This window comes from Hippocampus bargibanti, linkage group LG01, assembly GCF_051943395.1.
Source record: "Hippocampus bargibanti isolate YZ-2025 linkage group LG01, ASM5194339v1, whole genome shotgun sequence".
Taxonomy (NCBI): Eukaryota; Metazoa; Chordata; class Actinopteri; order Syngnathiformes; family Syngnathidae; genus Hippocampus; species Hippocampus bargibanti.
Genome location: NC_142734.1, coordinates 32,271,524 through 32,415,702, shown reverse-complemented (window position 1 = coordinate 32,415,702; position 144,179 = coordinate 32,271,524). Strand labels below are relative to the sequence as shown.

Here is a 144,179-nt window from a genome sequence, read left to right as displayed (position 1 = left end):
AATTCCATTTTAAACAAAATGTGTGTTTTCAAAAGAGTGTTAGTCGAACATTTTATTTGTCTATCAACAGTACGATTTTGGCACAGAATTTTGTACTAGTGCCGACTTGGGCATTTAGACCTTTGGCCTAATGTCTCCGATATGTCACTAAAAAGTCACAATTATAGGAAAATCAATTCCCAAATTCTGCAACCAACGCGTTTGTTCGTACAAAACGCATATTGGCGTTTACCCCAGCATTTTTTGAACAATTTGCGTAAAATTCGACGCGGTAGTATAGGACGTGACGTCACTACATGCCGTCACACAGGAAGCACATGGCGGATTCCCAACGTCGGAGAGGGCTTCGGCACGCTTCTTCGTTTCCACTCGGAACCACTTGGACCGCTCACGCTGTGAACGGGTGGTCCAGAAGAATATTTTGGGTTTTTTTCTTGCGGGGTATATGTCACGGCCTCGCCATTTTTTTAAAAACAAATTACTTGTGCATTGAACCGTTAGGGTGTCGTTGGATGTCATGGCTGAATACGTTATTAGCGGACAGACGGGGGATAATGTCCCAGAGGACGGACTGACGGGACAACAGCTGGTGAACGGAGGAAATGGACTCACATACAAGTGAGTTGGAAGGCCTTGGCGCGTTCATCTGGCTCCATCATTTGCGAATACAACATCTTCATTTTCATCAGTTCTTCACAAAGTAGAAACAGGTTGATCAAGGTGCTTTACTGCCCCTGTGCGAATAGAAAGGTCCCTAATGATAGGATTGGATGAGATGGATGTACTGTACAACAAAAATATTGGTATGAACTCGGGAACTAAACACGAGTCAGATAAACGTTGTTTGAGACAAAATGCCTGTAGTGAGTTGGATTGATAACCACAATGCAATCCCGAGATAAGAAGTGTCCCGAGATAAGAAGTGTGCAGAATATTATTTACGAGGTGATATCATTTAACGGTTATCATTAAATGCCTGGTGATTGCTGTTATGATCTTCTGGCAGTCGCATGACATTATTATGGAGTTGGAAACACCTCGAAATATATGTATAAAATACCAAAATCCGCCCTAAAACAAAACAATCCATCCAACCCCCAAAATTCATTCCACAAATGGGAATATGCTAGCATGAAATATGCCACTTTACAACCTGGAAAACAGCACTGACTGCCTTTGCGTTTTCCATTTTTTCATTTGACACTGGTCCTTTTTTTTCAAAAACACAATTTAAGTGGAAGGTATCAATATGGAGATTGTGCGTCCTCTCTGTGCTTCCTACTACATTAAAAAAATATGCTTTCATTAAATTACAAATTCTCAATGGTGAGTCGTTCATCTTTTAACTGATGTGAAATTTCACAGGAATTGCTGAAGTCTCATGTGATCCATGCACCAGACTGTTATTCCCCACTCTCAAGTTCACAATTGCACAGCTGCTGATATATTCAACACTAAAGTTCCGGCAATATTTATGTTAAGCAATCCCACATACAGGATCAGGGTCTGGTTATTTTAGGCTTATACAGTATGTTCTTTTATAGCACTGTGGTTAAAAAAAATGGAATTGTTGCATGGTGACTTGATGTTTACATAGATACATAACATCTTAAAGGACAACCGACGTCTCCGGACAAGTTGTGTCCATAATTTGTAAAATTGCTTCAAATGACTTCTACTGAGCGTATTTTAATAAGATTCATATAGCTATATTTTACGTTTTAAGACTCGCTCTGAATATTCAGGAAGTCTTGTTTTTGAGTTGGTGACGAGTCCGTACGTGACGTCATTAAAGGACCTCCCCCTGACCGTAAAAAAGACGCATTGTGGCGTCCTTCCATCACGTCAATGTATTTTGCTGTACATGTTTGGTCTGAGAACTGTGTTGCACCCAAAAGCCACCAGAAGAGGGCGTCCAAGCTCTATATAAGGAATTTATCAGCCTGTAGAAGCGGAGGTGGCCACAGGAGGTAGCCATTTTGTGCCTCTTTTTTTCGTTGAGACATCTCCCCTCAATGTTGCCTCAAAATGGCATGGAATAAATCCTTTAATCGATTGCAAACATGTATGCTTTCCTCTTCAGAACTATTTGAATCATATTCATAACTGGATGTGTAACAAGAAAGCATATTCTCCGAATTTGAAGCCATTGTTTGGATTCTCCAGCAATGCAAGACGTATTGGCGTGACGTCACGAACTGGGGGCGGGTCTTTCTGAAAATGCCCAATTCGCAGCTCAATTTTTTGCAGATTTTGGACACTTTAAGTCATTTTTATTGGTGTTTTGCATTTGACTAAAAATATTATACTGCGTGTTTTGGGTATTTTAGATGCTATCAAACGTTTTTCTGATGTCAGTTAAAAAAAAAAAGTGACGTCGGTTGTCCTTTAAAGCTAATGAGTGATGTACAATTATATTGATAGTGTAAACGCTTCACTGGTTGAGGTGCAATTGGGAGATGTCTTCTTTTTTTGTAAATCTTCATAAATCAAGATTTATTGAATGCCCCCAGAGTCAACCAACCAGGTTTTACATTTTATTTCATACAAACATATTTGCAGACCTTTGTGTAGTTTATCTGATTTTTGAAAGCTGTAATCCAAAGCACTCTGCATTCATGTATTTTGAAGGCTCCTCTATACACGGCTCTGGTGAGCGAAACCCCTCTTGTGTTCTCGCTTTCAGTGACTTCCTCATTCTGCCGGGCTACATTGACTTCACTGCCGACCAAGTGGTGAGTCAGGATGGTCATCGCATGTTTATCAACGACAACTCAGCAAATCTGATTAACGCAAATGAGGGGGTATTAAAACGGCAGTAAGATGAGTCTAACAAACCATAGCAGAGTCTAACAATGCCCCACTTTCAATCTGTACATTTAAACCTTCTCTTTGAATCTGCAAGGGCATGGAAACTGGGTCAGCACATAAACGTGTTGTTGTTCAAATCCTCTTTTTGATTGAGTGACAGATTGCTGATGACAATTCTCCCTCCGTCAACAGGACCTGACCTCGGCGCTCACCAAACAAATCACAATGAAAACGCCCTTTGTATCTTCACCCATGGACACGGTCACAGAGGCCGGCATGGCCATCGCGATGGCAGTAAGTATGCCGCCAAAAACTCCCACGGTCATTAAACACACACTAATTCAACAATATGCTTATGCCTGTACAAGTGATTTCCATAGTATAGTAAGGTCCAATAGTCTTTCACTGGTCTGCCAACTGGACTCTTTCGCTCAGATGTGCGAATGTACCCAATTTTGTGGCCGGTGAGGTTGTGCTGTCTGACAATTTGTCTGCTCTTCTCCCAAGTTAACAGGCGGGATCGGCTTCATCCACCACAACTGCACTCCAGAGTTTCAGGCCAACGAAGTCCGGAAAGTCAAGGTATAGAACAGTGATTGATTTCCAAATACGATGGTGCATTGAAATCACAAGTGTCCTCAACTTTAAAAATTCAAACTGTTGATTGACCGAATTTCTGATTTGCCAGCAATACAGACATACCTTGGCCTACGAACTTAATTGGTTCCCAGACAGAGTGTACTATCACAATTCCAGTACAAATATAGTGTCTTGTCTTCCCCACTCCCGCGCAGAGGTACGAGCAGGGCTTCATCACAGACCCAGTGGTGATGAGCCCTCGCCACCTGGTGGAAGACGTCTTTCAGGCCAAGGCTCGCCACGGCTTCTGTGGTATCCCCATCACGGAAGACGGCAAAATGGGCAGTAAGCTGGTTGGCATCATATCTTCGCGAGACATCGACTTTCTCAAGGCGGAGGAACACAACCTGCCTCTCAGCGAGGTAGCTGATATCTCACTCGTACTGAAGATCGTGCCGGGCACTCAATCTCAAGACCGTCAAAGCACGCTCAAGTTAATGACAGTAGAATTGTTCAAGTTGGAGTGGGTTGTGACGAAGGACTGGAAAGAAATATCGATAGATTTGATCAGATCAGAAATGTTCAGATTTGTATGCGTGTAGTTGATTATGTGTGACTTTTTTGACAGGTAATGACAAAGCGAGAAGATCTCGTGATTGCTCCTGCTGGCGTGACGCTGAAAGAAGCCAACGAAATCCTACAACGGAGTAAAAAAGGTGAAGTTGATTTTTTTTGAAGGTATTCCGGGATTTCAACCTTTTTTTTGACATATACAAAATCCAATTCTAGGCCAGTTTTTGGTCATATCCCTTTATAAATATTAACTCATTCACTGCCATTCCCGAATTTATGGCTGATAAAGTGCTGTTCAGACCTCATTACCATGGTCATGTTTTTCCCTCCCATGAGGAGGCAGCATTTGCCTTTAGTATAGCCGCGCCCATTTCAAGCTCAGATAACTTCATACACATATAACTTAGGAATTAACGATTTTTTTCTGATGAAAGAAGAGAGTCTAAAGTTTTTACCACTGTATTGAATGTTTATGTATTCCTAAAACTCAACATTCTGTGGGTCCTGCAATTTGAGTAAAAATGACAAAAAACCCTGGCACTGGAGTGGTCACATTTTTGCACATCATCTGGCAGTGAATGAGTTAAGCATCTGCATACCAAACGATTGTCCTCTCAGGTCCTGTCCGTCAATAAAATGTCCACATGTAAATCTGTTTCAAAACGTTGACACTTTTATATATTTTGTTTTCCATTCAAACCAAAAGCATCCTCATCCAAGTTTTCCTTTTCTAGGCAAACTTCCAATTGTGAATGATGACGGCTGCCTGGTGTCCATCATTGCCCGAACCGACCTGAAGAAGAACAGAGACTTCCCTTTAGCCTCCAAAGACTCGCGCAAACAGCTCCTGTGTGGGGCCGCCATTGGCACGCACAATGATGACAAATACCGCCTGGACCTTCTGGTGCAGAGCGGAGTGGATGTCATCGTACTGGTGAGGATGGCAACGTGTAAAGTGTACATTTGTGCAGCTGTTGGTTACACTTTTTCAACCTCAGGGTACTTGCTCAGGTGTCATTTTTGGGTTCTTTTCCCACTGTGAAAGCTGACCCAAACCCAGAATTCAAAGTTCAACCGATAGTGTGCAGTAGGAAACTTGCCTCTGATTCCATGTACTTTGTTTTTGTCATTTTGATGAAAATAACCATGTTTGGTGTCCAAAATAATGTTACATTCTCCACTTTCAGGATTCTTCTCAGGGTAGCTCAATATTCCAGGTCAACATGATCAAATATATTAAAGGGAAGTACCCAAGCCTGCAGGTCATTGGTGGCAATGGTAAATAAACACAAGTGTTTCAGGATTTTTAAAAATTACCGTATTGGCCCGTATATAAGATGGCCCTGATAATAAGATGACTCAAGTTTGGGGGAAAAAAAACTTTTTTTTAACTCAAATTTAATTTTTTAAAAACTTTTTTCATTCATTGGGGGTGCACGTTATACTCCGGTGCGCCTTATACACCAGAAAATAATATAACAATATATTTTAGAGAAATATATTTCTATTTTGTTTTTTTTTCTTACCACAATTTACTTCTTGTTGATACCGCAATTTTTTTCTATTTGTGACTGGGCTTCGCTTTGGCCTGTGGAGTCTAGTTCAGCGTTCGCTTCAATGATGACTGGTGCCATCTAACGGCCTGAATAAGTATTATATGTCGACCCCGTATACGTATAAGACGAACCCCACTTTTTCAGTCTCATTTCAATGTGAAAAGCACCGTCTTATATTCTGGCCAATACGGTATTGTTTGATATTACTGTCGTTTTTGTTCAGGCATAATACTCAAATGAGCTGTTAGTAAAATTCCAAGATTCTTGACTATGTGAGCAACAGAATCATTAAAAGGGATAAAATAGGTTGTTGTAACTTGATTTTAAATATTCTGAATGAGATTTTCTTTAAATAACATTTTTTTCGAATGTACTTAGTGCACAGTATTTGGCCAACATTTGTGCTTTGGTCTTGCGGTTCAGTGGTGACGACCGCTCAAGCGAAAAACTTGATTGACGCAGGAGTGGACGGACTGAGAGTGGGAATGGGCAGCGGGTCCATTTGCATCACACAGGAAGGTGAGCGACTGGCAAATTCAACAGATCACCCCCCCCCCCCACCAAACTGACCAAAATGATCCTTTAGACCACGTGTGACCTAGAGACATTTTCTCCTTCTCTCGGTTTATTTGCATTTGCCTTTTTAGTTCATATTTTCCTTTTTGTGTACAAATAATCAGAATCAGATCAGAATCAGAATCATCTTTATTGCCAAGTATGTAGGACACACAAGGAATTTGTTTCCGGTAGAACACGCTGCACTAGTATACATTTTGATGGCAGTTCCAGTTTATTCCCCCGCCCCCCACGTCAACGTTTGTAAACTCATGTTTAGGCTCGACTTTTTTCCCATCTCCCTGGTTAAACATGACATCCTTTTTGTCTTCCTAACAGTGCTGGCCTGCGGCCGACCGCAAGCCACTGCGGTATATAAGGTCTCGGAGTACGCCAGGCACTTTGGTGTGCCCGTCATTGCCGATGGTGGCATTCAGAATGTCGGCCACATCGCCAAAGCCCTGGCACTTGGCGCATCCACAGGTAGAAAGAAGTTTTTTTTTTTCTGTTTTAACCACGCCTCCCCCGTATGAACTTGTAGAAATTGACCGAATCCAGGTGCATTCAGTCAAATTTGTAATTCGAGTGTGGGCTATCTGGAGTTTGCGCAGGTCACGACCAATCATGGCTCGCTTGCTTCTGAAGCTGAGAAAAAAAATGTAAATGAATCTCACCATTAGAAAACAAGAAAGATAATAAACCCTATTTTTTTCTCACAACAGAGAAATTCCTGGCCAATTTTACCCCCTAGCTTCCAAAATCTCTTGGCAATTTCATGTTTTCGACAAATATGGCAAATAAGGATCATTAAAGTGTGTTTAGCGTTGCTGAGGTAAATGGCAAAATTGACAGATTCATTTTCCTAACAAAACAAGTGTTTTTTTTTTTAATTTATCAACAATTCAATTTTTTGTAGTTCAAACTAACATATATATACAAAATTATTTTTTTTTTGCGCAATTTAGTCACCTAAATCCCCTCCCTTGCATTTTTGTGCAGTAATGATGGGCTCTCTGCTTGCCGCCACCAACGAAGCTCCTGGAGAATATTTTTTCTCTGACGGCATCCGGTTAAAAAAGTACCGCGGAATGGGCTCCCTGGATGCCATGGACAAAAACCTGGGCTCCCAGACAAGATACTTCAGGTGACAAAACCATACCTGCCAACTACTCCGGTTTTTACCGTAATAAGATTCATAATGAAAATTGTGGTTTCCAATGAAAACATTAAAAAAAAACCACGCGATCGCTAAGTATCGTATCTAAATTTAGAACAGGTGATCGGTTCAGTGCCAGCTGTTAGCTTCCTTTAGATGAATTGCACATGCGACGGGTTATTCCTGGAATCGAGTGTCAAGAGTTAGCATTGTTTTTATCATTGTGACCGACATCTTACTAGCCTTTTCTGGTTTCAAAAGTTGGCAGGTATGCAAAACGCTACTCATCAACATTGTATGGCAGTCTTTTGTGAAGCAAAAAGAGTACATCAAGTAATGGTAATGAGGCTGTGCACTCAATGCAACTCGTGAATGAGATCTGGAATAGAGAGGCATCGCACCAGAAGCTCACTTAGTATATTTCATTTGGATTATTAGGACAACTAATCCTTGTGCATGTTTGCATTTGTGTCCACAGTGAAAATGACAAGATCAAAGTGGCCCAGGGTGTTTCAGGAGCTGTGCAGGACAAAGGTTCCATCCACAAGTTTGTTCCTTACCTGCAAGCTGGCGTTCAACACTCCTGCCAGGATATCGGCACCAAAAGTCTCACTCAGCTCAGGTAGCCACCGATGGGGCCCACTGGCAGGGGTTGCATTTAACACGTGTCTTGAAATCGTTTTTCACATGGATCATTGTCAGAGCTCAACACACGCTTCCGCTTATTAAGGCACTCCATTTCGTCACAGATTTTTTTCCCCCTTGTAAATAAAACTTGCACTGTTTCCGACATATCATGCCCTGTTACAGAATTGATCATTTTTTTAAAATGCTGTTGATGCGTGTAACGTATTATGGCCCAAAATGTTTCTGGTCTACCGCTATGATTCAAAGCATGCGGACCACTTCAGTTAACACGACCAGCAAATGCACTTCTTAATCAACAGAAATCTGTCCGTCCGTTTTTTTTAGTTACAATACAATACATATTGATATATGTAGCACTTTAACAACAGCTGAAGCTATAACAAAGCGCTTAACATGAACAACTATCATATTTATTTTAATGATTTTATGTGTTTATTATTATTATTATTATTATTTTGTTTGTTCGTTTGTTTTCATGACCACTGGAGTGTGTACATCAAATGAACCCCCTGCAAAGAATGACTGGGTGTCTTTGAGGTGTTGCTGAGCACTGACAAAATGCCCCTTTTTGTTTTGTGTCAGAGCCATGATGTACAGTGGAAACCTGCGATTTGAAAAGAGAACCGCATCGGCTCAAATGGAGGGTGGTGTCCACGGTCTGCACAGGTACACACTTGCACCAAACCACACCTCGACATATTGCGCCATTTGGTCACAAGACAGGTTTTTCGTTTCAACGGTCGCACAGGGTTTCTGTTTCAATCAACACAGGAGCCATTTTTCTTGACAGGAAATGCCATGTGGACACTTCAGTGATTGCTATCTGTTCTTTTCATCACAGTTATGAGAAGCGCCTGTTTTGAAGACGATCCTTCGGCTGAGAGACGATGATGTCAAAACTCGGGGTCCTCCTATTAATGTTCACACCCACACATGAATGAATAACCTCACAGCATTTCTTTTCATCAAGTCTTCCAGATATTTAAACATTTTCTATGCATCCTCGAATAATGCGTAAAGGACAACTAAGCCTTATCAGTCAATGCACATGATACCGTTGTCCAAAGCCTTCAGTGTCATTGTTAAGTGCCCACTATACAGCTGTGATCATTTTCAAAGAATAAAAGCGCTGGTATTTTTCATGGGATTCTCACTGACTTTTGTTCAGTCGTGGAATAAAAACATTATTTCAAATTGAATTGGGATCCAAAGCCTAAAATGGCCGCAGGAACAAGTCTTTTAGTTTGATGATTGTCTCCTTGCTGCAAAAGGGGCAAAAGGCTCAAAGATGTGCAATTTGAAAGGGGGTGGGGGGTGAAAGGATAAAAAAAACATGATATTCTAAGCATAGTAAAAATGTCAGAAGACTGAGATGTATACTGTAAATGTGCAAAAATGTTTCATAAAAAACTACATAGTGTAAGTATCAAAGAAAAGGCATATTGATCTATGTAGATGTATTATTGCATCAACACATTTTTACAGTACAAGAGTCCTTTTTTTCACGTGATTATTAAGAAGCCTGACAGCAGTCGGTTGGAACGAGCCGCGGTATCTCTCCTTGCAGCGCGGGTGTAATAGTCTCTGGCTGACGGAGCTACCCAGTGCTGTAAGTTTGGGCAGGAGCGGGTGGGAGGGACTGTCCATCATAGCTTTTAGTTTAGCTGGAGTCCATCTGTTGCCCACTTCCTCCAGAGAGTCCAGCGAGCAGCCCAGGACAGAACAGGACCTGTTGACCAGGCGCTGCAGTCTTCCTGTCCCAGGTGATGATGCTGTCTGACCAGCAGATAATGCCATAGTCACTATGGCATAGTGAAGCGACCACAGAGTCATAGAAAGTCTTTAGGAGTGACCCCTGAACCCCAAAAGACCCCAGTTTCCCGAGTAGGAAGAGGCGACTCTGTCCTTTTTTGATTTGGGCATCCATGTTTGCAGTCCAGTCCAGTATATTGTTGAGAGTAACACCCACGTACTTGTCGGAGGTCACCCTCTCTATGTCCGTACCCCAGATGTTCAATGGTGCAGGTGAGGATTGTTTCCTGCAGAAATCCACAACCAGCTCCTTGGTTTTCCCGGTGTTGATCTGGAGGAGATTCTGCTGGCACCAGTCATGTGCAGCTTGCATACTTATTTCAAACAGATTTGTTGTCAAAAACAAATATGATCATATGCGGAATCACAGTGTTATCTGTAAAAAAAAAGAACATATTAGCTAACAAAATAATTTATGTAATACCTGTAATAAAAAAATAAGCATGTGTGTTTAAAAATGTTTAATTTAATCAAAATTCATCTGTGAAACATATCAAGTACAGTACAAACGTATAGACATTAACGGGGTACGACAACTAAGGAATTTTCAAAATGTAGTTATGTATAACTGAAATTTAATTACATTTTAAAATGGCTGGACAAAGTCAGATTTTTTGCTCATTTCCCTCCTGTGTGTCCTGAAAATGTTTTATACAGTATTTCAAATACAAAATAAAAATCAAAAAGGAGGGCAAAAATGAACAATATGTCTCTCCGGTTGAATCGGGAAGGAGGAGTTTTGTCTTGTGGTTAGAAGTGAAAGTGAAATGAATGTGCAGGCCTTATAAAGAGGAAGTTGTACAACGAGACGCCGCTACATGAGGGGGTGAGGAGGAGGACGAGAAAGCTGAGGGAGAAGCGCAGTGGTGAGATAGACAACACACACTTCCACACGTATTTTCACACTGCCACTGTTGCGTGTACGAGATCTGTTTTGTCATTTCTTTCTTTCTTTCTTCTCATCAGTACCTGATTCACAAAACCCGAATGTGTATGTATTCCTCAACGTGTTCAGGATTTCCTGCTTTGAGCTCAAAGTCTGCCCAAGCTCCTGTTGGTGCTTGTCTCCATTCCAGCTGATCTCCTGTGACACGCTGAGTTTTACTTTCTCTTCAGAGCCAACAGGTTTTTCAAGACGAGGCCGCTCCTTTTATGTCCCCAAAAGAGACACGAGGTGAGGGAACAACATTGTCTACGGGTACATCATTCATTCTTGAGTGTTGAGTAGATCCGGCAGGTGTATTTTTGGATGGTTGTGCGGTGAGAGTAAGTCACTGGGTGAAATATGAATGTCTTGAGGACTATAAGACAGAGGGGTCCAAACGTTTTCTTTTCGAGGGCCTCATACAGAAAAATGGAATGTTTCAGGGGCCACGTGATTCAACACTCATTTATTTTGTAAACTTAAACCAGTCCGTCAGTCTCATCATCAACATCATGCCGAGCGATTTACATTTCTAGATTTGTGGGATGATACATTAAAAAGGTCAAATATTTTTCAAGATGTTAGCCTCTCGCCTCAACGGGAATATAGGTCAGCCCCTTGCACAGAGCAACAGAAGTCACATCTCAACAACATTCAGAACCAAAACAGGAGCAATCTGTTCCCCGATGGCCTTGAACAAACAGCTGAAAGTGGAACAAACAATCGCAATTCGGGATAGTTTCTGCTGTGAGTCTTCACTTATCAGAGCTGCATGAATTTTACTGGTTGCTGTCGTAGTTCCAAACTTTGTGAATCCAATACTCAACATGATTTACAGATATATTTTTTTTCAGTGAGGGTGCTCTATAAATACTGTAAAAATGGATCTCTTCTCTTTTTCCTTTTCAGGAGTGGTGTCAGGACAAGATGCCAACCTGGACTGGGACTTTTTTTTGGCGAGTGGGATTGTAACGGAACCCATAATGCAGCTGTAATGGTGACTTCCAGCTGGTTAAGGGCTCCGTTTCCATCCCACCATGCATAAAACATCTCAACACCCGAGTTGCTCACAGCGCTATATTGAAAATTGTAATTGACTTGAATGGATTGGATTGGATATGCCTTTATTAGTCTCAATGGTTAGTTATCATGCAAATGTCAACCTTTTTTTAAGTTTGTTGCATTGAAACAATATTTTGATAAGAAGGCAAGTTGGTGATTTTCCTCAATGACACGTGTTCTCCCGGCTTGCGCAGTCTACAGAAGACAGCCGGGAATTCCGTGTCAGCCAAGAATGACACCAAATATAAATCCTCATGATCATGCCAAATATTTAGGTGACAATACTACTATCACAGCACATTCAACTACAGCACATTTTTACAGTATTTATAGAGCACCATCACTGACATTCCCACTCAAAGCATTGTTTATAATAAGTGTAATTGTGAATAGTTATGTCACCGTGAATTCTCATCAGACCAAGTTGCAATTTGTATACCCAGCTTTAACTGTAAACTGTATTTTTCCCATATTTTCCTCATTTGTTACAGCTGTTGTTAAAGCCCTATATAAATCAATATGTATTGTATTGTATTTGTAGTGTGAGTTGCATTAACCCTGTTACTGTTGTTTTGAATATGTTATATTTTACATGATTTATTATTATTATTATTATTATTATTATTATTATTATTATTATTATTATTATTATTATTATTATTATTATTATTATTCTGGCAAGCAAAACGTTCCAGAGAAAAACAAACAAAACGCAAAACAACAATCCGCCAAACTACGCCTCGGTCCATCTTGGAAATTTAACCGGTGGGGAACACAAACTGAAGCGAATTGTTCCGACGAGAGGAAAAAAATGGCCAATGCGCCCTTTCCACTTTAGCCGATACATCTAACATCGACCAGTGTTCGACTCTTCCTGTTTTGTGTCGACAGCGTCCAGTGGTCAAACCCGTATAGCCACTCAACACGGGAATGTTGTATTGGCATGGCGCGGATGTGCTTCTAGCTTCGTATGTGCTGTTATGATAACGATGGAGAACGTCGAGGCGTTGTCTTCGCCCCTCCGTATCACTGCCACGGTCCGAGCGCTGAGCTCCGCACTGCGAACCACGCTAGGAAATGGCCCACGACTCTGTCCCGAGGGACAGCGAGAGGATGTTCCCAGAGCCGGAGAAGGAGAAACTGTGGTTCAAGGAGAGCAGCGCCAAGAACCTCCGAACGCGAGACTTCTTGTCACCGAGTAGCATGCTCAACACGCTCTACGCGGACGGACAGGTTGGCTGCTGGCTTATTACACGACATTCTTATGTGCACAAGATCAACTAAAACAGGGTCCATATTCTTAACGAATGGACTCGGCGTTAATACGAACTCGTGCGAGTGCTACTGCAGCCTACAAAATACTCAGTTCTATTAAAACACGGTGCTGATTAAAAAAATATTGAAATGTATCCGTTTATTTTCTCTGCTTTTAATATGAATACTGTACTTCGCGAGTAAGAAAAATGTGTTTATAAACTCCTGACAACAACATAGCCAAATTCTAATAAGGTACACAAACGCACTGTAGACGATTTATTTGGAGAAAATAAAATAGTTAAATAGCAAACATTTTACACACACAAACACGCACACACACAAACGCACACACACAGGCACACGCAAGGTCATGCTTTAAAAAAGGAAGGGCCATCACGATCGACCAGATATTTTGCTGCAGGCAGTAATCATGGACCGATGAGCAGCAGACCACAATATGGGTCAGACTCTTGCACGCAACTGCATTTGTGTGTTCAAAAATCCAACTGTCCATGTATTTTCTCGTTAAACAGTCTCGTAGTAAGAAAGTGTTCAAGAAAAAGAAGCATTTGTTTTTCTTGCTAAAAATGTTATTTGTTATTTTTGTAAGACTGTATCAATGTAATGATATATAGACAAACAATAATTCACACTTAATTATGTAGGCTACGTTGACACTGCAGCTCAATTCTATTTTTTTAATCTCCATACATGTGACACATCAGATTTTTTTTTCATGCAATGTGAACTATACAATCAATTAATTTCAAATCTAACCTCATTCTACATCAGATATGTGTGCGATATGTTGCCAGTGTAATTGAATTGGATCGTTTATTAGTCTTGCAGAGGAGAAAATTACATTTCACAGCAGCAAAGTGATGAAATGAAAGGAAGAAGTAGAAAAAAATACACGACCTGCTGTAAAGGCAGCCACTCTTGCAGCGCCATCTTGAAGTCAAAACAAAACAAAAACGCTCATTCATCCACTTCCAACCAATACGTCAATAGCTCAATATGCCGTCCACATAAACTTGTACAGCTAAGGAAAGACACCCAAAATATTGTAGCTTGAAACCACATCCAGTATCTCCGACCAAAAATGTTCAATATGACATGATATTCTTGGTTTATTCTCAGGTCCCTCCGGCAGTGATGTCCAGGATTCTGTCTGTAAAAGGCCGTAGCGTTCTCCCCATGGCAGGTGGGGAGGTGGTGGAGGAAGGTCTTAGGGTAAAGGTGGACCGTGCCGCCACCTTCAAGGCCATCTTGGACGGAAAAGCTACCGAGTACCTGACACCCTCCGTTCAGAGGCAAGGCTGCGTTCTGCTCAACTGTCCGGCCCTGCACCCAAAACCTGAACCCCCGACTCCTGATAGTCTCACTCTTGGACAACTCAGGACAATTCTGTTGGCTGACCACTTGGGGTCGCTGTTGAGAGGGCAAGGGTGAGTTCCTTGTTATAATGTCTCCCATCAGCCCCATTATTTTTTTTCACTCGACCACTTGTTTAAAAGAAACACTTATCATCTCCATTTTTGTTTTATTTCTGTCCGAAACATTATTGAACACAGAATTAAATAGTAAACCTTTATAGATGGAAGTGTTTAATAGGATCCTATTAAGTAGGTCGACCTACCAACAACAACAACATTGCCAAATATAATAATCCATCCTCTATCTTGCCTCCTGTCTCAGCTTTACAGTGTCCTTGTGTCCCCTGCTGCCCGAAGACAGCACCATCGTCAGCTTCCTCTGCACTCTGGGCATCGACTGGCCAACATCCCACACTGCTGGACCAATGAGGAGCGGGAGGAGAAGATCCAGGAAGTGCTTGAGAAGTCTCCATACAGAGAGAAGGAAATTGAGAAAGACGGCAGGATGAGCGCAAGGGCAGGCAGGAAGCAGGCAGACAAGGGCGAAAATGAAGCAACAGTCAGAATAAACTTAAAACGAGTGTTCCAGGATGAGGGGTTGCAAGGCTATGATCCTAGCCTGGGAACCTGCACAGGTAAAATACGGTCAAGTTATCGCAATCTAAATAAGCCGTTTCCAAACTCGGTTCTCAAGAGCTGGGAGAGATGGAAAACAAGCAGGATATCTGCCCTTGAGGACTGAGTTTGGGCAACCCTGACACGCTCACACACACAGGTGCAGACGCTCCCCACCTTACGAACGAGATACTTACTTTCCGACTGTTAGAGCGTCTGTGTTTTATACTTCCCCGTTCAGTGTTTGACTTAAAGGACAACCGACGTCTCCGGACAAGTTGAGTCCATAATTTGTGAAGTTTCTTCAAATGACTTCTACTGAGCGTATTTTACAAAGATTCCACCGCATATAGCTATATTTTACGTTTTAAGACTCGCGCTGAATATTCAGGAAGTCTTGTTTTTGAGTTGGTGACGAGTCCGTACGTGACGTCACTAAAGGACCGCCCTTGACCGTAAAAAAGACGCATTGTAGGGGTCCCTCCATCACGTCAATGTATTTTGCTGTACTTGTTTGGTCTGGGGACCTCGGGTTGCACCCAAAAGCCGCCAGAAGGCCAGAAGAGGGCGTCCAAGCGCCATATAAGGAATGTATCTGCCTGTGGAAACGGGGGTGGCCACTGGAGGTCGCCATTTTGTGCCTCTGTTTTTGGGTGAGAGATTTTCCCCCAATGTTGCCTCAAAATGGCACAAATAAATTCTTTAATCGATTGCAAACATGTATGCTTTCCTCTTCAGAACTATTTGAATCATATTCATAACTGGATGTGTAACAAGAAAGCATATTCTCCGAATTTGAAGCCATTGTTTGGATTCTCCAGCAATGCAAGACGTCTTGGCCTGACGTCACGAACTGGGGGCGGGACTTTCTGAAAATGCCCAATTCGCAGCTCAATTTTTTTGCAGATTTTGGACACTTTAAGTCATTTTTATTGGTGTTTTGCATTTGACTAAAAATATACTGCGTGATTTAGGTATTTTGGATGCTATAAAACGTTTTTCTGGTGTCAGTTAAAAAACAAAAAAGTGACGTCGGTTGTCCTTTAAACATACATTCCATACAAAATGTAGCAGCGAAACAACTTATGAACAAATTCACCTTACGAACGACCGCTCGGAACGTATCTCGTTCGTATAGTGAGGAGCGTCTGTACATAAACATTCAATGCAAGGTAATGTGGTCTTGAACTGTACAAAAGGCTAATCCTGCCCCCTCGTGGGAGGAAAAAACAATGCCAGGCGCTTGATTGGCACCCCCGCAAGTAGAACCAAAACCCGAACAAATTCGGGAATGGCGCTCCACGTCATGCTTTTCAATTCCCGAGTAAATTCAAGAATGGCAGTGAATTAAATGATCACTTTTATTTTTATTTATATATAAGAAACAATTAGTGCTGTCTTGTTATTAGAAAACACTGCATGGTGCTCAATACCAAAGGTTCTAATTCAAACATAGTGTTGAAGTATGTACACATGGTGATGCAAATGTTTGTAGATCCAAAAGTACTTTCTTTCTTAAATGATACCATTTCCGATGCAACTTCAGATTGCCGAGTTAATTAAGCAATGTGTCCTTTTGTCCATATTTGCTACTAATAGATAATTGGTGCATTCAGTCCACAGAGACAGCGTTTCCCATCTGGCACAACTGGACCTCGCCGCAGCTGACTGCACCGTAAGACACGGCACACGTGTGATCACAGAGACACGCGCGGCGTATTAATAATTACAACAGAGCAATGAAATGAAAGATTTCGCCAGATTCGCTCATGTTTTTTTTTGCAGGTTGCCGTGGCAATTGCATTACACATAACTTCCTGCCAGGATGAGTTTCGCCAGCAGCAGATCGCGATGCTGTGGAGAGCCAGTGGGGCGACGCATACTCAGGTAATCACACACGCACGTATGTTCACCTCCGTTTGTTACTATTTTTACCTGCTCTTCTTGGGTGTTTGCAGAGACATCTGGTGTGCGGGCCTGTCAAGACTCCTTCTTCTCAACTCTCTTCTGCACAGTATCTGCAGTAAGATACACCTTCATCTTTAAAACTGTGTTCCTTCTCCCTCTCCTTCTCGCCATACATTGCGTTTATTTTTTTTTCTTTCTGCAGTAACATGCACATGCTTTGAGAGGATGCTCGCTGGTATTCTATTTCAACTACTTTTCATCCTTAAGTTTTTTTTATTATTCTTTTGGTCCATTACACAGGCTTAGAAGAGGTCAAATGAAAGAGGCTTCAGAGATGAAATATGGAGATCAAGTTGAAGGTGCCTGCATGCATGCATGCGTGTGTTCACATACATATGACGATTAAAATTGCTCATCCCCTACAGTAAATTACCGCTAATGGAATTTTTCTTTGACCTCTTTGTAGGTCAAACGTGGGATGACATCATCAGGGTCATGAGCTCGGCTACAATCAGATTTGAGCTTCTCTCAACAGTCCACACCAGTCCGGTCAGTTTACAACACGACAGAGCGTTTCATATTGCTTTTGAAAGATTGTATTTATTGCAAATCCGTAGGATTTTTTTATTGCATCGGATCCGATTAGCCTTTGTTAGTCTCGCAGTGGAGAAAGTTAAAAGGAAAGGAGACGAAGAAGTAGAAAAACAAGATACAGGACCTGAAGTCAAAACAACAACAAAAAAAAATAATAACAAACAATATGACACAACACAAAAGACACAGACAGTCATTCAATCATACATACTTTCTGCACCCTTTTTGTTGTATGAAAGTGTTTTGGATGAAAGTGGAAAGGATCAAAGCGACCTTTTCATCAGTGGATCAAGGAGGTCATGGTGATATGTGCACGTCTGCTACAAGCTAAATGTTGAAAGCAAACTCAAAGTTGTAGCATCCATTGATGAAAAGAGATTGTCTCACATCTCATGTCCCACGTTAATCCGCTTCAATTCCAAGCGGTGACACTCAATAATAATAATAGTCAATGCTAATTTAGATATAAAAAGCTGATTAGATAATAGCTTGAAGACATTAACAAACGAACAAAAAAACATGTATGTAGTATGAGACAATGCAGGTCTATCTGTTCAGGTCACTTTGGATGTCCAGAGAGAAGGGGGCGTGTCCACTAAAGGACAGAGAGGCGGCGTGTTTGTGATGTACAACTGCGCCAGACTGCACACATTGTTCGATAGCTACGACCGCGGCGTGGAAAAGGGTGAGAGTCCAGAATTTGAATCAACATTAACAATTCACAAAGGTCTGCGAGAAAGTCTAACCCAGAGAGAGATGTGACAATAAATGCTTGACGTAACAATATTTTGTCCAATGAGAATCCAAATGAACACCAATGATTAGAACCGGAGGTAGCTGGGCTGCATATTTTAAAAGCAGAAAAACACGAGCAAAACAAGAATATAGTTTCATGACAAGTAGTAAGTAGTATTATATTATTGTTATTATTATTATTTATTATTATTATTATTATTATTATTATTATTATTATTATTATTATTATTATTATTATTAGTGGTAGTAGTAGTTGTGTTATTAATATTATATTTCCACAATGGTGATATATATATATATATATATATATATATATATATATATATATATATATATATATATATATATATATATATATATACAGTAAAGTCTCGTTATATCGATATTCAAGGGAGTCCGAAAAAAATATCGATATAACCGGGACTATCGATATATCCGACCCTATTTGCATGTAATTTTCTCCGTGCGTGCATAGAAATAGTATCGATATAACCGGGACTATCGATATATCCGATATCGATATAACGAGACTTTACTATATATATACAGCAAATATATTTTATTTATTGCATTCTATTTGTGATTGTATTTTATTTATTATAGTACCTATGCTTGTCTCTGACTGTAGTGTCCTTGAGAGCTTTGAATATACCCCATTTTCTGTTGTATTTGATGTTCTTTTCTATTTCCAGGTTTGTACCCAGAAATCCCCGATGGCTCAGAACTCGACTTTTCCGCCCTCAAAGAAGAGGTAACCTTTTCATAAAATTCATATTTATTGAAGTTAGAAGACTTTTTTACACTGTTTCTTTCACCCAATTTTGCAGGGTGAATGGCTACTCCTCTTCAATTACCTCATTCCCTTCTCTGAATTGCTGGACCAATCGGGACAAGTGTTAGACTGCGAAGGGGGAGGGGCTCGAGTCAATCTCAAAACCGAGCAGGTCAGGTGACACCAGCGATGGATAGTTTTGCATTCAATGTCCAGTCATTTACTTCACTGTTTTTTTTTTTATTTCTCCTTGTTCAGATTTGTAAGTTTCTGGTGTCTCTCAGTAAAGACTTCAGCTCGTACTACAACAGGGTCCACGTCCTGGGGGTGAGGCCACACACAGAGTCTCTTACACTGATGTAAAAATCGGGATATGCCAGCATTTGTGGCCCCAATTAATGAATAACTAGTTTTCAAATCTAAAGTAAAAAATAATGACTGTTATTGTGATTTACATGGGACAATTTGAAAGTTTGTTTCTGACCTTAGAAAGCATCATGGAATTTGACATGCTTGATTTGCTTTCATGGGCCAAATAATATAATGTGACGGGCCAGATTTGGCCCCCGAGCCTTGACTTTGACACCTGTGACTTGAATGATATTGCACAGAAACATTGTAAAATTGTATTCTTAAAATGTAACGTTGGACTTCCTTTTCCTGCAGGAGCCGTTGCCTCATCTTTTTAACCAGATGTTCTGCCGCCTATATCTGCTGAGAGCCTTGCGGGAGCTCTACCACAGCGCACTGGAAACCCTCAACCTTCCTCCAATTCGGCAACTATAGCCTCCACGCCGTGCTCGTCACTCGGTCCCACTTACTTGCTGCTCACCTCTGTGTTCCACCATGAGACAATATTGCTTCCCTCTCCTTATTTTTATGTTTTTTAACGATGAAATGAAAGTTAGTTTTGACTGACTCCTGAAGCCACTGCGTTGTGTGTCTCCACAGTCCTCACAGATGTTTAAATGTCTTTTTCATGTGATGCCAAAATCTGCCCAAAAAAATGTATTGTTTTTCATATCCTTCCCGGTGCCAAACACATCATATGTCATATACCAACAAACAAAATCTGCTTTCAATGAGCCATTTTCCCAAATGCATATGATTTATCTACTTACTATTTATGAATGCCATTTAAATATTTTTTACAAATATTAAAACGTCGTGTACAGATAAATCTTACATAGCCATCATCATATGATTTCTTCTGACCGCTAGTGTAATGCACGAGCATATTGTATATAAAGATTTTACTTATAATAATTATATAACATAAATAATTATTTATAAATGTTCAAAAGTCAAACCGTGATTAATTATTGATACATCAGTGTTACCAAGTGATTGTGTTGCCATTTCAACTTGGCTCAAATGTGTCATTGACTTTTTTCGAAACCATGTTGAAACCAAACGTCACTTTTCACTGCATGAAATTAAATGTTGATTGTCCCTACTTATTCACTCTGACTTTTTTTAATGACATTTTTCTATTCACGTGATGGTGGGAGTGAGACATGACCAAAATATGCCGTTTCAGTCATCACAATGGTCGTTTGGCCTCCATGATGATGTTTTTGTCATTAAAACTGGAGACACGAAAAAGGAAGCTCATTTATTTTCACTGTTCAATGTTTCAAAAGAGATTCCTTATGTTTATGTGCTCCATATTTTTGGGTCACAGAATGGTTAACTTGCAACGTTCCATCTTTAACGTTAGGGGGCGACCTCTTTCAAGAAGATGGCTTCCAAAGCCTTAAATGCTACTTTGTCCAGCTATGAACGATTACTGGCAGTTTCGTGGTACCCTGACTGAAGGCAGGCTGCTTGATTTCATTTCTTCTCAGTGACTTTATAAATTATCAGTCTCTCTCTCTCTCTCTCTCTCTCTCTCTCTCTCTCTCTCTCTCTCTCTCTCTCTCTCTCTCTCTCTCTCTCTCTCTCTCTCTCTCTCTCTCTCTCTCTCTCTCTCTCTCTCTCTCTCTCTCTCTCTCTCTCTCTCTCTCTCTCTCTCTCTCTCTCTCTCTCTCTCTCTCTCTCTCTCTCTCTCTCCAACTAATTAGAAGTTGTATCATCAGTCACCACTAGATGGCAGATTTAGTTGCGCCAAAGTGCCAGAGATTGCAACTTGAGAAGCACGAGCATTTTTATTGCGAATTTGGAATTATATAACGGGAAAAAACACGGAATTTTTTGAGATTATAATTTTTAGTGATCTGATTTTTTGTGGGGAAAGACGTACAAAATGAGTACTTGCAGTTGTTGGGTTCTTTTTCAGCAATTTTGTAGCACCCTTGATTGTTTGATTGTTTTATGCAAGACAACCGTTTGTACTGGGGAAAAATGACGTAATTATCTGGTTCGGAAACATGTCGTTCAATCAGGTGTGAACGTTCAATCAACGAAGGACACCTTGTGGAGTCCCTATTAGGAGATGCCAGTTGTATACGGAGGTGACGTCAAGAATCATGTGATTTTTCTCGCTGGTAAGCAAAAGCAACAATGGCGAGTATGGACAAAGTCCGAGAGCGATACTTTGAGAAGCTGGGATATCGTGACGTACCAGTGACATGCAGTCAGGGGAGGCAGGTGAGTTTGTGCCTCACCTGTCATCATGGAAATATCAAATGACAAAATAAATTAAATGGTTATATTTATTTAGTGATTTGTACTTTAACATTCTTTTCCATGTAACTTTTTTTTCAAAATCGCTTAATTTTCACATGTACCGTTCAAATACTAAGTAGAGACGAGCGATGAGGCAGCAGCCGGCTGAGCCTCAACATGGATTGCACAATCACTATGCTAAATGTGCTGGCTTGCTCTGCAGTGAGACCGCATTGCTGTCCCTATGCATATCGCTATTAAAGTGTTCAAAAGCTTTTAGTATATGAACTAAATATCTACAGTTTAGCTGATGTATATAATGTACAGTTCCGGTTTCATTTTAAAGTAGTTTTTAGACACTTTAAGTCATTTTATTGGTGTTTTGCATTTGACTAAAAATATCAGCCTGCGTGTTTTGGTTATTTTAGATGCTATAAAATGTTTTTCTGATGGTAGTTAGGACACTAAAAATGGTGTCGGTTGTCCTAAAGGGCCGTGTTTTGGGAAACCCAATATATGCATGTTGTGGTGTGTGTATATATGAATATACAGTAAAGTCTCGTTATATCGATATCGGATATATCGATAGTCCCGGTTATATCGATACTATTTCTATGCACGCACGGAGAAAATTACATGCAAACAGGGTCGGATATATCGATAGTCCCGGTTATATCGATATTTTTTCGGACTCCCTTGAATATCGATATAACGAGACTTTACTGTAATATGTATAACAACTAAAAATCAATATACTATATGAAATCTCCCTTTTTTACAAGCCCCCTTTAGCTCGTCAATCACTCCCCTCTGGCGATAGGTTGAAGCGAGACAAAGGGCGGGGGGGGGGGGCAATTGAAAAGGAGTTCAAAACGCGGAGAGTGATGTGCTGATGGAGTGCGGGGGGCGATGAAAGTGGTAGGAATGAATAGAAAAAGACAAAGACAGGGGAGCAAGAGAGAGAGAGAGAAAGAAAGTAAAGAGAGGGAAGCATGTAGAGTAATAGCCGATCTAGTTTTGTGACGAATGATGAATGAATGAGGTCAGGGACACCCTTGAGAATAGAAGCAAGGTGGAGTCGTGGGATGGGAGTAGTCGGGTGGTAGAAAAAGAGAGAAAAAGATTTGTCAAGCAGTTAAGTTGGGGCGAAGAACAAGGGAGGATCCACAAGGTGCAGGGGGGTGTAAAAATATATTATTTTGGGGTGTTCATGCAACTCATGTTGAGAGTTAATTTATGTCAATATTTACCCTTAGCGACACACGCACCCTTAATAGCTTCCTTGTTCTTAAGAGCGGTAGGTCGACTTAGCGTAATGGTACTGGGACACTAAGCCACACAAACGCACACCTCGTTCCTGTTTTTCGATGATCTCCTTCTTCTGCTCGACCGGAATTTTCTTTTGTGTCCTCTTTGGCTTAACACTAGCCTGTAGTGGGGTCTTTTTCGGTCCCATAATAGCAAAAGTATTCCATTCGATAACAAACCATGTCGGTACTCAAAGAAAGGGGGTGACAAAAACTAGTCCACCAGTCACCGTGGGGTTGTGTGGTTTGGGTCGTCCACCGAAAACTATACCTACTATAACTACACCTATATGTGCATGGGAGTCTTGCTATTTGAATGTGTCACACGCCGAATAAATCGCAGTCAGCCCGAGAAGAAAATCAATGAATTGCGACATAATGCTGCAATTGTCTTTTTTTTAATGTATCGTTATGACCTTAACGTTAACTGTTGTCTATGCATATGTGGCCTGTGATTTACTGCCTCTTGTTCAAAGGGAGTTGGGATTGAGCTCACAGTAAGAAGGACAAATATTTAATATAAAATGGATGCATGGATAATTAAAAAAAAAAACACCAACAAGGTTTTGTAGCATGTCGCCAGCGTAACGTGCACAGTTTGCATGTCTCAATGTCTCGTGTCAACAGTGCTGGACACTGAACACCACAGTGCTCTGTGCTTAAGTGAAAGGTAAAGTTTAAAAGAGGACCGGCAAACGTCTTGCATCAAATAATGACAGACAAGCGGTTCTGACACGTAGAAATAATGACTAGCACAATTTTAGTCATGGAAAGATAGTAAATTGCTAGAAATTGAGGCTTCCTATTTGCCGAACTGCAATTGAAGGAAATAATCACCTTCCTTGAAAGGCTTTTTACGATAATATGATCATTTTTTTAGAGGGGGGGGACAAACGAGGGATACTCACCAATCCACCTGACTGCACTTATGATAAGTGGCGTCGGCTCCGGAATGTAAATGCGATAAAGCGCTTTGCTGTCTGCGGACGTCCGCGAGGAATACAAGTTCTGAACTTCAAGCACGTCTCAAAGCCGCGTTTTACTATTTTAGCGATTTACATTCAGAGGTTCCGTACGCTACAGATCGACTGCTGGGATTAACTCCAATTACACTGTCAAGCTCACACTCGCCTTGAATTATAGTGGTGCTTTAACCGACTGCTTGAAGTACTTTAATAGGCTAAAGTTTGCATTAATCGCATGCGTTTTATTCCCAAGGAAGAAGCTGAAGGTCATGGGGCCTGACTGCGACAATGATGTTCTAATCCAACGCAGTTGGGCTCCTTAAAAGACACACTGACACTTGCTCTGTACTTGCAGAATGTAATACATAACACCCATACATATTCATTTTGGGGTGGGGGGGCAGACAGTAACGCATTTGATGGATTTAAAATGAAATATTGAACTGGAATAATTAAGAGAATTTTCCTCCTGCTGGCCTCATTATTGATCCCATTTCTGGGAGTGTGAAGTCAGACTTGCGCGTTGCCAACCAGACAGACTGTGTGACAGCCGAGGTTCCCTTCGAACAAAGATGTGCTTTTTGAACATGAACGTGCTTTGTCGGCGGTCCAAATTGAAAGAGACAGCTCAACCGGATCCAGTCATAATTGTCATCTAATCTAATCTAATCTAATCTAATCTAAAATCGGATTGACGCAGCTCAAATTTATGACTGTAAATTTGCCCATTTGTTTATTTATGCCAAAATTGAGATTCCGATGCTGCTGTTGAATCATTTTCACTGTAATATTTCCAATCTAATAATAATAATAATAATCCAATCTAATATTTATTGCTGCTGGAAAAAATACCTGATTTGCAGATTGTTATGCTGGAAACTGTAAGACTAATAAAAGAAAAAGAAAAATAAGAAACAGTTGGTTTATTGTTTTGTGGGGACTTTCATAATTTATTTTCTCTTCTGTCTTGCCAGTGATATTTTTTGATTCTGTACATTATGGATATTTTGGCTTTCAATCACTTCACTGACACGGATTTAGATCACTCACATAGTGTGAAATACTCACTTCAATCACCACTGTGGAATAATCACCACTGTTAAATTCCCACACGTATACTTTGAAATAGGACACTCTGTTTCTGGAGTTTCAGTGAAAATGCAAAAGAGGCTAACAAGCTCGGATATCTATATTTTGATAAACTGCATAATTTCCTCTTCACGAGTATCTTTCATCACCATTTAAACCCATAGCCAGCCAGTGTTTGTGATGCTTTCTTCAGTCGTGTTTCTAAACTTGTCTCTCTCTCCGCCCTCCATCCCATGTTGCTCTTATTCTTACCCCGGAGTTGATCTGCCCACCCCATCATCCCTTTTTCACACTCAGGCTTTTTCAACCTCTCGCTCTTTTTATTCAGTGATTTAGGTCAGCATTGGAGTAAAAGACGACACACATCTGGCCTATAAAGCCCCCCCACCCCCCTCCTCGTTTTCCCTTCCCCTCATTTAAAGCAGTCAATTCTGGGTCTTTACTCTGGACAACAACGTGTGCTCATGTTCACTAACAACCGTCAATCTGCCATTTTTATTTACTTTTGGCAGTGTCTGAAACTCATGACAAAAAGTTAGCGGACACCAGGGCAGACCACTCTAAAAAGTTGCCTGCCTGGCCATAAAGTTGCCTGCCCCGTTTTTCACAAGTTGAAACACAATAAGACGACTAATCGAAAAAAAAAAAAAAACATTGTTGCAAAGTATAAAGGATTTTTTTTAATTAAGGAAGTACCGTACCACAAATGTTCCCTTGCTTAATTGACGGTAAATATCCCTTGCTGACGATTTTGCCCCAGTTGTCGTTTGTCGTCATGTTACACAATGCAATATTTGCATTGCGTTGTCTGCTAAAAGCCACGTGGACTCCTCTTTCTAAGCGCCTTTCAAAACTCTCAAGTACATTTTACAGTCACGGTATAGTCCGAAGCCGTGATACCGTGACTGTAAAGTGTACTCGAGAGTTTTGAAAGGCGCTTAGAAAGAGGAGTCCACGTGGCTTGTAGCTGTTGGCTTGTGGCTGTTTGCTTTATTGAATAAAACAAACGTTTGATTTGAAAATAATCTTTTTTTTTTCTTGAAGAAGTTGTCGGCCAATCGGGCCGAGACGTGTTGATAGTGTACGTCCGACGTAAGAGTTGTACGCCCCGGGCCTCCGGGCAGACGTTATTTCAAACATTGCTTTTGGGAATGTATCTTCATAACTGAAACTTATACTAATTGCATTCTTTGTAGAATTACAACAATGAATCATACAAAAAAAGTCAACCAAAAATCTGTTCCTGGTCTGCTGTGGACATTTGCAAAATTCCGTACAGCGGATATGTAAATTTGATTCAGGCAGTGTGGGCGTGGAAGTGGGCGGCCTGGTGCGGCATGTGGTTTGTACATCTGCCTTGCATAATACAAAAAAAAAACAGTTTTCAATTCATTTGATTTGTACATCTGCCTTATTATATTTAAAATACTGTATTTAAAAAACGTTTTCAATGTGCATTTCTGAGTGTTGCTTACATGTTGCACACTTGTCCCCGATTATTTTTCTCAAAATAATTATTAAAAAATAAAATGTGAAGTCATAATTCATCTTTCCCAAATTAGTTTGTGGTCTATCCAATTTGAGGCAGAAGAAATGCTGTCATTTTCATCAATCACCTCAATCACATACTCTTGTCGATTCATCCATATTTGTGAATTGTGTTATTATTGTATTTTCCAATGCAATCTCCCCTTTTTGACGTTTATCCTTTATTCAGCGAAATATTAAGACATTATAATACCGAATGATGCATACGCAAACAAGCAAAACTATCCGGAGTGGAAATATTTTTCATAAGGGCTAATCCAGATGTTAACAACCCAACAAACAAAACACATTCTCGTTTGCATTCAATTTTTTTTTTCAAGATACGTTTCTGTTTAATTCTGTTCACAGGCACACTCGCCGATCTAAAACTAATCAAGTGGCCGCGAGGAAAAGAACGCAACATAACATTTGACATGTTCTACAGGGCAAGTTTAATCACATAATCTCAAACCTCCCAAATAATTAAAGACATCATTTCGTCCAAAGCTGTTACAATGTGAGCCAATTGGGCGCCCGTAGTAATGAGCCAGAGGGAGGGAGGGTGTGGTAGTGGGGGGAGATGGTGAACAAAGACAGTGCCACTGTGTTAAAAAAAAAAAAAAGCACAAATGATGAAAAGATACAATTGAGAGGGATAGAAAAGGCGGGGTGTGAATTATTCCATAGAGCAAAACATGTTCATGCTCCATCATTTCAGACTCGGAGCTCTCTGGGCATTCATTTTTCGAAGCTTTTTCTGGAGCTCCAGGAAAAAAAGGAGCAAAACTAAGCAAGGAACTGGATTTTAGTCTTTATTTACTGATGAGAAGAACACGCAAGCTGAACATTGAATTGGGTTGCAGCTTTTTAAAATCCAGTGTTGGTTGAAATACATACATACATACATACATACATACATACATACATACATACATACATACATACATACATACATACATACATACATACATACATAGTAAATATAAATCAATACAAATGTAAATACAAATGTAAATACAAATACATGAATAAATAGACAAATAGATGAATAAATAAATATATAGATTAAATATAAATTCAATATACAAATGAAATATAAATTTTATATAAATACATATAGATAAATATAAATAAATTAAATGAATTTAAACACTTAATAAACAAATAAATACAATTTAAATACACAAATAAATGAATGAATAAATAGACAAATAGATAAATAATAATACATAAATAATAATAATAAATAAATAAATAACTACATAAATAAATACAACATAAATGTTATTTACATATATATATATATATATATAAAACGAATGAATACATGAATAAATAGACATATAGATACATAAATAAATACATAATAAATAAATACAATATATATGACTGAATGAACAATCATTTTTCGAATGAATGAATGAATGAATGAATGAATGAATTGTCTCAATTCTGTCATACTGAAGCAATCACCTAAAAGGAAGTCATCTAAAAGGATTATTGTTCCAACCTACTGAAACGACTCCATCGGTCAGGTGAACAATTCAATCGGTTCGACAGTATACGTTCGACTTTTCAACGTGACTTTTTTTCCCCTCTGTCATTCTTTCGAGGTGAAGCAAAGGCTCTTTATTCACACTCTTCCAATTTTGGCTATCACGGCACGCGCCGTCCTGCTGGTGACACCATATGTCGCCCTCGCACTGAGTGGCTTCATGGAGAGAGGGGTCGAGGTTTGATGGGGGTTGGTGGAGGGTGGGGTGGCGGGTTCTGGGGCGTTGCTTGCTAGCAAGTGGTTCTTCTGTCTTTGACTGCTCCTCTGAATGGAAATGGAGGAGTGTCTGTCACGCGCACGCACACACAAATACACTGTGTTTGAATATGCATCACTTAGAAAGCGGACAGATGCGCAACAAGCCAGTGACCACCTGCTGGCCTGCCGCTCACCATCTCCCCAGGCTTTTCGGAGTGGTTGTCAGGAGCGGGTATCAAGTTTACAGACAGCCTGTGGCATCACCCCCACGCTCCCTCCACATCCCACCACCACATCATTCAGGCACTGCCCCCCCCCGCCCCCTGCTCTCTCTCACTCTATCCCCCCCCCCCTCTCTCTGTTGCCAAGGAAACCAACATCGACAGAATGCACACAGGCCCATGACTGTGAGGTTCAAGACAACAAGGAGACTTCCTGTATAAGGAGTCAGCCAGTTATTGATCTTGCAACTGTAGAAGTCCATATGAGTAGTTGCGCACACACACACACACACACACACACACACACACACACACACACACACACACACACACACACACACACACACACACACACACACACACACACACACACACACATTCCTGTTACAAAGGTTTTGTGAGGTCCGGATAACTCCAGATAAGGAATGAACTAGTGTTACATTTGAAGACTAAATGTCACCCCATTTCCCACTTCAACTTCTTTAAAAACAAAGAAATAAAAAGTGGACTTGAAACTGAAATAACAGCACGAGTGAGGTTTCTGAATGGGTACATTCAAAGTCCTCACCTCTGTTGTGAATTTGGTTAAAATATAGTTTTACTTTTTGTGGTATGAACTTTTTCCTCTCATTAACCACTTGTCAAAAATGTCCTCACTATGTATGGTATAAAATGTTAGTGGTCCTCACAATACTAGTCATACAAACACACACGCACGCACAGTAAAATGATGTCCTTTGCACAACCCCTTACAAAAAAATAACCTTTCCTTTGCTCTTTTTTCTTCTTCAATCAACACAGTGACTGAGAATAAATGCCTGCGAGGGTGCTCGGGTTCGATTCCTTCAACCGCCATCGGGACACACAGCTGCATAGGTGCAACTGTTTTAAAGTGGGGATCTCATTGCGACATGAGATTTGGGAAACTGCCCATCTGTCCTCCTGCTCACCCATGAATCCTGAAATTAACTCCTCCAACCGAGGCAGTATTACACTTCCAGAGGTAAATCACGCTTTTCCCACTAACATATGGACGAGTCTCTGGAAATCAGGTTTACAGACGATTCCTTTGATTTGTTTATTCTAATCCCAACCCCCCCCCCCCCCCTTCAGCACAGGCTGAACGCGCCGGCTCACTGAAGCCGTCGAGACCGCAACTGATTTGCGCATCCCCTGTGCTTTTCCCGCTCGTAGAAATTCTAGCCTGGTGAAGTAATGAACAGACTTAAATGACTACGGGCAGCCCTGGCGGAATCCAAAGTCCACTGAGAAAAAGAGTTTGACCGGCAGCAGGCGATGGTAAAACAAACTCGCACTCTGATTGTACAGGGATCAAAATGGCCTGAAGCGCGGAACTCTTGAACCCATCTTCTCGGATCAGAAAACCGCTTTGAAAGCTTTTTTTTTTAGTCTGAGAAGAAAAATATGGCTGGGTACGGAAAGCTCCTGAACAATCTTGAATACTCGTGAAAATGGTCCCGCAACATCGAAGAGACACACGTTACCAATGACAGGATCAGATCATCCATAGTCTTAAAGGACAACCGACGCCTCCGGACAAGTTGTGTCCATAATTTGTAAAATCACTTCAAATGACTTCTACTGAGCGTATTTTACAAAGATTCCACCGCATATAGCTATATTTCACGTTTTAAGACTCGCGCTGAATATTCAGGAAGTCTTGTTTTCGAGTTGGTGACGATCCCCACGTGACGTCACGTTTGGAACGCCCCTGACCGAGAAAGCGGCACACAATGCATTTTGCGGTACTTTGTTTGGTCTGAAAACTTTGTGTTGATCTGTGTTGATGGCGAAATTAGAAGGAAAACACATAACGGTGAATCGTTGTGTGTTGCACCAAGACTACGATTTGATTCATGTTGATAGAAATTCCCAGCAGACAAATCAGCCTATTTCCAACAGAGCTTGGACGCCATCTTGTGCATTTTCTGGGACGCTACATTGGAGACCTGATATCTCGAATTGATACGCAAGTACTTCTTTAATCGATTGCAAACATGTATGCTTTCCTCTTCAGACCTATTGGAATCGTATTCATAACTGGATAAGTAACAGGAAAGCATCTTCTCGGAATCTGAAACCATTGTTTTGATTCTCGAGCAAGGCAAGACGTCTTGGCGTGACGTCACGAACAAGTGGGCGGGACCTTCTGAAACTGAAACTTTCTGAGGTCATTTTGAAGTAGTTTGTGGACACTTGAAGTCATTTTTATTGGTGTTTTGCATTTGACTAAAAATATCAGCCTGCGTGTTTTGGGTATTTTAGATGCTATAAAACGTTTTTCTGATGTCAGTTAGGAAACAAAAAAATGGTGTCGGTTGTCCTTTAAGATAATCTGGCTGAACCTCATTCGTCCTGTGGCCGCATCCATGAGACGTTTCGTCTCGACCTCTGCGAGTGAAGTCCCAGCCTGTCTGCTTCCGCGATACTTACTTGTTATTAAAAGATAAAATGTCTCCTATTGAGTAATCTTTTTAAAAGTGGCCCGATAAATGGATTTTGCCGCAGACTGCAGCTGAGCAGATCAGTGGGAGACGGCAGACAGGAAGCTGCACCACATAACATCGGCCAACCTGACAGTCACATTTGCTCTTTAAAGTCTTTATTTGAACGGCCGTGCTCAATCATAAAATTAATCACAGTTTGATAATCCTATATTTCAAAAAGCTTTGATTATCAAACTCCAGATTCTTTCACCGAAATTTAAATTAGCTCACTTTTTTTTCTATTTTCTGTCCTTTGTCTCTTTCATAGTTCGATTCCAGTCCCTCCTGTTTGCATCTTCTCTCTGTGCCTGTGTGGGTTTTTTCCGGGTACTCCAGCTACCTCCCACATTTCAAAAACATGTTTGGCAGGTTAATGGAACCATCAAAAATGTCATTTAGTGTGAGTATGAGCATAGATAGTTAGTTGTCTACGTCAGTGGTGTCAAAGCCGCCTGCCACAATATAATATCAATAATACTGACTTTTATTTTGGTTTACATGGGACAATTTGACATTTTGGTTCGGACTTTAGGAAGCATTCTTGACATGCTTGATTTGTTTTCGCGGGCCGAATAAAATGATGTAGTGGGCAAGATTTGGCCCTCGGGCCTCGACTTTGACACGTGTGGTCTGTGTGTATCATGCGAGTGGCTGATAACTAGTTCAGGGTATACCCTACTTACTGCACCAAGACAGCTGGGAAAGGCTCCAGCACAACCTTGTGAGGAGAAGTGCATCAGAAAATGGATGGATGGAGGTCTCCGCCCCCTTTTCCTTTGACAACGCTAACGTCCCCCTCTGGAGTCAAAACCCCACCGGGTCCTCTAACTGTCAGTCAGTCGCTTTCGTTTAGTGTTTGCAGTCTGTAAAGACCCTCTGCTCCATTATAAATAGCTCGAAGTGGCACAAAACAGTCTCAGTGCTGTCACGCAGCACATTCTGATTTGATTTTCCTACTTGTTATCCTGGCCAGGTTCTTGGAGCGGATATGAAGATGGACATGAAACATTTACTGTTTTTGTGTCTTATTTCACATTTACAATGAGCCTGTTTTCATGAACAATTTTGGAAATGCGCTCCATTTATTTATTTATTTATTTATTTATTTATAATAATAATAATAATAATACTAATAATAATAATACATTTCATTTTAAGCGGCTTTCAAAGCTCTCAAGGACACTTTACAGTCACAGACAAGCATAGGTACTATAATAAATAAAATACAATCACAATACAATAAATAATATAGTTTATTTATGTATGTATTTATTTCGTCTGTGTAGGCTCTGTCGTACGTACAATGAAAAGATTTCTTCAGCTGTTATTTTGTACTTCTTTGAAGGTGTCAGACGTTTCGCTTTTCATCCAAAGAGCTTCGTCAGCGAACTAAAATTGTGCTGGTAACTCTGGCCATATATATTTTGTAAAACAGCAAAATCGTTCCCTGGTGGTATGAGGTTTAATTTAGACCGTGCTTACAACAGACATCTTAGGTCGTTACCCCGTAGGCTTAGTCATGCTAATGAGGTGATACCAGAGCTCATGGGGCAATCAGAGCCTGGCATAGATATTAGAGGTAATCAGACAGAACAAAAGAAGAAATCAGAGTAGCTTCAGGGAGTAGTCTGCTGATCCCCCAACCTTAGTGCAGGGACCTATCAGAGCAGAGGTCTGTCACCGCCACCGCAAGATCTGTCCATTAGAGATATATATATATATATATATATATATATATATATATATATAGGGCCAGCGTTACCAGCACAACTTTAGTTCGCTGACGCAGCTCTTTGGATGAGGAGTGAAACGTTCAACACCTTCAAAGAAGTACAAATGACGGCTGAAGAAAACTGATTTATTATTAATTTAGTTGGTTTGATTACTCGGTTGGTTTATTTTGGGGCCTTAGAATGGCAGAGCGAAAGTGTTAAAATTGCTCCATTCATTCATCATTCTTGTTTTCAGGCCAAACTCTATTTGAAGAGATTTCACAACCCCTACATGTCAATTAACTGTCTTCATGCTAGTTCATACTTACACATTGTAATTGGGGTTGTGTGAGACCACTTTAAATAGAAAACGATACTCTTGCAAGGGCAGCCCGGTGATCGACTGGAGTTTGAATGTTCGCCCTGTGCTTGTTTGGGTTCTGGTTTCCTCCCAGCTTCCTAAAATGTGCATGGCAGGTTTATGGAACACTGTAAATTGTCCCTACGTGTGGTTGTGAGCACAAATTGTTGTGTGTCCTACGATTGATCTGTACCCCGCCTACTGCAGGAAGACAGCTGGGATAGGATAAACCGATCACAAAGTTGATGCATGGATAGATACAGAAAGTTGAGTATTCCCAAGCTTTCAACGATTTTATTAGTCTCTATTGATTTTTATTGGTCTCGGGTGGCTTATTAAAGCAGAATGTCTGTACGCCTCACTGTTCCCCACTTTTTATTTGTTGTTAATTGGATTATCCTTTCTATTTAATTAACCGTTTATATTCCCGAGTTGCAGGAAAATGACTTTGTGGCAGAAATAGAAAATCATTCACCATAATCAAACAAAGAAGACTTTCAAGGGCAAACATGAATTGAGATTTGCAATTTTTATCATGTAAACCATGCAGACACATTTAATGAACCATACGATGATCCTTTATTTTGAACCTGCTGGATATTTTATGTCGAATGCTTTTTAAAATGTTAATCTTTGTTTAACACTGAGATCTCCCCAAGAGTAACTAGTCCATCACCATAAGCAGATCACCAGTGTCCCTAAATGACAAACATGGCACAAAATGAATGCATGGAATTTTCCCAACTAAGAAACACCTTCGAGCCACCTCAAAGGATTATGGCCCTTGAAAAGCACCATGGCAACAGCCAATTGTGAGGAAATGCCCTTATGTGTGACATTGAATGCTGGCAGAGCAAGAAAGAGAGAAAATTTGCCCGCTGACCTTACCCACCTAGGTTGGCAATACTGAGAAATGGGTGCTTCCCCTATAGTTGACATTTTGGATTCCTTCATTTTCTGCAGTATAGAGTGCATCTAAAATTATTCAATTTTCCCTCAATCCGAGAGTGTGCCTTATAATTCGATGCACATTATATAGGAATCAATATTCATACTATTTTAAATGTACTGTATTGTATTGCCGTAGCTCTATCTAGTGGATCCATAACACAACTGCAGCCACTATTGCATCTTCAAATTTTTATGCCTTATATCAGTTGCGCCATATATACAAAACAATACATATTGATTTATATGGGGCTTTAACAACAGCTGAAGTGTTAACAAAACACTTTTTAACATAATGTAAAATCATAAACACAAAACACGTACCGTATTTTTCGGTGTATAAGGCGCACCAAAGTGTGTGTATGGTGTATTTTCAAACCTTTTCCATATATAAGGCACACCGGACTATAAGGCAATGAATGAAAATAAGTTTTCCAAATATAATATATACATATATTTTTTGCTTTAATAATAATAATAGATTTTATATTCAAGAACCTTTCAAAGCTCTCAAGGACACTTTACAGTCACAGAAAAGCATAGAAAAAAAAACATACAGTAATACATAAAATACAATTACTGTATAAATAGAACATTAAGCAACACAGAAAATGCGGTTTTAAATAGGTGGGTTTTGAGATGGGATTTGAAGGTGGGAAGAGAATCAATGTTACGAATGTTGGGATGAAGTGAGTTACAGAGTTTGGGGGCGGAACGGCTGAAAGCTCTGTCCCCCATTTTTCTGAGACAGGCAGGGGGCACACAGAGGTGGAGGCAGGAAGAGGATCTGAGGGAACGAGATGGAATAGAAATTTTAAGAAGGTCAGATAGGTATGGGGGGCAAGGTTATGGATAGCTTTAAATGTATAGAGAATAATTTTAAAGTATTCTATATTTTCAAAAAATGTCAAAGTTTTCAACATATAAGGCACACCACAATATAAGGCGCTACAGTAGACAATGGAAATGGAGTCGGCACTTCTTTCCTGTTCGGACTGATAGTACTGTATTTTTTGTTGTTGTAGATTTTTCATTCATTTATTTATTCAAAATAAAAATAAATCAATCGATCTTTGCAAAATGGTCTGGGTTTGTAGGTGTTTTGAGAGAACAACAGTGTCAAACTCTGGTTTACAGTACACGCTCCCTCGTCTCACAACTTGACTAGACATCCTCCGACGTGTTCTCCCGACAGGCACCCTTTCTAAATCATATTAAGGGCACTAGCCAGTGCCAAGTAACCTACATTCCACTGTAATCACACTGTGTGACCGAAGTGTGCGATGCTCTTGCATCCACATTGGAGGAGGAAAAAAAAAATGACAACAAATCCTGTTGGCGATGCGAAAGGCTGGAGACATTCTGAAGCAGAGAGAGGAAAACATTATCTTTTGTGCATTTAAATCTCTTTAAAAATAGAATATGTCCTTTTGGGAGTACCGTATCATTGTGGATAAGCTCCAAATTTCTATTAATGCTGGCCAAGGATAAAAAGGGTCCACATAGATGAGCTATATCGAAAGTGAAATGATTTAGAAGCGGCTTGATATATTTGATCAGTTTTGATTGACACGGCCAGAGTGGCAGTCAAGGGAAAAAAATAATTGTAATTTCACTGTGCATCATAACAGGGATTTGTTTCTATGTTTTTGCCACTTTTTATGATACATATATCCATTCATTTTCTGATTAGCTTGGATAGGCTTCTGGACGCCCCGCGACCCTCATAAGGGTCACTGTCCAGGTGTTTGGAACGACCCTATTGTGTTTTTTTTTTTTTAAACACAAATGAGGGGGTTTTAATATTATCGCTCAGGTTTCTACAATTCTAAAATCTCCTCAAATTGGGCATGTCTCAAGGGTAAATTGATATTGAATGTGAGATGGTAAACCAATTCCTGAAGAAAATATGCTGTCTGTGTAATTTGCATAATTTCATTTCATTGCCTTTCTCCAACTCAGTGATGAACAGAATCTGAACATAATTCGGCCATGCGCAAAATTAGGTTAAATTGATACTTTATGCGCAAGCACTAAACTGACAACAATGATGTATTACTGCTATCTATCTATCTATCTATCTATCTATCTATCTATCTATCTATCTGTCTGTCTATCTGTCTGTCTGTCTGTCTGTCTGTCTGTCTGTCTGTCTGTCTGTCTGTCTGTCTGTCTGTCTGTCTGTCTCTGTCTGTCTCTGTCTGTCTGTCTGTCTGTCTGTCTGTCTGTCTGTCTGCCCATGATAATCAATACAGACAATGACGTCACACGTGAGCTGCCTGACATCTCGGAGGTTACGTCACCCTACTGGAAATTGCACTCTGGATTTCCCGGTATAAAAGGCACATGATGTTCAAGCAAAAAGTGGACGAGTACATGCAAAGTAATATTAAATACTCACATGTACAGGTGGACAGCACACACACACAGTTTGTTAGCTTGTTGTCGATTAAAGTTGACACTCGCTTATCCTTAATTGGCAGCAGAACGTTGTGATAGTTTATTATCAAAAAGCAGATATCATGACAATGCAATGGAAGAAATTCAACCAAGAACAATATAAACAAGATTTTCAAATTCCGTGATTATCGAGTGGTATGATATTTAAATTACATAACAAGCTACAACAGCAACAACAAAATAATCATAAATAATAAATTGCTTTTCAATTTAATTTCAAAGGTTGAATCGAACCACAGTTGATTCCAGCGCATTGTAGAAAATAAACAATGTCAAAGCCATTCATCATATTTCTCATTCAATTCAAGGAAACTTGTCGGTTGTTGCAACGAGTTATAACGCTGAAGGCTCCACGTCTCCTGTTTTTTACCATTACGAGGTAATGCTGGCGGTACGGGGGAGGGGACAAAGGGGGTAAGAGAAGAGTTTCAATGTGTGTGTGTGTGTGTGTGTGTGTGGAGGCGTTCACCGACGTCAGGATTGAGCGTGCATGTTTGTGTGTGAGAGAGAGAGAGAGAGAGAGAGAGAGAGAGAGAGAGAGAGAGTGAGAGAGAGAGGAGGAGTTCAGAGAGAGAGAGGAGAGAGAGTGCATGAGAGTGAGAGAGAGAGAGAGAGAGAGAGAGAGGGGGGGGGTGGCAACCAGTGAGTGTGTGAGCGAAGGTGTGGAGAGATGCTGCTGCAGCTCCTGAAGCACGCAGCCCCAGCAGCATCACGCGCCACAGCGGGTAGATGCCAACTCTCCAGGCTGACGAAGTAACGGTGGAGCCTGGGGGAAAGGTTCGGCCGGTACCGGAGCTCCTAGAAGTGGAGTGGAGGACGCAGAAGTGACCGGGGAAGAAGGGAAAGAAGGTGCCTTTTGGAGAGATTGGTGGACGAGGAAAAAGGAGGAGGGGAGAGACCGAGAAAGGAAGAGACTAAATGGCTGCACGGCTACCGGGCTTCACCCCGCTCTCCCCTCTGGGTCTTCACCTGCTACTCTTCCTCGGTTCTTTGTTCGCCCTTAGCCCGCGGGCGGTGAATGCAGCGGGGGCTTGCGACCTGAGCACCGCGGGGCCCCGTCCCAGAGATGCCGGTAAATTGAGCGAGCGAGGATGGGAGCCGACGGGGGACAGCAGGACGCGGCCGCAGGGAGGACAACGACCGGCCGCTGGGGGGATTCCCGGGCCACGAAAGGAGGCGCGCGAAGGAGTCGGGATGTTTCGGAGGCGGGGAGACGAGCCGACGAAGCGACTTCCTCCTTCTCTCCTCCCCGGTGTGACACACGGGAGCAGCGCGAGGTGGCTGTTGGAGAAGGGCGTTGTTCCGACTTCCGGCGCGGCCGCTTTCGGCTTCTCGCCGGTTCAGAATGGCAAAAAACGAACCGTACAAAGGACTACCGAGGCGTACGCGGTGCCACGGCCACACCTAACCCATCGTGGCGCAGCCTTTGTGCGAGCCTTTGGCCTGCGAGACGTACCCGGAAGTAGAGGAAGGAGTGGCGGAGGGGTGTGGGAGAGGGCTCGTGAGGTGAGCAGACTCGGTGCCCCCGCCACGCTTCACGAACCATCGACCGACGCCGTGCCTTGTCGCATTCTTTCTCGTTTTGGATACAATTCAACGTGGACGGTGGCGTCCAGTCATCAATTGGAAACACACTCTTGTTTTAGCAGAAATTCACCTTGGATCCATGCATCAAAATTAACTAACATTTTAAATTCCACTGGATTCAGTGTTTTCCAGCATTCAAGTTATCAGCACCTAAAGGCATATCAAAATGAAGATGCTGATGGTATTAGCGGTGGGAGCAACATAGTTAGGATCAGAGCTGATAATTGTTCTCAATTGGCCGTTATCGATACAAGTGAAATCCAAGTGGGGGCTGAGCCATGCTTCAGGCCCAAGTGCGTTAGGGGGCACAGGAAAGACTGGTTAATAGTAGAGGAAGATAACAGATATAGTCCACCGGCAATGTTTAGATCCAGAGAAATGGGCCAGAGCAAGGCTAGAAGAGGAGGAGGGGTGAGCCAAGGCAACAAACGCATTAACTTATCTAATTATGCGGATAATGATTTGGCTTTTGTGAGACTGACTCGACAATGTCGGGCTGATAATGAGGGGGAAGCTCCAGCTACAACTGGGAGACAGAGCAACGAAGTGAGGAGGGAGAAGGGGGCGGCTACCAGCAGTTGTTGCAATTTGAAGAGACAAGGGATGTGTTGTGGATTCTTAGCTGAGTTTATTTTTCTCCTGGGAGGGAAAACTCAGGGGAATCCCATTTTTCAATTTCGTCTAGAGGGCATCAGAGAGTTAGAAGCTCACTGTTTTTCATGTGACAAAATTCATCAAAGCTTACAAATAGGGAATGAGGCGGAAATTGAACCCACTGAACTTTTCCTCGAGTCTGTTGACAAAGTGAAAGCAACTTCAGGGGCAACTGAGTCACCATTTTCTATGCAAGAGACGTTGCCCGTTCACTCAACCAAGCTAAGTCCTTTTTTGCAACATGAATTCATTGTAGGGAAACGTCCCCACTTACATTCACAAATCAACATAACCACGAGTGAATTTCCTTTTTTGCCTCACTTTCCAATAAACAAGTGGGATTCAGCACTTAGGACAGCTCCCCTGAATGTTGCCATAATGTGGCGGGGTTTTAACATGAATAGTAATAACAACAACGCAGAAGAAGAGGTGAGGAAGTCAATACACGGTTTCCGCAAATCAGAAATAACGATGTCCAGTGAACAACGGCCCTTAGATGATGTCAGACCACCAGAAAGGCGGCAGATGGGGGTTGAGGGAGGAAAGAGGAGGGAGGACGAGGCTGAGGGGGACGGTCTGGAGGGCCCTGCTAGGGGAAGAAAATTACAGGTGGGGGAGGGCGAGTTAATGGGAGGGAAAGGACCGTGGGGAGAAGAGGAGGATGAGAGGCAAAGCGAAAACGGGACAACAAAGCTGGGCCAAGCTGAGCAGAAAGCGAGAGAGGGAGGAAAGGGTCAGGATAGGTTCAGTAGCATCGCTACCGTCACACAGTCAAATACGGAAAGATGGAAGAAAAAGAACCAGGCTGATGAAAGCCATGATGGTGAGAGTGAGCCGGAGGGGGAAGTCAACAAGAGGCACGGCTCAAGGGGAGAGAGGAGCCTGGAAAGGCTGATAATAGAAGCAGATGATGAGATGTCGCTGGAAGAAAGGGCAGACAAGGTTTTGATGCCGTGGTCTCGCTCTCGACGGGCAGCGAACAGACATCCTCATTTCTCCCTGTATAACTACCAAGTACAAATAGCTGAGAACCAACCACCTGGCACCTCGGTTATTGTCATGTCTGCCTCAGACCCCGACGCGGGGGATGCAGGCAGGGTGAGCTACAGCATGGCTCCACTGATGAATAGCCGATCGTCCGACTATTTCCACATCCACCCCGATACTGGCCTCATCACCTCCACGCAAATTTTAGATAGGGAACATATGGATCTGCATTATTTCCGAATCACAGGAACTGACCATGGCTCCCCTCGTCTATCCGGAACCACGATGGTAGCCATCACCGTCGCCGATCGCAATGATCACTCTCCTATTTTTGAGCAGACCGAGTACCGGGAAACCATCAGAGAGAATGTCGAGGAGGGGTACCCCATCCTTCAGTTAAGAGCGACGGATTTAGATTCCCCGTCCAACGCCAATATTCGTTACCGCTTTGTCGGAGACTCTGCCACAATCGGAAGAGGTGCTTTTGAGATAGATCCTCGATCGGGGCTCATCACAACCCGTGGAGTTGTCGACAGAGAAACAAACGAGCACTACACGCTCCAGGTAGAAGCCAGCGACCAGGGCAAGGAACCGGGAGCACGCTCGGCCACGGTTCAAGTGTTCATCACGGTTTTGGATGAAAATGACAATGTGCCACAGTTCAGCGAGAAACGTTATGTGGTGGCCGTTAAGGAAGATGTGAGACCTCATTCGGAGATACTCCGAGTAAGCGCCACCGACCATGACAAAGACGGTAACGCCGCGGTTCATTACAACATCATCAGTGGGAACAGTCGCGGCCAGTTTTCCATCGACAGTGTCACAGGCGAGATCCAGGTGGTGGCGCCTCTGGATTATGAAGCCGAACGGGAGTACACGCTCCGTGTCCGAGCGCAGGACAACGGCCGACCGCCACTTTCCAACAATACCGGAATCGTGAGCGTACAAGTGACCGACGTCAATGACAACCCGCCAATCTTTGTCTCCACACCGTTTCAAGCATCCGTGCTTGAAAGTTCACCCGTCGGAAGCTCCATCCTTCACATCCAAGCCATCGATACAGATGCCGGTGACAACTCACGTCTGGAATACAGATTAACCGGCACCGGTTCCGACACGCCGTTCGTTATCAATTCTGCCACCGGTTGGGTCACCGTCAAGTCCATTCTTGACCGAGAATCCGTCGAACATTATTTCTTCGGTGTGGAGGCCAGGGACTATGGTATGCCCCCTCTTTCCGCCACAGCTAGCGTGACGATAACAGTGATGGATGTTAACGATAACCACCCCGAGTTTTTGCAAAAAGAATATTACGCCCGCCTGAATGAGGACGCCGTGGTCGGAACGAGTGTGGTCACGGTCACGGCGGTGGATCGAGATGTCAACAGTGCCGTGACTTATCAAATCACAGGTGGGAACACCAGGAACCGCTTTGCCATTAGCACCGCAGGGGGTGCCGGGTTACTTTCCTTAGCCCTCCCACTGGACTACAAACAAGAGCGGCGCTACGTTTTAACAGTCACCGCTTCGGACCGCACGCTCCACGACACCTGTCAGGTGCACATCAACATCACCGATGCCAACACACATCGACCCGTCTTCCAGAGCGCTCACTACTCTGTGAGTGTGAATGAGGACCGGCCAGCTGGGAGCACCGTGGTTGTCATCAGCGCCACAGATGATGACGTCGGTGAAAATGCCCGCATCACATACCTCCTGGAGGACAATATCCCTCAGTTTCGTATCGATTCTGCATCGGGGGCCATCACGCTGCAGGCAGAGCTTGATTATGAGGACCAGATGACTTACACGTTGGCCATTACAGCCAAAGACAACGGCATCCCACAGAAATCAGATACAACCTACGTGGAGGTGAATGTCAATGACGTGAATGACAACGCGCCTCAGTTCCTCAGCCCCAGATACCAGGGAACTGTGAGCGAAGACGCTCCTCCTTTCACCAGCGTCCTCCAAATTTCAGCCACTGATCGGGATGCGCACGCCAACGGCCGCGTCCAGTACACCTTCCAAAATGGTGAGGATGGAGATGGAGACTTTACCATTGAACCGACGTCCGGCATCGTGAGAACCGTCCGTCGGTTGGACCGCGAAAGCGTACCATTTTATGAGCTCACCGCATATGCCGTTGACCGAGGCGTACCCCCTCAGCGAATGCCGGTCCACATCCAAGTGACCGTTCTCGACGTAAATGATAATGCCCCGGTCTTCCCCGCTGATGACTTTGAGGTTCTGGTGAGGGAAAACAGCGCCGTGGGCTCTGTGGTTGCCCAGATCACCGCCACGGACCCAGACGAGGGTGCCAATGCCCAAATTATGTACCAAATTGTTGAGGGGAATATCCCAGAGATATTCCAGATGGACATCTTCTCAGGGGAGTTGACATCTCTTATTGATCTGGACTACGAGGCTCGCAACGAGTATGTCATCGTCGTCCAGGCCACCTCAGCTCCTCTCGTCAGTCGGGCGACTGTACGGATCAAATTGGTGGATCAGAATGACAACAAACCCACTCTGCAGGACTTTCAAATTATCTTCAACAACTTTGTGTCAAACCGTTCCAACAGCTTCCCCAACGGGATAATCGGCAGGGTCCCCGCCAATGATCCTGACGTGTCGGACCGCTTGTACTACACAATTGACAGGGGGAACGAACTTCACCTGCTGTTGCTCAATCACACCAGTGGGGAAATCCGGCTGAGCCGTAAACTGGATAATAACAGGCCACTGGTGGCTCCCATGCTTCTCACTGTCACAGGTAAGAGAGCACAAATGGGGGACAAGGGAGGGAGGCTCGGATGGGGGAGGCGGAGTAAGAGTCCACTCTTTTTGACTCACATCTTTTCAATGTTTGAATGGCATGTGAATCCAACTGATATGTTGTTAATTGTGGATAGATCAACTTACTTAGATAAGGTCATAAATGTCAATATTTATGTCACACGCTCATCAACATATTGCCTCAAATGTACCGTATTTTCCACACTATAAGTCACACCAGATTTTAAACCGCATCTTCAATGGATGACACATTTTAAAACATTTTCTATATACGGTATACGGCTTTAAAACATTTACAATATATTCTTATGGGGTTTTCATGAAATATTTTGTCCTGCAAATTTCCAGAAACAAAATTTTATTTTGAGACAATACAATACAATACATTGATTTATATAGCACAAAAACAAGCAAAACAATGCCAAATTTACTATTTCGAATCATTGTGGCAAAAAAGGGCAACTAATGACAAAATCGAGAAAAAAATCAGTGTTTCAAAGTAATTTTATGAGATTCCAAAATGACACAGCGTTTTATTTAATCCTAGCATGCACCGCGCACTACATCTTCTATGGGGGAATGGAGTTGGTAGCTGCTGACAGTAGTTGCCAGACCTGTTCAGTCCAGTATCTTTTGAAGTAAATGAAGGTTTTTGGGTGTGACTCATAGTGTGGAAAATACAATAGATCACCCAAAATGGATATAAAAATGATATTCTAAGGGTTGGTTGGTGTTAGCTAGTTGAAGTCTAGTGGAGGGAAATTGGTGGTGACAAAATTAACTTCGACGTATAGTCTAACTGGTTTTAGTTTGAGATGACGGAGACAACAAATAATTAGCTATCATAGCATAGCTGTCAATCAAATGAGGTCCAATTGAGGTCGGTCATGATTAAATGAATGATGACAGGTCAAATCACAAGGTAGTCAGGTGTTAAGTCCGTTGTTCCATTGAACAGTACTTGAATGATTTTAACAGCACATCTTTCATCCTCACTAATTCGACTTGACTCTTCCACAGTAAATGGCTAAGAACCATATTTAGTCATATGATTGGTTATGGTACACTGCAATCATTTGAAATGACATACAGCATGTGTATATGACCGTCCCTTACGGTGAAACATCCAAAGCAAGTATTTCACTGGGTGTTTGGTGATATCATTGCCTGTTAGGGTATTGTTTACATTTGATGAGCGACTGATATGCTCTCATCTCTTATCTGACGAGCCATGCGCGCAATATGAAGACGTCTCATTTATTAAACGGGAGTCAATGGATGTCAGAAACTATTACAGATACTCAATAATCATACAATATGTGTGCACTGCAGACTTTTAAATATGTCAAAACGTTGCCTCTTCTGACTTGTTCTACAGAGCATTCGACTTGCTTGAACTGACTAGCAGTGTGTATTCATATGAGATTCTCCCACTATCTTACCTTTTCCTGGATGTGACAGTTATGAGATTATAATGAATTAATTCCTATCAGTTCCTTCGCTGTGCTCTTATCTCACCATTCTTTTTTTTTGTCCTACTCGCACATGTCGTTGAACTCACCTCTTCCTTCTCAGAATGTTATCGTGAAAACGCCTCCTCGGTCACTTCTCCTGTATATTGTTTTGTTTTTCCTCTTGGGTTTCCTTAGCACTTATCTCCTCTCACTGTGCCTGTTGATGTGTTGTGCACATGCATACGTGAGTGTTGGTTGGACTGTGGCGAAGGAGCAGGCAGAATGTTAGCAATTTTTGGGGGGGAGTTCAGAAAAATATTTTGGGGATTTTCTGTTCCGCTTTCACATCTCAAAGTGTGTACTCTCAGGTGGCTCAAAACCTCGAGGCTTCAGAGTATTTGTTCTGTTTTAGTCAAAAGAATCTGTGCATGGCAGAGTGCTGGCGCTGCACTCCCTCTTTTATCTTGGTCTTTACTCCCATTTTTTTCCTTTCCTTCTGTTTCTACTCTCTTGGTTCCCTGAATAATTCCCATGTTTCTCTTTTATTGTAGTTTGGATGCGCTGCCCATTCATGTTTACCCAGTTTTTACACCCACAATTATGCACAAAATATTGTGCAGTGGGGTCGCCCAGCATACGGCAGACAAAACTCAAAGTGACCTTCATCAAAGCCAAAAATAAAACGATTAAGTGGCCAAGAACAGCTTTGGTTGTACTCGCCAACTCTCAGAGGCAAAGCTTTGCCTGGTGACAACAAAAACGGGCAATTTGTTCCGGGACACATCAGTTGTAAATAGTGTTAACTCACAGTGGTGGAGCACAGTTTTGGAAACAACAACAAATGCTCTTACCAGCACGTGTGCGATATAAAGGCTTGGTCAAAAATGTTGCCTGTACAAATGTAACATTGTACAGGCAACAGGGTATTTCATCCAAAAAACTTAACTCATTCATTGCCATTCCCCAATTCATTCGGGAGTTGAACAGCATGACGTGGAGCGCCATTCCTGAATTTGTTCGGGTTTTGGTTTTTCTTGCAGGTGGGGGAGGGGGTGGCGATAAAGCGCTGGTCGGACCTCAGGCAATGTTTTTCCCTGCCACGAGAGGGCAGCAGTTGCCTGTTGTCCACCCGCCCCCATTTCAAGCTCAGATAACTACAGACTCATATAACTTAGGATTTAAACTTTTTTTTCTGATGAAAGAAGAGTGTCTAAAGTTTCTTACCACTGCATTGAATGTTTATGTAGCCCTACAACTCAATATTCTGTGGGTCCTGCAATTTGAGTGGAAATGACAAAAACCTGGCACTGAAATGGACACATTTTTGCACATAGTCTGGCAGTGAATGAGTTAATATATTAGCATTTTCACAAGTCACACCGTTTACAGTGCCCGTAAATGTATTTTGCAGGTTTGTGAGTCCTATTTTAAGAAAAAAAAGCCTTAAAAAAAGAAGAACCAATTAAGTTCCTCAATCCTGTATTTGTGATAACATCATCTTGACCATAACCGTCCTTCTCTTGCACCTCTTCTATTTAGTCAAACCAACTCATATTATTGCATGGATAGCAATCAGCATGTTCAAGTGCTAACAGTACAACATTCCATACAATATCACCTATTCTTATGTAAAAAAAAGTAATATTTTTGATTAAAAAGCTGAAAAGCTTTAATCAACCTGTTTCTTTGGAAACAATAGTCATTATACACATAAGTATGATTTTTGTTGATGCAAGCCTTTATCAAAAAACGGTTTGTGTCTCAAGGTAGATGCCATCAAACTGCTGATCTGACACCCCCCCCCACACACACACACATACACAAACCCCTATTTGTATTGTGAGACTTTTTGCAGTTTCTTCATAATTCAGAACCTAATACACAAATTTGACCCTTGGCATAGGTTTATGCTATATTAAGTGCCAGTATGTTTTTTATTTTTTTTTGCTGACTCTGCAACCACAGCCACCTGCAAGCGCTGACTAGACAGTATATAATGTACAGCGGAGTCCGGTCTAACGCCAATATAGAGTGAATTTACAAGCCCATTACAAGCCATTAGGGATTCTGCAGTTACTTGCCAAGAATGACAGGTCCAGAGAGTCCTAGTTTTTACCCACCTCCCTCCGAAAGGCTCAGGTGGCGAAATTGCCTGCAACCATTTCAGAGCCTTCGATTCGTGACCCTGTCGGCAGTTTCAATGCTCGCACGTAACAGCTGCACCTGTTTGGGAAAATACCGATTTGAGCAGGCGACAAATCAGTCTCAGGTGCTCAACTGAGGCAATGAGCTTCACGAGGCTGCAAAACATTAAATGATATCATACAAGGACACTGGCGACAAAATGAAGACAGTCAGAATCATAGCAAATGAATCTGTGCACTCTGCACCGCTCACTTCCCTGAATGGATGTTTGTATATTTTTAAGGATCAGGTAGCAAGATCAGGCCTACTCACACTCTTGACTCAGTCAACTCCCGCACAATCTCAGGAATGGATCTCTTAAAGCTTTAATTTGACAAACAAAAAGCAATGATACTGTAAATTTGCTTTTGAAAACTACTGCAAAAATTATAAAATACATTTGATTTTGGAATGCCAGAAGCTGTTTTCTTTTTAATCATCATACATTAATTTTTTTGTTGCAGATAACAAAGTTAGGATCCTGTAAAATATGAGCACGGACAGGGAATATATTTTTTTCTAAAACCTTTTCGTTCCCCGGTTCACATTCCTAAATAATCACTTTTCCACCTTGAAAAAAACCCAAACAAAGACATCCTTTCTATTTCTGTCTATTTGACTTCACGTTTTCATCTGTGGACGCCCAAACAAGTAACGAACCTACTCTGACAAAGAATGCAAAAAAAAAAAAAAAAAAAACAAGTGCAGATATATTTTTTCAAATAGGGGTCAAAGTCAAAAGTCATCAAAAAAAAGAAAAGTCAGTAGAAAAAAAATCAGTATTGTTACATTCTTCTCACCACTGATTGTTTCACATTTGAAAGAAAAGAATTAGAGACCAAATAGCAGGATGATGACAGCTGCCACTTTCCCGCTGCTCATCGCTGTCTCTCGTGCATGTGATAGAGGTCAAAGTTGTACGGATTTGTGTGAGGTTGCAGATCAACTTATGAAGTACCGTAGACACAATGTGCATGTGTGTGTGTACCTGTGATAGGGGCTAATGGGCAGGGATTTAGCAGGCGACATGGCTTTTGTGTCAGTGCGAGTATCCGGTTTAATGTAAAGGATTAGAGCTTTTGTTGTAAAAGCCCGCTTTGAACCGTGATGTTGCCTGGGTTGCTCTGTGTGTGTGTGTGTGTCTCAATGTGCTGCTGGTTTTTCAACCGAGTTCTACTTTTAGTATAATGACTGACCCAAGGGTTTGAAAGGCTTACAAAACAAACAGAGCAGAAATCAGCATCCGAGCCACTTGGCCAAGCTGTTGGTGTGTACATGTTGTAGTGATACAGAGACGATGATACTCGTCACAGTGAATTGATATTACTGCGTAAATTGCATTTTAGTGTTGACATATAGTGTAGGGAAAAAAAAGTTGGACTTTTGTCTTTCAAAAATGTTCCCATGGTGGATGAAAGTAGAAATGTTCTGTTTTAGTTCCAAATGATCCAAAAATGATCATAGGTGACTTTTATTAATGTACAGGCTATAACTTGATTTACAATACAATACATCTTTACTCCTATGTGTAAAAAAGCACTTTCCAAAACAATATGAGATCACACATAACATAAAACTCTGATAGTCAGGCAACCGTAATCAATTTTCGCGCATACCCTTAGTTGTTTGGAGTAGTTATAAATGAAAGATGAGAGAACCAAAGCGTCCTTATGCCAGTGAATCGGAAATGTCGTGCTCAAAATGTTCACACCTCTGCTCCAAGCCTAGTTCGAAAGTAAACATGAAGCTTCAGCGTCCATTGATGAAACAAGGCATTGGTTCGCTTCGCCTGTCCCATTTAAATCCGCTTCAATTCCAAACAGCGACTCTCGATTTCAACTACGCATCATGGGCTTCATAAACCCATCTGTCCAACAGCGCCGACATCTAAAAAAAACACACACAAGACCCGCCATTTGGCTGGAAGATTTACATTTTGTACATTCTGAGTTGTCAAAGCAGGCTGACCATGTCAGTGAGGTATTTCATTTTTTGCTACCATGTCAAACCCTCGTGTCCCTATTTCCTTATATTGGCGGGAACTCTCACAGCAGTGTTTTGTTAGGTCAAACCCGCTCATGCACATAAGGGCTTTTCCGGCAGTAGAGAGGAGAGACACATACAGGGCGGACAAAACCATGTTGATGGCACAGTGTGAAATGGGATAGAACGCATCCGTTGGTGTCGACATGGACTGTACACTAATAGGCTGAAGGCACCATGACAGACGTTTTGTGTATTTCAGAGAAGCACCAAATGGCTTTTGTCCCCCCCACAATCCAATTTTTGCCAAATTCTAAATGGTTTGCATGTTCACAGTCATAAATCTCCCTCTATTGTTTTTTTTTATATCCCAATCTCTTAGATGAGCAAGAAATATATTTAAATAGACACAACAAGACTAATGCATATGAATGAGAAAAGCAGAAGGGGATTTAAAGCATTTAATCCTGTCAGACATGTCTGCTACATCGAAGTCCAATGAACTTTCACTATGTGAAGAGATGATTCCTTTATTCTGATCTTTCAAAAGGGCGCTAAAGCATGGGCTAATAGCCGTTGAAGGAACAGTGGAAGTAATTGTTGTCAAGGAAGTACATAGAAGTGATACACCTTAACTGAAAGGCGTAACTTTAGCTTGAATTGTTACAATGAGTTATTGCTGTATATGGATGTATTAAAGGTTTAAGAATGAAACCAACATGTCCAAAGTCTGCCTGGGGGTCTAATGTGGCCCGTCAATTTTCATCCGGCCGGCACACAGATTCCGTCATAAAATGAATAATGTCTGGCCCGCATGTCGAATGAATACATTGAGCACTAGCGCTGTTACCTATGTGTGCAAAGTGCTGCCATCTAGAGGATCAATTAGGAACAGCAAATTAGTACAGTAAAGTCTCGTTATATCGATATTCAAGGGAGTCCGAAAAAATATCGATATAACCGGGACTATCGATATATCCGACCCTGTTTGCATGTAATTTTCTCTGTGCGTGCATAGAAATAGTATCGATATAACCGGGACTATCGATATATCCGATATCGATATAACGAGACTTTACTGTATATGAATAATTGACTGAATGAAATTTTCGAAAATGTCAATTTTCAATTTGATTTGCATTTTCTAAAATGGCAATAATCAACAAAAGAACGATTACTTCTGATCAACTGTTACAAAAAAAGTTAAGATAATGATAATAATAATAATAATAATAATACATTTAATGTATAAGCGCCTTTCAAAACTCTCAAGGACACTTTACAGTCACATGATATTTTTTTCTGCGGGTGAGCCACACGCACCAGCATCCACTCAACACGCAAGTAACATAAATAAAACCATCCATGTAAACAAACCATTTTGAGAAAAGACCTTCATATATCTGAATAGAATAAAAGGGAAAGATATTCAATAATTAAATTTAGTATTTTTTACAATAACCCTGTGCTGCAATTGTTCTCACAAAGAACAACTGTATGTCTTCATGTTGTCTGGCAGCAAGAGACATTTTAAAAAAGCAGATGCGAAACACAAAATGGCTCGCTAAAATGTATTTACATTAATTGCTGTTATAGGCAAAGAAGGTCCGCCAAAGTTTTCCCCAAACGACATTTTTACCACACCAGATCTGGCCCCCTTTGGACATGTTTGGACACCCTTGCACTAAACCGTACTCTTTCTGGGGTATTTCTTGGCGAATGAATCATCTGTAAACCATTTAGTTTCAAGGAGTACTGTTTTAAAATTAGTTTGAAAGTATAATAAAAGGTTTCGTGATCATAAAAGTCTGTCGCAATTTTAAACTGTTCATACATTGTGCTAAATATCGAGTTTTACGTCTTTTGTCGGCTGTTTTAATGAGGATAATTTGAAAGGCTTTGAATGCAACAAGGGACACAGTTCATGGTGAGGAATGTCTTGCTCAAGGATAACACAGCTGGAGGGCTAGAGGGGGGCTTGTTGGGGGTTGATTTTTCATCCTCTGAAGCTCTGTTTGTCTACGTTTGACAAATCTTTTTTTTAGTTGCAAAATCATGTATTGACTTTTCTTCTCAGATGTTTTGCTACATGTGGAATGTCTCATTATGCTTACTTTTATGAGTTAAAAATGGGGGCAGCCTGGTGCGCAAGCGGTTAGCACGTCAACTGAACTAAGCTCTGGTGACTTCTCCAAATATGCTCAAAGTACCGTTTGCGTCATACAATATATTTATTTGCACGGTGGATGTGTAAAAATAACTTTTCCTGTTCTGTCTTCAGCTGCGCAGTGTAGGCTTTGCTCGCTCTTTACATGACTTTGCAAACTATTTTGCATCCGGCTTTCCTGGAAGTGAGCGCCGACATTCAAGGAGCTTGCAGGCTCCTATTAGTCCGGCTACCTGGAAAAGTGAGATAGCACCGAAATCCCCATTTGCCGACCCATCACACATTTTAGAGGCAGAACACGAATTGGTCCTGCTTCGTTTTTTAATAGCGAGCGGCTGTTCTGGCACCGGTGGGACCTTGCTGGTGATTCCACATCAGCACGTTGATTCTTTAAAGGCTTTACGAGCGCTGTCCTCGCTTCCGAAGGGGAAGATAATGTCTTTGAGTACACAAAAAAGCTTTTCTCGAGTTATTTACAAAATCTTTTGTTCCTCGGTCGTGCAACAAAATACCAAAGTCACTTTCCATTTGTGGCCTTTGTAAGATATTAATGTTTTATTGTTTCGATGCAGGCTAAAACATCAGAAAGGCTGATGTATTATTTATCACCTGGATGTTTTATTATCAAGTTAGGTGCAAACATCACGTGCCTTTCCTAGTTCGCATCACCACTCAGAGGTGCTTCACAGCAGCTCCGCGACTTTCTATTCCAAAGACGGACCTTTGGTATGGTTCTGAATGAATAAATCATACTAACAGTTAACATGAATGTTTTTTTTGGCATCTGTTCTTTACGTCCTTCGTGTATCCTACAGATTATCCGCAGTCATTCCCGAGATTTTAGTCATTTAAATAACAATCGGAGATCAGCTTCAATTTGCGCTACATGATATGGAGTGATGACAATAATGAAATAACGTTGCCCGTCCGTCCTCGGAAGTTGACGGCAGTGAAATGTCGTTTATTGAATCATACCGTGGGGGTGGTGTAACTTTGTGTATCCCTATGATATATTAGGCCGATGTAGTCTGTTTGTGTTCATCTATTTTGTTTGGGTTACTTCATATTGTCACTCCTTCCGGCGCCTTGTGTGTGTGTTTGCGTGTGTTTTGTGTGTGTGTGTGTGTGTGTGTGTGTGTGCGCGCGTGCGTTGGTGTGTGCGTGTATGCGTTAGAGGTCAGTCGGGAGTGAGGCTCCTCATAATCCGGTAATCAAACCAGCTGCCACCCCGCCCAGCCCCCATCCTTGCTTCCGCCATTCCTCTCTCCTTCCTTTTTAGCCCCTCTCCTTCTGTTGCTTTCACTTATTGTCTTTCTTACCACGTTCAGCAGATTTCTCTGTCAATCCATTTTTTAAAAATTATGAATCTGACACACAGTGAAACATTCCAATAACAGTGTCTGAAATAACGTTTGGGGCGTGCAGCTTTTACGTCGGGCGTACAACTTATAAAACGTCTCCGCACGGGTGGCCGACAACTTCAAGAAAAAAAAAAGATTTTTGTTTTTCAAATCAAACGTTTGCTTTATTCAATAAAGCAAACGTTTGAACGAAGATTTCGAAATCGGAATAAATTATTCCGATTTCGAAATCTTCGTGCGGTTTGGAAATGTTGGAATTTCGGTTCGTTTGTCAATTTGCATACTCGGCACGGCAGCCAATCAGAAGCCTGCTTCGTGCCTCCGGACTTTCCCGAGCGTTATAAGGTCGTGCATTTGCATAGTATTTTACAAAGTAGATGCACAGAATCTCATCCAGTTATGAATATGATTCAAATAATTCTGAAGAGGAAAGCATACATGTTTGCAATCGATTAAAGAATTTATTCCGTGCCATTTTGATGCAATAGGGGGGGGGGAATATAGCACTAAAAAAGAGTCAGAACATGGCGACAAAGCTCCGTGTAAGGAATTAATCAGCCCGTTTCCACAGACTGATTACTTCCTTACACGGAGCTTTGTCACCCTCTTCTGCCTCTTTTTGGTGCAACACGAAGTTGTCAGACCAAACAAGTACAGCAAAATGCATTGACGTGATGGAAGGACTGCTACAATGTGTCCTTTTTTTGGTCAGGGGCGTTCCTTCAGTGACGTAGGGTGAGTACTCGTTACCAACTCAAAAACAACACTTCCGGAATATTCAGCGCGAGTCTTAAAACGTAAAATATAGCTATATGCGGTGCAAAAAATTAAATTTCCCCATTGCGGGACGAATAAAGGTATTCTGATTCTGATTCTGAATCTTTGTAAAATACACTCAGTAGAAGTCATTTGAAGCCATTTTACAAATTATGGACACAACTTGTGTCGGTTGTCCTTTAATTATGGGTACTGGAAGTTTAATGAAGTCTGTGTGAAATATTTGAGCAACATTGCACAGTATTCATATTCATTCATTTATCCTGCATCAGATTGATTTGTTTTCTCTTCTGTTTGTTTCTTCATTCATCACCTTGTTTCTCCCTTCAAACCCAGCTTATTCATATTTGAATTAACCTTGTTTTTTTTCTTCTTCTTTTGCTTGCAGACGGTGTTCACAGCATTTCGGCCCACTGCGTTCTACGTGTCCTCATTATTACCGAAGACATGCTGGGCAGCAGCGTCACCGTCCGCCTGCAGAACATGTCCCAGGAGCACTTCCTCTCACCGCTGCTAAGTCACTTCCTGGAGGGTGTGTCGGCGGTTCTCTCGGTGCCCGTCGAGGATGTCTTTGTGTTTAACATCCAGCCAGATATGGATGCGGCTCCGGGAGGGATCCTCAATGTGAGCTTTTCAGCGGTGCTACCAGGGGGACACTTCTTTCCATCCGAGGCTCTGGAGGAACAACTATACCTAAACAGACCCCGGCTGACCTCGCTAACGCGGATGGAGGTTTGTAAACCTGCAACTCCCAACGCCATTGCTTGTGACACGCAGTTGCTTTTGTCGTACATTTACTCTCGTTCCCATGGCAACGGAAGCCGACACGGAATGTGTGGCTGAGATGAACATAAAGGGAATTTCACCTTGAAGGAAGAATGGTGTTCTTTAAAATACATTCGCAACTGCCATGCATGTTGAACCATGCAATTATTGTTAAAAATGCACATAAAGGCAAATCTTGAACAGAGAAACTAAGAGGTGAATGTTATAATTACATCAAATAGCCTTGACTAAAACATCCAATCAGAATGTTTGCATCTAAACCCAGAGTACCTCCAGCCAATTGCATGATAGCAAGCTGCATACACCATATTTTGCAGTGTATAAGGCGCACCCAAAAGCCTTCACTTTCTTCAAAAGATGACCCTGCACCTTATACGCAGGTGTGCCATACATGTGAAGTAATATTGAGCCACAGCAGGTCTCACAAGTACTGTCACTAGCCATCGACTCCAATTCCACCCGTAAAAGAAGTAGTACGTAAGTCCAGCCTCCACTTTAGCGCCTGGCAATGTGGCGTGCCTTATATTTGGATTTTTTTTAATATTTATATATTTGGAAAATAAACTCATTCAGTGATGGTGCGCCTTATATGTGGAAAAAAGTTTGAAAATACACTCACTGGGGTTGCACCTTATATTCCGGTGCGCCTTTTCCGCCAGAAAATACGGTAATTAAATTAAAAAAAAGTTGTTGTGTGCATCATGGTAGCGGTCTAAAAAGCAGGGAAGTAGTATCACCAGGGAATACTGAACAAACCGTATTGACTAAAAAAAAAAAAAACTCTTGCAGTGCTAAACTACAAAAAGTGAATCAAAAACACAAAAAATCTAACCCAGGAAACCAAATACAGTACAAGCAAACTGACGAGACAACAAGGAACACCCGGAAAAGATGCAAAGGGAGCACTAATTGGTTGACACAAAGGACCCAGATGACAACGGCGACGCAAAACCAAACAAGGAAGACGAAAGCTACGGAAGATGATTAGGGCTAAAAAAAATAAGAAAAGTTGGCAATATTGTCACTTTTATCTGAGAATTCTGACTTTATTCTCAGGGTTCTGACTTTAAAGTCAGTCTTAAATTCTCACTTTAACTAATTCACTGCCATTCACAAATTTATTTGGGAGTGGATAATATGTCATAAAGCGCCATTCTCGAATTTGTCTGGGTTTAGTTTTTTCATGCTTGGGTGCCGATAAAGCACGGCCTCTGGCAATGTTTTGTCTTTTCCACGAGGGGACAACATTTCCATGTTTTCCATGTTAGCGCTTAGTTCCACCTTCAGCTGTTGTTAAATCGCTATATAAACCAATATGTATGTTGCATTGCATTTTGGACAGCCACCCTAATTTCAAGATCATTTAACTCCAGACCCATATAACTTAGGAATTAACTGAGGTTTTCTGATGCAACAAGAGAGTCTAAGGTTTCTTACGCTGCATTGAATGTGGATGTAGTCCTAAAACTTAATATTCTGTAGGTCCTGGAATTTAAGTGACAATGACAAAAACCATAGCCCTGGAGTGGACACATTTTTGCACATCATCTGGCAGTGAATATGTTAATATCAGAATTCTGATTTTAATTTCAGAATTCTGATTTTATTCTCTGAATTTAGATTTCGTCAGAATTCTGAGATTGATGGGTCTTTTTCCCCTCCTCTAACATTTCTGCCCCCCCATCCACCCCTACCCCAGGTCCTTCCATTTGACGACAACGTGTGCCTACGTGAGCCGTGTCAAAACTACATGAAGTGCATCTCCGTGCTGCGCTTCAATAGCTCCGCCCCCTTCATCTCCTCACCCGCCATCCTGTTCCGCCCCATCCATCCCATCGCCGGCCTGCGTTGCCGCTGTCCTGTGGGCTTCACCGGTGACTACTGCGAAACAGAGATCAATCTTTGCTATTCCAACCCTTGCCTGAACGGAGGGGTGTGCACTCGCAAAGAGGGCGGGTACACGTGCATCTGCCGTGAGGACTACACCGGTGAGTTTTGCACTTCATTTATAATAATAATAATAATAATAATAATTGTTATCTTAACTAAAATATTGCAATGATATTGTACTGGCCGACTGCTTAGAATGTCTGCGTCACATTTGCGAAGTGCAGTGTTTGATTCCAGCTATGCCCTTCCTGTATTGTGTTTGCATGTTCTTTCTATTCTTGAGTGGGTTTTCTCAGGGTAATTCCCCTTTTCACCCACGTTCCAAAAACATTTGTGAGAGGACAATTGAACACTGTATAACTCTCTAAAAATGTCCTGCTGAGTGTGAGTGGTTGTTGGTCTATGTGTGCCATGCCATTGGCTGGCGAGCAGTTCAGGGTGTCCCTCACCTGCTGCTCGAACATATCCTAATATTGTTAATTATTGATGCAATACAGCTACATATATCAATATGCCTTGCACTATGTACGTGTTTTTATGAAACGATTTTGCACTGTTACAGGATACACCTCAGTCTTCTGACATGTTTTTACTATGCTTAGAATATCTTGTTGTTGTTGTTTTTTATCTTTTCACCCCCCATCCTCATGTCCTTTCAAATTGCTGCTGTGGACTGCAAATTTCCCCATTGTGGGACGATTCTGATTCTGATTCTGAATTATGCGTAGAATAGGCTTTCACTATTGCATGTGAGTTTGGCAGAGTGAGAAGAGAGTTAGAATTTTTTTTTTCGTTTATTTGTTTGTTTGTTTGTTTTGCACAGGAAAGATTTATAAATAGAACCTGGTAATGATGCTGTACTGTGTAATTGTTGTTTTTCACTTCCATGTAATTACTGTGGAAGTGGGTGATAACTGAGCCATATAAGTGTGTTACACCACGCATGAATTTCAAATCCCTATCAACCCCTCCCCTCTTCCCTCACGACCCAAAATGAAAGGTGGCCTTTGTTTGTTTTGTGACGGCAGGTAAAAGAACACACATTCTGTGGAGTTTCTGTGAACGGAAGCCAACCGTTGTTTTTGTTGACGTACCGCATTGACGTTGTTTTTGATCCGCTGTGTTTTCCCACTTTTGTCATGTTGAGCCTGCCAACATGAAACACACACCATGGTCATGTGGGAAAACGTCTGCTTTCCAGTTGTCTACCTGTTACTTTGGTATTTACGCACACAAACATGCAGCACAGCAACATGAAATGGCACTTCTTTTTTTTTAATTGAAATGATGCTGTACTCATTCACATCATAAAGGAAAAAAAGGCATTTCAATCTCGCACAGGGACATTCAGGAACAGTCAAGTAAAGGCGTCAAGTACAGGCAGAATTGAAAGAAAACTCAGCACAATCGGTAGCAATACAGGACTCAAGGACTAATGATTTGTTGGTGCTCCAGTGGTCTCGAGCAAGTACATGCGACTGATGTGATGTAGATGAGGCAGCTTAGAGAAGTAGATGTGTCTGCATTACTGATTCGGGACCAATCAGTATAAAAATATAGATTTTCCGGTATATAAGGGGCACCCAAAAAGCCTTGATTTTCTTCAAAAGATGAACCTGCGCCTTATACTTCAGGTGCATCTTATATGTGAAGTAATATAATATTGAGCCGCAACAGATATTATACACCCGAAAATACGGTATACATATTTTTCGTGTATGTATATATATGTATGTATGTATATGTCTATGTATATATATGTATATAGAAACATCATTCAACACTCAAGATGGAGATATATGACACATATAATGTCCTCTTTAGGGAGTGCTTCGAGCTACGCAGATGAGACGAGATGAGACACAAACAGGAATGCAGACTAAATTAGTTTGTGAGGAGAAAGAGAGACGACGCAAATAGAAAAGAAATCTCGTGGTGGTTGTGCAGCAGGCTCTTTTTTTCCCCGACACAGCGAAATTGAGACAAAGCTAAACCGAGAGGGTTTGGAAATACAGTGCAGGTAAAGAGACAATTAGCTTTGGCTGCTATAAATGTGAAATATAATCCAAGAGCGGAAAAGATCACACTTCTAAGATCTCTAATGAACGTTGTAAATAATACTATACTAATACTAATACTAATAGTAATACTCATACTAATATTAATACTAATACTACGAATACTTTTTTCGCACACTTTTTTGTTATGTTATGAAACTTGTCGATCGATTGGTTCACATGTTTGCATTGTAGAAATATAAAGCCGCATTCATGTAAGTATGGTATTTTTCGGTGTAATTGAAGCAGGTAGCATAGTCCCACAATGTACAATAAGATGAAGAAATGCTTTGTTTAAAACAAAGCCAGGTGGTCGCCGATGAAATTGGGAGGGAATTCTAAATGATTTTTCAAGGGGGTCAACGACTGCTCACCAGAATCTGAGGGAGGGACGAAGTACAAGCACAGGACTGCTGTCCAATATTCTGTGGGTCCTGCAATTTGAGAGAAAATGACAAAAACCCTGGTACTGGAGTGCACACATTTTTGCACATCGTCTGGCAGTGAATGAGTTAAAAAAATATGACAGTATAGACACAGATGCACCTGAATCAACAAGGCATTCTTTCACAGTGTCACGGTTTGCAAGGTTGTGATGGTGGTTGTGGATCCCAAAAAGCAGGCAGGAAGGAGCAGCAGGTTGTATTTGACAAATTGTCTTAAAATAAAGTCAGCAGCAACAAAATCTAAAACATCAAAATCATCCAAGTAGAAAAATACAAAGTATCAAAGAAAACCAAGAGTAAAAGTCTGCCAAGATGAAACAAACTTGACAGGGTGCAGAAAACACATGCATAGCATACAGTGCATGCAATGACCCGACACCGAATGATTGTGCCGGGAGTCCTTTTAACTGCTACTGATTGGAACGACCAACACCTGTGTGGCTGCAGACAGGGCTGACAGCGCTATTCGTTGATCGCCAACCAGAATGTGGCAGTCTGCCACTGATCTGGACGACCAGCACCTGTGCAGGTGCAGGCGGGGCTGACAGTGCCACCCGTTGGCCGCCAACCAGATCGTGACACACAGTGTACCTACGCCTTGTCGAGAAATTAACCGTTGACAGCAAAGATCGTTTATTTAGGTGTAAAAGTCACAGATTAAGCAAATTGGGAGTCCATTATACATGCCTTGGGGGTGCTGGAGAGCAAGTGAACGAGTGATGGGAGGTGAGTTTTAAAAAGGGAGCAAGAGAGGAGACAAGAGCGAGGAAAAAGGGATCTGTGTGGTGCGTATTGGCCTCCAGGGATGCACCATGTGGTCGGAGTGGGAAAGGAGGGAGGGAGAGAGGGAGGGAGTGGTGAGGCGGACCAAACAAAGATGCCGAAGGGTGGTTGAGGAATATCACGGCTTTGATGAATAAAACATCTGCATGAATGAAAGGATGGCGTGAATACATTAAGAGGAAGAGGAAGAAGGGATGTGCAACTCCAGATGAGGCAAGGTGGACAAAGATCTGGTGAGAGCGCAGGTGAGGAAAGGAAGGATGAAGCAATAGGCCGGGAGGGAGGCAAGGTGAAGAAAAAAATATTGCGGTTAAATGATGATTGAGGTGAAAGTGTTACACTTGCAGTTCCTTATCAACGGAATTTGCACATTTCAACTTCCTCGATGAAATCCAGAAGTCAATATTGACTTCTGCCATGTTGTGAGCTATACGTCTTTCAGTCGGCTGTGTTCACATCCACATTGGCGCAGATCACCCATTTCTAACTCGTGTGCATCTGTAAAAATACTAAAACCTAGTCTGACGTGGCTGCAATTCAGACCCAGAAGTGTCAGTGTAAATGCTAATCATAACCTTTGCCGTGTTTCCATATTTTAGGGCCAAATGTTGAATTCTGTAGAATAAAGTTCAATGCACAGAAATGTATAATAATGTATGTATAAATGATTCCAGTTTAGGCCAATACTCGATGCGCCATGACAAATTTGTATCATTGATTTATGAATATTTTCCTGTTAAACTACTCGGCATCCTCTTTTCACAATCCAAGAATGAAAACTGGATTCTCAACATCAACCCTATTGTGTGTTTGGCACGTCTGTTTGGGTTTGTGTATTTAAGTGTGATTTAAGTCTCATCACACACATTATTCATGAGTGTTAATGTCTATTCATTTATTTTAATATTAATGAGCCGCTGCAGAAAAAACGATCCAAGAGACAAAGATAGACAATTTGTTGCATTAGTGAAAGTATGTCATTCTTTAATTCTTGTGTGTGTGCATGTGGACAACCAAACAGTGTTCAAGAAAGCAGAGTGGTGGTGGGAGAAACCACAGAGAATAACTCAAAATAGCATTTGTCAGTGGCTCCGTACATATTCCGAGGATTGTGCGACATACTTTGAGAATATCAAAGTGACATGAAAAATAACAACGCAGCAATGAAGTCAAAGTTTCTCTGAAGACATTTTCGAAGCGGCTTGGCTCAGCCACACGTGGGGAGATTTGGTGGTTGTTTTGCAGTTTATGTTCACTTGTGTCTCTGTGGGTGGGGATGGGAGTGCAGGGGGGCTCCTTCCTTGCCTTCTAAACATGTATAGCCACTGTTACATGTCTCAATGTCTTCTCTGTCTGATGATATTTTCGTTCCGTCTATCACGGGGAAAGGCGAAGGTTGCTCTTGACTTCTAACCATCTGCCTATATGCTGGCAGGCGTGTTTGTGTGATGTGCGGACCTTTTTGCTCATGGGCAGCGGTTAAAAGAGGTGCAAACAATGTGCCAACAGAGACGGTTACATGATCAAACTTGACAGCCTCAAGGGTGAGGGCTAGGGATCCTTCGTTTTAGTTTGTGTGTGTGTGTGTTTAAAAATAAAAGAAATACCGGTATGACGAATACGATTGGCGCGTCACGCTTCTGCTTGTCATCTTATGCAGTGTCCATGCTTGAAATGCTGTCGTCTGGTTTTTAAGAGAGTCCGTAAGGGGCAGTTTATCCGCAGGCCAGTTTCAAACTGTCTTTGCTCTTTTTTTGTATGGAAAAGCCAAGAGGGTGGGGGGAGGGAGTGTGAGTGTGAGCAGCTGCTGTGTCAGAAGATGTTTGTGTCCAAATAGGCTCGAGGAAAAGTAGAAACTAGGCATCGACATGCTTCATTCTGTGTGGTGGGCTTACGTGGGTGTTTCTTTGAGAAGGGTTCTGTGAATCGGTCTCAGGGGTTCGACGAAGCCTCTGCCTTGGAGGTTAAGACCACACTGACTTAACATGTGAATTAATTCGGACAAGCCCGCTGCAGACGATCCGTCGATTTCTACATTATTTATTTATATATTTATATGTTTTTATTTACTTGCTTATTTATTTAGCTACTTGGTTCATTCATTTTTTTGGTTGCTTGTTTGTTCATCTAGTTATTTATTTATTTATTTGGTTGTATTTGTTTGTTTATATTTGTTTAATTTGGGAATTTTTTAATATACTTCGTAACTGTGTCGAGCAAAAGAAAGAAAATGGTCGGACGAATATCTCCAATGTGGATTCACTTGCATCACGGAACTCAGAACAACAAAAAACTAAATAACAAATAATATGACAACATAAAGACACAACACAGAGAGTCATTCATTCTTAAGCACTTTCTGTACCCTGTTTGTTACATGAAGCAGTTCTAGATGAAAGAGGAGAGTAATTTTGATGTTGAATTTTGATTTTGATGAAGTAATTTTAAAAGAAAAAATGTTTTGTCTCTATTGTAGAGGATGCTGAATACTTGCGACTCGGTACTATTTGCTGAAAAACTGTTTTGGGGGGTTTTGGGTGGAGAAAGTAGCCATTTTTATGTGGAATTGATGCTGGAGGATTACCAGGATTTTTTTTGTTGAAATATTTGGGCTCACCATTTTTTTTCATCCCGCCAAATTAATTCAAAAAGCTATACATTATATGCGCACCTTTTGATATCCCCAGCAAATCAGAAGGTTTGCCTGTCATTTTAGTTGTAATATCACTATTCACCACTAGATGGTGGATATGGCATTAGTTGCACTTACACTTGGTATTATACAGCACTACACTACAACGTGAGTAGGCCGACTATTTTTTTTTTGGCAGATTTGTTATAACATGCAGGACAATTGTAGAACCTCACAAATTTTGAGTGAGTTTGTTTTTGTGACGAAATTGATGAAATTAGTTCTTGATTTGCTGTTCATCAGTTTTTTTGCAGCCCTTGAATTTTTATGGAAGAGAACCCTTTACACTGATATTTTTATTTATTTTTGTTTGCCTCAAACCCTTATTGTTTCTACAGTACATGCATCGAGAAACAATTGAAAAAAAATAATTTGATGAGCATTTATTTCTGTCATTTTGATGAAAATAGCATTTTAAATATGCTGTGCGCTTGCTATCCAGGTGACCAATGCGAATTTGACCGGCGACGTGGTGGCTGCGTGCCGGGCGTGTGTCGTAACGGAGGAACATGCCGAGAGCTCTCGGGCGGCGGCTTCCGCTGCGAGTGTCCTGCCGGCGGCTACGAGCGACCGTATTGTACCGTCACCTCCCGCTCCTTCCCCCCAAAGACCTTCGCCATGTTCCGGGGCCTCAGACAACGGTTTCACCTCTCCATCTCTTTAACGTAAGTAGATAAGAATACATTTTTTTCTTGTTGCTATCACGTTTCCTTGGGCTCTCATCCCTACAAATGCAATTTCCCTCACCCAGAAATCTATAATTGCACTTCTTTGATTCTTATCTCTTTCTCTTGCTCTTTTTTCTGCCTTTTTTATTTCGTCTATGTCTTAGATCGATGCCATTCACTTTCCTTTTCTCTCGTCTCGATCACACACTCTTGTGCGTGATGTGATTTTACGTTTGTTTTTTTAATCCTTGTGCTCATCTCTCAGACTTTTTTAGTTTCAGGTAATCTCATCCTTTCTTGATGGGACATCAGTTACGTATTATGTATCACATCAAGGTCTAGTTTATAAAACCAGTTTGACAAACAATTGTGGAATTCCCTGAAGCAGCAGAAAAATGAAAGTTTGAGCAAGCGTGGCTTAAAGTTGATTTAGTTGTGTTCCTCATCCACTGCGTAAAATCCCGATATTTTTATTGTCACGTAATGCATTTTAAAAATTCCAAAATTGCATTGTGTTCTCTCTAAATCCCACAAGTGCAACGGCAAAACCAGCTTCCGGGAAGTAAATATGAAATTTCATTTTCACAGGAAATACATATCTTCATGCACCCTCCAAAACTGGTCGATGCCCACTCATAAGGGACTGCAAAACACTAATCCTTTTAATATGTGTTCCAATAAAATGTAACAAGAGGATTTTTTTTCCCATTCAAAGTCATCAGGAAGGAATTATGGGATATTTGTGATGAGAGACATTGATTGGTTCATGCAATAGAGTGCGAGTTACTCAGGTAAAATTGCTTGTGGTTGCTAGGACACATTATGATCAGGATTCTGTGGTGCATTGTATTTGGCAGGCAAACGCAAGCTTCAAATACATATGTCCTTCTGCAATTAATCGACATGATGCTTTTTGTGTGCCACGTTACACTTCTGTGAGTACGGTAATCAAGTGCGAAAGAGTAGGTTTGATGTTTACGATTGCCAGACACCCGAGACCACAGGATGATAGGTCATGAAATTATTTTCGGGAAAACACCTAATTGGGCGTTTGTTGACTCAGAACTGGAAATCACGCAAAAAATGGTCAATGTTGACCAGAACTGTGGACTCGGCCTTCGTCCACAAGCCAGTTATGTTTTTTGCACTGTACAAACACGCACATTGTTTTTTTTTTTAATGGCACCACGCATTTACTTTCATATGAATTCTTACAAACATCACTGTTGTTCGGGAAAATGTACCACCATAGTTCGATACATTGACAATCAAATGAATATTGCTTGGGGTTTCTGCGGGTGCTCTGGTTTCCTCCCACATTCCAAAAACATGCATGTCAGGCTGATTGGAGACTTAAAAATTATCCTTGGTGTGAGCGTGAGGGCAGACATGACATATTTGCACATGATGTAATGTGCCCTGTGATTGGCTGGAACCCAGTACATGGTCTCTCCGCCTACTCCCTGGGATGGGCTCCTCACCCTTGTGAGGATAAAGCGGATCAGAAGATGGATGATTAGATTAGATTAGATTAGATTAGATTAGATAGATTAGATTAGATTCGCCTCATTATACTGCTTGCTTCAAGCAAGAATGTTTGGCCTGATTTTGAACACATCAATGCAGGACTCTACCATTTCTCAAGTCACCCCTGCACCCCCAACCCAAAAAACAATGTTGTATCCCTTTCTTCATCCTTCACCTTCGAATGTGGACCATTTGTCATTGCCAGGGGGGGCTAAAGACAGATACGGGGTAAATATGCGGTGCTCCCTGGGGCTGCAACATGCAGGAGATGTTTGTCTGTACAGACCAGCTGGAGTAGCGGGTGTGCTTTAAAGACCAACCAACGTGAATAGAGCAATTTTCAGGCGGAAGACATCAATATGTTTTGCCATCAGGGCACACAGATGCAATGCCGTCTAAAATATGCTTTGACATTACATTTTTACAACATATTTACACATGATGTAATGAGCACTAGCATAATGCATGACGAATAGACATATTGGGTGCACCGTGTAAAATTGAACGCATCCTTTCTTTTCTGTCTATGTTTTAGCTATTGGTTGGTTAGCAGAAACTTGATAGCACTGCATAATCTCGCCAAGCATGGTGCAGGCTTGCTGCAGTGACTGTTGTCGAATCAATCAATATTTGCACAACTTGAACCGATTCTCTTTGTATTCTGCTATATTCACATTGACAAGACTGATATATTTGATTAGTTTTGATAAAAATCAGTTGTCTAATGGACTTATCATGCTTTTGAAGTGAAGTCCACCGCAAGTGTGAATCAGAATTAATTCATGTTTAATTTAAATGTTTTTGTCAGTTTTTATATCCTTTTGATTGTTGTTGTTTTCAATTTTAATTCAGTTAGTTGTGATTAGAGTACTTTTTTGAGTGCTAATAAAGTTAGCTTTACTCGCCTATGCTGCACATTTTTCGTTGAGTTGCCATAAAACTGCAATCATAAGCTGTTTTTTTCTCCTTATAGTTTTGCAACACTTGAACGCCACGGTCTTCTGTTCTACAATGGACGCTTCAACGAAAAGCATGATTTTATTGCTTTGGAGATCCAAGAGGGTCAAGTGGTGCTCAAATATTCCACAGGTATGGTCCTCGATTGGTCTCAGACTTTGTACAAGTGCTGACACATTTTCTCGTAATACTTTATGGACACCAAAAAGAAAAAAGACACCCTGCAAGTATGGTTATTTTGACTTTTTGTACTAAACCTGAAGGTGAATCATCCACCCTGGTGAGCCCTTTCCTGCCTGGAGGTGTGAGTGATGGGGAATGGCACACAGTTCACATCCACTATTACAACAAGGTGAGTTGTTCATCTTTGTGTGTCGTTGAACAATTGTGCTATTTTATTATTCCCGCTCACATTTCACTTATAAGTGCAGAATGACGTCGCCTCATTTGGCTGGCTGCCTTCCTGAACTTTTTATTGTTTTTGCTGTGTCGGCAGAATTTATTTTACGACTTCATGTCAATAAAGCTCATTTATTGAAAGTCAAACACGTGTTGACACCATCGCGTGGGTGTTTGCTTGTCATTCGAGCCTTGCATAGCGAATGCACATCACCTTTAATTTTGCTCTGTTCTTTTATTTTCCTCAGCCGGCTATACGCTATGTGAGTATGACTGCGTGAGAGTCCTCATCCATGCTGTCTGTCTTCCTTTCTTACCCTGCAGATTGTATGTGGACAGTTTATTGTGTCTTGCCTGAGCAATAGCTCCTTTCCTATTCCGTTGCTATGAGATATGAGCCATGTATCCCACTGACAGCGTATATGTTAGACTGAGAGTAATCCATGTAATGGATTTTTATATCCACTACACACGGTTGATTTGTAGCATGTTCTTTGTAAGACTGTGTCAAAATTGTATGTTCTTGAAATGTCTTGAAATGTTTCACAATTCTATTTAGAACGTGTTAACTTTGTTGAAGGAGATAATGGATTAAATTAGCTGATATGTAGAACTAAATACAGTACGCTAGAACCTGGTCCTCTACGATTTTTACGGTTAAAATGTTTTGTTTCAGTATGGACAATTCACCTTGATTATGACTATTGTCAAATTAAAAATGAACCAACACTCAGTGGAAGGATATGCTAACAATGGTAGAAATTAGTCACAGAGGCAATTAGCTACACTGATATATAGATATGCTAGCCATGTTAGCAACAAACAATGAAAGCGCAACCAGATAAGCTGCTTCTTGGACAAGCTAGCACCAGTAGCAATTAGCTACATCAATAGCTACTTGTGATGACCAAAGAGTAATTTGACAATTTAGTTATTTGATGTGTGGTTAAATAAACAAACAAATACAAATGGTGGTTCACAGTAGAAATTCCTTACATATATTTTTTCATTTTGTCTCTGATGTGTGTTCAGCCGAGACGTAGCATGGGTGGCGAGGCACAGGGTCCCTCAGATGAGAAGATTGCAGTTGTGAGCATTGACGACTGCGATACAGCCTTGTCACTTCGCTTTGGCACCCAACTTGGAAATTACAGCTGTGCAGCTCAGGGCAAACAGACCAGCAGCAAAAAGTGAGTTTCTGTCTGGGAGTCTTTTTTTTCAAAGTCAGCAAATTTTACAGTTGCAGGGCCAATATAAATTCTATCATTTTATTTTGTTTTTTAATTTGTGAGTCATGTAGTCCCGCTCCCCTGGAGTTCTGGAATAAAAAAAGCTTGAAGTAGGATATTAAATCACCTTTCATGAGCTCTGACAGTTCACCAGTTGACTGCATGCTCCCTGGTGATTTGCTGTGTTTCTCTAATGATCTTGTTAACTATTTTATACTTCATCTTAATTTCTTTCAGTGATGCCTGCTCTCCCATCTTGAATAAAACACCCCATTGGGCCAATGTGCTGTCACCAAAATTTTTCAAGCAATTATGAAACAACACAATTATTTTTGTAGTCCGCCTGGGGAGTTTTCTTAGATTGGTGCAGGCAGAAAGAGGCGTTTGCGCCATTGTGAGAGTGAACACAGTTGCCTGACCTTGTCGTCAATGAAAAAGCCGAAAACACTATTCACCCTCAGGGCATATCTCATCCTTTCTTATTTATTTATTTATTTATGTATTTATTTATTTATTTATTCATCAATGTATTTTTTGTTTGTTTATTTGTTTATATGTTTATTTATTTTACCCAGCACTGGATTCTAATTATGCTTTTTTTGTCCATATTTTTATGTTATTTGAGTTTAAAGGTGTATGTGTTTCTTCTATATTTGATCCGTGATGGTTGATGGTGAAAAAAAAAATATAAAAACAGAACAAACACTGTTAGGTGAAAAAGTGACAGCGACATCACATGGTGTCTCTCTAATTATGTTTTTTTTTTCTTTTTTATCTAACATGACATCTTTCTTAGCACATTCCCTCAGCTCACATTCTGTCTTTTCATCCACCTCTGATATTTTTCTATAACTCACATTTAATCTCTGTTTGTTCATCTGTCTCCCATTCTCCCTTCTGTCATCCTTTGATCATTTTTTGCCCCCATTTTTATTGTGATTATTTTGATGATTATTATTCTGTTGCTGGCCTCTTAAAACCACCCTATTTTCTTATCTGCCCATATATCTCCACTTTGTCCCCCGCTTTGCAATCCACTTGATGTGTAACGTCACTCATATTCAATCTCTTTGTTCCTTCATCTCATCATCTTTTCGATTTCTTTCTTCCCTGATTTTTATTTATTTATTTTAGACTACCATTATCCTTTCATTTATTTTCCCTCAAACGCTGTGCTCATGCCTCTGTTATTATTTTTCATACAAGATATTCAATGGGTTTGTTTAATCCCGATATTCTGTCCTTTCTTATTATTGTCTAACAATGGATGTATCCGGAGGTTTTGCTTTTTATTTCTTAAATACATATCTCCTTACTTACTTCTTAGGTCTCTTGACCTGACCGGTCCTTTGTTCTTGGGTGGGGTTCCCAACGTCCCGGATAACTTTCCGTTTGGCGCCAGGGAGTTTATCGGCTGTATGAAGGAGCTGCACATTGACAACAAGCCTTTGGACCTGGCCGGGTTTATTGCGAACAATGGAACACTGCCAGGTGAGCAGGTGTGATTGTGAATGATTGTCTGGCGAGCAGTTCAGGGATTAATCCGTTTGTAATCTGCAAGAGAGATAATGACAGCAACATTGGTGTTGATTTATATCTATGATAGGCTGCAGTGCCAAACTTCCATTCTGCAAGTCCAATCCCTGCCAGAACGGAGGAACCTGCCGGGTCAGCTGGGAGACATTCTCTTGTGACTGTACTCTTGGGTATGGCGGGAAAGATTGCAGCCACGGTAAGAGCCTATTTCAGCGTCATATAATCCGTTTTGCTATGTATTGTATTACTCTAAGTCAGGGGTGTCAAAGTCATTTTTTGCCGCGGGCCACATTGTAGGTATGGTTTCCTCCCGAGGGCCGTTATGAATTTGGGGAAGCCATTAGAATGTTTAATCCGATCCACATATTACATATAGAGCACACAACAAATGAATAAATAACTAGTTTTCAAATCTAAAGTCAAGAATAATGACTGTTATTGTGGTTTATATCCAAAAATATGAAATTTTGGTTAAGAATTTAGCAAGCATCATGGAATTTCATATGTTTGATTTGCTTTCGGGGGCCGAAAAAAATTGATGTGGCGGGCCGGATTTGGCCCGCGGGCCTTGACTTTGACACCTGTGCTCTAAGTGTTAGCGTAGCAGCCGAAGTCAGCACCCTCCTGTAGCCCCACTGAGGAAATGAGACGTGCATATGGTCCATTCATGGAGGAACACACGTTTATCGCACTCTCAGATCTCATTTTTTTCATCAATGTACTAAAATTCACATTTTGAAAATTATGCCCACTTTATACAATACGTATACGCTTTACTGTCTTGCCCCTATATGGTGATACAAACTTGGAGTAAGAACACTTGACCGCTGCAGATTTCCAGTGTTTTCCTGTCAAAATAAAATTATTTTCAAATTCACATTTTGAAAAAAATCAGGATTAGTCATGTCTTGTGTTTTGCTTTATGGCATGGTTGCTCAATACGTCGATCGCCATCGACCAGTCGATCTCCAAGGTACTATTGGTAGATCGCATGACAACTTGATGTGATATTGTCAGGAACTGACGCTATATAGATAAAGTTGAGTTGTTTTGAAAAAAAAAAAAAACTAGACATCAGCCTATCAGCCATCCCTTCACTTGATTGATACAGTGGACATCTCATTATTAGGTACACTGCGTTCTCAAACACCCCTGAGCGTTGCAAAGTTAACAAGCTAGTCATTAGTTACATCTAAATTTCTCGCTCATTTTTCCCCCACTTATACATAAGATCGGGTATGGAAATGAGTAGAGGAACTGGACCAAGTCAGAAGAAAAAAGTATCACTTTCATACGGAATGGGAGTAGAACTTTTTTTCATGATGACATGTTCAAAGTGTGTTTGTCCCGTCTGCCAGTTATCAGAATGAACTCAGGTAATGTACAAAAATGTACAGAATTATGTTGTGTTGTGCAAAATATGCAGTTATACATCAATATAAGTTGCATCAATCCTCAATATATTTCTTAAAAAAATAGAATGGGTAGATCATTTTGACTTGGTCATTTCAAAAGTAGCTCCCATGCTGAAAAAGTGTGAGCACCCCTGCTTTACAGGGTTCCAACTAGAATGGGTCTATTGGGTCATGACCCACATGTTCAGTGATTGTTTTAGAAAGTCACATTTGTAGTTTCGATCTCCAGGCTAAACATTTTTATTGAGTGCAATTTAATCACACAACATACCAAAGTCTTGATTCACAAAGCAACAACAGTATATGCTGACCAAGGACCAGCCATTGATACGACTTTCCAGTTACATTTTCTCATCATTGTTGGATGTTTGCAAACTGTACCGTACTTCCTTATACGGTTCCATGGGCAATAAAGTTGAATTTCGTCTGTATAATATTCCCTCTCAAGTCCAATGACTCATCCGATGAGCCATCATCATTATCGTCATCCATCCGAGATGGCTCTGAGCTTCTGTGCATGATTCCTTGTCATCTTTTCTGCAGTGATGCCACACCCCCATCGCTTCCTGGGAAACAGCGCCCTCTGGTGGGACCTCAAGAACGACGTGACCATCTCCACACCCTGGTACCTGGGCTTAGTGTTCCGAACGAGAGCCCGAGACGGGACGCTGCTTCAGGCCCAGGCAGGGCAATACACCAGCCTGCTATTCCAGGTTCTAAAACACTTCTTTCATAATTTGGGCCTCATTTGTGTTTCCTGAGCCATGTGATTATTGATGCTGATTTATTCCAACTACGTCCAGGTGGCAAATGGTCAGCTCGTGTTCTCCGTGACTCGAGGTTCTACCAGACCAGTGAGACTGAGGCTGGATCACGTTCAGGTGGCAGACGGGCGGTGGCATGATGTCCAACTAGAGCTACGGGATGTTCGCAGCGGCCGTGAAAATCGTTACGTTGCCACACTGCGCCTTGACTTTGGACTTTATCAAGTAAGAGATGTGAAGCCGAGAAAAACAATCACTTGAATTTGACAATTTAGAGCTATGAGGGATGAAAATGTCGCAGTCAAATTCCTCACAGAGTCAAACAAAATGTTGCATGAATCACGCCACGCCAATGAAATGTACATCGGCCAACACACTAGAATGTTGCGATCTACAATTGACTCATGACTCTTCTTTGATAACCAAACACTAAAGAAATAAAAAACATTAGCTACGGCCATGCTCCTTGTAAGAGAAAACGGGTTCTACAACGGACACCCTTCTAAATGATCGAGCAAAGGTTGGTGATGTGCCCGTAAATAAAGTTTTAGTGTGTTGTATTTAAACAAACTTTTTTTACACAATCAAACACTTTAACGTTGATGTCTTTATTCATATCACACTACTCTTTTATAAGGTTAAACACTGCGATTCGAATGAAATCATTATGCATCTTGGTTCAGGGATTCACCTTCCATCTATTATTGATGATAATTTCCCTTTTATGTCCCCCTTTGACTTCTCACACTCTTTTCCCTTCCACTAGGGAACAGCAATAGTAGGAAACGAGATTCATGGATTGAAGGTCAAACATCTGCATGTGGGAGGAGTTTTGGGCTCTGGAGAGGTCCAGAATGGGATCAGAGGATGCATACAGGTGAGACGACACAGTTGAATTATTGACGGATTAGCTGACTCAGAAGGAGACGATCATTTGTTCTTAAGAAGAAAAACATGGGTGTCTGTCTCTCTCTCTCTCTTTCTAGGGTGTTCGTTTGGGTGTGCGACCGGATGCCCCTCCCCTGCCGCGCCCCTCTAGAACAGTCAAAGTCGAGATTGGCTGCAACGTCGGGAACCCTTGCGTGTCATCTCCGTGTCCCGCTCACAGCCGCTGTTCGGACCAATGGGAGCGGCACACTTGCATATGTGAACCTGGTGAGTGCAATTGGCAAAGACCATATGTGTCAAAGTCAAGGCCCGGGGGCCAAATCTGGCCCACACCATCATTTTATTCAGCCCGGAAAAGCAAATCAAGCATGTCAAGTGCCATGATACTTGCGAAAGTCCGAAGCAAAATATCAAATTGTCACATGTCGACCAAAATAACAGTCATGACTTTTGACTTCAGCTTTGAAAACACATTTTTCATTAATTTGTTGTGCGCTCAATATGTAATATTTGGAGTACACGAAACATTCTCATGGTTTTACAAATTCATAACGGCCCTTGAGAGGAAACCGTAACGACAATGGGGTATGTGGTAAAAAATGAATTTGACACCCCTGGCATAGACTTTGCCCCACCTGAGGAAGTGAGTTTGCAAAACCTACCAAGAGTGCGAGAGTAAAACAAAAAGGTGCACAAAATACTTTGACTGTAGTAACGGTAATATTCCACCCCTGCGTATGTCTCATTAATGTTGAGGAGCTGTTTAAGTTCTCATCAAGATCAAACCAGAGGAGGAAACGGAAACTTCTGACGGCCTTCCGAATAAATTGTATCTAATGAGGCAGATGAGAACAGATAAAAATATCAGTCATCACAACAGCGGATCAAACAGATGAAGAAATGAGCCAAAAAGAGTTGGAGGACTATGAAATGAAGGAAATGAAGAGCAGCATACGGCTTAAAAATTGAAACAATTGAAAGGTATTGTCGGCGAAAGTAATGTAAACAGCAGCGCTTTAGGGGAAGTAGAACAACAGAAGAGAAGAAAGAGAACTTTCAAAAGTCTAATCAAACAGCCTGGAAACATAGGCGACACATTTTTTTGAAAATATCGGAATGGTAGGTTTGAGGAAAAACAGGAATCATGAATTGAGCAGAACATGCGCTGAGTGAAACGTATCAGAATGCTGTTGTTTTCTTTGCTGTTTGGATTGCTTCCTTGCTGTCAGCACAGTGTGAAAAAACAGACCTGAAAGTCAAAGTGACTTGGGAATTGGGACTTCTTTGTATGACCTACGCCTGGGATCCTGTTTGATGTAGTAGTCCTTGGCTTCAATTGATCGCGTGTTAAAGCCTTGTTCTTGTCTTGCCATGGTTGGTGCTTGCCTTCGTTCTTTCAATCTAACCTTTACCAGCCACTGGTGTGGTTTCTCAACGTCAGCAACGTAATCCATTTGTCAATGGTACATGCCATACCAAGGCTTGTCTTTCCATCTGGCTTGTTCTCCATATTGAGCTTCTGCCACTGCCTGAGGCATTCACCAAGCAGGTCGTACCTCATGTTGTTTACTTTTGGACGCTCACGAGGCTACGGCAGCCCTATTTCTGCTTTGTGTACAGCCTCAGAATACCGAATTTGGGGTGAAGCCTTCTATGCACTGTGAGGACTTTTCTTGCCTTGGTATCAATAGTAAAAACAGAGGAGTAAACTAAACATATACTGTGTTTTTCAGTGTGTTTGGTGCTCTGGACTATAAGGCGCACCACCAATCAAGGTGTATTTTCAAACTTTTTTCATATATAAGGCTCACCAGGCTATAAGGTCCACCTTCAATGAATGACATGTTTGTAAACGTTACCTCACATAAGGCGAACCGGATTATAAGGCGCAGGGTCATATTTGTAAGAAAATGAAGGCTTTTGGGTGCACCTCATACACTGGAAAATACGGCATATACAGTATATGGATGGACAGATGGATGGATAGATGGATAGATAAATGGATAGATAAATGGATAGATAGATTAATATATATATATATATATATATATATATATATATATATATATATATATATATATATATATATATATATATATATAAAGAGAGAGAGAGGGGAGTCGCTGAACATTAAAAAAAGTTTTGAAATGAGAGCATCTGCTCTTAGCTAAATTGGAGGTAACAAAAGAAGTCAGTGAGTGTGTGTGTGTGTGTGTATTGCATTCAGGATGTAGAGGATAACACTGTCTGTTCAAAAGCCTCGGGCCTCGGAGTGAGCAGCTTGAGAGAGGATGTATGGAGGCATTGCTGTTCCTGTAGCATCCTCGCATTGCTGTTCCTGTAGCATCCTCAACTCCTCAACAAAATGGCATTGTGCACGCACGCACACACACGCACGCGTGCGCACACACACAAACGCGCAAACTCCCAAACACAAACAGAATCATCCACACCAAACATTTGTGAAAAATAAACAACTTCCTGCACATTCTCTTGTTTATTTTAAAATACAGCCCACATTATCTTTCATCAGCACAATGATCATTAAAAATTAAGAAAGTTGTTCAATGAGTGCCGCCCAGAGACAAATAAAAGTTTAATAACAGCACTGAAGGGGGAAAGAAAATGAATAATGAGGTATGTTCTCAAAAATTCCTTTTCATTCGAGAGACCAAAAACACAAAATGATTTTGTATGCAATTGGTTCAATACAATACTTTATGCACAGTTTTAAGCAGGGCAAATTTGTTCACACTCCCTCCCCCAAATATATTAGATTTTTAATAAATCACAAAATAAATGAAAATATAAACTCATACACCCAATGAAAAACATCCTGTGCAAACAAAATCAACATGCAAGGTTATCCGCACTCTTCTGAGGTTCACAACATTGAGCAACTTGTGATCTGAGCAAGGCGTCATTTTTACATCCCACGTTCATTTCATAAATATGAATCATTGTTTTCAGCATAGTGTGTGGTCCATCTCCAGATTATCTTTCGGAGAAAATGTGATCCTGCATTTTTTTTCCCTCAAAGGTATGCAGATCAATAATTATTGAAACTATTTCACATTCACTCTCTTTGCTTGTGGTATGTATTATCTATAAAATTATGCTCAGCTCAGTCAAGGCCAAACCTACTAACCCCCAATAAATAAATAAATAAATAAATAAATAAATAACCACATACATAAATAAATAAACAAGCCAATGAATAAATAAATAAATAAACACATACACAAATAAATACATACGTTGGTACATAAATAGATAAATACAGTAGATAAATAAAAAATAAACACATAATAAATAAATAAATAAATAAATACATACATAAATAAATGTTCGATCTGACAGATTATATCTGCACAAGGTGAACAATGATTGCGGTTTTACTATTGTTCAGCATTGATCATGGAAGTAAAAAAAGTCTCAAGACAAACTAAAATACATTTTGCAACATGCTGCAATAACCGCAAACCGAAGAAGATAGTCCGGTGAAATCTTGATATTGCAGTCACTGATTGCTATGCGAACTCTAATTAAAATGTCTCTTTCCAGCTTTTAATAAACCCGCTGTCTGTCACCCGGGATTGTAATCAACTTCTCAACAGAGATCGGCCAGCGCTGCCAGCTGCTGCTGATCAATATCTGACATTTATACACAACATAAAATGCATCCAACATACTGCTTCAGCCATTAACTGTCTATCACAAATCTAAACACAATTGATCTGTTTCTAAAAATATGTATGTACCTCGCTATTTGTATATCATGTTCAACACATCTGCTTTGTCATCCAAAGCGATGACTGGCGATCATCTCTGACCATCATGGCACTTAAGCACTTAAGCTAATTGCATGAAAACCAGCAATTGTGCAACTTGGTGCTGTTTCACATTTGTAATGTTTGGCCTCGATCGAGATCCTGCCAGATGCAACGTCGAGATTTCTCAGTCAGTCTTGGTGGAGTTTCCAGAAATATGAGCAGGTATTGACGTGAAAAGATAGGATGTCATGTCACAGTACCAATCAGGTCTTTGGGCCTCATTCCAGTCATGATTGTTGTGATGAACTGTGGCCACCAATATTCAACAGTGTTCCAGTTAAGTCTTATCGTCCCTTTTTAATTTCTCTCAGTTGTATTTCACCTTGGTGACAGTATCTCAGCTTGAAGTTTAATAAAATAGAATTTCGGAAGATAACCTGTCTGGATCACCCAATAAATACTCTGTGAAGCACGACAGCATGAATCTTACTCATTCAAAAAAAAGTCTTTCAGAATGATCTTGATGATCAACTTATATGATGTTTTCTATGTTCTTCGAGCCTCAAATGTGTGCACATTTGAGAGCGGGTCGAACTTTCATCTCCCATATTGTTTCAAGAACCATGTAATGAAAAATGCGTAAAGAAAAGCCAAGGCCGTCGTATTCGGTATTCTGTCAGTTGTCATGGTGAAGAACATAGCACTCTGTGAGCGTGAAAGCAATACAGATAGTAGTAAATAACACAGCCGGATACCCTAATATATTTGTGTATTTACACAATTGCTAGCAGTATATCCAGGAGATTTCTTCACAACATCCTTCTTTTGTATCTAATCCCATAAATAACATGCTTTCGGTTCGCTTCCAAATCATACCGTCCTTGAATCGTTCAACTGAGGTTGAACTTCTTGGTGATTGTCACCAAAAGATGAGCGTATTCAAAAGAAAATCACATTTCTTGCATAGGCAACCATATCCATTTTCTCGTCACATATTTTTCACAAAAATTAGCTCAACATTAACTCACTAGCTCCACATTTTTACTCCTCGCATTCTACCGAACGCGTCGTCATTTTTCAACATGCACATTCTCTCTTGCAGGTTACTATGGGAAAGGCTGCACCGATGCTTGCCATCTGAATCCTTGTGAAAACGACGCTCAGTGCCACAGGAAGCCCAGCTCGTCACACGGATACATCTGTGACTGTGGTGACAACCACTATGGACAGTACTGCCAACACAGGTTAGCTGTCTGTGTTGCTGTTGTTTATATGCATTGGCAGGTTCACCCGACACCTTTGGGACCAATTTTTGTCAAATTTGGTGCAAGGGTTCTCAGGGGATGTGGTTGAACATGTTAGAGTACAGGTGTCAAAGTCAAGGCCTGTGGGCCGAATCTGGCCCGCCACGTAAATTTATCCGGCCCGCGAAAGCAAATCAAGCATGTCAAGTGTCATGATGCTTGCTGAAGTCTCAACCAAAATATCAAATTGTTGTATGTAAACCGCAATAACAGTCATTATTCTTGACTTCAGATTTGCAAACTAGTTATTCATTAATTTGTTGTGTGCTCTAGATGTAATATGTGGAGGGGATAAAACATTCTAATGTCTTCCCCATATTTATAACGGCTCTCGAGAGAAAACTGTAAAATGTGGCCCTCAGCAAAAAATGAGTTTTACACCCTTGTGTTTGCTTTTGATTAACCATTTTATAACCCTGGTGACATGTGACATTTTTCTCTTGTACTTGAATGTGAAATTTCTTTTAAATTTAAAATAGTGAAGGCATCTTGTCTTTTACCAGAGACATACATTTCCCAACGAAATTGTACATATTACGGTAATGTTCATTCAAATGTAGATAAAATGAGAACAAAAAATGTAGTCAAATCAGATACTCTCAAACTAGACCGTAATGAATTGGAATCCGACTGAGTCAATCCGAATCGAATTGTTTCACTTCCAAATCGTACCATCCTTGAATCGTTCAACTGAGGTTGAACTTCTTGGTCATTGTCACCAAAAGGTGAGCGTATTCACAGTAAAGGATAGCAATGGGGGGTATGTTTCTTTGGGGCTCTTCTTCTTCAGATGGAAGTGAGGGGCGAAAAGAAAGGTGCGAGGATTTATGAACAGTTCTAAATGACAGTTAGTTAGTCGGCATTAATATGGTCCCTGTATCTATTTTAAAGGACAACCGACACCATTTTTTGTTTCCTGATTGACATCAGAAAAACGTTTTATAGCATCTAAAATACCCAAAACACGCAGGCTGATATTTTTAGTCAAATAAAAATGACTGAAAGTGTGCTATAACTGCAAAAAATTGAGCTACAAATTGTGGATTTTCAGAAAGTCCCGCCCCCAGTTCGTGACTTCTCGCCAAGATGTCTTGCCTTACTCGAGAATCAAAACAAGGGCTTCAGATTCGGAGAAGATGCTTTCTTGTTACTCATCCAGTTATGAATATGATTCAAATAGTTCTGAAGAGGAAAGCATAAATGTTTGCAATCGATTAAAGAAGTCCTTCCGGGTCATTTGGAGGCGTCAGGACTGATATGTAGCGTCCCAGAAAATGCACAAGATGGCGCCCAAAATTCCGTTGGAAATGGACTGATTTGTCTGTTGGGAATTTGTGTCAGCGAATATCAAATACTTGTCTTGTTGCAACACACAACGATTCACCATCGCATTATTAATGTGTTTTCCTTCCAATTTTGCCATCAACACGGACACAGACCAAACAAAGTACAAAGTAGTTTTGCTTTCTCTGTCAGGGGCGTTCCAAACGTGACGTCACGTGGGGATCGTCATCAACTCGAAAACAAGACTTCCTGAATATTCAGCGCAAGTCTTAAAACGTAAAATATAGCCATATGCGGTGGAATCTTTATAAAATACGCTCAGTAGGAGTCATTTGAAGTGATTTTACAAATTATGGACACAACTTGTCTGAAGGCGTCGGTTGTCCTTTAATGGGTGCACACACACATATATACACCAACCCTCCAAATTGACTGTCTTGTGTGCCCATTCAGGATTGACCACCAGTGTCCCAGAGGTTGGTGGGGGTCTCCCACCTGCGGCCCTTGTCATTGTGATGTCAATAACGGCTTCGACCCCAACTGCAACAAGACAAGTGGACACTGTCGCTGCAAGGTAGGACGCCCATGAATGGCGTCTATGGACATGCTTAGTTTGTGGAATGCCCCATTTATACACATTTGTTTGTACAGTAAAGTCTCGTTATATCGATATCGGATATATCGATAGTCCTGGTTATATCGATACTATTTCTATGCACGCACGGAGAAAATTACATGCAAACAGGGTCGGATATATCGATAGTCCTGGTTATATCGATATTTTTTTCGGACTCCCTTGAATATCGATATAACGAGACTTTACTGTATTTTTATTTTTATAAAATACTGTGTGGTTTTTTTGTTTTGATTACTTTTAACATTAGTTGAGTTTGTATTTGTATGTAGTATTTGCTGCAAAGTCCCAATCAATATTAACTTATTATAGCAAGGTAGAATTCCCAAACGACCTTCCTTTTTTTGTATAACAGAACAGTAATACCGAAATAAGATGTATTTAAAAACAAAAACCTCGAAGGCTCTTATGTGAAATTAATTCACAAAGATGAAGATAGTGGGCATGTTTGATTTTAATTCAAGTTATTCGTAGAGTAAATGTCAAATTCAGTCAGCTTCAGTTTTGGTTTTCTTACAAGTCCTCTCATTTTTATTATTTCCTTTGTGATTTTTTTTTTTTTTCAATTTTAGTTTTCGTAATTTTGCTCTCCCAACAAGATGTTTAACTGTCTGCATATTCAGGAGTTTCACTACCGACCGCGGGGCTCAGACAGCTGCCTGCCTTGCGACTGCTACCCCATCGGCTCCTTCTCACGAACATGTGACCCAGAGACCGGCCAGTGTCCGTGCAGGCCCGGCGTGATTGGTCGCCAGTGCAACACATGTGATAACCCGTTTGCTGAGGTGACGAACTCAGGGTGTGAAGGTAAGTGCTGTGTTTTTGCTTTCATGTGGTTAGGGATTATTTCCTTTGGAAATTAACCCGTTCAGGTGCAGCAGTTACTATTGTGGACTGATTATCTATCCGGTTATTAGGTTACATTTTATTATGATTTACGCATGAAATGTGTCACCATTTGCAAGATGGTGGTGGTGGTGGACTCCAAAAATGCAGGCTGGAGGGAGGAGCAGGGTGGATTTGACAAATTGTATTAAATGAAGTCAGCAGGAACAGAGTATTAAACAACAAAGTAATGAGTACAAAAGGGTCCAAAGTAGCAAACAAAACCATGCTAAAACGAAACAAACCTGACAGGGTGACACAAACAATGACCCGACACTCAATGGTTGTGCCGGGTCGTGATCATAACTACCACTGATGAAAAGCACCAAAACCTGTGCAGCTGCAGACGCGACCCGACAGTTCCACCTGTTGGCCATGAACCGAAACGTAGCAAAATGGTTAATATCTAATATACTGTTCTTTCCAGGTTGGTGGAGTTATTTGAAAATGTGTTCCTAGCTACCTGTTATAAAATGTATAATATTGAAGTAATGTAAAATGGAGAATTTTAATTAGATTACTCAACAAATTGTATTTCTAGAGCACTTTAAACAAACCACCACTGTATACACTCTTTTTATAGCAGTCTACATGGAGCAGATGTCATATATACAAAAACAAAAAAACCAAGACAGTAGAAAGCATAACAGCAATCAAACTGAAATCAAGGCTGAATGAAAAGCCAAAGCATACAAATGAGTTTTGAGATGAGTTTTAAAGATGGGCATTGAGGGGGCTTGCCGAATGTTTAGTGGGAGGTCATTCCAAACAGACGGATCAGCAATGGAAAAGGCTTGATCCCCTCTGAGCCTCTGCTTCGTTCTTGGTACCGCTAATAAGGTCTGGTCCGCATACCTGAGGCCCATGTACGTAGGGTAAGATGGAGCGAGGCCACTTAAAGAGATTTGAAAACAAAAAAATGGGATCTTAAAAAGGGCTCTATAATGGGATGCATGACAGAATATGAGTGATGTGCTCCCTCTTACGAGTACCAGTCAAGAGGTGAGCAGCAGCATTCTGGACCAACTGGAGGCGCTTAATGGAGGATTAGCTGACTCCAAAGTAAAATCGATGAGAAGGTTTCTTCAGCCGTCATCTGTATAAAAGTGAAGGTTTCGGACGTTTCGCCTCCTATCCAAGAGGCTTCGTCAGCGAACTAAAGTCTGACTGGTCGTATCGGCCCTATTTATATATCCCTAATGTCCAGACATGGTGGCGCCGGACACAGCTATGATAGGTCCCTACTCTCAGGTTGGGGGGGCAGAGGACCCCTCCCTGTGGCCCCACTGATTGTTCCTACATTCCTGACTAACGACTGGCCTATTTTCCAAAGTAAAATGCATTACAGTAATCAGCCAGTATGTGATGAAGGCGTGAATTACTGTTTCAAAGTGAAAAATGATGTGATGAATATTTTGACATGTTAAGGCGGTCTTGCAATGCCTTCGCACCTGCAAATCAAATCCAAAGCACAAGAACTACGAGGCACAAGTGCTAACCACTATACCCCATAACTTCATCTTTTGCCATATAAAGCAAAACAGGTTTTCCAACACCATTTTTGACCGCATGCTTTGCTTCCACTCTCTTTACGCAGTCATTTATGATGGCTGCCCAAAAACCATCACTCAGGGGATCTGGTGGCCACGGACCAAGTTCAACCTGCCTGCCGCAGTGCCATGCCCTAAAGGTTCTGTTGGTGAGTCCACACACCATGAAATCCATCCAGACTTTTTGAAATGATGCTTCAACAACAATTATTAAAAAAAAAAAACAATGCTACCTGTTTCCGACTGGCTCGCAGGTGCCGCCATTAGACACTGTGATGTTGAGAGAGGCTGGATGGAGCCAGACCTTTACAACTGCACCTCCCCTCCGTTTGTGGAACTCAACACTGCTGTACGTTGACAGATAGTACTTCATCTATCAAGACAGCTGCAATCTATTTCATATCGAATTGTTGCCGTTTCTCCATTGCCGTATTTGTTTTGTTTTCATCCAGCTGGATTCACTTGAGCGCAACGAGACGGAGCTGAACACAATTATGGAGAAGAAACTTGCATACCAACTCCGCGATGTCACAGAAGTGACGGGCCGCCTCTACGGGAATGATTTGCTCATCGCCGAGCGACTACTGTCACGGCTCCTTACTTTCGAAACTCTACAAAGTGGCTTTGGACTCACCGCTACTCAAGATGCGCATTTTAATGAGGTGGGACATGCCGAGCCATTTTCAAATTTTAAGCGGACGGGAATGTAAATATACTTTGGTGGTGTGGGGAGAATCGACAGCAAGAAAAAAGTCATAGGAAGGTGCTGAAAACAGAAATACAGTACAGAGTTAAATCATTAGCTCATCTTGACACAAAATTGATTGAATTATAAATGACTACATAGTGTATCCTGTTTTCAGATGTTTATTTATTTTGCTTGTTCACAGGAATATCAATTTGGAATAGCCATGGCATTGTCACGTTGCGACTAAAATGTTATCACCAGTTCTGTCATTTGTTCTGCAAAGGTCAGAAAGAAGAAAAGAGGTTAGCTCGGAGATCGAGATGAAAATAAATAGTGGCGGGATTTGACATTTATTACACTGTTATCGCAATTCCATAAATAGTAACCATCCTGAATCATCCATCTGGCCATCCGTTTTCTGATCTGCTTTTTCCTCACACGGGTTGTGAGGCTTGTTGGAGCCTTTCCCAGTCGTCTTTGTGTAATAGGCGGGGGACACCCTGAACTGGTTGCTATCTAGTCTCAGGGCACCTACAGACGAACCATCATCTGCAATCACACTCACACCAAGCCACAATTTATATTGTTCAATCATCCTGCCATGCATGTTTTCGGAACGCGGGGGGAAACCAGGGTACCCTGATAAAACCCACATAGGCACAGGGGGAAAACATCCAAACTTCACACAAGAAGGTCGTACGTAGCCTGAATCGAACCTTGCACCTCTCCGCTGTTCAGACGATGCGCCAAATAGTCCACCACCCGTGAACCATTTCATATGTATTTTTATGTTATTCAATTACTAGTAATATGATCAAATAAAAATACGAACAAATGTAAACATGGTATGAAATTGAGCGCCGCCACAGTGACTTTTATTGTGTGTTTGTTGTGTACCGCTTCACCACATCCATGCGGAGAGGAAGAATTTGATTTTCAAGTTGGTCTTTGAAAAATTGTGGCAAGGAAGGATTTTTCTTCGACTTGGCGGATGTTGTAAAGGGCGGCGTTGTTGTTATAAAGATGGGTTGCCATGGAAACTGATGTGGTTGGGAAAGTAATCGCTGTGTTTTGTCAATACAGTGGTTTGAATCACACCTGAAGCAAGTGCTGACCTTTATTAAAGGAGAAATGTTTGTGATTTTTTTTTTTATATCTTGATGTTATGTAGTTCATCAAGCCTTCTTTTGTCTATCACATTTCCACACACATTCTAGTTTAAGAATAATGTTCTTTATTAATTATAAAAACAAAAAATAATTAAATTAAAGAATAATGATAGTAATAATAATAACACTAATAATAATAACAAATAATATGACAATAAGATAATATAATAATTATTATTATATTAACAATAATGATTACAACAACAACAACAAAAAGTAATTATAATAAAAACAATAATAATAGTAATTTTAAAATTAAAATACTACTCACATAATGTATTACTGCTTTTTTTTTATCTCTGGATGTACTAGGTCTCTGTTTTATTTTTTTCCGTTTCCTACTTGTCACCCCCTCTGCAAATAAATTCAGCCAAGCTTTTTCTTTCTTTTCCAGTTCACGGCTTTGCTCCTTTACTGCACACTCTGTTACTGTCTTCTCCCATGAGTATTGTGATGCTTCAGTATTTTATTCGATGATCACGATACCCCTACTCCACTCCCAATAGGCTCACTGATCATATACAGTATGACCTACAAACAGGATGACAAAAACATCCAAACAAAAGGTTCTCTTGTAGTGCTTGATTTATTCGTGTATTTATTTTAAACAAACTATATTGCTTCTTCTCCCCGATTCTTATGATTTGTGTGTATGAAAAAAGTAAATAGATGAAGATGAGTTTTGGTCCCTGAAAGGAAAATAATATTAGTCTTCTTGGTATTCATTTCCATTTTTTTTTTGCTCCTTCCAGAACATTCTACGGGGCTGCAGCGCGCTGTTAGCACCTGGAACACAGGCACTTTGGCGTGCCCTCGCTCAGGGTCAGAACCACATCCCAAGCGGTCCGGCTGAATTATCGCAGTTGCTGGAGCAGTATACGCAAAATCTGGCCCAAAACATGAAGCTCACCTACCTCAACCCTGTGGCGCTGGTGGCTCCCAATATTGGTGAGTTGTGTGACACGCATACAGAAATGATCCAGCTAACCACCAATAACATCATTGAGTCCAACATCACACATGTATGACAATTTGAAATGTTGGTTCTTTAGCAACCATCTTGGAATTTTACAAGTTAAATTTTTCTTTCGTGGGCGGAATAAAATTATGTGATGGATCAGATTTGGCCCCCGGGCCTTGACTTTGACACCTGTGCCTTGGACTTTTTTTTTTTTTTTTGTGCCCAGCGCAAGCCTAGCGCAAAGTGCAGTCTGTGTGCATGGGTGTAGTTTTCTCTCTTTTAATCATTTCCTGCACTTAGCACAGGAATAATTGATCAGGTGTGTTTGCACTGTGGTGCGCCATTATGAGATGAAACTTTCCCAGCCAAACATTGTGGCTGCCCTCGTTTGCATTTAAAATCGGTGACGTCCACTGTGATTCAAATTGCAGAAACAGAAATACACTCACTGGGGTCTGTTTATGAGATTGGTGCTCTCAAATTGAATTTATTGAAGCAAACTGCAAGATCTCCCCTTGCAGATAATGTCGTCAGCAATGCACGTGGAGTGGGCAAATGTATTCCTCCTCCTAGATCGTCAAATATGCTATAAGGTCATGGGGGTGCCTTTCCAATATTTTTTATTTTCAGATGCTAATGAACTCAACTGACAGACCAGATTGTTTTGTTAGCATTTTTTTCTCACCAAAATAAACATATGGATCTGTTTCATAAGCATTTTTTTTCTTTCTCTGCACTGTAGTCATGAATCTGGATCGGGTGGAAAATCACACCCATGTGCGGCGACGTTTCCCACGTTACCATACCACCATGTTTCGGAGTCAAGCCGTGTGGGATCCCTACACCCATGTAATATTGCCGCCCGCTGCGTTGATGCCACAACGACAACAGCAACACAGCTGGAAGGAAAAGGAGCGTGCAGAGAAAGAATGTGAGTAGAGAATACACAAATTGAAGTGTGAGAGTTAATGGCAAGGATGACACACAAACATAGATTTCTACATTTCAGACGTCCCTCCCCCGAATGCTGTGCAAGTGCCGATCGGGTTCTCTGCCAATCAGACAGAATACATTGCAGCCCGGCGCGTGGTTGAACCGCCAATCACCATCGTCATTTTGCTCATCTATCGAAGTCTGGGGGGCGCGCTACCTCCCAAATATCATACGGACAGACGAGGAGTGAGGTGAGAATCGACAAGTTTCACAGTGGACTCTTTCGTTCTGTCGAAAGAACCAGACTGAAACGTTCTCTCTCTCACCCTCATTTACAGACTTCCCAGACACCCAATTATGAACTCCCCAGTGGTGACCATCTCCGTCTACAACAATCAAACTTTTGTGGGCGGACATTTGGACCAGCCCATCCTGCTGGAGTTTAAATTACTGGAAACGGCCAATCGCAGCAAACCGTTGTGTGTGCAGTGGAACCACAGCAACCAGTCAGTTCACATGGATGATTTTTGTGTAATTCGATGCATTCATGCAGTTGTTTTTTAGCCTTCAGAGTAGCGATGGGGAAACCTTTGAGCCCACGGAGTCGCTTTGATTTCTAGAATAGACAGATATAAGTGGTTGTTTGTGGATGAGGCAACAAAAAAAAATACAATTGTATACACACATACACCATACACGTAGACGCTCTTGCCAATTTTGATTGATTTGTTAACGTGTCTCTCTAGGTGTGAGATTGGAGGCTGCTGGACAGTCAGGGACTGTATGGTGGTGTACCGGAATACTTCGCATGTCCGCTGTCAGTGTCAAAGGCTGGGCACCTTCGGAGTGCTGATGGACAGTTCACAGAGAGAGGTTTGTGGCACGTCCAGTTTTGTTTGTCTCAATCAAATGATAGTGCTTAAAGGTGACGGGGCTGATGCCTTCCGGTCATTGCGTCGATTTCCTTTTTATTACTTTCACAAGCAGCAGTTGGAGGGCGATCTGGAGACGCTGGCCTTGATCACTTATTCTTCTCTGGTGCTGTCCATGCTGGCTTTGTTGCTCACCGTCCTGGTGCTATCCTGTCTCCGAGGCCTCAAGTCCAACATCAGGAGCATCCATTCCAATACGGCGGCGGCCATGTTTTTGTCAGAGCTTGTGTTTCTGCTGGGCGTCAATCAGACCGAACAACAGGTTGGTACTTCAGGTTGACTGTCTTTTATGCTCCCTATATTTTGTCACAATCGACTTCAGCCAAAGGCATAACCAGCCCTAAGAGGCAGTAAATGTGAAATCTGTGGAGACATTTCACTTTGAATACTTGCATCTGTGTTGTCAACTTTGGCATCATTCCTAAATTGACTCAACAGATGGTTTGTTTTGCAAATCGATCCGTAAAACAGCCTTGAGAAAAAGCGCTGCCAAATGGCGTCTGTCACATCCACTCGGGGCCAATCCAATCATCAGCTACTGTACAGTAGTACAGGCATGACAAGTGTGACTTCAGAATAAGTTATTTCGTCTCTTTATTATTTGTTTTTCAACCCTGGAATAAATGTCTTCGAGAATGTTCGAAGTGGAGACGCCAACATTTCATATGCACTTTGTTGGCATTTTATATCAATTTTTTTTGCATTCCCCCAAATTTGATAACTTAGAAAATGCTGTTGAGAGGCTGGTTGTGAGACTTTGCTTGTGTGTGTGTGTGTGTGTGTGTGGAATCCATTTTTTTAAAAAGTACCAGATGTATAAGGCGCACCAGAGTATAAGGCGCACTCCCAATGAATGGTGTATTTTTGAACTTTTTCCATATATAAGGCACACTTGACTATACGGCCACCTTCAATGAATGAAAAACGTTTTCCAAATACAATACTATATAAATATAAAAATGTTTTCTAAATATAAAGCTCACCACATTATGAGATGCTATTGTAGAGGCTTGGGTTACGCACTACTTCTTCAACAGGGGGAAATGGAGTTGGTGGCTGCTGACAGTAGTTGCCAGACCTGTTGTGGCTCAATATTACTTCATAAACAGTATAAGACGCACCAGCGTATAAGGCGCAGGGCCATCTTTTGAAGAAAATCAAGGCTTTTGGGTGTGCCTTATACACTGGAAAATACGGTATTTGGATTTATTTATGTCAAGAATCAGAATCAGAATCAGAATCATCTTTATTGCCAAGTATGTAGAACACACAAGGAATTTGTTTCCGGTAGAACACGCTGCACTAGTATCGTTGTCAAAAAAACTGCTAAGTGGCACTATACAGTTCCATTTTGGCTACTGTTGAAAGAGTTCAAAGAGTTAATGGCTTGGGGGAAGAAGCTGTTTAAATGTCTGCTGGATTTGGTGCGCATGGATCGGTAGCGTCTGCCTGAGGGGAGTAGCTGGAAAAGGTGGTGGGCAGGGTGCGGAGGGTCCAGTAGGATTTTCCGCGCCCTAGTTTGGATTCTTGCAGTGTGCAAGTCCTCGAGAGTGGGTAGGGCGGTGCCAATGATTTTTTCCGCCGTCCTAACTGTCCGTTGAAGTCGGATTTTGAGAGTATTAAAGAGTTAAAATTCAATAAAATAAGGGGATTTTTTTTTACAAAGAATACTATTAACAATGAACCACACATATACTATTAAAGATTGAATTAATGAAATAAAATATCTTGACCGCTTGATAGCACACGTTTTTTTAAATAGATTCGAAAAAGAAATCAAGTGATGATTTTTTTTCCTGAACCATTTGTGCTGCACTGCGCTTCCATTGTCCCTCGTGGCGACTTTTCAAGCCATTGGATAAATTTCATCAATGCCTTTTTTTGCGTTCCTACAGAGGAAACGCGGCACATGTGTGCTCAGTCAGCATGAAATTTCATTAATTAAAATGCATTCTCGCACAGTCGGCTGTACATCGTCAATGGTCACCTCCAGATGAACGACTGGATGCGCTGTCTTAACTAATGTATATCGTGTATCATGCTTAGCAGAGCACGTTAGTACATATATATTCATTTTTGCTAGATTTGCCTTTTCTCTCACTTCAATTAAGTTAATGCCGAGTGCGTGTGTGCGTGTTTTACTAACAGAAGCCATTTGCAAGCACCAACTGAAGGCTGATCTTTTTATCATTTGAATTATGGCCATAATCAAATTTTGATTAAGATGCGTACATGGCTGTGCATTTACTGCACTTTCATATGGATTTTTGATATTTTTTTGTTTCTTATCCACTGCATAATTGGTTGTAAGTGCTGTGGTTTGGTGAAATTGGCGATAAAATTACGGATGTCTGTCACCTCAATCATACCTTGTTTGCACCTCATGAAGTGTTGCTGGCCGTTCCCCAAGATGTGTGGCCAAGACTAAATCCACTTGCAAGATTATGCTCAGCTCCTTTTTATCTTACTCTCTGCTCATATCTCTTTCTTCTTTGCTTTTTTAAAATGTATTTATTTTTGCAATTCCTTCTTGACTTTGCTCTACCATCCCAACCCTCTCCACATTCTCTTGCAGTTCCTGTGCACGGTGGTAGCCATCCTCATGCATTACTTCTTCATGTCCACATTCGCCTGGATGTTTGTGGATGGCCTTCACATCTACCGCATGCAGACGGAGCAACGCAACATCAACTTTGGCGCCATGAGATTCTACTATGCCATCGGCTGGGGCGTGCCAGCCATTATCACCGGTAACGCACGTTCATGAACACGCTTGCCGTGACTGAAGACAGTTCATTCTTAGACTAATCATAATAAGCACTTTAATATTGGGCAGTACTTTTATGTCAAATATGATTTTCTTTTACAAATGCATGGTTATGAATAATTGAGCAATATAATAATTGAGGAGTCATTTCAAACATCTTAATGGAGAACAAAAAAAAAACATGTACATGCTGTCTACGTTGATTTTTTTTTTTGTATAGCTCACACCATGAAAAAAAATTCAACTCGTTCTTTTTTACACTAACCACAAAAAAAATGCATGTCAGAAAAAAAATGCTGCTGTCCAAAAGGATCGGTTGCAATGCGATATTGCTCCTAATGCAGAGTAACTGTTACATCCGCATGCTGACAGTCAAATCGCGCGCTCACACCTGTCAGACATGGATGCCAGTGGCTTGCCAACATCCTCCATGTGCACCCGCCCACGGCAGGTGTCTGTGAAGATAACGTGTCCTGTTGGCTTTTTAGGTGGAATGTGTTTCACTGAAATTTTTATCTCAGCAGTCATAAGGTGAAACCTGAAATTGACAGATACTCAGAGGGAAGGTTTCTTTTTTTCGCAACCTGTTTGCGGTTCATTTTTGTCTCCCTTTCTACTAGATACCCGTTATTTTCTAGTAATTTCCTTCACTGACATACATTCAAGACTAAAAAAACGTGAAAAAAAGTTACTAATTGTTCAATGAACGCTTAAGCAGAAACATATTTGATTCACCCATGGTTTACTCTTTGTGAAATAGGAACATTTATTTTAGCCATTCATGTTAGAAAAAAAGTAAACATGCTTGTGTGCGTATTGAAAAATACATTTTGCAATAAAATGGTACACAGTTGCATAATATCTGTATCTTGAAGTTTTGTATACCTTAAGACACGGGTGTCAAAGTCAAGGCCCGTGGGCTAAATCTGGCTCCCAAATCATTTTATTCGGCCCGCGAAAGCAAATCAAGTATGTCAAGTTCCATGATGCTTGCTAAAGTCCGAACCAAAATGTCAAATTATCGTATGTAAACCACAATAACAGTCATTAGTCTTGACTTCAGATTTGCTGACTATTTATTCATTAGTTTGTTGTGCGTTCTGTATGTGATATGTGGAGGAGATGAAACATTCCAAAGGTTTCCCAAAATTGATCACAGACTCAAAAGCTCCATTTATTGACATAACCTGCTGTTGTATGGATCTCAATTGTGTTCTTACAGCTCTCGAAAAATCAACATGCACTTGTGTTAATACGTCTGTTCATTTGCCAGCACTCATCCTCTTTGCGATTAATTTAATTACCTTTATTTAATAACTTATGCATGCGCAAATTAATGAAATGTGAAATTATATTTCCCTGCCCACGGGAAAATGATGCCCAAACCAGGAAGAATTCTTGTGTATTTTTTCCCAGTCTGAGGGGAGTTCAATTGAAACATAACAGGAATAAACATTATTACATACGTCAAATATTTAAAAGAACAACTTGGTTGTATCGTTCTTGAAGGTTTGGCCGTGGGCTTGGATCCAGAAGGTTATGGAAATCCGGATTTCTGTTGGATCTCCATCTACGACAAGCTCATCTGGAGCTTTGCTGGTCCAATCGGCATTGTCATCTTGGTAACTTCTTCATATTCCTTTTTTTCCTCTTATTTGAAATATCAAGGAAACATTTCTTCTGAAATCTCAATGTTGAACGCAGTTGTTTCTTCTTCTCTGGCTGTGTATGTTTGTCCCTTTGTCCAGATGGATGGTGGCATTTTCATGATTGTTACCAAGATGTCTTGTAACACATCTCAGAAGGAGACCAAGAAGCTTCCTGTCATGTGGGTACAGCAGCATGAAATGCAGCAACATATTCAACTAGTTAATAGTATTCACGGAATCATGTATGTATATGTAAATGTTTCTGAGCATGGCACCACAGCGGTGACTCACAGGTCTGCTGAAAAACTCAACTACCGTATTTTACGCACTGTAAGATGCACCCAAAAGCGATTGGTTTTCTCAAACGTGCGCCTAAAAATGGCAATGGGTTCAGATTTCTTGGACGGAGTATTCTAAAAGTTCTGTAAAGCGCTTTGTTACAGCTATGGTGGTTGTTAAAGCTCTATTGTTCGGTCAAACCTTGATTTTTGAACATCTCTGTTATTGACCAGATCGGATTTTGAAAAACGCCACTTGATTCCTCTTGGCTTCCTTACTCCAGGAAGTGACACTTCATCGTGTAACATTCTGAGCAGAAGTGTTTGTTGTTCACTGTTTATCTTAAATGTATTTCTTATTTATTTTTGTTGATTAGCTCCCTAATCATGGGCCGATAAAATAGTTTGGAATTCTTGAACAAATCGCTTTTTGAACAGACTTCTAGAACGGATTATGGTCAAACTGACATGCTTGTATTGTAGTATCAAGCTAGCTAGTTGGCTATCTATCTTGCTAGCTAGCTATTAGCTAGCTATTAGCTATCTATTAGCTAGCTTTCTATCTATTTGAGTTTTTCCTGGTTGAGTGAACAGTGGCGTGTGTGACTGCTCACCCACAGAAAAACGTATCGTGTGACTAAAGTGACCTTGAGAGTTTTGAAAGGTGCTTATAAATGAAATTTATGATATTATTATTATTATTATTATTATTATTATTATTATTCCGTTTAGTAGCGCTCCATCTAGTGGATGGATAATGGAACTGCAGTGACCATTGTGCTTCTATTCTGTGCGTCTTCTAATGCAGTGCGCTTTAACTCTCATATATTAACTCTCACAACTAACTTTTTTCTCATAACTCTCTCATAACTTTAACTCTCATATCTTATGACACCAAAGCGGAAAATATCATATATGTATATTCGGGCAGTCCCTAACTGTAGTGGAATCAAATGATCAGATTGTCGAAACGTGTGTTGGATTATTCTTATGAAAGATCCAAATCATTCAGTTAATGAATTGGTTTCATATGATTGCGTTGTATCAAATATCTAAGCCGTCCATCCTTTGCAGTGCAACAATCCGCAATTCCTTCCTGCTATTGATGGTGGCAACCTCCACCTGGCTGTGTGGTTTAATGGCCGTCAACAACAGCATCTTGGCTTTCTACTATATCTTTGACGTCCTCTGTTTGGTGCAGGTATGCGCATTCTGAATGGTCATCATGCGGACCAGGGGGCTCCCCCGCGATGTCAGGTGCAAATCTTTGCTTGGATTGGTTGTGTTTTGTAGGGTCTGTCGGTGTTGCTGGTGTTCACCGTGTTCAACTCTGAGGTGAAAGAGGCCTGGCGAGTGGCCTGTTTAGGGAAAAAGATTCCTGGAGAAGAGCCGCCGAGGCCAACATCGAATGCTGTGAGTTCACTAACACACACACACACGCAATCATGGAAGTCTGCTGCGGTACAGAAAATCTTAATGCCTGTGTACTCACAAGTGTTGATTTTTAAACCAAAAAAAATACACTATATTTATCGAACTTGCCTCAATTACCTCTTGCACAATCACACGACATTCATAATAGTATCTTGCTGTGGAATGACATTCCCTCAATTTGATTCCTTATGTCTTGGTTCCCTTATTTAGCTTTATAAAGAGATCTAAAGAGGACACACTATAGAGAATGACAACTACGATAACAAACATAAGTAGCCTATTTAAACCATAAAGAAAACTGTACATTATCTTTGTCATGACACAGTTTCGTTTATGGCTCATATATTGGATTTGATTAGATGATCCAATTATACCTAATGTTGTGTCCAATGAGGTTATTTACGATGCTAAAAAAATCCGCTGAAGCTAATCTCATTAGCCACACTGATTTTACTGTGATAATTCCCTCCATCAATTCTTCCGTCCATCTCCCCTGTCCTCTCATTCTCCTTCTGCCTCCGGGATTCGGTACTGACCCGGATAAAATAAGATAGAGCCCATCCTGCATTGTGTGCGCGTGCGTGCACATTAGTGTATGTTCGTAACAATGTAGCTCATCCAACCTTTTAACCTCCATTTCCGCTGTGACCCTCGCTCTTAGATTTAAAATGACTATATAGTACTCCATACGAGCTATTATTGGCTGCACAGACTTGAACGTGTATGAAGTACAACAGTATATGTACATTATAAATGATCTGCGAGCGCTCCGGTTTATTAATTGTGAATGAAGTGTATACCGTGTAGATCGCAGACTGAGGTCATGTCGACTTTCATCATGTCCTACTTTGGTCAAAGCTCTTCATCCCATGGAAGCAACAATTAAGAAGGGAGTAGTTAAAATGTCAGCACCTCACATTTGAGGTGACAGATACTCCTCTTCAATCAAAGTCAATATTTTAAAATACAAATAGCAATGTCAATTTAGCATCCCGATGAATGACGATTCACAACCTGCAGGAACTTCTCCGGTCTCTGTGACGTCTCAATGGAATCCCAATTGCTGGAATATTTCAACATTTAGTCCATATGAGTCGCATTTGGGATATGTCTAATTTTCACTTTCACAAATGTTCACGCAGGTGAAGCCTTCTAGGCTTGTTACAAACATTAACTACAGCCTTTAAAAAAAATACAACCGTATTTATTTATTTATTTGTTTGTTTATTTGTTTTTTGTTTGCCTATGTATTTGTTTAATTTTTGTTTTATTTGTTAGTTTTATATTTACTGTATGTGTGTTTTACGGTATTTGTTTATTTGTTTTTATTTGGTTTAGTTTTTATTTATCTATGTATTTAACTTTGTGTATTTATTTATGTATTAATTTATGTTATTTATTTATTCATTCATTCTTTCTTTTTGATTATATTTATTGAGTTGTTTATTTACTTATCATGTGTTTATTTGTTTGCTTTTGTATTTGTTTGTGTTTTATTTATTTGTTTTTGTTTGTATGTATGTATTTATTTATTCATTCTTTTTTTTGTTTGTCTGTTCGGTTGTTTATTTACTTATGTATTTGTTTATTTATTCATTTGCTTTTATTTATTTATTTGTGTTTTATTTATTTCTTTTTTTTGTTTTTGTTTAGTTGTTTATTTGTATTGTCATCAAATGCTGAGTAGTTTTACTTTATTTGAATGTTGCCGACAACTATTATCCTTGCTGTTATTGCCTGTTTATCGGGCAAATTCATCTTTATTAAGTTCATAGAGTTGCTTGTTCTGTAGCCACAAGGGGACACAAGCCAGTGTCTTCTTGTGCCGGTCCCAAGCCCAGATAAATATGATGGTTGTGTCAGGAAGGGCATCCGATGTAAAAGCTTGGCCAAAACAAAAATGCCAATCAAACCTCTGAAGATTGCGGACACTGATTCGGTGTGGCGACCCCTTTAAGCGAAAAGCCAAAAGGAAAATATTTGTTTATTTGTTTATTGGTTTATTTGGTTGCTTACTTATTTCTATGTGCGTTTTTCCACAGGCACAGAATCCCTATCACAATGCTTCACTGCTCGAGCAGAGTGGGCTTCATCGCATCACATTGGGAGCATCCACCATTTCCTCGGTCAGCTCCGCCAGGTATAAAAGCACATAAATATATCATGCAGCATCCTTACAGAAATACATCGTTCCCCCCCAAAATAGGGGAAATAAATATGAATCTTTCAGAAAGAAGTAGCTTGGCTTTCCTTGTACCACTGGATATGGGGCACAGTTGCTTTAGGGAGGGAAGGCTGTCACTCCAGCCTTTTAAAAGCCTGTTGTCTGTTTTATGGGTCAGTGGGGTAAAGAGAATACACATTGGATCAAACGGGGTACTCTCGTGAATGTAGAGCAACACTAATTGTTGCCGGGAGATGCTTTTTCTTTGTGGCTTCTCGCTTGTTTGGAATTGACATGCTGTATTTGTGTGGAGGCTCTCTATTAGTCAGCATGAGTAAACATACAGCACAACGTGTCTCTTAAGTGTGTCGTCACTACTCTTCGTCTTTTGCCTTTTAGAGAGAATCTTTTAGCGCGGCAAACTCTGGAACAAAGCATTGTTCAAACTGGAGCAACGGACCTGGATGTCGCCATGTTCCACAGAGATGGAGGTAAACAACCCGAAAGCGCAGCTCAACAAATTCCGTTTATGAAGTGCAGACACACACATGCACCAGGTTTGGAAATTTAGCGTTTTCGTTATAAAATCGGAAGGAGGGAGACGACTCTGGAAACTATTTATTTTGTCTCTTTCCTTTCTTAAAAGGTGAAGATTCCGACAGTGATTCTGACCTGTCCATGGAGGAGGAGCGCAGTCTGTCCATCCCTTCATCTGAAAGCGAGGACAACGTCCGCCTACGCGGGCGCATCCAGCGGCGTTTCAAACGATCCAATCACGGCGAGCGTTTGCTCACTGAGCCCACCCAAAACGGTACCAAAGGTGAGACAAATGATCTCATTCATACCGGGATAGTCATTTTCTTTCCTTTGCAGCCACTATTTATCAAGGATAAAATCGAGTGTGTCCTGTCTGAATATAAAACGTAATCATAAAATTCACTAGTTGAAAGATTGTGGATGCTTGAAACTCAAATACAATAACTTTTTATAACTTTGCTCATTGCAACAATGGATTATTACAATTTAGTCTGAAAATAGGCGGTTGAAAATTTCAAGACACAAAAGCTTAAAAATCCAATATGGGCTTCTACTCCCAGCTCATTTCAGTAAATCCTTTTTAATGTGCTTGATGCTGACTTACACTTTTTACTACCCTTAACTCATTCACTGCCAGAAGATGTGCAAAAATGTGTCCACTCCAGTGCCAGGGTTTTTGTCATTTTCACTCAAATTGCAGGACGCACTGAATATTGAGTCTTAGGACTACATAAACATTCAATGCAGCCTTAGACTCTCTTCTTTCATCTGAAAAAAGAGTTACCTAATTTTATGTGTCTGGAATTATGTGAGCTTGAAATAAGGGCGGCTGTCCAAAATACAATTTATTACATACATATTGGTTTATATTGCACTATAAAAACAGCTGAAGCTGGAACAAAGCACTAACATGGAAAAAAAGGGAAATTCTGCCCCTTGTGCAAGGGAAAAAACATTGCCAGAGGCTGGCGCTTTAACAGCACCCAAGCATGAAAAAACAAAACCCGAACAAATTCGGGAATGGCGCTCTACGTCATATTTCAATTCCCAAATAAATTCAGGAATGGCAGTGAATGAGTTGAATAAAGAGTAAAAAAATTAAGCAGACCCTGACTGGTTATTTGTGGTGTGTGCCAGATATGGATGGCAACGACCTCCTGTCCTATTGGCCCGCTTTGGAGGAATGCGAAAAACACACCCTGCAAAAATGGGGTTCTGAACGTCCGCTCGGAGCCGATTATAACAAGGACGCCGCCAACAACAACCAAGCCGACGCAGCGCTTACCAGTGGGGACGAAAGCGGCCTCACGCAGCCACACAGGCACCGCAAGGGTAACTTCACAGACACCTTCAAATATGGAAGAACCAAACCAGATCTTCAGTACTTGCCAAAATAAATCGTTTGGATAATTAATATAGTCAAACCCCAGTTTTCGACCATAATCCGTTCCAGAAACCTGTTCAAAAACAAAACATTTCCGATTATAATCAATGTAATCAATGTCTACTTTTTTTAAATTGATATTGAACAATACAGACACACCTGCTCACAATGGAACGCAACCGGAGGACAACGTCCAATTTGCGAAAATCTCATCCTATGACGTCTGCTTTTTAATAAAAACTTTATTCAACAACATGAATGCATCGTCATAACGAGATGTGACACAAGGAAGTGGCGTATAAGGAAGCGGAGGGGAGTCGAGTGATTCATTCAGGTGCGCTCAGTTTGGTCGAGTTGTAAAACGACATAAAAAAAAAAAAAAAACGTTTGGTTGAAAACCGAATTGATCGTTTGAAAACCAAAGTTTTACTGTCAAATCGTTTCATTTGATTCTTTGTGTGATATTTTATATGCAAAGTGTGTGAAGCTCTGGAAAAAAAAGCAGTTCTAGTGTCTATGAAGCTATTTTCTTTTCACGGTTACCGCTTGAGTAGGGAATCCCTCAGGGTGTATCACTAAAACCCTTGTGGTTTTTTTCTAAACTCATTCAATGCCATTCCCGAATTTGATCAGATTTTGGATTTTGCGGGGGATGCCGATAAAGCGCTGGTCAGACCTCTGGCAATGTTTTTCCCTTTCGCAAGAGGGCAGCATTTGCCTTTTGTATAGCCTCCCCCATTTTAAGATCAAATAACGCCAGACCCATATAACTTAGAAATTAACTTTTTTTTCTGATGAAAGAAGAGAATCTAAGGTTTCTTGCGCTGCATTGGATGTTTACGTAGTCCTGAAACCCGATATTCTGTGGGTCCTGGAATTTGAGTGAATATGACAAAAACCCTGGCACTGGAGTGGACACATTTTTGCATGTCTGCCAGTGAATGAGTTAAACTGTTAACTGTTAAAAAAAGCAAACGTTATTATTTTAAACCTTTTGTCATTTTTATGGTATTTTTTTATAGGTATCCTCAAGAATCGTTTGGGCTGTCCCCCATCCCTGCAGGGCTTTTCAACAGTGGGCCGAGGAGCCAGCGAGCACAATTGGTACCGCACCTCCACCCTGGGCCACCGAGGTGTCCCCGCCGCCTCTTACGGCCGCATGTACTCGGCCTCGGCCGGTGTCGGCGGAGGTACGGGTTCCCTCTCTCAACCGGGGTCCCGCTACTCATCCAGGGAGCATCTGGACTCGCTCGCCCGGAGGCAGCTGTCTCGGGATCCTCTCGGGAGGCAAACCGTCGGCGGTTCCAGAGAGCGGCTGGACTCTCGGGGATCTCGGGACAATCTGGACCTCTTACCCAGAAGGCGAGAACTGGGACAGTGCGCAGGGTTGGCGGGGTTGAGCCTGGATCACCAGCGAGTGTCGTCATCCAGGGAGAACCTGACCTACTCCAGGGACAGACTGGACGACCATCACTCCGGCACGATCCACGCTTCACGGGAGGACTTGCGGGGAAATGGCGGCCCTCTGGGTGGCAACATGGAGGCCACTCTGAGCGGGTCCAGATCTCAGTTGAACATGCAAACGCGGCGACAGGCTTCATCTCGAGAGCACCTGACAGACGCCCTGATGAGCAGTAAGTCGAGGGAGCAGCTGGAGGCCAACGGGGTCGCGGCGCAGTCCCAACCCTGTCGGGATTGGCTGCGCTCCCTGCCGCCCCGCCAGCCGTCGCACCCCGACAAGGCTGCGCCGTCCTCGCCGCCACCGCCCATTTCCGAGGAGCCCCAGCAAGAACCCTTCCCGTCGTCGGCTCACGTCCGAGGACGCCTGGAGTCTGTGTGTAGGTACCCCGGTCCGACGACCAATCCCGTGAACCCTCTGGGGAGACAACCTTCTAGCGAACACCTGGATATTCTCTCCTCCATCCTCGCGTCCTTCAACCCTTCCGTCCTCGCTCCCCCAAACGCTGCCTCCAACTCCGGGCCCAACGGCTCCAACCACTGCCCCTCCCCCTCCCTGCCACAGTCCGCCACCTCCCACAGCATATCAGAAGTTTCCCCTGACATGGAGTAAGTGTCTTCTTTGTTTGTCCCCAACACAATGTCTTTTTTGTAAAGTTTGTTTAAAAAAAGGTATCACATTTTAACTCATTCGCTACCATTCCCGAAATATTTGGGAATTGAAAAGTGTGACGTAGGGGCGCCATCCCAAATTTGTTCGGGTTTTGATTTTTCTTGCGCGGGGGTGCCTATAAAGCACTGGTCAGGCCTCTGGCAATGTTTTATCCCTTCCACGAGGGGGCAGCATTTCCCTTTTATCCATGTTAGCGCTTTGTTACAGCTTCAGCTGTTGTTAAAGCGCTATAGAAATCAATGTATGTATTGTATTGTACAGCCACGCCCATTTCAAGCTCAGATAACTCCAGACCCATATAAGTTAGGAATTAACTCTTTTTTTTTCTGATAAAAAAAGAAGCGAGTCTAAGGTTTCTTAAACTGCACTGAATGTTTATGCTCTAGTCCTAAAAGTCAATACAATATTCTGTCGGTTCTTCAATTTGAGTGAAAATGACAAGAACCCTGGCACTGGAGTACACACATTTTTGTACATCGTCTGGCAGTGAATGAGTTAGTTGCACCTCACAATTGTGAAGATCCGCGTTCGAATCCGAGTTTCAGCCTTCTGGTGTGGAGTTTGTACGTTCCTCTGCTTTCTGTGTGATTTGCTCCAGCTTTTCCATCTCGCTTTCCAAATTATCTGTTAAGATTGTATGCATGTCCTTATCACCTCCAGTCAAATAATTTTTTATCTTCTCTCCATCTCAGAATCAACAGAAGCGAAGGACAGTCTTGATGACAGCTTCTGTGTTCCGCAAGGTGAACCATCGAGGCACAACGGAGGACTAAAATACTTTGGACACAGGTGACGAAATTGCGCAGAATAAAAAAAAATACGATGCCGGCTGACTTTGATGGTTCAGAGGACAAAAACTGTTTACAACATCTCACGCTCGGTCAGATGCAGACAGAATCCATTGAAATAAAACTGGGTAAAGACTGTACAGATTTAAAAAAAAAAACATTTTTATACGTTTTGTATCTTTTTCATTGGGGACAAAGATGTCTCTTGTGATGTTTTTTTTTTTTTTGTAATGTATTTGAGTGAGGCTGTAGCGAGAGAGCTGTGTTGAATTCACACAAAAAGAAAAAAACATTTCTCATCAAAGCTGCGTGGTAATTGCAAATGGCGCAACACCCCGATGAGATCGCAAAGCAGAATCGGAGGAAAACCGTCAACATATCGTTGGCCGACGTGTATATAGAAGGCCGTTATTATTATGATGACACGTGAAGAGATTCGAACGAGATGATTGTAACGATTGCTCATGGTGGCGCCACGCCGAGCTTCAGGGTTTGACCATTAAAGCTCCATCACAAGTTGTCGTGAGATTGTTGTGATGTTTTGTGATCTAAGTTCTGCGGTTTTACGAATATGACCTTGTCGTCGATTTACCTTCCGTGCCTTTGGGCCATCGTATCATCAGAGCGGTTGAAAAAAAATGACTTCACCTGCCTCGTAATTTTAATCATGCAGATAACAAGTGATGCTCTTCTGTGCCAGATTGGAGCAAAAGCGTAGTCAGCAAAAAAAAAACAAGCACAAAAACGATTCTGAGACACTTTTAAGTTCTGAATTGCATCATCTGCCGTTGTTCCAACATACTTGCATTTTGTTCATCGGTATAAGTGGGTCACCTTGGTCAGTGAGAAGATTTTCCTCCCAGTTTCGAAATGCTGCGTGAAGGTCAACCGCCTGGTGATTTCTGCAGTGCGGCAACATCATTTTGAGACTAAACACTTCTTGAATTGGTATAGATTGAAATCCATTGATTCTTCCCTGACGGTAATTCAATTTGACTGGTCAAACACATATTCGCCTATATTTTTAAGCAAAGACGCAAATTAACCATTTTTTTTTTTTTTTTGCAGCAAAATAAGGAAAGTAAGAGGAAAGGAAAGAAAGAAGTTGAAAAACAAAATACAGGAGCTGCTGGAAAGGCAGCCATATAAAAATATGCATGTTGTGCAATAAAATGCACAACATGATTTTTTTGTTTTGTTTATGGAATGGCTTATCCATTTTGAATCATAACGCAAATACCATGTATTAGAAAAAAATGACTGTACGTTATTATTCATGTGATCTCACATCGATCTAATGAGCGTTAAATTGTCTTCACTGGATTAATTTGTCCCTCAATATTTACAAGGTAGGAACTTTCTTCTGACCATGAAATTATGTTTATTCATAAAATTGGATTTTTTTTTTTAGGGTGTGCATTATTAATACATTTCAAAGTTAAGACATGCACATACAAGCTGCAACGTGCAATTCGATTGTCCATCTAAGAATGTTGGCAGAAGCAAACGTGACATGCATATTGCAGTCATTGATGACAAAACAAATGTATACTGACTGCAACGTAGAAAGTGTGCAAATAAAATAACTCACAAAGCTTGGAAATATAATTTTGGTTGTTCTGGACTCATCAGATTCAACCATTCGGTCCAATAGAGAGCAAAATATGCAAGTGAAACATTCAAGCGATTAAGAGCTAATAGCTTTTTAACAAAACAATCAAATAAACAAATGTATATTTATAAGGGCGGCCCGGTTGTCAAGTGGTTAACACGTTCTCTTTGTGCAGGAAAGGCTGATGTGGCAAAGGAATAGCAATCAGCTTTCAGGTACAAAACCATGTTTGAAAATTGTTCAGTGGCGTGTGAGACAAGCGCTAAAATGGCGAAAAGTAAAATAAATCGTCTCATTCCGTGGGATCGGGGCCTCTCTCTTCATCGCTGCTGCTTGAGGATGATGGCGGCACGTGCTCTCCCATTCTCCTTAGCTTGGCCTTGTAGTAGTTCTTCTTCATCCTGAAGGCTTTGGCTTTCTGGCAAGCGGCTCGCGTCTTCTCTCTCACCAGCTCCTGCTCCCACCCCAGCACCTTCATCCTGTTCTCCCACTCCAGCAACCTCATGTGCTGCTGTTGCTCCAAAACTTCCGCCCTCTGCTGTTGATCTGCTGGTTCGTGTGACCGCCCCCCTGCTGACAGGACAAGACGCTGCGTCACGAAGCTAGAGGTGCCTGTGGGACATACGTACAAAGAAAGTGAATTCTGAGATGCTTGTTGCCATCTGAGTTGTAAGCTATCTTCCCCTACGGTAAGGAATAATGTAAAATGTCACCATCCTATTTATTTATATATTATAAGCGGCTTTCAAAAATCACTTTACAGGCACAGGATAAGAAGAACATTTCAGTTTAGTATTTTAGTATACTAGTCTGCATCTTGTTTAGACTGTCCTGTACATTCTCAGCTCACTCTAATGCACCGGTGTCAAAGTCAAGGGCCGGGGGCCAAATCTGGCCCGCCACATCCTTTTATTCGGCCCATGAAAGCAAATCGAGCATGTCAAGTGCTGTGATGCTTGCGAAAGTCTGAACTAAAATGTCAAATTGTCCCATGTAAACCACAATAACAGTCATTATTCTTGACTTTGGATTTGAAAACTAGTCATTCATCACTTTGTTTGTACATGTAGTATGTGGAGGGGATTAAAAATTCCAATGGCTTCCCCAAATTCATAACGGCCTACGATATGAAATTGTAACAACAATTTGGCCTGAATTATATAAAATTATAATTATAAAAAAATAGTTTGATACCCCTGCTCTAATGCATAACCATAATGAGGCTTAATTAACGTTTCCCCAGCTATCGGTTAGCCAAACTGTAAAGTCAATGTAGCTGACCTGAATTGGATTTGCCTTTATTAGTCTCGCAATGGAGAAATTTACATTTCACAGCAGCAAAGTTATAAAAGGAATGAAAGTTTGTGGATTTTAAAGTGATGGATAAAGTTATATGTCATAGACACTGTCTCTTCTCCCTACGCTGCAAATGTTACATATTGCCATTCTCTCTTGATGTACCATTAAATAATATATAACTTGGTGTTAAAGATGGCATCTACCTGCGGCTGTGAAATAGGCAGCGGGGAAGGACGCATCCTGCCCCTCAGTTTTGAGAAGACTGGAATTTGACGCAGGGCTGTGTTGCGGATCTGACCAGTCGTTCCCCGGCAAGCAGATCGCCACGTGGTCCTTGCTGTCTTCAGCCTGTTTTTCACAGCGAGGTATTACTTCCAGTTCAAATATTGCTTCATTTACTATTGCTGTTTCGGAAAGAGGCTTTTAACATAATTACCCAATTCAAGCTGCCATTCATTTGCCCGGCAATGTTAATTGTCCTCAAGCTCCCTGTTTGAAAGAACGAGAGAGGCCTGCGGGTGTTTGTGGGAACTGGTGGACACAGTAAGTACAACGCACCCAACAAAAATCACTTCAAAACAACACATAGTAATGTTAAGAAATAATGACTTAACCCATTTACGCCGAGTGTTCATATGAACACAGAAAAATTAATGTAAAAAAAAATCTAAATAAAATCAAAACAGCATATCAAATACTAGGTTCAAACGGAGTATAGAATTAACAATAATATAATTATCAATAATGTGGCAAGAAACAACAATGCATTTGAAAATGAATTTATCTGTTCATATGAACACGCTCGGCGTAAATGGGTTAAAATAATGTTATTTGTAAACACATTTTATGTGTCACTTTAATATGAAATATATTGATGAGAATAATGGTGTTATAGTGTTTGTGATTGGCAATATAATAATAATACATTGCATTTATAAGCGCCTTTCAAAACTCTCAAGGTCATATACAGAGTGAACTTTAGCCTTTGAAAGCAAAAATGAATAATGAATAACTTTAAGCATAAATATACCACACACTGTAGTCACAAACAATATATATATATTTTTTTTTAATTTGTCATGGATTATTTTATTACAGACAGTGTTATATTTATATTACCCTTGAAAATAGATGTTTTATAGATGAATTGATGTCCTTGACTTTGCTCAACTTCTGATAACCCCAACTAAATGTAATGCCTCCTTGAACGAAAAAGCCCTTCGACTTCAGTACTTATTTAACAATTAACACTTTCCTTTTAACCAAGACTTTGCCGCCATCATGTGGCATTTCGGGATATGACACAGAAGAGGATCGTTTCCACAAGAGGAAAAACATACGGATAGTGTGATTTGTTTAACGTGAATCAAGAATAGGCAAGAGTTCCCAAATTTTTGATTATTGGGTATTACAGAAAATCATGCCACATACAGCAACGTTAAATTGTACATGGACTTGAGCCGCACGACCATCATGACCTCTAGTGCTGATCTGTATTTATAGACACTGCCTCGATGAATGGCAGCATCGCTTGACAGGAACGCACCATTCCTGGGATGTATAATAATGCTTTAAATATAGTGTTAAAGTAGTGATTTATATTGCAGCCATTCATGAAACAGTTTTTGCAGACATGTCCCACCATTAACAAGGTGAACAACATACATGGTGTCGTCACTACGGTATAGCAAGCCGCCCACTGTATCACAATGTGAATCCGCGTAATATTATTTTTCTCCCTGGTTGTTTACTCGTTTGACACGTAAAGCCTTATTTACCTTCCACAAGCTTGCGCACCGCCGCTTTGTGGCCAGATCCCCCTGCGTGGCTGGTGAGAGCAGCCTCGCCCATGGTCTGAAGTTTAATGGATTTACAACAGGCCCGACATCGAGCGAAATGAATGTCCTGGGCGTCCTTATCCAGCCAATCTTTGTAAGCTTCCTTGTAGAGCCACGACTCCTGGAATTTACACTTCCCAGGCATAGCCGAGGGAGAATGTTAGCTGGACCGCTATCACGCAGCCTCACCTTTTACCGATGCGTTCATGTTCACTCGGAAAGGAGGATAATTTTGTTTCCTCCGCGCTCCTTTTCATTTCTTCAGTATTTTGTAACCCTTGCGTTATTATTGCAGGAAGACCCATTATGTTTATTCACATAATTTCTTATTTCCTTTCGGCTTTTCCCTTCAGAGGTCACCACAGCGAATCAGTGTCCTCCATCTAACCTGGTTTTGTGCATCCTCATTTCATACTCACATAACTCAATAATGGAATCCTGAAGAAGTCACACTTCAAAAGGCGTTTAGATTTATTGCTCATAAACTACGATCTGCTCTCCAAGTTGAGGTTTGAATTCATAAATAATACAAAAAGAACAGTACGTCCAATATCCCTGAATGCTTCACAGGGCCGGTGAACTCTTACACGTGACTCATATTGTCCAATGGAAATTCAGACGGAACATTTTCAGCCAATCTGCAACAAGAAAACCTTGTGAGATATCTGATTGATCAGAAAGTGGCATGGAACGGAAGACGATGCAGTCAGGCACATAGATCTAATTAAAAACTGCAAAATAAAAATATTTTGAAGATACATTGTCGGTAAGATGCAAAGTGTACTTTTCCGTATCCTTACATAAACTCTCATATATATATACAAGTTGCAAGATTTCAGCGTCTTCAATGTATTGCCATCGTGAGTCCTGACCAAGTTAAACTGGTTTAATTTTGTATCTACAGTGTTTAACAAGGTATGTTGTTCTATGAAGGTTTTTTTCAGGGCTCCGATCACAGAGACATGGAGACGGCAGCATTAGTCGCCCCAGTCACAGCTCTGGAGTTCCTTGAGAACACGTTTCTACTGACAGGTGCACGTTGGCATTCCTTGTGGTCACAATATTGTGGTTCCTCGTGTTTGGGATTGTGGACCTCGAACCTTTTCATCATACAGTCGTCACCCCCCCACCTCCACCCCCACCCCTCGTCCCTCAATTATACATATGATAGATTTTCTCCAAAAGTAGAACACAACACAAGAGATGTTAAAAATACTATTTTTCAGACACACCCACAGTTGTATTTTATTTCCATCACTATTTCCTCGGCAACTAACACAAATGTACACTATTCAAAAAGGTTCAGTTCAGAAGACATTTTGAATAATTCTGTGCTTCCAATAAGCATGATGAAAACAGCTTCGGGCTGCTTTTCTTGGCCCTGTGTACTCAAAGAAACGACCATTAAGACATGCTAGAATGAGTTTTCTGTGGAAGAACATCACAAAACACCTTTTGAGATGTATGCAAAATAGTAATTCTCAACTCAAATTTGGATCACTCAGCCATTTTGGTTTTGTAGTAAAAAAAAAAAATACTGGTCACACGACACACTCACTTAACGGCATATTTTTCTTTTGATAATTCTGTATTTTCAATGGAAGTCTTTCTAATAGAAATATTGACTGTGATTCTTTCATACCCTTTGGTACATTGTATATGAAACACATTTTGTCTAAAATCTAAAGGTGCCAAGGTAACAGTTGAGACCATCTGAACTAAGAAAAATAATAATTGTGACTCTATACATCAATATTTTCCTCTTGTGTCTGTACATCTGACTGTAGTCTTTTGTGGAATTTTTAAAATTTGTTAAGGTCACAATCTTAATATTCCTCTCTCATCTTTGTTGTCAGGTGAGGGTCCACTGTTGACGGTGTACAGTCTCCAACCTGTCCCAAAAGCATGTACCTCCTCAGTGCATGTGCTCCAACAGCACCGCATCCATGGGATAAGACCGAGAGTCTTGTCGACAGTTTCTCAACCTTGTTTGTTCACAGAAAGTTGCAAAGAAACCAAAGGTAAGCTTCGGTAGGTCTTCTTTCATTTAACATTCAGATTGGCATCATATTTGACTGCCGGTGGATGCTCCTGTCAGTCATGTATGTATGACAGACAGTCATTATAGTGCGACGTCCATAATCTACAGTCTTAAATTTCAGTCTTCTGACATTGTTATTATGCATAGAATACTTTGTTTTTATCTTTTCACCCCCCCCCCTTTCAATTTTGCTGCTGTGGATTGCAAATGTCCCCATTGTGGGACTATTAAAAGCATTCTGATTCTAATCCATGTGTCTTCCATCCCCAGACTTGAGCTCCACACTCAAACCAAACGCCTATGACCTCGCTGTGTTTGGCGGGAAGACGGTCAGACTGGTGAGACTTCATTTTGATGTCTCTGCTATGGATCTCGCGCAATTGGAGGTATCGCGTCCATCTATGGAGCTCCAGGACTGGATTCTGGATATCCGCTGGCTTCGTGAAGACAAACAGTCTCTCCTGTGTGTGGCTGTAGCCCATAACGGTGCCTTTCTTGTGGACATCAGCTCAGGGAATACCTTGGCTCACTGCTCGTGTTTGGAAGGCTGTCTGCTGTACTCTGCACTCCTTGTCGTGGACAAATCCTGGACTGATACTGTTCTGATAGGAGGGACGGTTTTCAATCAGCTGGTTTTGTGGAAACCTGGAGGTGAAGGGAGTCAGAACAAAGCTCCTGTGGAAAGGCGTTTGCTAGGTCACACTGGTGTTATATTCAGCATCTCTTACCTTCAGGAGAAAGGATGGCTGGCGTCAGCTTCAGATGACCGCAGTGTCAGGGTTTGGGCTGTCGGAGCTTTAGGGCGAGGCAATTGTGGGGATTTGAAACCAACTTGCTTAAGAGTACTTTTCGGACACCAAGCAAGGGTTTTCTCTGTGTGTCTCTCCCCAAGGAGGGTGTTTAGTGCTGGAGAAGATGGAGCTTGCCTTATCTGGAACTTGGCTGAAAGTGGGACGCTGCATCGCACTTTGAAAGGACATCGAGCCGGTGGGATACGAGCACTTGCGGTTGGTCCGGGAAGAGATGACACAGACAGATGGGTGGCAACCGGTGGAGCGGATGGAGGGGTGAGGTTGTGGAAGGTTGAGGACGATGAAGACGAAGACACTGTCACAAAGACAATAACGGACCTGGAATTTTCCGGTCAGGGTATGCCAAAAGTAGTTTGTGTCGTAGAAGGAGAATCACACAATGTGAAATGGAGCCAGTGTCGGATTCTGGTTTGTACTGACCAAGGTTTTGTTTACCAGTATGGTGATGCCCACTGGGAGTTGCTATGGCGAGGTTCTCCTGAGTTTCAATCCTACTGCGTGATGGAAACGGTGACTGTCAGAGTAAAAGACTCAACAAGTAAAGCTAATTTATGTGCTGTCGGAAGCCTTAGTGGAGCTTTAAAGGTCTTTCCCATCTCTCATCCCCAGAACGGGATTGCGCTCCAACCTGGCTCAGGAAAGATTCACACTCTTATATGGCAACAGTGTGATCAATATGTATATTTGCTAGCGTCAGCCGCCGAAGGACGAGTCTATCGCTGGTGTATTGATGTGAGATTCAAAGAAACGGGTATTCCGTCTCTTTGGGTAAAATGCTGTCCTTCTTTTGTCCTGCCGACTTGTTCAAAGCGTTGGCTGACCGCTGCAGTTCGACTTCCCTCCGAATTGAAGGGGGCTCTGTGGGTGTGCGGGGACAGAAGAGGGTCCCTGCTTTTGTTTCAGGAAGATCCGGAGCGGAGGGTCGAGGAAGAGACGACTGATCGTATGCAAGCGAATAAAAAAGGTTATGAAACTGATGGAGAAGAGAGTTCGGAAGAGCGCAAAGACTTGACGTTGTCTCCACTGAGCTGCTTATTTGGGGTGCATGGAAAACAGGGTGTTACATCAGTCTCTGAATATCAGGGACTTTTCTATAGCACCGGGAAGGACGGCTACGTCCGTATTTTCAGAGTGCGTGACGCGCAGCGAGAAAAACACGAAGGAAGTGGAGATGGCCGCCTTGAGCTTGAGGTTCTGAGAGTCCAGCGGGCTTGCAAAGGTATGGAGTGGCTAGAGAGGGTTTTGATCATGGACCCAAACATTTCGGCACAGAATGGATCGATAAATGAATTCAAATGCCAAAATACCATCCAAGAGTCTTTGACAGAAAGTCATGGGCATGACGAAAAATGTTCAACGGTTGCAAACAAGGGAACGGAAGCCCGGTTTGTTATCTTTGGCTTTCATGCCTCCCACTTTGTGGTTTGGGATCCGGTAAAACTAGAGAGGTTATTAGCGGTTCCTTGTGGCGGTGGCCATCGCTCTTGGAGTTTCTGGCCAATCCACACCGGGATTTGGCCCGGAAATGGCGCTCTGGTATTCATCAAGCAGGGCTCCGTCATGGCTTCTGAGCGCCCCCAAGAGTCAATAAACGAGTCAGACGTGAGATGGAATGAAAGATGGAGCCTTAGAGAAGGCATCCATGGGCGGGGGATCGGGTGTGTATGCCGGCTTGGGAGCATTTGCGACCGTACAGCAAACCTATCACAAACACCACAGCCGGTTGGGGTCCAAATGGAAGGACGGTGGGAAATAATAGTGACAGGTGGGGAAGACACAAGCTTAACGGTTTTGGCTGTCCATCCTAATTCTGGTAGCGTCCAGGTCCTCTCCGTTATTACCGACCACATCTCAAGTATACGCACCATGGCAGTACTAACTCATCAGGACGGACTGAAACGTACTTCCCGGACCCAGTCCTTCTCTGCCTTGTTAATATCAGCCAGCGGGCGGGCCCAATTACAGTCTTACCGGCTAAGCATCGGTTGGAACGAGCGGCGATTGGTCCCGTTCTGCCAGGTGGTGCAGGTGGCCGGTCACCGATTGGACGAACGCTGGGAGAGGAGGCGGAATAGACACAAGATGGTGAAAATGGACCCGGAAACGAGGTAAGTCAGAAGACTGATTTGGGAATGGGATCAAGGACTGTTAGCATCATGGCTATGTATTTTCAGATACATGTGCATGGCTGTGGTTGACCAGAATTTGGATGCTGTTCTAGTGGCTCTTGCCTGCAGTGACGGGGCTGTCAGGTTGGTGATGATCTTCTGTTACGGCCTCTTACGAAGAAGAAAATACCACCCACATTAAGTAAGCGTAATGAGTACACCTCTGCATAACATTTGGATTTAAGAAGTCAACAAAAATGGGAGATATAGAGATATGTAAATGAGATATATGAATGATATAAAAGAGATTTATAAATGAAAACAGAGGTTTTCTCAGTAATTTTTAGATGGGACAAAAATAGATGAATTGGATCAATTAACTCATTCACAGCCATTCACAAATTTATTCAGGAATTGAAAATATGATGTAGAGCGCCATTCCCGAATTTGTTCGGGTTTTGTGTTTTTTTTTTTACTTTGCTCGGGTGCCGATAAAGCACTGACCAGACCTCTGGCAATGTTTTTTCTGCACCAAATGTTTAAGTAGTCCTTAAAATCAATATTCTTTGGGTCCTGGATGATAGACAAAAACCCTGACACTGGAGTGGACACATTTTTAATAATAATACATTCCATTTAAAAGTGCCTTTAAATTTTTGCACATACACTATCAGTGTATGAGTTAATTGCCGACTCAATCAATTTATTCCACACATTTTTTTTTATATCGATCAATCTAGTTAGCTAGCTAGCGAGCTAACTGTTAGCTCGTTGTATTACTTCCGGGTTGGGTGAGTGCTAGCGCGTCTGGCTACCGCTGGTCACCCACAGAAAAAATTGTTCTGTGACTGTCCTTGAGAGTTTTAATATGTGCTTATAAATGAAATGTATTATTATTATTATTATTATATAGATCAACTTAAGACATATTTATCTGGAATCAAACAATATGACGACTCCTCGCCGCTGTTGCCGTCATTTCTAGATTGTTCTCTGTCAGTGAAGTAAAACGCCAAATACATCTGCTGTGGGAGACGTTTTACCACCAGCGGTGCGTGCTCAGCGTCGCCACCTGCAGCTTACAGCCTGGAAAAGGCCACAGGTAAACTCTTGCTTCTTTCTGTCTTTCAGACAGTGTGAAAATTAAATCTGATCGAATTTGTAATGTTTGTATTCTTTCTGCAGGTGTCTGCTGCTATTCAGTGCTGCGACGGATGGCAAGATTGCAGTGTGGGATCTAACCCAAGTGGTCTCTGGGTCTCCGCGCGGGGCTCCCACACCGCCAATCCCCTGTCTCAGCATTAACGCCCACCAGAGTGGTGTCAACTCATTGGCTGTTTGGCCTCACACACAAGAACACCAAGATGGCGGTTGCCTGGTAACCGTTTCGAGCGGCGGGGATGATGGACAGCTGATGGCGTCCACCGTCCGTGTGGATGTCCAGGAGGATCGATTGAGGACGGTGGGCGTCAAGCAGGACCAGCGGCAAAGCCATTTTGATCTTCGTCTCCTTTCCCAATTGAGTTTCCCTTTGGCACACGCAGCCCCTCTGACGGCCCTAAAGCTCCTTCGACCAGGTCTCGTCGTCACGGCCTCGTGTGATCAGAGAGTCTGCTTATGGGAGCTTAGTAGTACTAGTATCAACCACAGGGGGGTGCTGTGCTCCCATGTTGCTGATGCTGCAGGACTTGCAGTGTGGGAAGATGGAGGGAGGACTGTCGATTCTAATCTTGACGAGGTCCTTGTTTGTACAGGGGCCGAAGGTCAACCACGAGGGGGTCTGGGTCATACGAACAAAGATGGTGTGATTGGGTCATGGGAAAAAAAGGATGATTCCATTTTGAAGATGGACAAAGAGACAAAGTATAGCGGGAAAACGCAAACTAACGTCCATGATGGAGATGAGACGATCAGAGAAATTGCTTTAAAATCTTCCTTTGAGAAAAACAGAGGGAAAGAAATAACCAGGTGGGTTCTGGTCTGTGGTCAAGGTTTCCAGCTGCTGCGAATTCGAAACACAGACAATCATGAAGCTATATAAACACATGAAAGGAGATACATTTTTGATTGCACACAATCATGACAAGCATTTTATCACATTTATAGGCTTTTTAAAATAAAGCTGCTTTATTTGTAAGTCATCCATGTGAAGGATGTTTTTTTTTACTTGAATGGCTCAAGGCCTCTTGAGAATCAAAGAGATAGTCATGAAAACTCCTGTTTTTTTTTTAATGTACAGTACAGGTCGTGTGCTTGGAAATCCCCTCTAATTCACTGTTTCCCCCCCAATATTTAAAAACATTCCTGAATCGTAAATGATTACTTAAGTCATCACAATTCTTGGGAAATATTAATGGAATTATTTGGTCAACAAAACAAATATGACTCAATACTGAATATGACATGGTCTCTATTCGACAACCATATTTGCAGTCTTTATTTTCTCTTCAGGCTTGTGTAGGTTTTATTCTCGGTACTCCGTCTATCTTTCGCATTCTAAAATAGTGCTTGATGGAAGACCGTCACAGGTGCCCTGGGGACTTTTACAATTACACTATATCTGAAACTTGTATATGTATTTAAATCACGATCTTTATCGCTTTCATCTAGAGCTACTTCATGCAACAAAGATGGTCCAGAACATGCTTAAGACTGAATGAATGTGTCTTTTGTGTTGTCACATTATTTATTTTGTTGTTTTAACTTCAGGATGGCGCCGCAAGAGTGGCCAATCTACTTTTGCCATCAACTTACAGTGACATGCAGAACATTGATATGCTAGCTAGACCATTCGATGGCAGAAGATATAGGAAAATGAATTCCTTCATGTAATTATATTCTTCTTTGATTCAATAAAACAGGCGAGTAAATTTGTGGGTAAAAAAATGATAATATCCATCCATTCTTTTGACTGCTTATCCAATTAAACGTACACGAGTAGAGACAAGATCGTCATTACTTTACTGATTATACTGTTTGTAATATTTTAGGGGTGTGTGCCATGACATTTTTAGAACGTAAAATATTTGCGAGAAATAAAGCGTTCTCGAATAATCATATAATCACTTTGGCATACCGGAATTTCGAGAGGGACACAAGTTGCTATGGTGCATTCTGGGACATGTAGTACTTGATAAATTTTGACTGCATTTTTTTTTTGTCCCGAACGTATTACATCACATCCACATCTTTTAAATTTGAGGAAATAAACATGATAAAGGACATCTTTCATGGCGTGACACGGCTCTCAGACCAATAAGTAAAACGTTTGTAATCAGTATTTGTTTTCATAGTCTTCGTAACAGACACTGTACTAATACCGTTTGTATGACTGACACTGAGATTAATTTCGCTTTTTAATTTTTATCGCGAGAAGTCTCGCCATCATCATGAACGCTGTTTCCTGACTGTTGTTTTGTTTTTTTTTTTTGAGGGGGCGGAGCGAAACGTCACTTTTTCATTTGTTTTAGTTTGCATGAGCAGGGTTTTCATCGTTTGTGTGACGGTATGAATTTGAACGTGTAATTGCTTCCCGTTTTTTTCCCCCGTTTTGTACTTCGTATTTATATATTTTTTAAGATTATTGCAGCATTTAGTTGGCTATATTTTAAAGCCTCGCTGTGGGGGAATGCCATTTGACACCACGAAAGAAAAGTGCGCTTGGAACCACTTGCAGTCATTGCAATTGCATTCTTTAGTTACGTAACTAAAGTGCAACGTGTCATACATTTCCACAGAATAGAGGTATTCAGACCAACAGGACGGTGGTGGTGGGGTAGCATAGATGGGGGTTGTATATATGTTGTGCAGTGTCCGGAGTTCATGGCTGTTCCCCACCCTCCTGCCCTCACGTGTGCTTTTGTGTGCTTTGGTCTCCCTCACTGTGGCATGTGAACTCTTATAAGCTTGAACTAAAAAAGCCTCCCAACTAACGTCTGTGTCCTTTCACGGGGAGGAAAGTAGGGGAAATTGAAGGCACACTCAGGATAAAAAAGTCAAAGTCTTCACCACCCCCCATTAATCCCCAAACTTGTTTTGAGATGAATGACATTGAGCAAAATGACCATTCCGACAACGGGCCCTATCGTGCTGTGGCTCTGGATGAGGCCCAGTTAGAGGTCATTGGGCAGCGAGTTGACACGTCCTTGTCCTTCTCGGAGAGGGTAAAGAAGCAATGCCGGTGAGTCAAATGTGGACATGTTCACTGGATACTCTCAACTTTGGTCAACATCTCAATCTGTTTTTGTTTGTTTGTGGATTTGCATTGCATTCAGGTGTTCAGTCCCCAGGTTAAAGAGAACTCTGCTGGGTTTGTTTCCCATCCTGTCATGGCTGCCTCGTTACTCCATCAGAGAAAATGCAGTGGGAGACTTGGTGTCGGGGCTTAGTGTGGGCGTAATGCATCTGCCACAAGGTGAGTAATGTTCAACAGATCAGAAAGTGTCATTGGTAAAATAAATATAAACCTGGCACCACGGCTCACTGGTGTTTCAGTTTCAAGGGTTGGGGTTCTAATTTCAGCCACCTGTGTGTAGTTTGCACGTTCTCTTTGTACTTATGTGGGTTTTCTTTGGGTACTCTGGCTCCCCAAGAGTCCAAAAATTCGGATTTTCAATTCAACTAGCATCTAAATTTTCCATTAATGGGAATGATAGTCTGGAAATAGTTGATGATTCGTGTTACGTTACATGCAAGTCACATCCCCTTCTCTTTCTTAAGCAGGTATGGCCAATGCCATGTTGGTTGGCGTACCCCCAGTTTTTGGCCTCTACACGTCTCTCTACCCGCTGATCATCTACTTCATATTTGGAACTTCCAGACATCTCTCCTTGGGTGACTGGCACATAGAATATCTTATGAATTATGGACATGCTCAACTACTATCTTTGTGACTACTTTATTTCCTATATATGATAGTTGTCCATGTAAAGCACTTTGTTACAGCTTCAGCTGTTGTTAAAACGCTATATAAATCAATATTTATAGTATTGTACTGATGAATAACTCTGGAAATGTGTGAAAATTATTATATGATAATGAGTGACTGGTTAGCACGACTGTCTCATAGTTAGTGTGAATGGTTGTTGTTTGCCTGCCCTGTGATTGGCCTGTGTGACCTCCGTGAGGATCAGCAGTTCGAATAATGGATGGTTGGATAAAATCTGGATTGATATGCTAAAAAGTATCTATTTTGAATGGTAATTGGTGATTGGCCTTGTCTTTTCATTAGCAACCTAGCCTGATGTGTGATGTCATCAAATCAGAATGACTAAAATGAATGCAATGTTTGCCAAATGGAAACTGAAAAAAAGCTAAATAAATATGTAAATAAAAAAATAATGCCAAACCGAGATAATAATAATAATAAATTGTATTTATAAGCGCCTTTCAAAACTCTCAAGGACACTTTGGAAGCACAGGATAAGAACAACAGTTTTTTATGCAGGTGAGCACATGCAAACTTCAACTCAGCTCAGCAAAAAGGTGTGTTTATGTTTCAGGAACTTTTGCCGTCCTGGCCATTATGATTGGGTCTGTCCCTGCCATTATGGAGTTGCCTAACGATGGTTCTGACATGGTGGAAGCTAAAGTAAACATAGCCGTCCAACTTACTTTGCTCTGCGGTCTCATACAGGTACACTTGCATGCATGCATTATGAATTGTTATCTATTAATCTATTTTCTGACACAAAGATGTCATGACTTCTTCACACATTCTTTTGTTAGAGCGCTACAGCTTATATGTTGGAGGTTTGAAATGCACAAGCAGTGATTGTGTATGTGTGTGTACTCCTCCAGCTCTTGCTGTATTTGCTACGCTGCGGGGACGTGTGCCGCTGGTTGTCCGATCCTCTCATCAGAGGCTACACTACAGGTGCCGCCCTGCATGTGGTGGCCATGCAGCTACCTCTCATGACGGGAATATCTGCTCAAAGACACACTGGACTGATGGCCTCCGCTTGGGTTGGTTGTCATAAGACACAAACACACACCCAAAAAATATGTACCATCATTTATTTTGTGGTATTCATTGATGGAGAACAAGGTTGTCTAATGATTTGGTCCAGAAGAAAATCCCATCACATCTGACTAGTTTATGCAGAAATTTGGCTAATATCTACACTTTGAATGACTCCAAATGGTACTCTAATCACGAAAAAAACATGTCTTTGGGAGGCCAAAAATTAACAAAAAATTATAAAGACATTTAAAAAAATGTTTATTGTGTCTGTGTTCAATGTCTTACTTTAACCCTCATCTTATATTAAGGGGTCCATTTTTCCCGTTTTCTCTTTGTGTTGAAAAATCACCCGATGAGATAGAAAATATGCTGTCTCTCTTTTCAAGTATGTTTATAACATCTCAGAAACAGTTGCTGCTGATGTCATGTATTACCTGTATTTAACTGTTTTGTGTGGATTTTTACATTCGAGTAAAAATGACCCTCAACATCATCATTGTGTTTTTTTTTTTTTACATATGAGGGTTAAGATGGAAAGTCTTATGAAAGCATCTCTAGTTGATGTCCTCTTTTCCCAGACTTTACACGATGTCCTGTGTGGAATGACCAGTGTCATACCAGGAACTCTGTCCGTCACTGTGGTTTCAACGGTGATACTCGTCGCGGGCAAAATGCTGAATAAACGTTTTAAAAGCAAGCTGCCGGTGGCCATACCCTGGGAAGTTATCCTGGTGAGCAACACAAGCAAACACTGATGTGAACCAATACCCCAATGACAAACTCATTGTACGAATAAAGTGCTCGTTAACGTAGATCAAATGCATGGAGAGTAAAAGAGCATGCGAATACCATTTTTATTCGCTCTTCAAAAGATATAATAATTAATAATTTTGGTTCGGACATTCGCAAACATCATAGGATTTCACAAATTAGATTTTCTTTCGCGGGCCAAATAAAAGGATGTGGCGGGCCAGATTAGGACCCCGGACCTTGACTTTGACACCTGTGATTTAAATGTTCCATTAAATTGCCATGCGTGCGTCTAGAATGTGGGAGGAAACTGGAATACCCTGACAAAACCCACACAGGCATGCGGAAACATGTAAATTGTCGACCTATTTTATCATATATTCTGCACCATAAAGCACTAAAAGCATTGCATTTTCTCAGGAGCCAACAGTGAGCGTTATAATCCGTCACACCTTATATATGTATCCATACTATTTCTTAGACGCATCAAATAGTGAGTATAGTTTTGCTTTTTTGAATGTTGCTGTTCTGAAGACCATTTTGTTTTTGGAAGCCTTTTACTGAGCAAGTTGCTTGTTCTGTAGCCACAAAGGGACACAAGTCTTCTTGTGCCGGTCCCAAACCCGGATAAATATAGAGGGTTGTGTCAGGAAGGGCATGCGACGTAAAAGCTTGGCATGCGACGTAAAAGCTTGGCATGCGACGTAAAAGCGTGGCTATTTTAAATGGAAATTCCCAAGCCTTTCGGTAACCTTTTCTATGTTTCATTCATCTGATGACCTCCTTAACTCTCAACTTCCACTTGAACTACTTTGAATCGTATGTGTAACCAATGTGTGTTCGATCTTTTTTTATACAGATTGTCCTGGGTACAGTGGTTTCAGTGCAGATGAATCTGGTTGGACAACACAGGGTCCAGGTGGTTGGAGATATTCCCTCTGGGTCAGTAGTATAGTCCTATTGTTGTTTATTTTGCTTCTATTGTCAATTCAGCATCCATCATTCCTAATGCTAGATGCTAATGCTATTGTTATTGTGAATTGACATGAATTATATAAACAAGATTAGCAAGAATGAATAGAAGCCATATGTTGACTGACCTATATTTTTTTGTCATCAAGTACAAGTGACTCATGTTTGTGTTCAATAGTCATTTAATAGAATTTTGTGATCAATCGACTAAAAATATAAATTATGAGTTTAAGTTTGGCATTGAATTGAAATGTCATTCAGTGGGTGTTTTCTGTTGTCGTTCTTCTGCAGACTGTCACCCCCTGCACTCCCCTCTCTCTCCATGGTCAGGGAACTGTTCGTTCCGGCTCTGTCGGTCGCTCTGGTGGGCTTCAGCTTCCTCTCGGCCATGGGCTCAGTATTTGCCCACAAACATGGTTACCACTTTGACTCCAGTCAGGTACAGTACTTCTAACACGGTTCTGCAAAAATCGAACGATAGTACATATTACTTACGGTAAGTGCTTTTGCTAAGTTCCTTGTCAAATATTTGAGGCAGCGCTATTTTGCCCACACTAGCTCAAAATCTGTGTGGGCTGATTTATCAACTTGATAAAATATAGACCTTCAAAATTATGTCTAGTAAATGGTTAGTGTCATTACTTCCAATGTGTATATTTTCTGTGGGGAAATTTGCAGTCCACAGCAGAAATTTGAAAAGGGATGTGGGGTGGGGGGTGAAAGGATAAAAAAACCCAAGATATTCTAAGCATAGTAAAAATGTCAGCAGACTGAGATGTATACTGTAAATGTACAACACTTTGTTCCTTCCTCCTTAGGACCTGCTGGCTCTGGGTTTGTGTAACTCCATCGGGGCCATGTTCCAATGTTTTGCTGTCAGTTGCTCCTTCTCACGCAGTATGGTTCAAGAAAGCATAGGTGTCAAATCACAGGTGGGTTTTTTTTCCCCTTCTGAAAGACTCCTCTGTTGAAAGGGCAGCGGGATACATTCTCGCCGAACACACTTTTAAAAAGCAAATCCTCACATGTCCTTCTACTTGCTAATTTGCGCTTTGGTTTTCAGATGTCAGGCCTGATATCAGCCCTGATGATTTTAACCATTTTGCTGAAAATTGGTCACCTCTTCGAGCAGCTGCCAAAGGTCAAAATCTATTCTGAATATCATTACAAGCTATTTTTTATTGCTGGAAAGCGTTTCCGGCAGTCGCCCATCCATATTCTGTTAAAAACAACATGCGTGTGTTCACTTTGGTTTATTTCATGCTACCAGGATAAATAGTGACACGCCAGGTCATTGTTAAGAAAAAAAACAGTGACAATCATCAAATAGAGAAATAAGCATTTATTCATCATGGAAGGGAATTTTTTTGGGGGAGGCCTTGCATCAAGAAATGATTGATATGATAAAAATTGTGCTGTTTGTTTCAGGCAGTTCTCGCCGTGATCATTGTGGTGAACCTGCAGGGTTTGCTGGCTCAGTTTCAAGATGTGGTTTTGTTGTGGAAGTCTGATCGATTTGACCTGGTACTACACACAGGCACAGGCACACACACACACACACACACACACACACACACACACACACACACACACACACACACACACACACACACACACACACACACACACACACACACACACACACACACACACTTATTGTTGCAATACTAGCCCTTGACTTTGTGACAGTGAACTTTTGACCTCTGCCCTGGTTTCTCACCACTCAAGCTTGTGTGGGTGGCATCACTAATTTCAACTCTCGTCCTAAATTTGGATCTGGGTCTGGCAGTGGCCATTGCCTTTTCTCTGCTTGTGCTCATCTACAGAACACAACGGTCAGTGGTTTTGTGACTTACTTGTGATATTACAGGAAGTGTGATTGACCAACATTTAACTCATTCACTCCCAGACATGTGCAAAAATGTGTACACTCCAGTGTCAGGGTTTTTGTCATTGTCACTAAAATTCCAGGACCCACAAAATATTGAGTTTTAGGACAACATAAACATTCATTGCAGCGTAAGAAACTTTTTCTTCAGACTCTTTTCTTCCATCAGGAAAAAAAAAAAGAGTTAATTCCTACATTATATGGGTCTGGAGTTACAGTATATGAGCATGAAGTTATGGCGGCTGTCCAAAATACAATGCAATACATACATATTGGTTTATACATTTATAGGATTTGAACAACAGCTGAGGCTGGAACAAAGCGCTAACATTGAAAAAAGGGAAATGCTGCCCCCTTGTGGAAGGGAAAATACATTGCCAATAGGTCTGGCCAGCGCTTTATAGGCACACCAGCAAGAAAAACCAAAACCCAAACAAATTCGCGAATGGCACTCTGTCATATTTTCAATTCCCGAATAAATTCAGTGAATGAGTTTATGATCACTGCGTTTTAAGCATGGCCCAATTTTGATTGTTTAATTTTTTTGGTTGTAATTTTTAAAAAATGTTCTTAAATATTTTTTCTTGTGGGGAGTGGATTTTTTTTGCGCTATGATTTGCATGCACACATTTGTAATTTGTCTATAAATGTGTATACAAGCAAAGGATGGTTGCAATTAACTCAGCTCAACTCACTAAGCTGCAGTTTGACAAATTGGTCACTCCAAATTGTAAATGTCGAATTAATGGAACTGTTCTTTGTTCGGGTCATTATTAATGAAGCAGGAATCAAAAGTAAGAACGAAAAGACTCTTTAATCTTTGGGACGACACAAAATGGAACTGCCTGCACCCAGAGGGGCAGGCTAGCCCGAGGGGAGAAGAGGAAGAAGAGCTGTTTGGGAGAGCTTTTGTAAAGACCGTCAGGACGTGACGTCATGACCAGAACTATCAGTATAAAACGGATGTCCGAGAAAATAAAACGATGTGTAACGGAATAAAAAGATGTTTAAAATGTCTTCGTATAGCGAATTGCCCTAACATTCTCAGTCTGCCATTTTAGCTTCTCTCTCTGTGTCGTCATCTGCAATGTGGTTGTGACTATTTCTCCCATTTCATTTCCCATTTATCTTCCAGCTCCTCCATTGCAGTCTTGGGTCAAATTCCTGGTACAGATTGTTACAGAGATGTGCAGCTCTACAATGAGGTTTTTTCAGAATTATTATTTATTGGTTTATATCTATTTTTATACATAAAAAACAAAAGACCTTTTAGTTTTATCTTTTAGCTCTACCCGTGGGTGAACACCATCTGAGATAATGGAGAAAATGTCAATTGATAGAAATAATTGGAATCAAAATGCAAAGCTAACAGAATGTTTGGGTCAACAAGTGGGCACCTAAAGTAGAGTAAATGGATGTTTCTGTATGTTAGCTCAAGTTTGCCACCCTCGTTCATGAGCAGCAAAGCATTCTATTGTTCTTTAACTCTTTCATGCAACCTGTCATCTGATAAGATGTCCACCGTCATAGCCGCTGTCCCTGAGATGGTTAAATGATGTACGTGTGTGGTTTTCACAGGCAAAGATTGTTCCAGGAGTGACCATAATCCTTTGTCCCAGTCCAATTTATTTCTCTAACTCTGAACTGATCTTCACTGAAATCACACAGGTGGAAAAAACAACTCACATACAGAGCAACACATGGTTATGCAATTCTCCAGCTTTTCCATTTTCTGTTCAGATTGTAAGTCGTGCTCAGAATGAGAACCCGGCAGGGGTCCATACCGCCGCCCAGTTGCCAACGCACGGCCACTCCTTGATTCTGGATCTCAGCTCAGTCAGCTTCATGGACAGCGTCGCCATGACGGCACTTTGCAAGGTGATTCATCTATTCTGTCATTATTCATCTTGGAAAAAGCACCATCGAGGTGCGAGATGGCGTGAGACCCGTGTTCTCACCATTGGTCACAAAAATACTTTAGTCATCGACTATTTGACTTTTCACTTATTTATGAGTATGAGTGGTGGAGCATGATTAAAACATTTTTGGATTTTAATTGGTGGAAATTAAAAGCAATTGTTTGCAATTTCTATTTCTATTTTTTAATTTTAATTTTAATTTAACGTAATTTTATTTTTTTAACGATGAGAAGATTTCTTCAGCCGTCATCTGTACTTCTTTGAAGGTGTCGGACGTTTCGCTTCTTATCCAAGAAACTTTGTCAGCAAACTAAAGTCTTACTGGTAGTTTAGGCTCTATATATATATCCCTATTGTCCAGACATGGAAGCGAAACGTCCGACACCTTCAAGAAGTACAGATGACGGCTGAAGAAACCTTTTCATTGATGGACCACTCCTGTACGACTGAGAGCTTACACACATTTAGTTTTTTATGTTTTTATTATTATTTAATTTTTAACATTTTTTATATAACCTGTATGTGTATTTATATGAATATAAATTTATATATTCCATAATTATCCCTTACTGCTTGTTCAGGAACATGTGAGAGCAGTGTGGGTTGCCAGTCAATTGGCACGATCTCAAAATAATCATCACCTCATATTTAATTAAGGAATAAATACTTGATTTTCCTCCCTAAAAGTTCTTTTTTCCCTTTTCAAAGTAAAATTCACAAAAGAGGACCTTCAAGCAACAACTTAAGGTTGTTCATTTTATTTAACGTGGAAGCGCCTTATTGTTTTTCTTCCCTTCAAATGCTCATCGCTTGTAAATGGGGCTACAGTTCAGCGGTCATGTGATCATGAAAATCTGAAACACACCCTGTTGATTGCGCATCGTCTTGCCCTTCACGGCTTGTTGAAGGAAATCTTAGTATTCCAACTTTATCACAGCTTTGACCTCACTCATAAGAAAAATCACAAAAACACCAATAATCCGACGAGCTTTGTAATAGATTTTGCTCAAAAGAAAAATCCAATCACAGTATACCCTCGAAGGCTTTTTTCTCATGTGTGTGTCCAACAGCTTGTGGAGAACTCAGAAGCCCGGGGAATCCGTGTTTTTCTGGCCTCGTGTCCGGGTCAGTTTTCTTGCAATTTTTTAAAATACGTATTCACCCTGACACACTGAGCTGTGCTCCTCTACGTGTCAATAGAGAGTCTTTTAAGCCAGCTCCGGTATCAAGGCTGCATACCCAACAGCCTGCCCTGCTCCTCCATCTTTCCATCGGTCCATCAGGCCTTTTGTCGTTGTGTCAGCTCTCTGCCTGTTCTTCTTGAGGTGCGTTTCATGCAACATTTGAACTTTTTGTGATTTTTTTTTTCAAAAAAATGATTCTGTGGGTAATCTTGTTGTACAAAAAGTTCAACAGTTAGAATCTAAACACAGCACACGAGAAAGCCAGAGAGAGAGAAAGTTAGTGAGAGAGGGCAAGAGACAGAGAGAGGACAAGAAACAGGGTGGGAGAGAGTTTCAAGAGAGAGAAGGTGAGAGAGCGACAGAGGTCAAGAGAGTGAGAGGGGGGGGGGCAAGAGAGTAATACAGAGAGGGGCGAGAGAGAGAGAGAGAGAGAGAGAGAGAGAGAGAGAGAGAGGGGCGAGAGTGAGATAGGATTTTTGGTTTGAATGAGTTTTGTTTTGTGATTTGTTTCTTCTCAGGAATTTACCTCAGATGCATGATAAACTTCAATGTACAACTTGGATGGATTCTTTTTTGTCCCGTACGTCTGTGTGCTCCATCTGAAAACTATGGCACTATGGTGGAAGTAGGAGCAACAACGATTGAAAATATGTCGCCCAAGCAGTGAGTCTCACAGTTTTACAATGAATGTGCCAAAGCCTATCATCTTCGGGCAGACAGCGGGGGACACACTGAACCAGTTGCGAGCCAATCGCAGGGCACACAGAGACCCACAACCTATCCAAACTCACACTCACACCTAGGGACAATTTTGACTGTCCAATCAGCCTCCTTTGTATTTCTTGGGGGGAATGTGGGAGGAAACAGGTGGCCCCGGAGCAAACCCACGCATGCACGAGGAGAGCATGCAAACTCCACACAGAAAGGCCATAGCTAGAATTAAACCTGATACCTCTGCACTGTGAAGTTGACGTGGTAAACAAATTTCCTGAAAATACAATATGATTGAGCAATTCCAATATGTCTGTTGGTGAATTAGTCATGTGACCAAAAAAAAGCAAAAGTGCGACTTCATTCAAGTGTTATCATTACACTGTCAAAGAGCACACATTTGCGAAATAATCCGTATAAATAACACATACATTAGGACTAACTGGTGAGGAAAACACTCCAAAATTGATTTAGTGCAGCCCATAATGTACTGTACACAGTCCAATGAAGTAAATTCCAATAACTTGCTTTAATAAGGCTATAAGAAGACTCAACTGTAAACATCGATATTTCAAAAGTGCTTATTAAGCTATCTGTTTTGAAAGCAATCTCGTTGCCATCATATTCCATGCGCTTGCAATGATTGGACAAGAAACAAGCCTGACTGCCCCGCCAACGACTAACTAATCTAATCTCTCACTGATACAAGATAGAACAAGAGCTCCAATTCAAAGACGGACTGTGAATGTGCTCATTCTTTTTCCCGGGCATAGGAAAAGTCAATGAAAACCTGTCTCGCTTGAATTGCACGGGGAGAAAAAAAAAAAAACAGATTCGAATGAACTCTTTGGGGCCGATTTTCACACAGCGAGGACGCATTTCTTACCAAGTGAATGCCACAGGACGGCATCCTGGGATCTAACAAGCTTTATTGTCTTCAGTCAAGTATCAATATCATCTGATTTCAAAACAAAGTGAAGACAACTTTTTAGGCTTGACATTTTTAGACACAGCAAGAAAGAACAAGGTAAGAATCACCCCTTTTGGTCTTAGTAAGTACGAAACCATGATGTGTATTTTTTAGGTCAACTATAAACGTTCTCGGTTGTAGTCATGGCGGAGAGGAGAGAACTCGTCAATAGGGTCCGCACAGAGATTGTGGATGAGCAAGCGTTGGAGAAAGTGCCTGGGACTTTGACACCAAAAATGTTTCTTTGTGATGAGTTCAAAAATTCACTCAGGTAAACTTTATTGTTCCTTATCCGTTGATTGTCAGGCACATACACAAAACACAGACAAACAGCGGAGGTCATGGAGAAAATCCCATGGGGGTTGTTCCCCTTCCTCTTTCGCTCCCATTACAGATATTAAAAGCACAACATTGCTTTTGACCCTGTTGTTTTCCCAAGCTGCTCTTGCAACGACTCGTGATGAACTGTCATGTTGTCACCCATGCGGATTCCCTCAAAAATGGTGACCGTTGTAATAGAGCGTGCCGAAAGACATCACCCGTAGCTACTTGTGTGTGTGTGTGTTTGTGTTTCTGTGTGTTTGTTTTGTTTGTTTCTGTGTGTGTGTTGTGTTTTTGTGTTCTGTGTGTGTGTCTTTGTGTGTGTGTGTGCCTGCGTGGTGCGTGTGTGTATATCTGTGTGCGTCTGTGTATATCTGGCTGCGTCTGTGTGTTTTTGTGTATTTTTTGTGTGCGCGCATGCGTGTGTCACTCTCAGGTCAAATCTTCGTGTCAGGTGTTCTGGTCCCGGGGTGAAAAGGTCCCTGTTGGGGAGCATCCCCGTTCTGTCGTGGTTGCCTCATTACGCTATCAAAGAAAACGCACTCGGTGACCTCATCTCTGGGATCAGTGTGGGCATCATGCAGCTGCCCCAAGGTGACATATGCCTACTTTATATCTTGCGGCATATGATGAATACATGTCAAGCTTGAACTTGTATTTTTATATAAACTGATGTTTTGGATATTTATTGCAGTTGAATTAAAGTTTAACAACGTAATTGATTGATATGGTGATTATTTTATTTTATTTGATTTTGCAAGGTATGGCCTATGCCTTGTTAGCGGGCGTTTCACCAGTTTTTGGCCTTTACTCCTCTTTCTACCCGGTCCTCATCTACTTCATCTTCGGCACATCCAAGCACATCTCAATAGGTTGGTAATTCACCAACTCAACATATTCTCGAAAATAATTAGTCACATCGTGTATTGAACACATATTTTACATAACGGAGTTCTTTTTGGGACATGTAACCAAAAAAGGTATAAGTACTGAAAGTTTGAAATGTGGTAGGAAACCGGAATACCCGGAGAAAACCCACACGGGCCCTGGGAGAACATGCAAACTCCACTTAGGGAGGCCGGTTCTGGAATCGAACCCCGTACCTCTGTACTGTGAAGTTAACCCGCCAACCAATGGACCACAAGGCGGCCTATCTTGACGAATGTACGATCTTTAGATTATACGTTACACTGTTCTCTCCTTCAGGAACATTTGCAGTGATTAGTGTGATGCTCGGCGGAGTGACGGAGCGATTAGCCCCAGACTCCAACTTCATTATATGGGACAATATGACCAACATGAGTGTCTTGGATGTCCTTGCTCGCGATGCTGAACGATTGCGAGTGGCCACCACAGTTACTTTCTTTGCGGGGGTATTTCAGGTGCAGTATTTGTTTTCACACCAAGTTATACCGAAGCCTGCCTTTATGAATTTTCTTTATCTTGTTTTTCCGCTCCATGTAGATCCTGCTCGGCTTCGTCCATTTTGGATTTGTGGTGACTTACCTCTCAGAACCGCTGGTCAGAGGTTACACCACGGGTGCTGCTATCCATGTTATTGTGTCCCAACTCAAATACACCTTTGGAATCAAGCCCTTGAGATATAGCGGACCGCTCTCCTTGATATATGTACGTGAGATAATTGCACTTTTAGATGTGTCCACCCCAGTGCCAGGGCTTATTTAGTAGAAAAGTGTGTCTTCTGGGGATCTGGAAACGGATTATTTTTTCATTTTTAATGGTTTCCTATGGGAAATGAATGTTTGGAAGACACACTTTTCACCTTGCACACACTTTCTGGGAACCAATTAAGTTCTTAAGCTGAGGTATCACTTTATTTTGTCATTTTGGATAAAAATGCAATGTGTTCTTCACATCTCACATGAAGCAAAACAATAACATACATTTGGATTAACTTTATTTATTTTCACCATTAAACTGAATATTATTCAAAGACAGCAATTTAATTTACATTGACCTTCTTACTAGAACCTGACTGTTCTGACCATTTTTTGTCGTACGATACATATGGTCATTTGGTCATCTACGAGCATGAATTTATGCCCATCCACAAAAACAACACAATTGTAAAATGTTTTTGAGTATCTTTACGTTTGCCATATCACGTCTACTTTATCTCTCCTTTACCGTTTTATTACAGACAGTGCTGGAGATATGTTATCTGATTCCACAGACCAACATCGGGACTCTGGTGGTTAGCATTGTCGCCATTTTTGGCCTTATCCTTGCCAAGGAGCTCAATTCATACTTGAGTAAAAAAATACCTGTCCCGATACCTGTGGAGTTGCTCGGCGTGAGTATGAAACCCTTCAAATCGCTTCACAGCCACAAATAGAGGAACATTCATTTCGGACTTTAGCAAGCATCATGGCACTTCACATGCTTGATTTGTTTTCATGGGCCGAGTAAAATGATGTGTCGGGCCAGATTTGGCCCCTGGGCCTTGACTTTGATAGCTGGGCTCTAGTGGCTGCATAACAGCAACAGCAGCCACTATTTGCATTAGCCTTTATTAGTCTCACAGTGAAGAAATTTACATTTCACAGCAGCAAAGTTATGAATATAAGAGGAAAGGAAAGGAAGATGTAGAACAAAATACAGCGCTGCTGTAAAGGCAGCATTATTCAACATCATAAAAAGCATATTAAAACATATTTAGCTTCTATTCATTGCACCTAATTATGTGGTGCGCGCTGTATATGAAAACAGTTTTTAAAATAGGCCATTGATTGAAGCCTTATAGTGCAGAAAATATGGTACCTATGTATATTCCAGATCACCATAGCTACGTTGATATCCTGGCAAGTGAATTTACACGGAAAATATGAAGTGGATGTGGTTGGAGAAATTCCATCGGGGTGAGAAGAAACAAAGTTTTTAATTCATGTATAAATGCAGGTGATTTCTTTTCCTAGTTATTTTGTCTTTTGTTGAGCAGCCTCCAGCCACCCGTTTTGCCGACCATCTCGCTCTTCGGTCAGGTGATTGGGGACGCCTTCGCCCTGTCTGTGGTTGGCTACGGCATTTCCATTTCACTGGGAAGGATCTTTGCACTGAAATATGGATATAAAGTGGACAGTAACCAGGTAGGACACAAACGCCCGGATGTTCAAATGACCGGCAAGTAAGACAATCCGCTTTTATACTGAAAGGAACTGATAGCCTTGGGGCTCAGTAACTCCATTGGGGCAGTGTTCCAATGTATCGCCGTCAGCTGTTCCATGTCCCGCTCACTGGTGCAGGAGAGCACAGGAGGGAAGACTCAGGTGGGAAGCATCATTTTCATTTCACACTTATTCCATTTTCCGTTCCGATATTAGCTTTTAGTGATTAAAATGTCAGATTCCTTGATTCAGCGGTTGATGAATGTCAAACGTCACACGTGCAGTTGAGTTTTCCGCACCACACAATACAGTACCTCAAGCGATTAAAGGAGTAAACAGATGACTCCTGATCCAATTGATCATTTGAGTTGTGTCTTTCCTTAACGCAGGTCGCTGGTGCACTGTCAGCCGTCGTGATTCTTTTTATCATCCTGTGGATCGGGGCACTGTTTGAAGACCTACCCAAGGTGCGTCATGACAAAGACAACTATTCCCAGACATTTCTGTGAGATGTAGATCATCCATGCATTATCTACCTCTTACCCGAGGTCAGGTTGCGGGAAAAGCAGCTTCGATATGGAAGCCCGGACTTCTCTCCCCCCAGCCATTTCTTCTGGCGTAATCCGAGGTGTTCCCAGGTTAGCTGGGTGACATAGTCTCTCCAGCGTGTCCTGGGTCGTCCCTGGGGTCCTCTGCCACTGGGGCATGCCCAAAACACCTCACCAAGGAGGCCTACAGGAGGCATCCTAATCAGATGCCCTAGCCACCTAGCCCTGGCTCTTCTCAATGTGGAGAAGCAGATGCGGATCATCTTCAGAATAATTGATGACACTTATATACATACTGGACATACCAATAAACTGACTTAGTCATTCTCTCCCGTCCTTAATTTCCCAGCGCTCAAACTCGCAGCCAAAAGCCATGTTAGCGATTCGTTTTGACATTAAAAACAAATTCTAAATGAAGTCAAATGGGTAACTCATGACTTTTGCCCTGCGATTAGCTGTTAGCTGGCAACCGGTTCAGGGTGTCCCCTGCTGACGACCTGAAGACAACTGGGATAGGCTCCAGCACCCCCCGTGAGTATTGTGAGGACAAAACGGACTGGGAAATTGCTGGATGGATGGATAGATAGACAGATAGATGTTCTTTCTATCTATGAGAGCACTTGGGACACAGGTGATAAATCAACAACCTTCAAGTGTTGAGCCAGTCAGCACACACAACATGAGTCATGTGCGCAAGCTGGTCATTCTGTTGTTTTACAGTTTCACGGTACACGTTGGGAGAGACAAATGCAACCAATCTTGCATGTCCTTCTTTGTATTAATTTATGTATGCAGGTATTTGTCTTTATTTATTTCTTTTTATTTAATGACATTTTTATTTATGTATATCTTTATTTATGTATTTATCGATCTACTGTTTTTATGTAACTATTTATTTATTTATTTTTTACTCATGTATTCATTTATTTAGCTATTTTTTATGTCTTTATAACATTATTTATTTATGTATATATTTATTTAACTATTTATTTTTGTTTTTTCTTTCTGTATTCATTTATTTAGCTATTTATTGATTTAATCTTTATTTATATCTATACTTTTATTTGTTGATGTAGTTATGTATTTTTATCTATTTATTTAACTATTTATTTGTTTATTCAGTTTTTTATTTGTGTATTCATTTATTTAGCTATTTATTACTTTATTTATTGTATTGTATTTATATATGTATATCTTTATAACTTTATAGGATTATATATTTTTTATTTATCTAGCTATTTATTTATCTATTTGTTTTTATTTATGTATCCATTTGTTTTGCGATTTGTTTATCTCACTAATTATTTATTTGTTTATGTATTTGTTCATTCATATTTTTGTTTAGTCGTCTGTTTGTTTATTTCTTTCTCTTTACTTGTTTGTTGTTACTTGTTGTTTTCGAACATTCATGTTTTGTTTGTTTTTGAATGCAGGCAATGCTGGCTGCCATCGTCTATGTGAACCTACAAGGTATGATGAAGCAATTCATGGATGTACCTGCTCTGTGGAGGAGTAACAAAACAGACATGGTGAGTGCATTGGAGTGGATGCCATTTTATTTTTTTGCAGAAGAATGAATAGAAATTGAGCGCTGGCTGGACAGGTGGTGTCATTATCTTCCTGCACACCACTCAAATGTGAAATTAAAACACCTACTCAACTTTTTTTTTTCAACTGCCTCGTGCTGACATGTCTCCCGGTCAGAACTTTGGTTTAATGGTGCTTATTAGCGGGCTAAGTCTTCATCTATGACTTCTACATTAAACAAAAGTACTATCAGTGTCAAAGCCAATAGGTAAGCAGAACTGAATTGATATCACGGGTTATCTCAAAGTGTCAGGAATGATTGCTTTGAAAAATTGAGTTAGTTTGAGGAAGGAAAGGGTGGAGGGGGGGAAGGTTTCTCCCCTAAACTGTGCTTTGTTGCTTTACCCCAATCCATCATTTTTCCAGGTGATCTGGCTCGGCACTTTCCTACTCACCCTGCTGTTGAACCCTGACTTGGGACTGGCTGCCTCCATTGGCTTCTCAATGCTTACTGTCATTTTCCGAACACAGCTGTGAGTACTAAATCATTCTAGCAGTATCATCAGTTGTTTCTACAAAGCCCTTGTGAATGTAAACATGTGTTGGAGTTCATTCACATTGTCTTCTGTGTTTTTCCAGACCGAAATACTCCAAATTGGGACAGGTTCCTAACACGGAAATATACAAGCCTTTGGAGGATTACCCTCAGGTAAAAAATAAGATTTAAATTTGGGTTAAATTTGTGTGTGTTGTAAATACCTGCAGGGTGCAACCGTCTCACTCTTCATTTCATCATATTTTTGTTGACTACCCAGCCAACATGTGGCACATTTTTAGTTTCCGACTAATGGAATGCAAAGGTTACCTGCCACTACGCAAATGTGAATTTTTTTCAGCCATTCGTTCAGGATGAAACATGCTTTGTTCGTTCCTATCACATTTAGTCAACTTCACCCTGTTTTTCCTTATATAGTTGACAGTGGGCATTGCATTTTAAGTCTATTTTTTAGTTCAAGAAAAGAAGTCTTATTTTTCTACTTTTCTGGAAAAGCAGAAAGGAAAAGATTTGTCTACTTTTAGTCAACAAAAACTCAATATTTTAATACAATTTTAGTCAGGAGAAATGTTCCCACTTAATGTGTCCATGAACACACATTTTTATTCCTTCTTCAACAGTCGCAGCCTCCTTCGGGCACTGCGCCATATTTTGGATTGTTTTTGACCAAGGTTGTCAAACCCATTTTTGTGACAGGCCACATTTTATTTACCGTTTTTCCCTTGGCGTACTATTCGGAAGACATCAAGAATAGCATTTTTTTTCAACTATTCTTTTTAGTTGCTGTCATGGGAGGTTTAGCAACAATATAATAATAATCTTCTATCTTTCTGATTGAATATGTATGAAAATATGAATGTTGGTGAAGATTTTAGCAAGGATCAGGAAACTTTCGCAGACCACATAAAATAATGTGGTGGAACATATCTGGCCCTCACGCCATCAGTTTGACACTGTTGTTTTAAACTCTAAAACATTGTTTTTTTTGGTCAAACACCCTCTAAAATTTAGAGGGTGATTGACAAAAAAAACAAACGAGTTGAAACTAAATATAGAGGTTAATATGCACAATCTATCTATACTGGACTTACCGTATTTTCCGGTGTATAAGGTGTGCCAGAGTATAATGCGTATAATTCTATATAAGTTTTCCAAATATAAGGCACACCACATTATACGGCCCTACAGCAAAGGCTGGGTTTACGCACTGCTTCTTGTATAAGGTGAAATGGAGTCGGTGGCTACTGATAGTAGTTGCGAGACCTGTTTTGGCTCATTATTGCTTCACATATAAGGTGCACCTGCACATAAGGTGCACGGTCATCTTTTGAAGAAAATGAAGGCTTTTGAGTGCGCCTTACACACTGGAAAATATGGTATGTGTATGGATAATATTTAAGAAACAACTGAGATTGAAACATACAAGAAATTATAAAACGTGCATTTCACAATTTCTCTTTCGTGCTTAAGATGGAAACATCTGATTTGAACACATCCGTAGTTAGTGCAATCAGGATATAAATTTGACACTATGGTGTATCTGTACCGCTATGTCATAAATATGATAGGGGAAACACACAACAAATTATCTGAAGAAGCACTTCAGGTGACAAAGTACGTCTCCTTATCACAAGGTTGTTTCGGAGAATTAGCAGATCTTCATCAAAGCAAAAATGAGATTACACGCGGCGCTTCATTTGCTTTCAAGGCAGGCGGGAGGTGCCAGGTGTGGTGGCCCAGATTGTAAGGGGTCTTGCAGATGAGACATGGTGCACCTGCGAGTTTGCTCTATGGCTATTCTTCATGTAATGTGGTCATAATATTTTGACGTGTTTGTGGTAATGTATTAAGTAGATTTTATGGATTTATTTTGTAATCATCTGACTCCTGTTAGGTGAGAGAAGTGCCTGGCATTTTGATCTTCCGATCGTCTGCCACTCTCTACTTTGCCAATGCTGAGATGTATCAAGATGCACTGAACAAGATGGTGAGCGCACTCACCCACAAAAATTCAATCGCTAACATTGTTCAAAATGTCATCCAAGTCTTTCTTGCCAATCATTTTTGTATGGAAAAAGAAAACCACATGTCGGGGGGGGGGATGCTTGACAGGAGATTATCATTGAACATCCCATTTACATGTCAACTTGTCAGAAAGGCAAGATATGAGCCTTTTTTTCCTTTAGCATTTTGAGAGCACGAATCAGCTTTCACAAAACTGTCATTCTTTATAAGATGATTGGAGTTTTCTATTCAAAGAAAATCGCTGTTGCTCGCTGAGCAGCTGCTTGCAGGAAGGATTGATTGCTTTCAATGAGGAAGTCAATCTTTCTTGGTGCACAAATTCATCATTGGACGCTGGTTTCCAATATACAATGGACTGCACTTATTGCATAACATGTGATGCGTTAAAGACACAGATAGAAATGCTTCAAATTTCTATTGTGCACTTTAGTTGCAATTCATTAGATACTGTATGTCATGTGACACATTCTCCAACACTGAGTGTGTGTGGGTTGGTGGTCCTGAGTGATCAAAAAATCTGAATGAAGATATGGCAAAGCACCTCAAAATCAGCTCTGTTGTTGTTGTTGTTAATCCCCCTTATCAAATACTTTTACATTACAATCAGTGATGGGAAAAGACAAATGATTCCTGAACTTTGAAAATTATTCTTAAGTTTTTATGTACACAACATTAAACTCATTCACTGCCATTCCCAAATTTATTCGGGAGTTGAAAAGCATGACGTGGAGCGTCATTCCCCAATTTGTTCGGCTTTTGTTTTTTCTTGCGGTGGGGGTGCGTTTGAAGCTTTGGTCAGACCTCCGGGAATGTTTTTCCCTCCCACAAAGGGGCAGCATTAGCTGTTTCTACAGGCATCCCCACTTTCAATGTAGATAACTCTACAAGCAAGTAAGTTCAAAATAAACATTTTTTTCTGATGAAAGAGGAGAGTCTAAGGTTTATAACGCTGTCATGAATATTTATGTAGTCCTAAAACTCAATATTCTGTGGGTCCTGCAATTTGAATGAAAATAACAAAAACCCTGGCACTGAAGTGTACACATATTTGCATATCATCTGGCAGTGAATGAGTCCATGTATATTCTTTATTATATTTACTGAAAATATCAATATCAAGCCTTTTCCAATATATCAGTGTATAGTTTTTTTTTCACTCAGCTATCTGTAGTCAACATGTCCTTCATGTGCCTTTTACAGAGTACGGCGACTCCCTCCCACTTTGCAAAGTGCTTGGTTAATTGCAGACTCTTGAGCATCGGTGTGAATATGAGTATGACGTGCTGTTTTTGTGGATTGGAAACCAGAGTGCACCTCTCACCCGAAGATGGCATGTAGCTCATGGGCAAAACTAATGAGAACTCATTGTGAAGAAAATGATGTGCTTAATGTATTAAGTGTTTTTGATCAGTCCTACTGATTGATGAAATTTTGTGCAGAGGATTTCTGGCATGTGACAGCTCGATGAGTAGAATCTGCTATGAAACATGAATAGGTGGTGACGTGTCATTCATACAAACTACTGCACGGCCGAGAAATAAAAGTTGTTCTTACCGTGTGTAATTGTCTTCCGCTGTGCATTTCAGTCCGGCATTGACATTCCCAAAATCCTGTCAGCGAAGAAGAAAATTGAAGCCAAAAAGAAGTTCGAGGACCAAAAAGCCAAAAATGCTGCAAAAAACAACATGGTGGACATGGTAAGCCAAAATTTCTTTGTCACCTCACTCACATATCAAAGCAGATTGTCAAATTTGCAATGTATACCCATAGCCCAGTGTATTTGCACTTATTGAAAAAGGAATTTCAAAATTCCTTGCATTTGGATCCTTCTGCATACTCAGAAGCAACAGCTGGAGGAACACGGGAAGGATGTAGCCGCCATTCAGGTGGATCCTGAGCCTGACCCTGACCCTTCACTGCCCAGAGCCATCATCCTCGACCTTAGCCCTGTCAACTTTTTAGACACCGTGGCAGTCAAGACCTTGCATGGTGTAAGAAAATAACACAACATGCAATATCACTGATGTACAGAACGTGACAGGAGACCTGCGTGGATTTTCTCCGGGTATTCCGGTTTCCTCCCGCATTCCAAAAACCTGCCTGGCAGGTTAATGAATACTCTAGTCTTAATTGTGCCTCAGTGGGAAAAAGCATGGGTGGTTGTTTGTCTATGTGTTTGTCTATGTGTTTGTCTATGTGTGGCCTGCAAGTGGTTGGAAACAGGTTCAGGGTGTCCCCCTGCCTCCTGCATAAAGACAGCTGGGATAGGCTAAATGGATCAGAAGATGATGATGTTAATTTAAGTGATAGATGAATCTAGCAATGTCAGTAGTTCACTTTCCCTCAACCTGTTTTCTCTTTTTCAGATTGTAAAAGATTACGGTCAAGTTGGTGTGGGCGTGGTGCTTGCATCTTGTCAATGTAAATTCCCTGGCATGAAGCCAGCGACACATTGAAATGAACACTCAACCTTTTTAATTCCCATTTTTCTTTTGTTGTGTCACACTCCCTTGACTTGCTTCTTTCTCTTTCCAGCGGGCGTTGTAGATAATCTGCGCAAAGGCAAATTTTCCAACGACAAAGCGACATCTTGCCTCTTCGCTACTGTCCATGACGCTGTGCTTCACTTTCAATCTGAGAGAACGGTTGTCTCTGAGGTGAGGTAAAAAATAAAAAGAAATAAACAATGACACACAACTAAAAACTTGTTTCAGTCAGTGAATAAAATCTGATGAGAATTGACGTTTTAAACAGTGTATCTCATCTCACATAAACATGTTGAAGGACTCCATTTACAAAATCTAAATTCCTTCACTAGTGCCATCTAGACATGGATTTGTTCATTTGTTTTTTTTTCAAGTTATTATAATCTGGGGTTTTCTTTCATTAATTGAGGAATGGCAAACAATTTTGACCATCTGCGTTCAAGGTCACAACCCGATGGTTATCTGTTGACACTGTGCTCGCAAAGCAAGCTGCCCTTCACAGGAAACTTCTGTGGGCTGCAGATATCACTGCCTCAGGCTCGTGCTAGCGGCGATAATATGGAAGGATGTCAAACTAATCCTGAATGAACCAGAAAAAGAAAATAAGTTATTTGTGATCATATCAAAACCAGATGTCAGCATGTTGAATTGGTGACTGCATGTGTGCCATCATAAAAAATATATTTAAATCTCATCAATTAGGCGTTTTACCCAAATTCAGCATAACTGGGAATGAAGTGAGGCTACTGTTACACCAGAGGGGACACGATGCAATTGTCAGATTTGGACAAATTGCTTTTTGGTGTGTGTGTATCTAACAGAACAGTTGTTTTGTTTTACAGGGGATCGCAGCAACACATTTCTGAGAGCTGTGGATGATTTCATATATCATGAAGAAGTGAGGACTGCAAGAAGATTATACTCACTGGACTCTGTGGGACTGTTTTACACAGCACGACTCATTTAAAGGATTGTAACACAAAAGAAAGTAACAGAATACAGTGTGTGTGTGTGTGTGTGTATATATATATATATATATACAGTAAAGTCTCGTTATATCGGTTATATCGCTATCGGTTATATCGATAGTACTGCTTATTACTATTTCTATGAACGCAAGGAGAAAATTTACATGCCGCAGGATCGGATATATCGATAGTCCGGTTATATCGATATTTTTTCCGACTCCTGAGAATATCGATATAACGAGACTTTACTGTATATACTGTAGTCTGTATATAACATTGGTTATTCTTAGCTTTTTGCAGTGACATTGGTCACACTCGAAATACAAATGAGATTATGATTTTGCCCGCACCTACTGACATAAATTGAAAAAAAAAAAAAAAAATCATAGCCATTCAGGTAATTAAAAGGGAGTAATATCCCAGCAGTAGACTCATCTGCTTCTGGCCGCTCAAAAATGATATCACATTGTAAAGGAACCATCAGTATGCTCTGTGGAGTAAAAAAAACATTTCCAAAGTGTGAATAAAGTATTTGAATCTATTACCAGTGCATGCAAAATAGTGTAAATTTGAAGAGTATCTGTTCCAGGAAAGTCATTAATCGATGACATCACACTGCCCAGTGATGTCGCCACCTCAAACCCATGTGGTGATGCCACACCCTGTGTTTCTACAGCTGCTGTGACACAGTGACTGTCATCATCGGGGAAGGTCTCAGAAGGCCACTTTTGAACCCTCACACTGCTGGTTTATCTTCGCAGGAGGCGATTCAGTATGGTACATGTTAAAATAAACCAGATCGAACTGATTGTATTTTTTAAAATGGATCAATAATCGATAAATGGATTCCGGTAGTCCTTCGCCGTCTCGGGCTGATAGCCCAATTGAGTGTACGTCCACGTCAGTCATAGTGACAGAGCCTGATAACGCCTCGGAATGTATTGAAATACAAATAACCCATACAAGCCAAATTGAAGCAGAGGATTTGACAGATATTAAGGAGGTTTCCCTTCGCTTTGAAGAGCAATGGGGTAAGTCAGGATGGTACTAATGAGAGGGGGGGGACTAGTAACAATGCTGTAATCCACAAGTCCTCAGTTGCAGGGTAACAATTTGGTTCAGATAAAAAAAAAACTAATAAATATGCAAAGTAATAACGTTAATGATTGATCTAAATAGGGTATTCAATAATCTTGATTAACCAGTTTTTTTGGGGGGTGTTGTGAACAAGGACAGTAAGCTTCACTCAAAGCTATTGGGAGAGTTTACTTAATGTACTATTTGATTCTTTCGATTGACAGTAAAGAATGCAAAACTTTTGATTCACAAGCAAACATGTCCAGTCAAATCCTCACAGGGTGATCAAGTCGACCTAAATGAATGTTTTATTTTGTTATTGTTCATGTCTTTTGGTAGAATTAGATGCAGAAGAGGCAACTTCATTCACTATGTCAAGTTCTTCCAGTGTATCGGTGACATGGAATGTAAGAAACGAACTCCAACATGAAGAGATCCCTGTGTCCGATACACACGACTGCTCCAGATCTTTCACATCGCCACATAAAGAAACAGAAGTGGATGAAACTGAGAGTTCAATGTTCAACAAAGATCCCATTCATCAACCTGTCCAACAATCACATGGACAGATTGCATCGTCTGATATGGAGGACTTGGCCAAACCAGTACCAAATAAAACAGACATATCTGGACCAGGACCACCAACACTACAAGAAAAGACTCCAGTGTCTGATTTAAAGGATTTATTTTCTCCAGTGATATCACCACTCAAACATTCCGTTGTATCTGATATTGAGGATGTATCTGTATCTTTGACACAACCCCACGTCGAGTCTGATCCAGAAGATATGGCTGAACTAATTCCTTTACAAAATGCAGACATTATCGACTCTGATAAAGATATCACCAAATCCGTGACATCACAACAAATACAAACCTCTAAGCATAAAAAAGGTACAGATGGTCCAATACAATCTCCACAAGAAGAGAACATTGACTGTGATGTACGAGACCTATCTGGACCAATTCCATTACCAGAAGAAGAGATTGTACATCATCATACAGAAGACATTTTGGAACCAATTAATTTACTAAGTAGAGAGAACAGTGACTCTGGTACAACAGTCAACAGCAAATCACCACCTTTTCTACAAAACGAAACAATTGAAGATGTGAAAGCCACAACAGGACTAATAACATCACCACACAAAGTCACAGAGGAGTCTGAAACAAAAGATCTCGTGAGACCCTTTCCATCACCTCAAAAACACTCTGTAGAAACTACAGAGTGTGCTGTAGAACACACATGTGAATCAGTTACTTTACCACACGGAGACACACTTGACTCGGATACAGAAAACATCACTGGATCAATTACATCACAACAAACTGAGAGATGTGACCCCAAAATAGAAGACACACGTGGATCCATGCCATCACCACAAAAAGCAACTAACTCTGATGTACAATACATATCTTGCCCAATTCTATCACCACAAAGAGAATCCATAAGAAATCCTGAAACACAAAACATATCAAAAACAGATGCTTTACATCTGGAAAATATTGACTTGGAAACAGAATACATTATTGAATCTGAGAAATTAGCACAAATAAAAAACAAAGATGAAATGGAAGACAAAACCATACCATCTCCAAACCCACAAATAGAAACCCCAGATTTAAAAATAGATGACATAACTGGACTAATGACATCTCAAGAAAAAGAGACCAGCGACTCTGAAACAGTGAACATAATTGGACCTGTGTCAACACCACAAGAACAAGCCATAGAGCCAAACAACTCTGAAGCAGTTATTTTACCACACGAGTATAGCATTGGTTCTGATGCAGAAGATATAGTTGAATTGGTGAAATCACCCAAAATAGAAACTGATGAGTGTAAAGCAGAAAGCATTACTGGATCAATATGCTCACCACAAAATGATTCTGAGGTAGAAGTTATATTTGGACAAGTAGCATTAATACACAGGCAGAGGACTAGGCCTGATACAGAATACAAATCAAGACCAATCACTCAAACACATAAAGAGACCACTGAGCGTGATTCAAAATATATAACTGAACCAATGCCCGTGCCACAAATATCTAGAGTTGTACTATCACCGCAAAAACAAACACATGAACCTTGTGTACAAGAAATTATTGATTCTAAAATTGAAGACATGTCAAGAGTAGCGCATCTACAACAAGAAGAAGCCATTGATTTTGATACAAAAGATATATCGGGACTATCTCATATACAACGCGGAGAGGCCCAGCCTAATGATAAAGACGACATTGCATATATTGTGCCTTCTACACAAGACAACATTGAGTGTAAGATTGAAATAATAGAGAAACCGGTTTCTCTGTCACATCAGGAGAAAGTTGACTCTGATGCAGAAGAAATTGTGGAGTTAGTGTCTTCAACAAGAATAGAAACAGTTGAGTTTGAAATGGAAGACACAAAGAGATCAATGCCATTGCCACCAAAAGAGACCATTGACTCTGATTCTGAAGACATCACAGTAAATTTGCCATCTCCACAAAAAGACATCTTAGATCCTGAAAAAGAAGGAATATCAAAACCAGTTCCTATACTACATGGTGAGATGACTTACTCCGATACAGATGAAAGCGTCGAACTATTTTCAACACGGCAGGCAGAAACAGTTGAAAGCGAAACTAAAGATCCCATTTTCCGAATTCAATCGCCACAAAAAGAGGATATTGACTCTGACATTGAAGACATAGCTGGAAAGGTGCCATCACCACAATCATCTGATTATGATGCACATGACAGCACAAAATCTTTGCCTACACCACAACTGGAAACCGTTGGATCTGAAATTGAAAACATATCTCAGCTAATTTCTCCACAACAGGTAAATCGAACGCCACAAGTAGAGGATGTTGACATACCACAGATAGGCACTGCTGGTTCTGAAATGACAGACAGAAGAAGTGTAACACCATCACCCCAAAGAGAGAGCACCAAGGCTGACACAGAATATAAAGGAAGCAAAGTCCCATCACCAACAAGTGCAGTCTTGGATCGTAATGAAGGATCATCAATACCAGTTCCTTTACCAGATGAGGAGACCACTGACTCACCTACAGTAAATGTCATTGAACTCAGCTCTCCACCACAGGTGGAACCCATTGAAAGTGAAACTGATGATGTAACTGGACAAAATCAATCACCACAAAAGGAGGATATCGATGTTGAAGAGAGAGACATTGCGGGAAAGTCACCATCACCAGAAAAAATCACAGCTCCACCTGATGTAGAAGACATCTTTGGAAGTGAAACTGAAGATATATCTGGAGAAATTGGATCGCCACAAAAACAGTATGCCGCGGGAAAGTCGGCATCACCACAAAAAATGACATATGCACCTGATGTCGAAGACATTGTTGAAAGTAAAACTAATGATATATCTGGAGAAATTGGATCTGCACAAAAAGAGGATACTGAAGCCGACGATAAAGACATCGCGGGAAAGTCACAATTACCACATAAAATCACAACTGCACCTGATGTAGAAGACATTGTTGAAAGAGAAACTGAAGATCTATCTGGAGAAATTGGATCACCACAAAAAGAGGACAGTGACACGGACAAAGAAGAAAATGTGGGAAAGTCGCCTTCACCACCAAAAATGACAGCAGCGACTGATGCAGAACCCATATTTGAAACTGTAACTGAAGATATATCTGGATTAATTGTATCACCACGAAAAGAGGACAGTGACACGGACCGAGAAGATATTGCGGGAAAATTGCCTTCACCACCAAAAATGACAACAGCGACTGATGCAGAAGCCATATTTGAAACTGAAACTGAAGACATATCTGGAGAAATTGGATCATCACAAAGAGAGGATACTGTAGCAGACAGTCAAGACATTGAGGGACAAAAAATAACACCACAAAAAATAACAGCTGCACCTGATGTAGAAGAAATCTTTGAAAGTGAAAATGAGGATATATCTGGAGAAGTGAGATATCCACAAAAAGAGGACAGTGATACAGACGAAGACGAAATTGCGGGAAAGTCGCCTCCATCACCAAAAATGACAGCAGCAACTGATGCAGAAGACACATTTGGAGGAGCTTCTTTCCCTCATTCAGAAACCATTGATTTTGATGAGGAAGGCGAATCGAGGCAAGTTTCTGTACCACACGGTGAGACCCCTGACCACGAATGCGGAGGTATCACAGAATCTTTGCCTTCACCACAAATGGACATTGCAGAAAGTAAAACTGGAGATATATCTGGAGAAATTGGATCACCACAAAAAGAGGACAGTGACACAGACAAAGAAGAAACTGCAGGAAAGTCGCCATCACCAAAAAAGACGTCAGGACCTGATGCAGAAGACCCATTTGGAGGAGCTTCTTTCCCTCACTTGGAATCCATTGATTTTGATGAGGAAGGCCTTAAACTAGTTTCTCGACCACACGATGAGACCCCTGACCATGATGCGTATGCCATCACAGTATCTTTGCCTTCAACACAACTGGAAAACAATCAGGATCAAGTTGAAAAAATATCTCAACCAGTTTCTGTTCCAGGTGGAGAGGAGATAATTGATTCAGATGAAGGAGAAATCCTCAAACTTGTATCTTCACTTCAAGTGGAAATAACTCAGGAAGAAATAGAAGAAACAACTGGAGACACACAATCACCACAAAAATATACATCTGACTTTGACAAAGAAGAGGACATTGATTCTGACAAAGAAGACCATGTGGGAAAGTCACCATCGCCACAGAAAATGACAACTGAACATGATGTAGAAGACATTTTTGAAAGAGAAACTGATGATATGACAGGACAAATTCGATCTCAAAAAGAGGATACGGAAGCAGACAATAAAGACATTGAGAGAAGGTCACCAGCACCACAAAAAATAATAGCTGCACCTGATGTAGAAGAAATCTTTGAAAGTGAAACTGAGGATATATCTCCACTAAAAGAGAACAGTGACATGGACAGAGAGGAAATTGCGGGAAAGTCCCCATCACCAGAAAAATTGACAGCTGCACCTGATGTAGAAGAATTATTTGAAAGTGAAATAGAAGATATATCTGGAGAAATGAAATCACCTGAAAAAGAGGACAGTGACATGGACAAAGAAGAAACTGCGGGAAAGTCACCTTCATCACCAAAAATGACATCCGCACCTGATATAGAAGATATTGTTGAAAGTAAAACTGAAGATATGTCTGGAGAAATGAGATCACCACAAAAAGAGGACAAAGACAGGGACAAACAAGAAATTGCGGGAGAGTCGCCTTCATCGGCAAAAATGACAGCAGCGACGGATGTAGAACCCATATATGAAAGTGAAACTGAAAATACATCTGAAGAAATGGGATCGCCACTAAAAGAGGACAGTGAAACAGACAAAGAAGAAATTCCGGGAAACTTGCCATCACCACAAAAAATGAGAGCAGTGACTGATGCGGAACCCATATTTGAAGGAGAAACTGAAGATATGACGGGACAAATTAGATTTCCTCAAAAAGAGAATGCGGAAGAAGACAATAAAGACACTGAGGGAAGGTCACCATCTCCACAAAAAATTACAGCTGCACCTCATGTCGAAGAAATCTTTAAGAGTGAAACTAAGGATTTATCTGGAGAAAGCGGATCACTACAAAAAAAGGACAATGACACGGATAAAGAAGAAATTGCGGGAAAGTCTCCTTCACCACCAAAAATGACAGCAGCGACTGAATCAGAAGCCATATATGAAACTGAAACTGAAGATCTATCTGGAGGAATTGGATCACCACAAGAAGAGGACAGTGACACGGAAAAAGAAGAAATTGCGGGAAAGTCACCATCAGCACAAAAAATGACAGCTGCACTTGATGTAGAAGACATTGTAGATAGTAAAACTGAAGATACATCTGGAGAATTTGGATCACCACAAAAAGAGGACAAAAGGAAAGCGTCAGGGCCTACTGCAGAAGATCCATTTGGAGGAACTTCTTTCCTTCACTCGGAAACCACTGATTTTGATGAGGAAGGTGAATCTAGACTAGTTTCTCTCCCACACGGTGAGACCTGTGACTATGAATACGCAAGTATCACAGAATCTTTGCTTTCACCACAAATGGAAAACAATCAGGATTGGGTTGAAAACATATCTCAATCAGTTTCTGTTCCAGATGGAGAGGAGATAATTGATTCAGACGAAGAAGAAATAATAGAACTTGTGTCTTCACCTCAAGTTGAAATAACTCAGGAAGAAATACAAGAAACGACTGGAGACATGCAATCACCACAAAAATATACACCTGACTTTGACGAAGAAGAAGACATTGATTCTGACAAAGAAGACATTGCGGGAAAGTCACCATCACCACAGAAAATAACAACTATGCCTGATTCAGCAGGCATCTTTGAAAGTGAAACTGAAGATATATCTGGAGAAATGAGATCACCACAAAAAGAGGACAGTGACATGGACAAAGAAGAAACTACGGGAAAGTCGCCTTCATCACCAAAAATGACATCTGCACCTGATGTCGAAGACATTGTTGAAAGTAAAACTGATGATATATCTGGAGAAATGAGATCACCACAAGAAGAGGACAGTGACACGGACAAAAAAGAAATTGCGGGAAAGTTGCCATTACCACCAAAAATGACATCTGCATCTGATGTAGTCTACATTGTAGAAAGTGAAACAAAAGATATAACTGGAGAAATTGGATCAACACTAAAAGAGGACAGTCAAGCGGACAAAGAAGATCCTGCAGGAAAGTTGCCATTACCACAAAAAATGACATCTGCACCTGATGAAGAAGACATTGGAGAAAGTGAAACTGAAGATATATCTGGAGAAATGAGATCACCACAAAAAGAGGACAGTGACACGGACAAAGAAGAAACTGCGGGAAAGTCGCCTTCATCACAAAAAATGATAGCAGCAACTGATGCGGAAGCCATATTTGAAAGTGAAACTGAAGATATGATAGGACAAATTCGATCTCCGCAAAAAGAGGAAACTGTAGCCGACAAAGACATTGAGGGAAGGTCACCATCACCACAAAAAATGACAGCTGCACCTGATGTACAAGACATCTTTGAAAGTGAAACTGAAGATATATCTGGAGAAATGAGATCTCCACAAAAAGTTGACAGTGACATGGACAAAGAAGAAATTGCGGGAAAGTCGCCATCACCACCAAAAATGACAGCTGCACCTGATGAAGAAGACATTGTAGAAAGTGAAACTGAAGATACATCTGGAGAAACGGGATCACCACAAAAAGAGGACAGTGACACAAACAAAGAAGAAACAGCGGGAAAGTCCCCATCACCACAAAAAATGACATCTGCACCTGATGAAGAAGACATTGTAGAAAGTGAAACTGAAGATATATCTGGAGTAATTGTCTCACCACAAAAAGAGGACAGTGACACAGACAAAGAAGAAACTGTAGGAAAGTCGCCATCACCACCAAAAAAGGCGTCAGGGCCTACTGCAGAAGACACACTTGGAGGAACTTCTTTCCTTCACTCGGAATCCACTGATTTTGATGAAGAAGGCGAATCTAGACTAGTTTCTCTCCCACACAGTGAGACCCGTGACTATGAATGCGCAAGTATCACAGAATCTTTGCCTTCACCACAAATGGAAAACAATCAGGATTGGGTTGAAAACATATCTCAACCAGTTTCTGTTCCAGATGGAGAGGAGATAATTGATTCAGACGAAGAAGAAATAATAGAACTTGTGTCTTCACCTCAAGTTGAAATAACTCAGGAAGAAATACAAGAAACAACTGGAGACATGCAATCACCACAAAAATATACACCTGACTTTGACGAAGAAGAAGACATTGATTCTGACAAAGAAGACATTGCGGGAAAGTCACCATTACCACAGAAAATGACAACTATGCCTGATTCAGCAGGCATCTTTGAAAGTGAAACTGAAGATATATCTGGAGAAATGAGATCACCACAAAAAGAGGACAGTGAAATGGACAAAGAAGAAACTACGGGAAAGTCGCCTTCATCACCAAAAATGACATCTGCACCTGATGTCGAAGACATTGTTGAAAGTAAAACTGATGATATATCTGGAGAAATGAGATCACCACAAAAAGAGGACAGTGACACGGACAAAGAAGAAATTGCGGGAAAGTCACCATTACCACCAAAAATGACATCGGCATCTGATGTAGAAGACATTGGAGAAAGTGAAACTGAAGATATATCTGGAGAAATGAGATCACCACAAAAAGAGGACAGTGACACGGACAAAGAAGAAACTGCGGGAAAGTCGCCTTCATCACAAATGATAGCAGCAACTGATGCGGAAGCCATATTTGAAAGTGAAACTGAAGATATGACAGGACAAATTCGATCTCCGCAAAAAGAGGAAACTGTTGCCGACAAAGACATTGAAGGAAGGTCACCATCACCACAAAAAATGACAGCTGCACCTGGCGTACAAGACATTTTTGAAAGTAAAACTGAAGATATATCTGGAGAAATGAGATCTCCACAAAAAGTTGACAGTGACACGGACAAAGAAGAAATTGCGGGAAAGTCACCATCACCACCAAAAATGACAGCTACACCTGATGAAGAAGACATTGTAGAAAGTGAAACTGAAGATACATCTGGAGAAATGGGATCACCACAAAAAGAGGACAGTGAAACGAACAAAGAAGAAATTGCGGGAAAGTCCCCATCACCACAAAAAATGACATCTGCACCTGATGTAGAAGACATTGTAGAAAGTAAAACAAAAGATATAACTGGAGAAATTGGATCAACACTAAAAGAGGACAGTCAAGCGGACAAAGAAGATCCTGCAGGAAAGTTGCCATTACCACAAAAAATGACATCTGCACCTGATGAAGAAGACATTGGAGAAAGTGAAACTGAAGATATATCTGGAGAAATGAGATCACCACAAAAAGAGGACAGTGACACGGACAAAGAAGAAACTGCGGGAAAGTCGCCTTCATCGCAAAAAATGATAGCAGCAACTGATGCGGAAGCCATATTTGAAAGTGAAACTGAAGATATGATAGGACAAATTCGATCTCCGCAAAAAGAGGAAACTGTAGCCGACAAAGACATTGAGGGAAGGTCACCATCACCACAAAAAATGACAGCTGCACCTGATGTACAAGACATCTTTGAAAGTGAAACTGAAGATATATCTGGAGAAATGAGATCTCCACAAAAAGTTGACAGTGACATGGACAAAGAAGAAATTGCGGGAAAGTCGCCATCACCACCAAAAATGACAGCTGCACCTGGTGTACAAGACATTTTTGAAAGTAAAACTGAAGATACATCTGGAGAAATGAGATCTCCACAAAAAGTTGACAGTGACACGGACAAAGAAGAAATTGCGGGAAAGTCACCATCACCACCAAAAATGACAGCTGCACCTGATGAAGAAGACATTGTAGAAAGTGAAACTGAAGATACATCTGGAGAAATGGGATCACCACAAAAAGAGGACAGTGACACGAACAAAGAAGAAATTGCGGGAAAGTCCCCATCACCACAAAAAATGACATGTGCACCGGATGAAGAAGACATTGTAGAAAGTGAAACTGAAGGTCTATCTGGAGAAATTGGATCACCACAAAAAGAGGACAGTGACACGGACAAAGAAGTAACAGCGGGAAAGTCGCCTTCATCACCAAAAATGAGAGTAGCGACTGATGCGGAAGCCATATTAGAAAGTGAAACTGAAGATACATCTGGAGAAATGGAATCACCACAAAAAGAGGACAGTGACACGAACAAAGAAGAAACTGCGGGAAAGTCCCCATCACCACAAAAAATGATGTATACACCTGATGAAGAAGACATTGTAGAAAGTGAAACTGAAGATATA

General features: G+C 41.0%; 7 protein-coding genes across 21 annotated transcripts; 6 read left to right on the top strand and 1 right to left on the bottom strand.

Annotated features, from left to right (window-relative positions):
• Positions 1-302: 302 nt before the first annotated feature.
• impdh2 (IMP (inosine 5'-monophosphate) dehydrogenase 2) lies at positions 303-9,020 on the top strand. Of its 2 annotated transcripts, none has more exons than XM_089011535.1 (14): positions 303-618; positions 2,632-2,735; positions 3,004-3,105; positions 3,319-3,393; positions 3,606-3,812; positions 4,019-4,106; positions 4,698-4,897; positions 5,151-5,241; positions 5,943-6,038; positions 6,414-6,557; positions 7,074-7,218; positions 7,709-7,852; positions 8,461-8,544; positions 8,720-9,020. In XM_089011535.1, the coding sequence occupies exons 1-14, from the start codon at positions 603-605 to the stop codon at positions 8,739-8,741; spliced, it is 1,518 nt and encodes a 505-aa protein (XP_088867661.1). In that variant the 5' UTR covers positions 303-602; the 3' UTR covers positions 8,742-9,020. The 2 variants fall into 2 exon arrangements, with proteins under 2 accessions (XP_088867661.1, XP_088867655.1); XM_089011529.1 differs by having other exon boundaries at positions 304-618; positions 2,687-2,735.
• Positions 9,021-12,472: 3,452 nt separating this feature from the next.
• On the top strand, positions 12,473-20,415 carry dalrd3 (DALR anticodon binding domain containing 3). The gene is given in 15 exon segments (XM_089011514.1): positions 12,473-12,756; positions 12,758-12,910; positions 14,075-14,382; positions 14,633-14,715; positions 14,718-14,945; positions 16,542-16,600; positions 16,711-16,812; positions 16,884-16,948; positions 17,134-17,192; positions 17,300-17,382; positions 17,986-18,112; positions 18,876-18,934; positions 19,011-19,127; positions 19,214-19,282; positions 19,622-20,415. Coding segments are annotated over 15 exon segments (1,731 nt in total). The 5' UTR covers positions 12,473-12,657; the 3' UTR covers positions 19,742-20,415.
• Positions 20,416-37,044: 16,629 nt separating this feature from the next.
• Positions 37,045-98,290, top strand: celsr3 (cadherin, EGF LAG seven-pass G-type receptor 3). 7 transcript variants are annotated; one of them, XM_089011384.1, is made up of 38 exons: positions 37,045-42,416; positions 52,754-53,097; positions 54,851-55,139; positions 61,462-61,684; positions 64,188-64,303; positions 64,435-64,523; positions 64,819-64,833; positions 65,603-65,760; positions 67,127-67,290; positions 67,406-67,531; positions 69,294-69,463; positions 69,554-69,739; positions 70,281-70,391; positions 70,501-70,669; positions 75,278-75,419; positions 77,217-77,337; positions 78,021-78,204; positions 79,880-79,981; positions 80,087-80,181; positions 80,285-80,494; positions 82,442-82,637; positions 83,393-83,581; positions 83,660-83,834; positions 83,922-84,089; positions 84,330-84,456; positions 84,571-84,777; positions 87,091-87,265; positions 88,792-88,904; positions 89,031-89,110; positions 90,284-90,410; positions 90,503-90,622; positions 92,686-92,783; positions 93,207-93,364; positions 93,454-93,627; positions 94,482-94,676; positions 95,751-95,832; positions 95,962-96,795; positions 97,552-98,290. In XM_089011384.1, the coding sequence occupies exons 1-38, from the start codon at positions 37,331-37,333 to the stop codon at positions 97,577-97,579; spliced, it is 11,346 nt and encodes a 3,781-aa protein (XP_088867510.1). In that variant the 5' UTR covers positions 37,045-37,330; the 3' UTR covers positions 97,580-98,290. The 7 variants fall into 7 exon arrangements, with proteins under 7 accessions (XP_088867510.1, XP_088867500.1, XP_088867529.1 ...); XM_089011374.1 differs by having other exon boundaries at positions 93,207-93,298; positions 95,751-96,795; XM_089011403.1 differs by having other exon boundaries at positions 95,751-96,566.
• Positions 98,291-99,284: 994 nt separating this feature from the next.
• Positions 99,285-102,586, bottom strand: LOC148903938 (uncharacterized). Of its 2 annotated transcripts, none has more exons than XM_089011496.1 (4): positions 102,337-102,586; positions 100,995-101,089; positions 100,762-100,906; positions 99,285-99,871 (listed from the first exon to the last, which is right to left on the bottom strand). In XM_089011496.1, exons 1-4 carry the CDS (start codon positions 102,539-102,541, stop codon positions 99,552-99,554), a joined length of 765 nt encoding a protein of 254 aa, XP_088867622.1. In that variant the 5' UTR covers positions 102,542-102,586; the 3' UTR covers positions 99,285-99,551. The 2 variants fall into 2 exon arrangements, with proteins under 2 accessions (XP_088867622.1, XP_088867631.1); XM_089011505.1 differs by having other exon boundaries at positions 100,995-101,047.
• Positions 102,587-103,097: 511 nt separating this feature from the next.
• wdr6 (WD repeat domain 6) lies at positions 103,098-110,225 on the top strand. Its single transcript, XM_089011419.1, has 7 exons — positions 103,098-103,256; positions 103,330-103,428; positions 104,253-104,417; positions 104,708-107,357; positions 107,424-107,501; positions 108,343-108,459; positions 108,543-110,225. The coding sequence occupies exons 1-7, from the start codon at positions 103,244-103,246 to the stop codon at positions 109,396-109,398; spliced, it is 3,978 nt and encodes a 1,325-aa protein (XP_088867545.1). The 5' UTR covers positions 103,098-103,243; the 3' UTR covers positions 109,399-110,225.
• Positions 110,226-110,804: 579 nt separating this feature from the next.
• Positions 110,805-120,689, top strand: slc26a6.1 (solute carrier family 26 member 6, tandem duplicate 1). 3 transcript variants are annotated; one of them, XM_089011476.1, is made up of 18 exons: positions 110,805-111,537; positions 111,632-111,771; positions 112,080-112,190; positions 112,859-112,992; positions 113,157-113,321; positions 113,898-114,050; positions 114,929-115,011; positions 115,333-115,480; positions 115,860-115,973; positions 116,105-116,182; positions 116,470-116,565; positions 116,770-116,876; positions 118,065-118,134; positions 118,508-118,597; positions 118,670-118,807; positions 119,919-119,973; positions 120,049-120,173; positions 120,551-120,688. In XM_089011476.1, exons 1-18 carry the CDS (start codon positions 111,398-111,400, stop codon positions 120,569-120,571), a joined length of 1,968 nt encoding a protein of 655 aa, XP_088867602.1. In that variant the 5' UTR covers positions 110,805-111,397; the 3' UTR covers positions 120,572-120,688. The 3 variants fall into 3 exon arrangements, with proteins under 3 accessions (XP_088867602.1, XP_088867593.1, XP_088867610.1); XM_089011467.1 differs by having other exon boundaries at positions 112,077-112,190; XM_089011484.1 differs by lacking the exons at positions 119,919-119,973; positions 120,049-120,173 and having other exon boundaries at positions 112,077-112,190; positions 120,551-120,689.
• Positions 120,690-121,631: 942 nt separating this feature from the next.
• slc26a6.2 (solute carrier family 26 member 6, tandem duplicate 2) lies at positions 121,632-133,813 on the top strand. 5 transcript variants are annotated; one of them, XM_089011440.1, is made up of 20 exons: positions 121,632-121,770; positions 121,828-121,984; positions 122,471-122,628; positions 122,796-122,906; positions 123,241-123,416; positions 123,499-123,663; positions 124,196-124,348; positions 124,831-124,913; positions 124,994-125,141; positions 125,208-125,321; positions 125,549-125,626; positions 127,141-127,236; positions 127,661-127,767; positions 127,874-127,943; positions 129,685-129,777; positions 131,402-131,512; positions 131,657-131,806; positions 132,182-132,236; positions 132,351-132,472; positions 133,144-133,813. In XM_089011440.1, the coding sequence occupies exons 2-20, from the start codon at positions 121,857-121,859 to the stop codon at positions 133,165-133,167; spliced, it is 2,142 nt and encodes a 713-aa protein (XP_088867566.1). In that variant the 5' UTR covers positions 121,632-121,770; positions 121,828-121,856; the 3' UTR covers positions 133,168-133,813. The 5 variants fall into 5 exon arrangements, 3 of the variants coding, with proteins under 3 accessions (XP_088867566.1, XP_088867558.1, XP_088867581.1); XM_089011432.1 differs by having other exon boundaries at positions 121,633-121,770; positions 121,855-121,984; XR_016116833.1 differs by lacking the exons at positions 121,632-121,770; positions 132,182-132,236 and having other exon boundaries at positions 121,857-121,984.
• Positions 133,814-144,179: the final 10,366 nt, after the last annotated feature.

Excerpts from the sequence above, each read along its gene's own strand:
- LOC148903938 (XM_089011496.1), bottom strand. The coding sequence starts at position 102,541 with ATGCCTGGGAAGTGTAAATTCCAGGAGTCGTGGCTCTACAAGGAAGCT. Across the intron at positions 100,907-100,994 it reads TGAATGGCAGCTTGAATTGG|GCTGAAGACAGCAAGGACCA; the intron begins GTAATTATGTTA and ends TGTGAAAAACAG. Across the intron at positions 99,872-100,761 it reads TGCCTATTTCACAGCCGCAG|GCACCTCTAGCTTCGTGACG; the intron begins GTAGATGCCATC and ends TATGTCCCACAG.
- slc26a6.2 (XM_089011440.1), top strand. The coding sequence starts at position 121,857 with ATGGCGGAGAGGAGAGAACTCGTCAATAGGGTCCGCACAGAGATTGTG. Across the intron at positions 129,778-131,401 it reads AAGATGCACTGAACAAGATG|TCCGGCATTGACATTCCCAA; the intron begins GTGAGCGCACTC and ends TGTGCATTTCAG. Across the intron at positions 132,473-133,143 it reads AGAGAACGGTTGTCTCTGAG|GGGATCGCAGCAACACATTT; the intron begins GTGAGGTAAAAA and ends TTTGTTTTACAG.
- celsr3 (XM_089011359.1), top strand. The coding sequence starts at position 37,331 with ATGGCTGCACGGCTACCGGGCTTCACCCCGCTCTCCCCTCTGGGTCTT. Across the intron at positions 55,140-61,461 it reads CTGCCGTGAGGACTACACCG|GTGACCAATGCGAATTTGAC; the intron begins GTGAGTTTTGCA and ends CTTGCTATCCAG. Across the intron at positions 78,205-79,879 it reads GACGAACTCAGGGTGTGAAG|TCATTTATGATGGCTGCCCA; the intron begins GTAAGTGCTGTG and ends CTCTTTACGCAG.
- wdr6 (XM_089011419.1), top strand. Across the intron at positions 107,358-107,423 it reads AAAATGGACCCGGAAACGAG|ATACATGTGCATGGCTGTGG; the intron begins GTAAGTCAGAAG and ends ATGTATTTTCAG. Across the intron at positions 107,502-108,342 it reads TGCAGTGACGGGGCTGTCAG|ATTGTTCTCTGTCAGTGAAG; the intron begins GTTGGTGATGAT and ends CGTCATTTCTAG.
- impdh2 (XM_089011529.1), top strand. The coding sequence starts at position 518 with ATGGCTGAATACGTTATTAGCGGACAGACGGGGGATAATGTCCCAGAG. Across the intron at positions 619-2,686 it reads GGAAATGGACTCACATACAA|TGACTTCCTCATTCTGCCGG; the intron begins GTGAGTTGGAAG and ends TCTCGCTTTCAG. Across the intron at positions 7,219-7,708 it reads TCCCAGACAAGATACTTCAG|TGAAAATGACAAGATCAAAG; the intron begins GTGACAAAACCA and ends TTGTGTCCACAG.
- slc26a6.1 (XM_089011467.1), top strand. The coding sequence starts at position 111,398 with ATGAATGACATTGAGCAAAATGACCATTCCGACAACGGGCCCTATCGT. Across the intron at positions 111,772-112,076 it reads CGTAATGCATCTGCCACAAG|CAGGTATGGCCAATGCCATG; the intron begins GTGAGTAATGTT and ends CTCTTTCTTAAG. Across the intron at positions 112,191-112,858 it reads TTCCAGACATCTCTCCTTGG|GAACTTTTGCCGTCCTGGCC; the intron begins GTGACTGGCACA and ends TTTATGTTTCAG.